Genomic DNA, 144179 nt, shown 5'->3' on the forward strand with positions numbered 1-144179 from the left:
TGTGAAAAGCGGTCACTATTCAGCAATTTAAGTCATTCTACTTCAAAAGAACAACTATAAAACAACATACAGAATAGCTAGCCTGATAAGTTGGCTGGTAAAAGTCAATGAAGAAGACACTTTGGCATCTTTTGTGAAGAAAAAACCTACTTGACATTTATCTAAGCATGAGAATAGTAACAAAGTACAAGATGATAGTAAATTGTTCTTATTATCACTTTCCTGGCTTTAAAACAAATCCCTGCTGATAAAAATGATGGCAAGAATTGATTTGATGCACGTTTTGCAAAAATATAATATGCCACTGCTAAGGCAACTGAACATAATATAGTCTTCATTTCAACAGTACATGTACTTAACCCTGGCTATAATAATTATAAAAATTATCAACCTCACAAGGGTATATTTCAGTACTACAGCAACAACCACAGCAATTTAGAGTTTATTCACCAGGAAGTAACAAACTGACAGTTTATCAACTTTTAGTGAAACTTCAATTTAAATTACTTGCAAAATTTATATATATATATATATATATATATATATATATATATATTGTTCCACTAAGAAACTTTCAGGATACTATTGGTGAAAATAATGGAAAAAGTTCATATAAAACATAAGTCTGGAAAATCTTTGTTTTTGAGTTATGGCTAGCAAATTATTTTGCTTTGATTTCAGTTCTTCTAATAACAAAAAGCCCTACTGTAATGTTTGAGACCCAAATTAAAGAGTAAAGTTGATCGTTTTCATATTTTAGCTGGGAAAACAGATCCCAGAACTGTAACTCCAGTAGTTTTTAAGATATCCGACATAAAACACAAAATTTGGTGTCAAAAAACAAGGTTTTTTTAAGTTTGTAGTACAGTAACTTTGTTAAAAGACTAATAAATGACAAAAATTTACTTAAAAAAACTTGTAGAGAATTTAATTCTGAGAAAATTAATCTAAATACAGCCAAAAAAACTTTTGTTGAAAATAGACAGAAAATCTTATTCTTTCTGTACCTAATAAACTTTATTCTAATAATTTTAGTTAAATCACATTTTTATTCATTACAAAGTAGCTGGTAAAAATTATTAAAAGCAGATTATAATTAGAAATAGAATAATTAAAAACACATAATTATCCATGGTTATGACTAATTATTAACTTGTTTTATTCAATTTGAACAGCTATTTAAAAATACATCTTCTGTTTATTATAATTTTTACCAGCTATTTTGTAATAAAAAAAAAAGTGTTTTATCTGAAATTGTTTTTATTTGGAAGCCATTTTGTTTCTATAAATCCTAGAAATTTGAAATTTTCACAGATCATTTTTAGAACCTTTGATAAAAGGTCTGTAAAGTTTCAATCGAATCGGTGGCGGAATGGGCGAGTGATAGTAATCAAAAGCATATACCTCTTCGTGGGACTATATACAATTTTTTAATTATTGTATTTTATTTTACAGGTTTCTTCATAATTGTAACAGATTGTAATTCAGTGACACTGTATTTTTGTTTAATTTTAAATAAATAAATGATACATATCATATAGTATATTTTGTGTAGTGTAATGTCATTTCTTTTTCTCTTCTCCTTCTTTACAATGTCAGTTTCAATTATTTGTACAAGTTTATCAAATGTTTTTTAACATTCTATAATATTTGAAAGATTTTTCCAGATATCTTGTGTAATAAATGTATCATTTGAAACTCTCCAGTTGGCCTTTTGTAAAGTAACAGATCTACCCAATATCTTCTGTTCTATTTCTTTCTTACAATAAAATAGCACTGATATCTCACTACCACTTAGTTGAATACTGGATATTCTACTTGTGAATGTTTGCTATATCACAACAGCTGTGTTTTAACCACTATTTGTAATAGTAGTCCATAGCGGTTTTCAATGGGCAGTGATTCAACAACAGCGATCCAACCGCTGATATAAACTAACCCTAAGGAAAATTAGTTACCATTTGATAATTGGTAGATCTATGAACAGTAGATTCTGTCAGTTTGGACTAAGTAAAGCAAATTGAGCTCTATAACAAAATTATTAAGTACAAAAGAGAACTGTCTACGAGTAACTGTGTAAGCACTGTTTCCTGGCATACTGGAGGTGTTTTTGTATTTTTCTAATTTTTTTTTATAAATGGTTTTCTAAGAGAAAAATGATAAAAAATAAGTTAATTAAAACACCAGTATAAGATTTAACTGTTTAATGGTGTACTAGAGTGAAGTATCTAACACAGGTGTGACCAGTAGTTTTTGCCTCCAGGCTGAATTGGAAAGAAAACATTTTTCATGGGCCGAACAAAATATTAAAATTAAAAAAATGTTAAATACAAAAACTATTTATTTAAGCAAACAAAATTTTATTATGGAATTTGTTATACTTTAATTTAGATTCATTAAAGAAAAAGTTTGTTCACAAATATAAGTTGTGCTGAAGATTACTAAATATTTCTTGGCAAGTTTTTTTTAAATTTCTGTATTTTCCATTATTTTATTGCTTATAAAAATCTAATATTGAAAACTTTTTCACAGGCCATATGTTGGCCATGCCTGATCTAACATATAGCTACTGAAAGTAGACTAGATATCACTGAATGATGTCAGAAGTAGGTCATTTATGAGCAGAATGGACACCAAAAGTTGATGGTTTTATACCTAACATTTCCTGCCTAAGAAGATTAGTAGTTCCCATTTTCAAACTGCAAATTTTATAAAAAAAATCAGATAATTTATTTGGCAGCTCCTGACTGCATCACACAAGAACAAATGAAATGGCATTGCCAAATTTAAAGACAGCCTTATTTCATTCAAGTCACTTTATGATACTTAAGGAGACTGTGTATTGGTTTTACATTCTCTAAATAACATTAGACAAAATTAGTTTTGAAAAAATCTTACTGAAAGCAACCTCATTTTTTATATACGTTTATTGACTTCCACTTCTTGCTATCTGCCTTCCTGGTCAAATCTTGCAATCAGTTTTTCACACATCTCTGATATTAGCCACTTCAAACATCAATAAATTGACATTTATTATAGTTATAATAAAATCAGCTTTAATATAGTGTAAACAGTAGAACAAAATGCATATTTATTACATTGATGTCATAGGATCACATATTTCTTGTAATTTAAATCAAGAGGCAATATACATTTTGTTTCCATTTACCAGTTGATGATGAAAGTACATCAAATCTGTTCAGTACATTCAAGGATTCAGTTAAACAAACTTAATTGATACAAGATATGCATCTAGAATGTGAAAAAAGGAAAGAAAAAGTCAACTTGAATTAGAAAAATTTCTGAATTGTAATATATGTACTGAATACAGCAGCACATACTTAAAAAAGAGGAAAAAAATTATTTAAAACTATAACTTTTTAAACAACCGAATCAAATTTTAATGAATATTGAGTTTTTAGAAAGAAAAAAATAATTCTACACTGACCTCACCATCACGAAAAGGAATGATACAAATCACACTTTCAGAATATATAGAAAACCAACAATGATAAATATTCTTATTCACTTCTCAAACTAACATTAAATAATAAACTTGACTGATGCAAAGCTTGACATCCATGTCACCAGAAGATCAGTTAGAACTCAATGTTATAAAACACTTAATTCTTATTAATGGACGTAACAACACTCCTATACAAAATAAATGAAAATAAAATCCAAGATAAATGTAACAAAAAATACATCACATTAACAAAGATTCAATGAAAATAACTCATAAATTACAAAGCTGGATACATCATAGTTTACAGAACAATAAATAAAACAGTAAAAAGCAGTATACACAATATCCAAACATAAATGAACTGTAACATGTAAACCAGACTGCTATGACTTCACTATATTCTAAATTGGATCAAACAGGATGTAGCTTCAACAATTCAATGAATCTTAGAAGTTCGCCACTACAACTTGTAGATGTAAATCACAAATCTATTAATATTGACAAATGAGCTTGATATTTTACACATTCACCAAAAAGGATTCGCGTCTTAACTTTAATATTATTAATAACACAAAGAATAATATTCAAATAAACAAATACCATTTATATCAAACATTCTTATTTGACACTGTAAATGTGTGTGTAAAAAAAATAATTTTCCTATATTAACAGCTGATACCAGGATGAGAAAAGAAGCACCAATTCATGAGGATGGTCAGTAGCAGCAACAAAGATGATTAGTTGTTTTAAATAATTTTCATCACTTTTCATACAGAGGAAAAAGCGCAGAAAAATAAAAATATATACAAAATTATTGTTTATAAAGAATGCTTTTATTTAAAATCCAATAAATAAATAAGTGTTTTTCAGTCATTAAGATAATGTTGTGGTAATAAATAAAAGCTTGGAGTTTATAATTACAAATTTTCTTAAAGATTACAAAAAAAATGAATACATGTGAACTTATATTAATATTGTTAATGTTAGCTTATTTAACTTTTGCTGATTTCAACTGCCAGACATAAGTCATTGTATGTATAGATTGATATAAGTAAATTTTCTGTATTGGACCATTTACTTTTAATAGTTGTTCCAGAGTTGTGGTTTATTAAGAAAGTAGTCTGCGTCTTTTGATTCCATATAATCACATAAGTACCCATATCTACTGCTAGGTATGCTTTGGTCGGATGCCATTGTATATCTGTAAAATAATTTGAAAAAAGAAAATGTTTTTAGTTACACAGTTAATATTTATCAGGCAGAAGTTTAAATATAACACAACCACCTACATAATTTTATTTTTTAGGCACATTTTTTTCATGGTCTGTTTAATCTGATCTGTGAATTATTTATAAAACTTTTGAAGGTGTTTTAACATTTTATGATTACTGGAATAACTCAAGAACTATAAACAAAATTTAAAAAAATCCATAGATAGATTTATACTCTTCTCAGAAGATATAAACTGATTAATTAAAATATGTAAATATGAGAAATCTGAATTTAAGAAAAAAGTTACTATAAACAGACTAACATATAAAATAAAAGTTGAGCCTAAAATATGATCTATATCACTTTTTTATCTTACCAGATTGGCATTATTAGTTTGCTACCCAAGAACGAGCAAGTTTTAAGAAGCATTTCAATAAATTTAGATGAGACCGGTAACACATGCTTCAGTCTTCATACAACAATTTTTACAGTAGGTTTATAATGGATGTAAAAAATCAGAATGAATGGGTGATGTTTATCTCAACAAACAGGTCAATAAGTTTTTGATAATTTTTTTTTTATAAAAAATTTATGTACTTTTTGTGCATGTTAAAGTATAAATCTTCCTAAGAAATTTTTGTTTAGAAGTTTTATTTACAGGTATAAAAATATTTCAGTAAATTTAAAGTAATTAAAATTAATTGTTGATGAAAATTTACATATGAATTAAGTTAAGGTACATAGCTTTACTAATTAATAGTAGTATTAGGAGCTGGTTAGTTGATATAGAGTATTATGTCAATTTATTACATAAAAACTGTAGATATATAGTTATTTTATTTTTAATATTATTATTATTTTTAAAGGATAAAGTGTAAAACCCATATGTGCGTAAAGAAACCTTTAAAGTATAATGCTGGAGTCAGAAAATATGGTGGATGCTCTTTGAATGTGTTCATAATTTAGGGAGCTAAAGATAACTTTTTATTACAGCTCTGGTTAATGATAAAATATAATTTGTTTATAATTACTTTACATTCTACAAAGAAATGATAATCAATGTTTTCAACCATCAGATCAGGTAACCCTTATGTCTTAAAATTGTTTCAAGTTATTATCTTTGGTTTTACATTTTAGACATAATCCCCATGCTCCATCGTGGAACCTAAGATATCACCGTCCAGAAGGTTCCAAGTTCAAATATTGGCAAGTCTTGAAATTTTTCATATACTTCAACATTTTCAAACAATATTCCATTGCCTCAAGCTTATATTACAAATTAATCATCTAAAAAAAATTAATTTGTTCTTCCTCCTAAAATGAATAAAAAAAATTGCTCAAAATCACTAGCCAGCATACCCTGTGCTATATCTGTATACAACTTCAAAAATTGGAAATATTTATTTAGTAATTACATGTGGGCTGTCAAGTTATATTTATAGGTATGTTCAATTTAAAAAATGAAATAAGACATTTAGATATTTTTCTAAAATCAATTTTTTATGAAATCAGTAGGATGTTTAAGTTAAAAATCTATTTTGCCACTGGCTCAGCAAAGTCTAGAAGTTGCATCAATCTATTTTTGTAATGGTTCTGATGGTTAGTATTATTTTAATCATATTACCTACATATTTCTCAAAGGTCGAACTTGATTTTAAGCTGAACCCTATATGTTGCTCTTTGTTTTTAAGAATGCTTTTGTGTAGATTCATGCCTATAGTCATAAACTCTAGTAGCCCTAGAAGATCTTTCTATCTGTGAACTCACTGACCTAGGTGTTATGAAACATTAATACAGAGTTAAAAGTCGAATTTAAGCTGATTATACTTATTGCTTATTATAATGGAAGTTCTCGTTTAAGGATATAAAGATTTACAGAGGGCACTTTAATTCCATGTGGATGAGTTCTTGCAGGTTATCGTCAATTGGATGATGACATTATATTTAGTAAATCACATAATAACTATCTGAAGAAGTCTACATAATCACAGACAATACCTATCAATGTAGAAAATGACATTAAATTTAGTAAAGAAGTTCCATATCATTTTTTTAATGTATTTTTTACTTATGGTTTATATAACAATGAGATTGGTGAAGTTTGAAATGGGTTAAACATTCTGGGAATCATAAAGACAGTTAAAATTTTATGATAGTTGGTTCAATAGTTTTCACGTTATCAGGAACAAATGATAAAAATGTCTCTATATAGCAATGAGATATCATAAGTAGTGAAGTTAATAAAAACCAGTATTTACTTTTACTTGCAATTATACAAGTGTTTACTTGCAGTTCTATGAATAAACAACGGTAAACCAAATACTTGACAAGTATTCTCTTTACTTGTAAAACAGGGAAGTGAATAACCTTTACTTATCAAGCGTTGACTTGTAACTACACACAATTACTGATTCCGGTCAGACTTTACTTAAAACGAGTGAATAAAATCCTAAGTTCGGAAGAGTATTCAAGTACTTACTGGTAGAATTTCAAGGTAGCTATTTAGTAACCTTATCAAACTTTCATTTAATTTTTTATACTTGGTATGGCTGCCTTTGTCAACATTCGTCAACCAAAAACTTACAAAGAAAGGCGAGCATTGAGTCGAAGAAGATATGAAGAATTCCTTTTACAAAAGAATCAGTAGAATTTTTGACAAACGCTTTTTTGGAAGAAAGTAATGAAAAGCGAGGAGGTGATCTGTCATCACAACAGAAGATGGAAGTATTTTTGCGGCACTTATCAGACCCTGAATTTCAAAACGGTGTCAGTGAAGACTTCGGGATTTACTGTTCTACAGTATGCAAAACTTTCGATTACGTTCTGAACAAAATAAATGAAAAGGCATCTGGGTGGATTCACTTTCCACAGAATGCTCATGAGTTAAATGAAGCCAAGAGAAAATGGAGTTCTCGCTTTAAAATGCTGAGCGTAATACGTGCTGTGGAATGCACGCACTTAGAAATAAATAAATAAACCAGCACGCTAAGGAGACTGTTACATAAACCGTAAGAAGTATCCCAGCATCAACGTTCAGGTAACATGTGATTCCACTGAAAAAAATCACTAGCGTTGATGCTTCTTGGCTGGGTAGCTCCCATGACAGTCGCATTTAGAGATGGAGTAGTGTTTGCCAAACCATGACTAAATTTAATGGTACAGTATGCCTTTTGGGAGACAGTGGGTACGGAATTGCCCCATGGTTAATAACACCTTTTAAACCAGCGGGAAACAGGCAGGAAGAAGTGTTCAATAAACAACATTCTAAAGAAAGAGTTGTTATTTAACGCATTTTTGGTCAACTTAAGAAACGGTTTCCGATATTGGCGAATCTTGTTCGTGTAAAATTGGGAAAAATTCTGAAAGTATTTGTGGCATGTTCTGTTTTACACAATGTTGCGAAACATTTAAATGACGAATATTGTGAGTTAGAAGAAAATATCAATTATGAAAGAGAAGAGGATGAAAATGAAGAATCAGAAGAAGTTGAAAAGGATGGAATTCGTCTCAGAGGGCAGACAAGAAGAAATGAAATCATGGCTTTGTTGTTGGAAAAATGATTTGGAATAAACTCCTTATCATTTTACTATTTTTTATATTTATCATTTATTAAAAACTTTAATAAAATTTATTATTATTATAAATTTGTTACCCTTTTTCTTACCTCATTTTGTACATAAAAAAATGTAATAAGTATAAATAACAGGAGAAAAATAAATAAAGAGAAAAAACAAAATTAACCATTTATACTGGATATTTCTATTTTATACTGGTGTGTGTGCCTGCGAATGAATGAGCATGTAACACACAGACGCACACGGCCCCCACAAGTATAAATGGATTTTTAATTTTTTTTTTTTGGAAGTGATAGGTTTTTATTTTATTTTATTAAGGTTTACAAATACAAAATTAAATATATAATTTTTTTACAGAAATACAAAATAAGGATTACTTCAACAATATGTATTGGCTGAGATCAAAATCTCTGTTCTCTTCAATAACTTCGCACCGTTCTGTTGAAGATGATTGCAGCTGACGTAATTTTATTTTCTCTTGTTCCAGTTCTGTCTCCTCTGCCTTAATTTTATTCCCTCTCTCTTCATCTGCATACTTGCAAGTTTCAGCTGCTCATTGAGAACGAGTCGTTGAAGATCAGTGTTTGATAGATCTGCTGTTTCATCAGTGTCCCAATGTTGTCTCTTTTTTACGCTTTTCAAGCTGTCCTAATTTTGAATGATTTTCGTCTGCTGACTTGTTAGCAATTTTGTTAGTAGACTGAATTGGGGTATCTTCTTGAATCCTACTTTCAATTCCTACATTGGTTGTTCCCGGTATCTGATGCAATACAGGATTTTCTTGAATTTCAAGTAACTCAAGGAGATTTGATTCCCATTTTAGTAATTTCACTGCTCTTATTTTTGTCAGTTTTTTATTTTTGTCAACTTTTATCAACTCAACTTTTATTTTTGTCAGTTTTCTTTTTAAGGTCTGTTTTCATGTTATTTAAAATTTTTTTTTTTCTACTGTAATTGACTTCCCGCACTTTTCTGATATTCCTTCTGAATAATGTTCTATGCTTTTTCTTTGGCAACAATTCTTTTAGAACTCATAGACCGGTCTAAAACAACGGTGTTGTCTTTAAGAATATTTACCAAATACATTCTGATGCAGATGGCTCTACTGGTTCTTGTACTTCGAAATTAATCTCTTCACTAGACATGATGATGTTTGCTAAAAGACTGGCATGCAAACAGTGCTGGATTGATTAAAACATGAGAAACATTTGATGTATAGACAAAAGTGTCTGAACATGATGTACAGGATATGAATCATATAAGTGTTTACTTGATAAGTAAAGAGAATACTGGATAAGTAAAAGCAAAATGGGAAAACTACTCGCAAATACTCGGACAACTACAAATATTACAAGTGTTTACTTATAAGTATTAGTAAAAGGTTATTCACTTAGTCTCAAGGGTTTACTTTACTTGACCAGTATTTTAAAGTAAAAAGCATAGTTTATTCACTTCACTGAAATTCTTCTATCTACTTTCCCAAAAAAGAGGTTGCTTTGGATGAAAGATTGTTGTAGAAGGAACAGCCCAAAATATTACTTATTATAAAGAGGGCTCTTTTCAGAGTGAAATCTTATGAAATCAAAACTTTTATAATCAAAGATTGATAATATATATAGATCAAGAGAAAGGAATTATTCAAAACCCTAACATTGGACAACCTTCAGATGACCTACTTACAGAACTGGATGACCTGTTGAACATGTAAAATGTATTGTTTTGACAGAATTTTATTTTTATACCTTGGACATGCTCTTACTCATATTTTAGCAAGGAAGATGAGATGGTTGGAATTATAAAAAATGCGAGAACTCTGTTGAGAAATAAACTTGATCTATTAGGCAGAGTGTTAATTACACTGATCAACAAAATTTAATTTTTTGTTCGTTAAATGAGAGTGAATGGCTGTTTCTTATAGTATTTTTAATGCTGATTTCATACATGTTAATGGATTTTTTGTATTGGGCTCAGTTTTTTTGTAATTGAAATTTCTTTTGAAACTAAAATGTATGGTGAACGTAATATGACAATACATTACACACATTTTGGTACTCGCTTAAAATTTATTTCTTTTGGATTTTCTGCTGCATGTAGACCCCTTATTACATTCCAACAGTAGTCAGCTAACATTTTTAGGCTCCATTTCCCTGGTATTGTGTTTCCATTGTAGATATCTTCTGGTGAAAGCGTTCTCCATGTTCATCACTGATAGCACCAAGGTTGTTAGGGAAAAAATGCAGATGTGAATGTGAGAGATGGATTTTGAGTGACATGTTACACCCAAGTTCTTTGTAGTTTTGAAGGAGTTCACTCACAAGTTCTCTGTAGTTATCAGCCTAATGGCTTCCAAGGAAGTTGTTTATCACATTTTAAATTGATTTCCATGCAGCAACCTCCAAGTCATTCAAACATTTTTCAAATGCTGGATCACTCATTAGTTTTCTTATTTGAGGTCCAACAATATACTTCTTTTATTTTAGTATCACTTATATTAGGGAATTTGTTTTTTAGAAACTGAAATCCTGCACCATTACGATCCATTGCTTTAACAAACTTTTTGAATAAACCTAGCTTAATATATAGCGGCGGAAGATAAACTTTTTCTAGTTTTATTAATACCTGACTGACAACATTCTTCTTTCCTACAGTCAGACCTCTCTCTTTGGCAACTGCTCTTTTATGTAATGGTTTTTCCTGTCGTTGTCCCACTTGCACAAAAAGCAACAGAACTTAGTATATCCAAGTTGCAGTCCAAGTAAAAATGCTATTACTTTCAGATTTCCACAAATATTTCTCATACTGAATCCTGCTCAATACAAGTTTCATAAGACTCCTTCATGTGAATAGCGTGTATGCTAATGGTATTGATGGGTATATATTTCCAATGTGAAGTAGAATAGATTTCAAAAACTAGACTTTGACGACTCAATAAAAAGTATACTAAGTTACTTACTTAGTTTATAGTACACTAAGTTTTTGTACTGAGAGAAGAATTTCCAAATTCTGACTATCTGCAATGAAAAGCAGTTATTTTAGTTTTTGGTTATGAAAGATCCCATCCTTTCAGTCTTGATGCCAATATTTCTGCTTGATTCTTTGATAAATTTAGATCATGAACCAAATCGTTTAATTCTGATTGATTAATTAAATGGGGTTCAGTATATCTACTTTCTAAAAAGTTATGATCTCTTTCTTCATTGTCTGATAAGTCGGCACAAGATTCAACATTTTCATCTACATCTAAGTTCCATGTTTCTGGTGGTACTGGAATTGGAAGCTCTTGGCTATCTGGCACTGGCCACAAGGCAGGGGGAATAGCAAGGTATTTAACAGTAAGTCTAGATTTAGCTGTTATCCCAGATATTTTTATTACACAAAAATAACAGTCTGTGGTGTGACCCTTCGGTTCCTTCCAAACCACTGGAATTGCAAATAGCAATAGCATGTGACGAGATCCATTTAGCAAGAAGACAACAACATTACATAAGAAGCACAGCAAATATCAGGAGTCCAAGATTTGTCCTGGTCACCTAATTTACATCCAAAATACAATTCAAACAACTTTTTTGTCAGTAGAGTTATATTTCTTTTCTGAGATTTCAACGTTACCTCACCATAGATGCAGCAGAAGTTGTTTGGATTAATGCAACTGCGAGGCATTGTTAATACATTAAAATAATCTTAATCTTTACCAAATTGACAGATTTTTATTTTTTTTATTTTGTAGAGGAAGTTTATCGAGAGGGGTGATCTTGTTGAAAGATATTTTACAAATAACACTGATAATAATAAAACGAAACAGCGAAATCATTCTGATACAGGTATGGCCATGCAAAATTATAAATTATATGGATTTTTATCTATTTTCCCTTAATTTTTTTGAAGCATAATTTATTTAAAACTAAGGGCGATAGAAAAATTGTATTTACAGATATGTAATGTACGCAAAAAAGCAATTCAAGAAATGGTATCACATTTAGAGAAACATTAAACTTTTTTGTTTTGTTTATCAGTGTAATTTAAGAGGAAGCTTAAAAAAATATATATTTTATAAATAAATGAATTGGAAACATTTTCTTTATTTTTGCCATCGTTGCTTAATATTGGATTATTGATATGTCATAATGATGTGACATCATTATGACATAATGACATAAATTATGTGACATAATTCATGTGACATTTGTGACATTCTCACAATCAAATAGCCTTAGCTCACATTCAGGTGTAGTTTCTTTTTTAGATTCTATTTCTTCATTTCTTTTATTAGTTAAAAGTGGTATTTTGTTTTTTGGGTAATGAATTTTTCTAAATCTTTCTGAATTCAAATAAAACAATAATATAAAATTATAAAATAAACAAAAAAAAAATTATAAAACCAATCTGTGTTAAAAATGCAAACTGTCAAACCATTTTGAAGTCTGTACTAAATTGAGAATCATTAAACTGCAAGTAATGTTTTTAATTTGTTGTAGACTTCTAACATTTAAAAAAAAATATTTGAAGAAATATTATTTTTAGTGAATTTGTAATTTGGTTTTATTTCTTTAATTTTTTTCTGTTTTAAGACACTAATAAATAGTAAAACTGAAATACTGAAGAAATTGTAGTAGGTGTTTTAAATTTAAAAATCCTATTATTAGTTGCTCATCTTTTGGAAATAACTTTTCTTAATATTCTCTTATGCATATGTTTGGAATTATATGATAGGATGAATTTACTGACATATTCAAGGTCGTAAGTAAATTTATACCTTTCTATATCAATAATAGAGCTGGGAAATATCTGCATCAACCAGAGCTAGTGATTTCTTTTAAGATTTTCAACAGGTTAACATATTTAATCCCATTTACAACTTCTCTTGATTTATCTTTAATTCTATGGTTCTTTGCTTGCTGTTGCAGCCAAAGAGAGGATTGCATTTGAGTTGCGTATCAATCCCAGTACATTTAAACCAGAACTCGTCCACCATTGCAACTGCAATGCTATCTAGATTTAATTGTTTGTGACTAAATGCCATAAAACCAATCTACCCTTGTTTCAAAGCAACTGTGATTCTGCAGTTTCTTTTTATTTTTTTGGGGGATTTTTACATATTGACTGATTGCGTACAGATATTATAAAATAATTTAAAAAAATAATTATAAACCTTAAAAAATATGGTTTTAAAACTTTTACACAAGGTCAAAGTTCTTCCACCAGCCTGATGCAAAATTCCCTAGATATTCAGTGGAAAGGTTAAAATTTCCCATCTAAAAGTATTTTTAGTCCTTTGGCTGCCACAAATGCTGTTTCGTTAATAATTTTACTTATAAAGGATGGATCCAATATTTCATTTTTTTAACTTCTGTCTATATAAATGTATAATTACATCAACATGTTTGTCACTTGACATGCAATGCAAAAATAAAATAATTGAGTTAAAAGGTAGTTGTGTAAGTGAGAACAGAACCTTGCAGTCTGTATACAACAATTATCTGAAAGTTGGATAAAAACGTATTGCATTGCTTTGTGACAGTAGATGGGCCTACTATTATAAGTTTTTCATTTTATTGTGTCCCACTTATTGCCTACATATTATGAGTCTAGTTAATTTTTGTATCTTGGTAGCTAATCCAGTTGTTGGTAATGTATATTTGATATATATATACCAATTTGATGTAACAAATATATTTGTACAATAACTATCCTTCTGGTCATAAATTTCGAAGGAATAACAAATTTTCAGAAGAGTTGCATTAATTAAGTAAACTAAATGCAGTCTGTGCTTCTGTTATTGCTATTTCAATCGAGAAACTAAATAACTAAAAATATAAACAATTTTAATTACCAGGAAATAAATTTTTTCCTAAGTCATCTGAAATTAATTTAATTATTGCACACAAGACTTCTTGTGCGTAAAGAGTCCATATCCAAATACAGTGAGGAAAGTATGGGTCGTACGTTGCCAGGTACTGTCCACAAGAGCTGAATCCCATATAATGCTGCTTACTGAAAACCTTTTCAATTTTATTTTTAGATATCTGTGAGCATTTACCAGTATTCAAATTACCAAATTCATTTTTATCTGAAAAAGTGAAATATTTATAAAAATAAACATACTTGTTAAAGGTGTTTTGCCTTAAAAGTTAAAACAAAAAATAAAAATGATAAAACAAATAACAGACTATTTGTAGATATTGAAAAATCATATTGGTTCTTATTAGACCATAAACATTCTACTGTTCAGATAATTAATAATATTTCAGTTAAAAATATTTTAGAACTCTTAACATTTAACAACATACGGGTTAGAAATCAATCAGTAATGGAAACTGTTGGCCAATTAGCATAATTATTTTGTAAACATTTCCATTGCAGCATGATACTGTTGCCTTCTAATTCAAGTAGTGTCTGTTGTAAATTAGCATACATAGTTCATATATTACTTCAGTTTTAATTTGACAGTGGCCTTGTTATTAAAAATAAACAATTTGTTCCAAGGAATGTGAACTGCAACACAATGCCAGCATTAAAAGATTTTATTCTAATAGTGAAGTAGTTAAGTGACTTTTAATAGATTTAAGTGATATACACAATATACAATATAGTGAGTATAAAATATCATAATTTTACATTAACTGTGTCGACATTTAAACATAAGACGTAAACTGTGCGTTTTGTGACTGGTGTAGCAAACACGATAAACTTGGAAATCATTTTGTAAATAAACACCCAAATGAAAAACCAGGAACTAAAGATCAAGTTAGTATTTCTGTATTTTTAAAAACAAAAACTCGTGATGATGAAATAAGTAGCAATGAACCTTTAAACAAACAAATAAAACTTGATGACTCATAATCACTTTGTACAGAATCGGACTTATCTTGCGGGTAAAACAATGCCGATGTTGGCGATAACGTGTCTATCTCTAACAGACCAACTATTTATCATGTTTTTGAACAGTTATCAACTATAAATCAGGCGATATCGGCCTTAATAAAAAAGTTGATGAACTATTAAAACCGAATCAGATTAAAACTATTGAAATAGACCCATCTAGTTCACTGGTCCAGGCCAACACTCCATTTGAGATAAATAAAGAATTTGAAGCAAAACTAAAATTAATTAGGATAAGCAAATCGCTTCCAGATATTGTCATACTTAGCAGAACATATGGGCACAGTACATTGCTCTCCTTGTGTAGAGCATTATAAAACCATTTCTAAGGAAGTAGTGGTTCTTAAATCTGGCACTTTGGTATTTTCTCTCTACTAAATGAACACCAAATTCAACTGGTTCAGTTTTGAAATTTCTAAACCCATTTAATTGACCACTTGCTTTAATTAATCACCTGCTCATAAATGGTGTACTGACTTTTTGAAGCAACTGAGAAAAGAAATATAATTTTGCAAAAAGAACACAAAAAGATTAAAGAAGGTAAGAGTGGGAAATATCTTTCAAGACTATTAAGTCTAATCACCAGAGGATTATTAAATTTCTGAAAGGATCGATTTTAGAAAAATAATTATTAAATCTAAATGTATTAAATGATGCTGATATTGGTGAGCTTAATCACTCCAAGGAATTCCACAGAGAATTCAGAAAAAAATATTTTTTACCATGAAAAAATTTTGGATTTTTTGGGTACTAAAAATCCTATAGCAAACCGTTTGTCTTTATTATCTGTTACTACCGATAAAATAACCAAACTTCACCGTACATTTCAGATTACATGTCTGACCACATTAGTAGATGGTGTTCAGGTTTGTATTATTATTGCTATATTACCATGTGGCATTTTACACAAGGGTAATGTTCTTATTCAGAAACTTGAATGTGCTATTGAGAATTTTAATATTAAAATAAAAGAACAGTTAAATGGCATGAAATTTGATAGACAATATTTTGATCTAGCTTTAGATAAAAAAACTGGCCCTGCTTTGTGAAGGGGTCGACCATGACTTCTGTCTCCCTATGTGGAACTTAGCACATAGATTAGAATGTGTTTTAAATGACGTTCACAAACGCAACACTTCTTTTTGATTTAACTGGCAAGCTCAAACAGTAGAAAATGTAATGAAATATTACAACTGGTAACTGGCTATGAGGAATTAATTACATTAGTAGATGAACTACAAGTGAGTTTTTTAAACCCTAAATCATTCCAACAAACCCGTTTTGTTCAGACTGAACTGAGAGTTTGCAGAACATTTCTAAGAGATTTCATATTATTTTTCATTGCTTTGCAAAAAAAAGCAAACTAAGTGCATCCAAAAAGGCAAAAACACCAACTAAAAAGTACTCAGTAGAGCTAATAAAATTTTCTAAACCTGAATTCATTTACCAGCTACTTGGGACAATTGTTATTTTAGAATTAGTGATGAAATTTAGTTGCACCACACAAAATGTAAACATATGTATCTGGACAGTTTTTGATTAGAATTCACTGAAAAACATACTGAAGAAAATGGAAATTGAAATGAAAAATTAAGTGAGGAGAATTTTCCATCTCTTTTTAAATAGGTTGAAAACTTAAATAACAATGTTTATAACCTTACTTACTACCTGCTTGCTTACTACCTGATAATCTAAGAAACGATTTCAAGATGGAGAAGAAATTTATTCAAATGAAAAAACCTTCAAATACTAGAAAAAACTATAAAACCTTTGTGTAGCATTGCCAAATCGACTTAAAATGAAAATTCATAAGCCTCCTATTATAAAAAACATGAGACAATGTTTTAGTAGTAAGTTTCTAACAATAGCAGAAGAAACAGAGGCAAATACATTTGAATCTTTACCAATTTTAACAAATGGATCAATAAAAATTGAGGGTACAACTTTGATGTTCTTTTTTTACAGCTAAAAATGATGAAGAGCAATCTTGCAAACTCACAATTTTTCAAAAAAATACTTGATTCTTCAAATGAAAAATCTTTAATTGAGCAAGACAACAGTGATCAAAGAACTATTTACCAACACTGAAGTTAATGCTGAAATCTGAGAAATAATTCTCCTCCTTGAAAAGTGCTTAAAAATCTATAGTGAGACTGTATGTGAATCTGTTGGATCAGTCATTGGTAACCATCTGCACAACCGAAATGTAAAATTTAACACTTTATTTCAAGAAGTATTCATTTCATGGAATGATCCTCCCATTCATCACACCTTTTAAAGAGATCTTTGGATCGACACTAATGGTGTAAAATACCATTTTACAAGATTTTCCTCAACTAATTAAATAAAAATATTCAAAACATCAAAAGTCATTGACAGTCTCCACAAAGATAAAGGAAGGCTGCCTTTTCTTAATGACTTGAACTGATAATCATCACTGTACTCATTACAGGTAATTGTTTTTATTTAGTGTTATTAATTTTATCATAATATTAAAACAATTTTTCATTACCTGTAATACAACAAAATAGTTAAATAACAAAATAGTTAAATAATCCTACAGACATCAAATCAGCACATTTTTTATTAGCCCTACAATATTTATGTATGTTCTAAAAATAAAAAAGGATAAATTTCAGCACCTGAGAGGTGAATGATGGTAACTCCATCGGATTTACATTGGATTTATGACTATTTACCTCTCAGGTGCTGATTTGTATTCTAATAATTAGCTTAATAAGTAAGTAATCTATTTTTAACATGTCTCTTGGATTAAGCCTAGCCCATATATTTTATTTCAGTTCCCTCTTCAGTGGTCATCTTCCCATGAAGCCATCACAATACAGCCAATATTAGACTACTGTGTTTGTTGAGTTGTGGATTATTAATGTATTTCTTGTTTACAAGAATTTTTTGAATAAATTGTCTGCAACCTATGTATTTTTGTTACTTCTCTTTTTATAACTCATCACATACAATAAATTGGTCGGTAAGATGTAATAAACTCTCGCCTTAGTTTTGGGGAAATTTCTGATTGAAAAAATTGTGTTTGGGGGAAATTTTAGGGGTCCAAACATTTTCTGCTCCCCTGTGTTGCACAGGATGTGCTAGAGTGCACAATTAGTGATCCTAACCATCATAACTACGAATATTGGATATGATCCAGAAACAAGCTTGTCATTCCAGTACAAATCACTATTATTCCCAAAGCTGAAGAAAACAAACTAAATAAGAAGCAAAGTGAAAGAGCTGATAATTATTTTTACTACTACAAAAGTGTGTATCATGAATACACACCAAAAGTCCAAACTCTCAACAAACAATACTATCTGAAGATTCTTCATCTTTATGTTGCAGTTTTGTACAAGAGACCAGACCTGTGGGAATCACGAATAACAGTTGTATCACGATAATGTATGCACCCATTTGACAAATCTAGTTAAGGATTTCTTAGCTAAACACAGAATTCCTCAGGTTCCTTGAAGAACCTGGTCGTTCCCCAAGCTTAAGTAGCTAATGTTTCGATTCAACAGTCCCAAAGACATAAATGTGAATATGACATGGCTGGTAGCTACTCCAAAAGAACCAACAAAAAAATGTTTCCAGTAATGGAAAATATTGCTAGGTTAAGTTTGTAAAGTTGCAAAGGGATGATACTGAAGGAAATTAGGACTGGAAACCACTAGGTAAGCTATGTTTTTCATAGCCTACGGCTGGATACATTTTTACTAAACCTCATATGTATATAAAAATGAGTGGGCTAGAAATGGATTAAACTTAGCTAGTTGTATGCAATGCTGTTAATAACAGTATGTAATATATTTAATTTTATTATAAAACTTAACTTACATGAATACCAGTTATATGAGTGGGACGTGTGCTTTGAATATACTCCATGTAATTTATCTAAAATTATAATTTTACCTTTTCTTTTAAAATTACTTTTAGAATGCTGTAAGGCAGCTGATTTTTTCCAAGTTAGCGTGTCATATAACAGTACTTCAGTCTGAAACAGCAACATTTTAATAAATACAATAATACAAAAAAGAGATAAAGTTATTGAAATCAGCTCAAAATTAAAAAAATTCTTAAAAATCATGAACAAAAAACATTGTTTACAACTAGATGGCCCTTTCAAAAAATGAATGTAATCAAAAGGAACTAAAGAATAAAAATGAAAGAAAAACCAATTATGATAAAATAACAATTAACTAAATACACAATACTTACAAAAAAGTACTTCTTGTTTTTATAAAAAAAAAGAACTGATGACATAACATCTATGAAATATAATTTTATAGAACTCTTATTGAAATTGGAAAATAGATTAAAAAACTGTTTGGTGGAATAATAAAACAATATTATTCCATCTCTGACTGCCTAATTAAAAGTAAGATTGAAAATAGAATCAAAAAGAATTTGGTTTATTATAGACCAGAAACAAGAGAAATAGCCTAATGAGTGATTAAAGTGCAAGTGTAAACCTGCAGCTGTGTCTGGAAACTGATTACAAATTTAGTTTACTACATCAAAGTTTAAAAAAATGTGGACAATAAAGATTAATTAGACAGTTGCAAAGCTTATTTTAATAACATGATGTAGAAACTTAATTGAAAGTGGAAAATTAGCTTTAAAGCAGTCTAAGTAATTCAGTCTTCCAGCTCAGAATACTGACGACCTATGCCCTTATATAGATTTGCATAAGATAAAAAAAGTTAACTCAAGAAAGACCAAGATAACATGAACCCCAAATGAAAGAAATATCACCCCTTTTATAAAATTTAATGGCTATAATTATTATTGTTCTTTTGATAGAAAATTTTAATAAAAAAGCTTTACACAAAATTTAAAATCCAAACTCTCATAAATTAACAATGAAATTTCTGCATCATGTTAATGTAAAAGTTTCCCAATTACCTGTTTATTCTGGACATTTTTAAAAATTATGTTACTGATAAACTAATTTTGTGATTTTCCAGGCAAAGTTGACTGATCAGGACTTTCATAACCTAATCTACTTGTGAAAATAATAGAAAATTTTCGTAAAAATATGTCCTAAACTGCTTGATTTGTGAATTACAGCTAGTGAAAGATTTTGCTTGGATTTCAGCTACCCTGGTGAAATGAGGCGTACTGAAATTTTTAGGAAATTAATTAAGGGACAGAATTAGTGATTTATTTTTGACCTGAAAAATCAAATATAATAGATCCCAGAACCGTAGCTGCAGTAGTTTTTGAGAAACCTGGAGTGAAAACCAATAAATTGTGATAAAAACATTGTTTTTTATGTTTGATGTACAGTACTTTGTTTTAAATTAATTCTGAACAAAATGGTGTAAGATAAGTTGAATAAACCAAAGAAAAGTACTTATTTAATTAAACAAAAACCAAATTCCTTTTTGGTGATCTGAAAAATTTGTAAAACAAAATTTGTAAATGACATATTTTTTTTTATTGATGACAGAAATGCAATAAATTATTTGAAAAATTATTATTTCAAAGTTAGCAATAACATAACAACAGCTGTTCAACAATACACAATTACTATATTTATGTTTAAGTCCTTCAGTAAGGCAGATTAAGTATACTGGGTATTGTGAACTGTGTTGTCGTTAGTGAAGGATTCTGTGAATTTTAGTTAGAACGTGATCGGTTTGCCATTGAAGTAATGCCATACTTATTTACAACAGAGAAATACACTGATATGGTATTCATTTTTGGTGTGTGTAATGGTATGCTACAGCTGCTACAGTATACTATGAAGTACGTTCCTTGGATCGCAGGATTCCAAATCCCCAAAAAAATTAGTGCAATTTTTCACAGTTTTACTACATAGTATTCATACCAGCAACAAATGATCTATCCAGCACAACACTTATTGATGAAATTATTATTGATGCATTTCAGCACGGTCCAGGCATCAACACTCATGTTTATAAGCGGATCAGAGTTTCACATTTGACAGTTTAGAGGACACTTAAACTAAACCAGTTTTATCCTTATAAACAGCTAGTTCAACATCTACACCCAGGAGACGGTCCGCTTTGCTTGGAGTTATGCAACTGGTGGAATACAAATCGACAGCTCTACAAGTACATTTTGTTTAACAACGGACAAATTTCATTTGAGATTGCATCAACAACTTTCACCATGAGCATTCATGAGCAGAAATAAATCTTCATAAAATAATGGAAGTCAACTTTCAACACCGATTGAGCATCAATATATAGTGCAGCATTCTTCACAATCAGCTGTTTTGACCGTTTATATTATCTGGCAGCTTAAATGCTGAGGTCTATTTGCATTTTCTTCAAGAATTGCCATAGCTGCCTGAATGTTCCTCTAGCACTGAGACGCAAAGTATACTTGCAGCACGATGGTGTGCCTCCCCACTTCTCTTGTACCATTTCCACTTACTTAAATCATCATTTCCCCGAGAAATGGATCAGTCATGGAGGTCCATATTTCTGGCCACCAAGATTGCCTGATCCAACACCTTTAGATTTTTGCTTCTGGGATGATTGGTAATGCCACACAAGACTCCATGATGGGACTGGGTGAGAATGCGGGGTTTGTCCCCGGCTCATGTGTGGACCAGAATGAGGTTACATTGCCCTTGTTAGGTGACCTAATTTGGCCAAGTTATTTGGGTACAAGTCTGAATTTCTATGTTGTGTAAAACATAATTTTGATTGGTATGAGTGTATCACTGATTTAACTTAAAACTCATTTGTTTTCTGAGGCATTCACAGTTACGAACAGTGTTGTAAATTTGGACTAGGCACGGGGCCCGCGCTTCTGCAGTCTCGGTTAGTTAGTTTTAGGGAATCATGCTAGATTGGATATGAAGATGTCTGTTTGAGGCCTACATGAAGGCAAAATTTGATTTGTATTTTACTGATGCAAATGTCTGCCGAGGCATTTACATCAGTGGCATCCCGACTGAGGCTTGGCTGATGACTATGAGATGTAATCAGTTAGAGGGTCTAAAGACAACCTCCGGTAAAGTCCCTTAGGGCTTGGAATGGAGGTGGTGGTGTGGTGACCGGTAACGTCATAAGTGGGTGTCTTCCGCCTACGGAGTTGGGATGGGCTCATTTTTGAACATTTATTATAAACTGTTATATATAATGCTCTCTAGTCTAGTGTACTGTTCACTAGTGTAAAATTCTAATTTTTCAAACATTTCTTTGTTTTATGTAACTTATCTTACACCATTTTGTTTAGAATTAAATTGTCTACAAGTTTTGTTTAAAAATTTTATATATCTATTATCCATTTAACAAAGTACTGTACATCAAACATAGAAAAAAGGGTTTTCTATCTCAGTTTATTGATCTTCACACCAGATTGCTCAAAAAGTACTGCAGATACGATCTGAGATCTATTTTATTTTATTTTTCAAGTCAAAAACCATAAGAAATCACTAATTCTGTCCCTTAATTAATTTCCTACAAATTTCAATATGACCTCAGTTCACCAGGGTAGCTGAAATCTGAGCGAAATATTTCACTAGCTGCAACTCGCAAACAAAGTAATTTAGGACATATGTCTACATGAACGTTTCCCATAATTTTCATGAGTGGAATAGGTTATGAAAGTTTCGGGGGAACTTTGTGATAACACTGTGTATGTATGTGTATATATATATATATATATATATATATATATATATATGAGCTAAATTCGCTTTAATTCTAATGAATTTTTTTTAGTTGAACAATTTTGAGTTGTAAATTCATGTAAACTATTTTTAAGCTAACTTTCTGTTTTTAATTAGGATTATGTTAAACAATATTTTCATTCAATAATTATTTTTATTTCAAATATTAAGTAGAAACATGCTTTTTGCAGTGTTTCATAAGTATTATTTATATTTATTTAGTTAATAATAACAATAATAAAAATTTTATCAATACGATTTTTTCTTTAATTTTTATTATTTGTTTGATTGGTTAATCAAATTATATATTATTATAAATAATATATATATATATTGGTTAATGGAGTAGGTTTTTTTTAAATGAAACCTATTGAATTTCACTCATAGTTATCAAATTTGTAGGAAACAAAAGAATACCGAAGAATAGAGATAAACAGGAACAGTTAGAACAACATTGGTATAAAAGAACTGCCTGCCAGTCAGCAGAAGAACATCATCAGTACTCACACCATTGTTAATGTAATAGAATCATTTCAATTCTCTTAAATAATTAAATCAAGCAGTTAATGATCTGCTAACACTAATAACATACTAAGATGGAAACACAAAGTAATCTCCAAGATATAAATTTCAATAAATGCAGTATGGATCCTTGGTAAGAGAGTTCAATGCAATCCTAACAATGTGATAGCAGGGTGGAAAGGTGTGAAGAAAAGGTAAAGTATAGAAATGAAAATAATTTTTTTTTTATGTTTAATTACATAAACAAATATGAAATTTCAATAACTAATACTGTTATTTTTCAAATACTTATTTGCTCTTCCATTCTCACATTCGTGATCATGATTTTGACAAAAAATAATGCTTCTTTTGCACACATGCTCAGCTTTTCTGTCAATGCACAGATCTGTTAAAATTAAAAACTAATTTATGGTTTGGATGAATGGTGTATTTTAATTAAGGAAAATAAAATAATTATTGAATATACTTCATAAAAATGAGATTAAGAAACGGTATGATTTAAAAAAAATTGTAATAATAAAATACAGGGTTATCATAAAAGAATGGTGCAGTTTCAGTAATTCATAGGAAGATTGTAGGGAAATTTCTAGATGTTATATTAGTATCCCTGAAAGCCTCCAACCCAAAAGTTTGTTTATCAGCAGTTGTAACCACAACGTCAGTTCTTGTATTGTTGTTGCGGTGAGTTTAGTGAGTTACTATGTTCTCGGATAAAGACAAAGCAAAGTGTGTTTTATTGATGGCTGAATTAAAATCCGTAATTTTAGTTCAACGTGGGTTTCGACGTGAATTCGGAAGAGATCCACCACACAAAAATAACCAAACACGGTTCAAACAATTAGAAGAAACTGGATCAGTTAAGAAACAGAAATCAACCGGCAGACCAAGTGTACCAGACGAAACGGTTGAACTAATTACACAATCAGCAATTAGAAGGCCTGGGAAATCCATACCCCGTCAAAGCGTCGAATTAGATATTCCAAAATCAACAGTTCACAAAGTTTTACATAAAAAACTGAAATTACATGCTCATAAAATCCAAATACTGCAGGAATTGAAACCCGATGATGGTGTAAAACGTTACAATTTCGCTGTTGAAATGTTGGACAGAATAAGTGAAAATGAATCATTTTTAGATGATATAATTTTTACAGACGAAGCTACATTCCATGTGAATGGATGTGTTAACAGACACAATTCACGAATATGGAGCTCTGAAAACCCACACGCAATTATTGAGAAACAACACGATTCGCCTAAAGTTAATGTTTGGTGTGGTGTGATGAAAAATCGTGTAATAGGGCCTTTCTTCTTTGCTGAAAAAACAATTAACGGAGTTGTGTATCTTGACATGTAAACCGATTATTGCTTTCCTCAGCAGGATGAACTCGAAAACATTCATAGACTTTATTTACAACAAGATGGTGCTCTCCCCCGCACTTCAATGCATTGGTCATGGACGCTTTGAACGAAATATTTGGAGATCGATGGATAGGCCGACTAGGACCCGTACTTTGGCCTCCAAGGAGTCCATACCTGACACCTTTTGATTTTTTCTTGTGGGGGTACATCAAAAGTGTTGTTTATACACAAAAAATTTGCGACCTAAACCACTTAAAAAACAGGAGTAATGAAGCAATGACAACCATTAAAGAAGAAATGTTAACTAATGTTTGGCAAGAAGTTAAGTATCGTTTGAACATTTGTTCAAATTATTGAAATTTATTAATTATGTAAAAAAATGTTTGAGATGACAAATTTGAAAAATAAAAACATAAACTGTAAGTAATTCTGTTTTAATTTAAACCATGTTCAAAACCGCACCATTCTTTTATGATAACCCTGTATTAAGTAAACAATAATCAAAAGTATGTAAATAAAACTACCTTTCTCATTTGCATAATTGCTACTAAGCGACTACAAGGTGATAGAGCTGTTTGTCTTATTCCATATTCCAACAGATTTGAGTCGAGTTTATGTTGTAATCTACCATCTAATGACCAAACTTGGAAATCAAGTTTTACTGCTGATTCTACTACATAAAAACTTGCTGAATCAAAGAACCAACCAATATAATTAATATCTTGCATATTTTCACAGGAGTATGTCTGAAATAGAATAAAATATATTTCTTCACATCATACTTTAAAATGAGTTGCAAAATAAACAAATATGATTTTTGTTTAGATTAAGCAATACATTTCAAAACTCTTAATAGAATTTAGGTTTTTTCTGAGTATGAGAAAATCCTTAAAACCTATTAAATTAGTAATCATTTTCTTTTGCAGTAGTCAATTCTTACAAATTCACAAAATGTATGATACAACTGTTATTCTTCCCCAAAAATTATAAGAGATTGATTGGAACCAAAGTAGTTTTTTTTATTGTATGACCTTGGAAATGTTTATTTGCAGTTTTTTTTTAACAAGGAAGATGAGATAGTGAATTAATTAAACAACAGATGAAAAATGCCAGACCCTTGTTAGGTACTGAACCTGAGGCTAAATGATCTACAAGCTAACATGCTTCTTTGGTCATTTGGTCTCTACTACACCATTTGGTCAGCCACATTTGTTGGAAGTTGATTAGTAAAGTAATGGCTAAGGCAATTTAAGAATTGGGTTGCATTAATATCATCTAATTATGGGCCACAGACCTTCAATCAATGAAAAAATCTACGAAAGCTTTCCAGAGAATAAAATTTTTTTTTTGAATCGGATGATCAATATGTTTTATGTTTAATGAAATACAAGGAATTAAAGGAAAGTGAAAATATTTAGGATGTCAAACTAAAGGGTAAAGAAAATAAGCGTAACATTGATAAAGTAATATTTAAAGATGGTAGGGAAAAAACAAAAAATTGAATAATAAGTAAAACTAGACTGGACCTGAACCATATAATGGAACAATTATTTATTAAGTTGATTCAGTAAAAGAAACGGATTAAGAGGAGGAAGTACAGTCCTAAAACACATCAAGAGATCCCAGTTCTGCAGTAGGTGGAAAGTAGAAAACAAAAAGGAAAATGAATTTACTTAAATTTTCAGAAGATGGAGCTGATGTCACTATCATATCAGGAAAACTCGGACCACTCCATTTAATATCTTGAACTTTTCATGTTAGAATGGAGCAAGAAGCATGATTCTACTTAAGATTGTTGTACTATCACAGTAAAAATTTCTCAGTTATTTCTACTATATTAAAATAACAAATACTTATAAAATTAAAAATTAATTTACAAATTATAATTGTGTGTTCAGTTTAGTTGTAAATCAATACCAGTTAGGTATTTCTGAGTAAAAATTATATGAAACCATCAAAAAGCTTTCAATAATTCACCTGAAATGGCAGTAACAATAATTTTATATGGTGATAACTTTAAATCAAAATAAAGAAACCACACACATAGTATTTGGACCTTTTCATAATGATAAGGCTAGGGAATTGGTTACATGTAATGTGCAATATCAAACCCTGTAAGCCATTAAAATGTTCCTTTAAGTATTTTATTTACCCAAAAGTCTTTTGCGTAACATTTACTGCTATTACCATTGTAAGTACCATTATTCTGAGAGCTGAATTTACTATTAATTTTTCAACTGTCATTGTTATGTAGAAATTTCAAATATTTTCACATCGAGTAGGCTCTGATAAAAAAAACCACAAAAGAATTATTTTTTATTAAATACCAAAGTAAATATTCTAGATTTTCTTCACATAGGCCTTTTGGTGTGCTTGAGAAGGTAGAAAGGTCCAAATGAAAAACAAAAACAACCCTACTACCTTCATTTTAGACAAGGTACATGAGTTCCATTGAAAAGACAGTTGTTCTTACAAGCAGTATTAAAATGCACTGTGGTATATATTACCATAGTTCGCCTCACTATAGAACACAATGATCACACAACAAAGCATGTTTCACAGTCAAGAAATTAATATAAGAATGAGGGTGTGAATTTGTTATACCTTTAAACAGATGAAGTTTTCTGTTGAGTAAATCCTAATACTAGAGGGCAAAGTTCTTTGTGCAGCTATGTAGTATTCTTCATCAGGACTAAACGAACACAATGGTTGTTTTAGTACATCTACTTTTATTCCATTAAATAAGTACTGATTTTTATTCATAATTTCAAAAATACCACTGTAAAACTGGAAAAATTACATTAAAAGTTAATTTGTATTGTTTATAATGTACATACTTCTAGTATTAGTAAACTAACAAACTATCAACAATTATAAGTTCAGCACATAAAGAACACTGTTCTTCACAGCATAGTATGTATTTGCTATGCTTCACAGAGAACTTAAACATCATCTTTTACATAATTACTGAGTTTAAGAATATATTGTACGCTAAAAAAAATTATTGATGTGTTTACTAGTAGTTCTATTACTTCAGTATTTTGTAACAATATTATACAAAGTAAAATTTATTGCACTTAATTTATTACAATTACAGTATAAATTTTACCTTGCCAACCAGTTAAAAAAAAAAAAATATATATATATATATATATATATACATATAAATTTTATAAAACACACACACCACCAAACACAGTATAAAACCCTAAAAAAACTAATATCAATAATTGACTTTGGTGGAATCCTGCACCAGTTGGTACATAATTCTATAATTACATCAAAAGAGAATTAAAAACTTAAAAATTTAGAAAACATAACATTCTAACAACCATAACATTTGTAACAACACAACTACACTGCCATTTCTGGAATGATGTAAATTTAAAATGTTACACATCTATAGCCAAGTAGTTATGGTATGGTGCTTGCAGAGGGGAGTAGATGTACAACTGTAAGTAGAGGAAAAAGCACCATTGTTATCACAAATTTCCAAAATTTCTAAATTAATTTACAATCAATAATACTACATTTACATTGCAACAAATGGTCTGCCACATTACACACCTCTCGTTCTGTTTCTGTAAGCATTATAATGTTTCACAAACGTTTGTTTAAAAGATCTGTTAGTTTTACCTATATAAATCTTATTACATTTAATTTTATATATTCCCCTTAAATCCTCTCCATCATTTTTATTCCTTAATATTTTATGATATGGTTATTTGGTTTATATGCTTTTTTACATTTATTTTCATCATAAACATTAGTAATTTTTTTCCATTATTTTATTTGTATAACTGTATTTTAAGAAAAAAAAGAAGGTATGGTATAATCTAACCAAACTTAACCTATGCTCGCTAACCTTGACTAGTGAGCATAGGTTAAGTTTGGTCAGATTATATTTATAATTTTATTTATTTATTTTCTTATTTCAATATAGCGTTTCAATGGTGCTATCTAAGAACTAAAGTTTGATTAAAACATTGATTTAAACAATGATTGTATGGGCAGGAAAATAACCGATAAGTACCAAGGAAACTATTACTAATCTCTGTGTTGTTGCAACTTTGTAAAATTATAATGGTACTTTATACTGTGTTTTTTTATATACTTTTACACAATTTTATTATCAAAACCATTAAATATTGCTATTTTTTTTTTTACCTCATCTATTTCTTTTTTGAGTTAATTTTCATTGTTTTTTATATAATGTAATAGCTCTAAAATCAGGTTTTTTACATTTACATTTTGCATGTAAATTTTAAATTTTCATTACAATTATTATGTTTATTTAAAATGATCAAATGTTCATTATTTATAACTGGATTATATATGAACAAAATATCATCTACATATCATATCCATATTGGTATTTGGTGTGTACTCAATATATCATGAACTATAATACTTTTAAAAAATTGTAAAAAAATCACAGACGTAACTGCAGATATAGGTGAACTCATAGGTAAACCTGTTCGTGAATAACATTCGTTCTCATATTCAAAATAATTTTGAAGATAATATTCCTTACATCAATGCATTAGTATACTTTGGAGTTTCCTTTAAATTATTTTTTACTATTTCTATTGTTTTATCAACTGGAATATTAGAGCACAAATTCATGATATCATAACTTACCACTTTAGTGTTAGAATTAGCTTTAATAGAATTTAATTTATTTATGAATTTTAGCTATAAAATATGTAGGTGCTGTTTTAAATTTTTATTAACGGTCTTACAGGATTATTTATTTTATGTAACTCTGGTAATCCAATAAGTTTTGAGAGTGATAGAACAAATAGATACAATCTTAAGTGATAACCTAATTTAACATCATAATTAAATATTGCTTTATATTTTGATATTAAATCCTTTATCATTTTTAAATATTTGTTTGTTGGGTTTTTATCACTTTTAAAATATTTTTCTTCAATATAATTATCCATAAGTTCTTTGTACTTATTTTTATGTATAACAATGGGTGTATTAATCTTGTCTGATTTGAACAATATTAGATCATTATCATTAAGCTTATTTTTTAGTTTGATAATCTCAAACTTTCATTATTATTTGTTTATTAAGTATATTATGTTTTTTTTTTTTTTTTAATATTATGGCTAATTATATTTCTTATTGGATTCTTATTTAAAATATCCAATCTTTCAATAAATCTTTATTTTTTTGATTGTGTTTGGTGGTTTTTTTTTTTTTTAATTTAATTAGCACAGTGGTCAATATGGTGATGAATTATTTGAATTTTCAAAAAGTTATATATATATATAATAATTATATGATTGTATACACCGACCATCCATGCTGAATATTCTGAAAAACCTGGGCCTTCACCCTAAACTCGTAAACATGATAAAATTAACTTTAACCAATACCCAGTCCAGAGTGAAATTCAGAGGTGAACTCTCTCAACCCTTCTACATAAAAACTGGATTGAGGCAAGGAGACGGCCTCTCACCACTCCTTTTTAACTGCGCCCTCGAATTTGTCATGAGAAAATGGTATGAAATAAATCCCAAAAATATAAAAATGGGTACTAAGAAAAACTCCATCACACTAAATTGCCTAGGATTTGCAGATGACCTCGCTCTTTTAGCAAATAATATTCAAGAAGCCAAAACGCAAATCATGACCCTTCAAAACCTAGCACAAAAGATAGGGCTTCATATCTCTTTCGAAAAAACTGAACTAATGGCCATAGATCCTCTGGTAATAGAGCACATTACGGTAAACAATCAGAAAATTAAAATAGTAAAACAATTTAAATATCTAGGGGAAATAATAACTTATAATTTAAATGAAAAAGTGACATGGCAAAACAGGACAAATAAAATGATTAAATCCCAAAAATTAACTTGGTCCACATATAACAAAAAATGCCTTTCTGCTAAAACAAAACTTAAACATTATAAAACTGTAGTACAGCCAGAAGTCACCTACGGAAGCGAGACCCTTTTCAAAATCACTCAGAAAAACCGAATTGAAAAAAATCTGAAAATAGAGAGGAGAATTGTCAGAACGTGTATCAATAAAAAAGACCAAAAGGAAGGCCAATGGTGGATTGTGCCAAATGAGGTGGTGTATCGAGAAATAGAGCCTGTTACTGATATTATGCAGAAAAAAAGAATCTCTTTCTTTGGTCATCTTATAAGGACACCGGAAACAAGACTGTCAAGAAATATCATTGAAAAGCTCTGGTTCCAAAAGCTAGAAGTAGGATGGATCAAAGAAATTAGAGAAGATATGAAAGAATTGGGAATTTCCCTGACTGACCTACAGAATAAAACTAGAAAAATTACAAAGCTAAAAGACAAAAGCATTAGATTTAAACAAAAGACAGACAAACGACAAAGTACAACGAAGAGGGTGTTTACGGATGAAGAAAAGAAAGCAAGATCTGAACGGATGAAGAAATACTGGGCAGCTCGGAAGAGTAAAATAACATGCTTTTCTCAGAAAAGATCCAACTAAAATTGACTTAAGTGGTCCCATGTTGGCCGTAAAACCATAATAAATAAATATATAAATAATAATTATAATAACAATATATAAGAATTATGCAGTAAAAATAATTATAGAAGGTGGGAATACTAACTTGCAAAAATATTACACATATATATTTAATATTTGCACTATATGTAAGTAAATTTTATGCAGTTCAAGTGTATTGGTCTTTGTCTACAAAAAGTTCAATAAAGATTCACTTTTCCATTCACCGCATTTCATTGATAGCTAAATGCTAGAAACATAGCTAGTTGTAGCAATATTGTAAGCTAATAATGAATGAATGGGAAAAACCTTTAATATGAATCATCAAAGTCAGTAAAAACCATTATCAAAATAATTGAAGAGTGAAGATAATTAAAATTAATTCTATTTTTGTAATTTACTTAATCTGCTGACAAAAAATAGCAAGACTATTCTTCAGTATTTTACTGTAATACTTACACTAGCATTCCAAGTGAACCATAAGAATGTTGATTTTGGACTCCAAAATAATGATGAATATTCAATAGAGGTGAAGTCACTGTCTCCATCAACAGTCATCCAAAGTTTAAATTGAATTATGTCAAAAACAAGTACTCTTATTATGTTATTTTCATACAATGTACATGCCAATAACTCGCCATTAGGTGAAAAAACAATTTTCTAAAAAAATTTAATATTTTTAAATTTACATAGACAAGACATTACAGATAGAAAGACATTAGAGAATAGTAATGAAGATAAATTTAAGAATTTTTGTGTAGACTAAGGCTTTTAATGGAGAAATATAAAAGTAAATAAAGTGGCACATGAAATAATCCAACATTTGCTTTGGTAATAATTGTTTAGGTTAATTATTATTAATGGATTTTATGTTGCCAGAAGACAGCAGAGTTCATGAATATTAGTTTTTTCTCTTTCTGAGTGCGCTGTTTGTGTATCATTCCAAGATGGCTGACAAAGGAAGACTGACTGTTGAACAGTGCATAACGACTGTTGTTTTTTAATGAAATGAAAAATGTGGTTGGTACTACTTACACAAAGATGGTTTCAAACTAGTGGTCACGCACATTTAAAACAATATGTAGACTTTGAAATTCGTGTGATTACTTTCTTTGGGAATTTCTAAGGGAAAAACTTTTCCCTAACAACCTCATACAGTGATGGAACTGTAAGTGCTGATCATCAAGGCATGTGATGAGATAACCAAGGATATGTGTAGTTGAGTTATTAACAATATAAGAATTCATGTTGAAGTTGCTAGATGTGATTAGTGGTCATATTGAACATGTAATAAGCAGAACATAATCTCCAGGTATATAGTAAACCCATTGTATTCTACCTTTCTGTAATGCAATTCAAATAAATATTTTTTAACTAAACCAAATGGTTCATTTCATGTGCCACCCTGTATTTTGGTAATTTAGATTTTTCTAAAGATGAATTCATAGATCTGGAAGAGTAAAAATATGAATATATCTGGAAAAGTAAAGAAATTACTTTTTTATAAATAAATTAAAAAGTACACTGTAGACTATTAAATTTAATTTTATAGTTATAATAGTTATAATGTAGGATGTAGGGGGTATACCAAAATGAAACAACTAACACTAGACAGGGAATCTTGGAGAGCTGCATCAAACCAGTCAAATGACTGAAGAAAAAAAAAAAGTTATAATATGTAAATCTAAATATTTTATATTTGTAAAATAAATTTTACTTCAGAAATTAAAATATTTAACTAAATAATCATATTTTTAGAATTTAACTCTGGCAATTATTTATAAGAACTTGGGAAATTTAAGTAGTATGGTTTCTAGACTATGCTCTCATGTATACATTAAAGTAAATGCATTATAAAAGTTCCCAAACTTCCTCTAAAAAATGATATACTTGCTTTATATCTTCTTGAGTTAATGTCCTTGAAAATTTATAAGACAATTCCAGGGTTTCTGCATGCTTCCAAATCTGTGTAGAAATCTAAAAAGAAGGATCTGTAATCTCTCTGACTTTTTCCTACATCAAAATGTCATACCTTCAACTTACAATTATAACTGAAACAAGACAGTTTATAGACAATTTCATTATTTTTTGGGAGTTTGAAACATGGTGCAATGTCAGTGTGAAAACAAATTGTTAATATAACGCAGCTTAGATGAACTGTTCTGCACGTCCTCTCCCAAACACCTCTAAATTTTGTATGATTTGGATTTCGTTGTTTGATGAGGAGGAAATTCAGTATGCACTCCCTCCTTAACATAAAAAAAAACAATTAACTCTCTACCGCAGTCCTAATTTGGAATGTTTATTCAATATGCTGGGTGTTACAACCATAAATCCTTTTTTTTTTTTTTTATTACTGGTCACAATCCTGAAGATGAAACATGCCACCATTAGTGGTTTCTTGAAAGTCCTGTAGCACGTAAAATTGGTGATCAGGTGATACTGGAAAAAAGTTTTCAGCAGTGTAATGCAAGTTCAGAATCATCTGTGAATCGCTCGTATCATTTCATCACAAGCTCCATTGTTAACTCCATGAATTCAATGTTTTTTCTCTGTTTTTTTTTTAACCAATTTGACAACTTCTGTTTTTCTATTTTTGTTACTAACATACAAAGATTCTAGATAACTTTTGCCCTGATAATTTATTTTAACTTTGGGCAAGAAAAGAATTCGCAAAAAAAATTAAGGTATAGAAAAAGAAGCATTCATTTAATTTTTCATTCAACTGCTTCAGTTTTTTTAGTGCAAACTGTTTTCAGTGAATGTTTTCTCTTAAATTTAATTAAAATTAAAGTAATATAAAAGATTAATTAAGTAATATAAAATGATAATTAAAAAATAAAAAGAAATAATAAAAAAAAGATAATTATGTAATATAAAAAATTAATCTGCTCTCCAAATACTTTAGCTAGATCTCACCAGTATGACTCAGTTGGTTTTTTATAAGGTATTGACAGAATATTGAAGCATTAAAGTAACCTACAGGCTGACAACAATTTTTTTTTTTACTGTTCAGGTATTACTTCAGAGGATGAGTAAAGATAATATGTATGAGTGTAAATGAAGTGTAGTCTTGTACAGTCTCAGTTCGACCATTACCGAGATTTGTAGTTAACTGAAACCCAACCACCAAAGAACACTGGTATCCATGATCTAGTAATCAAATACGTATAAAAGTAACTGCCTTTAATAGGATTTGAACGACTTCCAAATCGGCTGATTTGGGAAGACACATTCACCACTAGACCAACCCATGGGTCAGGCTGACAACCTGCATAAATATTATACACATTTAAATGACTAAGAACTGTTAAAATTTTCCATCATTTAATTACCTTAATACTTAATCCACAGCAAAAACTATGCACTTTATCTAATGCTATGTTATAAATTCCTATTGATTTATTACACCCAATACCAAGCAGTTTCCCATCACTGGTAATATCTACTACATAATTATGAACTGGAAGGCATGGTGATAATAACAAACTGCACCTTTAAACAAAATAAAAATACTACATAAATAAGTGGTATAATTTATTTGAACCGACAATTACACATTAACATTATAGATACTTAGTTACATATGCTATCACCAAGTATATATGCCTTTGTGAACTCAAGATGAATATGATTGTGAGACACTCTCTCCTTAAATGCTTTTGAGATCCCATTTTACATGTGGGAATCCCGTTTAGCTGCCAAGCAGTCAGTTGAACTAACTTTGCATAACTTTATGTTTAATTGGTGTTGGCTGATACTGACTCAAAAATAGTTATTTATTGTATATACTTTTACTTTAGTTAAATAAAAATATAATTATTTGTAACTTTATAGTACTATTACTTGTTGAAGTCAGTTTTTATTACTTGTATGAAATAAGTAAAACAAATTGTTAGGGATGTAGGATGTAGGGGGTATACCGAAATGAAACAACTAGCACTAGATAGGGAATTTTGGAGAGCTGCATCAAACCAGTCAAATGACTGAAGACAAAAAAAGTTTGAAATAAAGAAAGTATTGTGATCACAAAAAATTTCCGTTTCCAGATTTCAATAAAAATATACATTTTGATCAACCCTGAATCCATTTTAACTAGTTTCAGAGTGACATCTGTAGGTACGTATGTATCTCACTTAACTCAAAAACAATTAGCCATAGGATATTGAAATTTTGAATTTAGGACTGCTGTAACATCTAGTTGTGCACCTCCCCTTTTGATTGCAATCGACTGGACAAAACTGTCCAAAAAAAGGCCCAATATCAAAAAACATCTGGATTTTGAACTTTATCTTAACTGCAGTAATAAGCCCTCATTGAGAGTTTTTCAATTATATATCATTAAGTGGTACTTATTTTCATGCCATTAACTTCATGTTAATTAACTGGTTAGTCAAAATTAAAATGCAAGCTAGTAGACAATCATCTATTATTGGTAAGGGTTTTTACATCTATCATTATAACTGTATTATCTTGCTTATTAAAATATGTACAATCATGTATCAGAGATTAAAATAATAAAAAAATCTGATGTGGTCACTACATGACTTCCTTCCATGCCTATTAAATTACACATACATATTTTTTTTAAATGACAACTGCATAAAATTTTATTTCATTAATAACTTCTGATATTTTTTCATATTATTATTCTTTTTATTGAATTATTATTTATTGTAATTTTTTTACAATCAGAGGTTAATAAATCAATATATTTAAATAAAAAAAAAAAAAAAAAAAAAAAAAAAAAAAAAAAAAAGATGAAGTCAGATTCAAATCGATGTGCCTTCCCCTTGTAAGATCCAAATATTTCATTAATTATTATTTAACTATAACTCTGGAACCAGTGGAAATAAGTACCACTTATGATTTATTGTTGAAAGTTCTCAATGAGGGCTTATTACTGCAACTAAGAAAAAGTCCAAAATCTTATTTTTTTATTTTAGGCTCTTTTGGACATGTTTGGTCCATTCAAATGCAATCAAAAGGGGAGGTGCGCAACTAGACGTTAAAGGTGCAAAATTTCAACATCCTATGGCTAATTATTTTTGAATTATGAGAGATAAATATGTAAGTATGTATAGATGTTATGCTGAAACTTGTCAAAATGGATTCAGGGATGGTCAAAATGGATATTTCTGTTGAAATTGAAAACCGAAATTTTTCATGATCACAATACTTCCTTTACTTCACACAAGTAAAAATTTAATTATAGTGGAATAAGAACTTTAAATTAAACTGTTTCAGGTCATATAAAAAGCAATTAATTAAAATGCAATTTACATATTTTTTTTAAATACATGCCTTGAAAATAAATGTAACATTCTCCAAAGTGGACTGCTGTTATTTGACTGTTAGGACATATTAATGATGAAATGCCTTTACTTACGGGGCTCTAACTGAAACAGTTGCAAAATTTATTTTTTGGCTGATTGAAATATATCCAGCCTGTGCTTTCATTACAATAAAAAATTTGCTTAGTTGCACATTTGCAAATTAAAACTTAAACTTAATTTGCAAATTTACTTAGTTGTTTCTATTTTAAGTTGAAGATTTAAGTCAATTTTTTTTCTGCTTAACCTACTCTTTTTTTTTTCCTGTTTAGCCTCTGGTAACTACCGTTTAGATAATTCTTCAGAGGATGAATGAGGGTGATATGTATGAGTGTAAATGAAGTGTAGTCTTGTACATTCTCAGTTCAACCGTTCCTGAGATGTGTGGTTAATTGAAACCCAACCACCAAAGAACACCGGTATCCACGATCTAGTATTCAAATCCGTGTAAAAATAACTGGCTTTACTAGGGCTTGAACGCTGTAACTGTCAACTTCCAAATCAGCTGATTTGGGAAGACGCGTTAACCACTAGACCAACCCAGTGGGTTCTGCTTAACCTAGTATATCATTAAAACTTAACTCAGTAACTTTATTTTAAAGTTTTATCCTGCTAGGAAGTCATCGACCATGTATATAAATAAAAAGTTAAAAAAGTAACAAATTATGGATTTAAATATTTTAAATGAATTAAAAATATTTCCAAAAGATTTAAATAACATTTTCTGTATGGATGAAATTGATTACAAATTATTGTTAAGACCTCTGTTAATGAATGATTAAAAAAAAATAACAAGTTACACATTTAAATTTATGATATGAATTTAGAAATATTTCAAAAGGCAGCTTAAAAAACATATGGATGAAATACATTTTAAATTGTAATTAAAATAAGGTAAGACATAATTAACACTTCACGAAAAACAAACATTAAAATGATGCAATTAGTGCAAAGGATAGTGTTAAATATTTTTTTGCTAGCATCAGAAAAATCATATGAGGATTTGAAGTTTACGTGTGCAGTATCACTTTAATAATTACAAATAATAACTCAAAAGATATGTAAAGCAATATATGAAATGCTAGAAAGTGATTACTTAAAGGTTACACTGAAATAAAAGTAAATACCAAACTTATTTACTAAAGTTAAAAAATTTAAAAACTCAACGTATAAAAATTACAATAAATCTTTTAATAAAAACAGTGTATCCGCCATTTAATAAATACAACTGTAATATACAAATTTAATGAAACTATAAAGCCTTAATTAGTGAAAATATAAAAACTACAATTAGTAATAAACATTAATGCAAAGCTATTAATAACAGAGATGTTTAGATAAAAAAAAAAGAATCAATCTTATAAATTTAAAGAATCGTAACCTCAACACCACTATATGAGGACAGATTTAGACAAGTTGAATGAAGGCAGTTATATAAGTTGATAGGTTTGTGTCAAGGATAGTAAGATTCTTTAATGGTGTTTTCCATCAAATTTCTAAATTCCGATGGAGAAGACAGTTTATTTATAACAATCTTTAAAAAATGTAACAAGAATAACACAGTACCTACCAAAGTATATTATAGTAAACACCTTTGGGATATTTTATGATTTGCTTTATCAATATTTCAGGTAAAAAATTACAACCATCTTCAGGAGTATTCATATAGATTAAACTTATGTCCTTGTTTAATTCATTTTGTAGATTTTTATGGGCTGTTCAGATTAATAAAAATCTGATAATTACAGTAAAAAAAATTGCAGTTTCAGTTTCCAAATCTCAAGAAGAATGGTTGCAAGTGGAAAAGATTTGAAGATTCCTGTAATTTCCCCTTGTTGCTGTGAAGATTTAAATAAAAAATTTGTAATTACAACATAATGCCTTTAAAAAATGTTTTAAGAAATACATTTGTTGAAACAAATTATAAAAACATGTTACACATAGGTCAAGATTACATATATCTCAATAAATATCAAAAAGTGTTTTGTTCATACCTTTCTAATATCACTAGGGATGGTCTTTTTCTTGTATGTACAAATATGCATGTCTAGGGACTCCTTCACACTTTCTTTGAAAATCGAATGAGATAAAAAAAGGTAAATGTGTTACTACCACAAATATATAAAATGTGTTACAGTTACAATATATAAAATTTAAATTAATGTTATTATGATAAGAAGTAAGCCTAAAATAATAAATACAATGAAAAATACATGATGGTAACATGATAACAATTTTGGCTCATATTATCATTAAATTCTTTGGAAAGGTTCAGAACATGAATACAGAATCATATGTAATGTTTAATTTGAATACATATGAATTGCTTATTAATTTTAAGTAACTACTTCAGGGAACAACATCTTGGGAACTGAAGCGTGTGACGTAGGGTAAAATGTGATTGGCATAGGCCACGTTTACATTCAATAAACTGGTCCTACAGATCACTCATAAAAACATGTTGGATGCAATTTAAATGTTAGCTGTTGGTTCATGATTTACCAGTGAGCAGAGTCAATGCCAACAAAAATTTATTTGAAAAAATATATACATATCTGTAATTACTGCCTAACCTATCAGTGATATGAAAGATGTATTTTACGGTATATGAAGTAACAGTAAACATCTCTGAAATTGAACTCTAAAAATACAGGTTAAAAGAAAGAACCAGTATGCTGAGAAGAACAGAGAACAGATGAGAAGATTAAACTATTTTTATCATTAATTAGTTTTATATTAATTACTTAATTTTTATAGTAGAATTATGATGTCGAAGAAAGACAAACTTTAAAATTATGCTTAATATATAAAAACAGTTTTAATGAGCATCTATCAATTCAAGTTGGTAGTTGAATATTAATATTCGTGTTAGTGGCAATAATGTTTATAAGATACAATCTCTGATATAAATTTCTTTAGTAGTTAATTTATTTAAAACATTTACTCATGTTAATAACATAATCATGCACAGTAACAGTTGAGCAACTTACCTGATATTTCCATCATAGGAATTATCTGTATTATTCATTTTTGTTTCATATTAGGGAATATCATGTGTTTTTCATATAATTGAAATAAATAAAATCTGTAAAAATACAAAGTAATTTTTAATCTTGAAAAAACAAAACGCATAAAGCAAAATATTGTACAGCAGACAGAAAATCTGCATATTCTTTGATAGCAGACTGAACTGACATTACACGCTGGCTATAAATTTCACGTATGGCAATCAAATTTTTTAGAACTACATTCAGGTACAAATTTTTGGCCCAATAAAGTAATAATTCTGATATTCAGATTTTCTGTTAATGTCACACATAATCGTAATACTTATTATTTTATCCTAATTATAAACCAATTATTTATAAATGATTATCCTCTCATTGCCGACACCTTCAACTATATCACGGATTTAACTAAAACATTTCTCTCTAGGTTAACAAATTTTAATATTGTCCACGGAAAAAATACAGTTCACAAATCTGCCAATATTAAATAACTTGAAGATTATTGTAAAAATACTTACATAAGTTTACTAATAATCAAGTATCTGTATAACCAAATTTCAGTAGATTTTTACCGCCACAATATTTTGACAGTCAATGTTGCCAGTCTAACTTCTGAATTCTTTTATCGAACAAATTAAAACATTCTAAACGTTTCTTTTAGTTAGTTATGACTTTAGAAGTGTTATCTACCTTAATTTTTATTAAAATTTTAAAGAACTCTAATTTAAAAATTTGTAACTTACGGTGTAACACTAAATAACACTCGGAAAATATTTGGCGGCTTTAAAGTTGTTAATTTAATTGTATTATTAACATTTCGGCTACTTAGAACAGAGTACTCATCTTAAATATTTTTCCAAGCATTGTTCATTACTTCATACATATAAGTCTAGTAGGTGTATAACCTGTTGATGAGGTCATTTGAAGGAGGTAATGTCCTTTAAATCATTTTCGTATGAGAGTTTGTTTGAGTTGTTCGTTCAGTTTAGGATCACAATTAGTCAAAATGAGTCGAAAATTTTTTGTTGGGGGAAACTGGAAAATGAATGGTGACAAAAAATCCATTGAAGAAATTGTTAAATTCCTTACATGCGGACCTTTAGATCCAAACGTTGGTGAGTACAGACTAATTGTAAATGTGTACCGGTTAACTTGAATTGTATTCTTTAAAAGTAGACTATAATAAAAAAAAACTATTCATCCCTGTTATTCGAAACGCGTAGTGGTGTTAGAAAAATGAAATATTTCCATAAAACGATTTATATAAAATTGCTTATAACAATGGCTTAATTTCATAACTTGTAAATTCCTGGTGAAGACGTTTTGGTTCTAGTTTTTATTTATTGAAATAACTGCCACATCGTGAAAACGTCGGTATTTTTTCAGTTCTTCCAAATCGGTGGGTGTTCGGAGGAGGTATTTGTAGAGAAATTATAATTAGCCAAACTTAACATACGCCCGTAGATCATAGAGTTCATTCAAACATGGGTCTTCCAAATGTACCTGATAAGAGGTCCAATGTAAGCATTATGCTTATCATTCCTCATCAAATACCCAGTGAAAAAAGTGGCGAAAAAGTACCGACGTTTTCACTGATAAGGAAGTTGAATAAATTTTAATGTAGTAAAAACTTCTGTATCAGTTAAAAATTTTTTTTACTCTGCTGTGGCAAAATTTACTCTTAAGAACGCTTTTTATTATTATTTTTTCTCCCCAAGTATATTTAAACATGATAAAAGATTTTTTAAATTACTATTACTGCTACGAGGTAGCAAGGGTTATACCTAAATTCTTTCTAAATAATTCCTGTGAAGAGTAAATATTTTTTATATAATGCATTGTTTTTCAGGGAAAGTACCAGAATATTATTATTTCTTAATGGTATGATGTAATTCATTTCAGTACAAGAAAAACTTAAGCCGACCTAATAATTAAGTCATAATTATATACTGTAGAACAGTGTAAATATAATGTACTATTGCTTCTATCCTTAGCATATAACAAGGTAAAGATTAGTTCCCAGCAAGGTGTAGTTGAAAGTTAACATAATCGAACAGTAATTAATAGATATTGATGTAATTTGAAGTATACTTTAATTATGCTTGAACTTATTCATTAATAATGGAGATCTTTTGTCAGAAACTTCCACCAGAGTTACAACCCTTGTAAGTTATACAGTACTTTCTCAAAAAATTTAATAATTCAACAATGTATAAGTATAATATTATTTATTGTATATAATTATGGATTCAGCTAATAGTTGGACAATTTAATAGTTAAGGTTAATTAATTATGTTGGTGAAAATTAGGTTATGTTAACATACAAAGTTCAGTATATGAGTTACTTAACCCTAACCTTGACCTAAACCTAACTAAGCTCAATTAAATATCGCTTAAACAAAGTTATTTACTCTGTAAATAATGTATATATTGCACTTAACATAACCTAATTTAGTTCTATCTCATTTTATTTTAATTAACAAACTTAACCAAATTATTAGTCAGAATTTAATGTACTTTGCATTCTTCAGTGTTGATGTAACAAAATTTCTGGTGAGGGGACTGTTTAACTTAAAAGGACATAAAAATTTTCAATTGTAACAAATAACTTAGGTCCTGAATAAGGTATATTCCAAATCCTCCTCAAAATCAAAGGCGAGTTCCTAATTGTAAATAATTAATATATTATTTTGTGAACCCCTTTGCTTTACAGAACCTATATTTTTGACTTTTAATCTTTTTTTCTTTGTAGAGGTTGTTGTAGGTGTACCTGCAATTTATTTGGAATATACAAAGAGCAAATTGCCTGGTAATGTTGCTGCATCTGCGCAAAATGCATACAAGGAACCCAAAGGAGCATTCACAGGTAATTATGTATGGTAATATTGAAATTTGAATATTAATAGTATTAATTTTATTACTTTGGTATGTAGATGAAATTGCAGCCAATTTATACCTGAAATTTGTTTTAAAAATAAAATGTATTACTTTCTTTGAAATATTACTTACTCTGCATTGTATATATAAGTTGTATTGGTTGGTCATGCTCTGGCTGTATTAAACATAAAAATTAAAAAAAAAATCCATATAAACAAATACAAGACACGTGCTCCAGCCAGGCAGCTGGAAATCTCATGAGAGAAAATCCCCTTTGGGAAAACAGTTAAGTACCTGGGAGTAGTCCTGGATAAACCTTAGCAGAACATGTTAAATTTGTGACCCAAAGGGCAAAGGCCGTCAGGGCCTCGCTGTACCCAGTACTGAACAGTGCCAGCCCATATCCACTGGCGACCAAACTGCTCATTTTTCGGCTATACATCCTGCTGATTCTAATGCTTACCTGGCATGGGAAGCTTTGTTGAACTTCACACTTCAAAAGAAATTAGAAGCTGTCCAAAACATAGCATTGCAGGCAATATTTGGGGCTCCATGGTTACAGAAATGTCACTCTTTGCTATGATGTGGGACTGCACACTTTATCAGAGGTGGGGGTAGCACAGGCGTGCAGACTGTTCAGGAGAGCGGCCATGTCCAAACATGGCCATTTCCAGGACATCTGCGAGAAGACCCTACTCCACAGGGTATAAGAAAACTGCCTCATTCCATATTAAATGAACCACCGTGAAGAGGCGGTATGAGAGTCAGAATATGACAAATCAGCATTAGGAGCCTGTGTATCATATAACCTATAATTGGAAACAGTGTGAAAATTCCGGCCGTGAAAGTGACAGTGTTCACAATTAAATTTTGTTAAAACTATAAAAACCTAGACAACACCCCACACCATCCCACGAAGAGACCACAATTTAATTCAGTCAGCATATGCGACTCCCTCCGGAGAAGGGGGCACATTGCTCCCTCCAAATAACTAGGGCCCTGGTAGGTGTATTTCTGCTAGCCCATAAGGTGCTGGTACCGAAAGGACGTCAGCAGATGGACAGAAGGGGAATCACACCGGGAGTACTAGGCTCAAAATCTTTCTCCCACAGTCAGAACCAGTAAATAAATTTCACGCTGGCCCATATGGATAGGAATGCAAATTACCAAATCCGTCCATAAATAAAACTTAACTGATGAAACCCGCCCAATAATAGAAAGATACAGCAGCAAGGGACATGTCTAGGCTCTGCGATCTGTAGGGAGAAATATTGAAACTCCCGCCATTCTTGCGTTCCATTCCATATAAACAAGGAAATTGATTGCAAAAACATTGTAAAAATTTAGAACAAATTTTATAGTTTTGTGTGATTCTTGAAAAAATGAACAAAACTGTCCTAAAATTGTTTCTCTAGCACTTGGAGTAATTATTGTAAAACACAAAATATAGATTTTTAGGTTTTATGAACAGTAAATGGCCAGTAATCAACAAAATTCTTTTTGCTCGGAGTATAATTCTGAGTTATTCTAACACCATCTGTACGTGAAGAAAAGTTAAGAAATTTGACAGAAGTTTTTTTATTAAAAACAAAACATTATAGAAAACACTGCATTTAGTTTTAAACTGAAATAAGAGTCAGTTCAATATTTGAAAATGCCTAGAAAGAAAATTTTTATACTTTAGGCTTCGAAAGTGTTCACCTTTGCTTCAAATATACCACTTACAGTGATTCTTCTATTATTTGAAACATTTCTGAAACTGAAGACACTGGACAGTTTTGCTAGGGAATTTTCTTTTGTCAAGTTAATAAACTGAAAATTTTAAGCTGCCTACATCAGTTTTAATTTTGGGAAAAAAGTTCACTGGCGCTAAATCATCTACTGGTTTGATTTACAAGCTTCAGGTGTTTTCTTTTGACATTTCATTCAAGATAATACTCATTTGTTATCTTTGCCTTTTGAAAGAAATTCATTGTGAGAAACGCCCTCACAGTTGAAAAAAAGTGTTAGTTTAACTTAACATTCGACCGCACTTATGCTTTTTTTGGTTGTAGAGATCCTCCTTAGCTCTTGATTCTGATGTCAAAGAATCTTAGCTCTTGACTCTGATGCCGTGATGCAAGTCAAAAGCTTCAGAAGCTCTAGACTCTTATAAATTTGATTTTTTTTTTGCTCATGAATCAAGTCTGGAGATACAAATGTGGCTGCAATGCAACTCGTACCTAAAGTTCTCATAATTTTGTAGCAAACTGTGTTGAAATTTTTACTTCCTCAGCTACCTCACAGACAGACGAACGACATTTAGAACAAATAAATTCCATATCTTATGTTGCATATATTTTATTTTTCAAGTTTGTCCATAAAATTAATGTAAGTATGGATCATTGTCAAAGTCTATAAATGCTCATAAATTATGATATTCTTGATACTGTAATTATGATTATGATTAATTTATAAATTGTGTAAAAACTTTATTACCCCATTCTCCCATGTTGGTAAGTTTTTCTTTTTACTTAGTTTTCTAAGCTTGATTTGAAGGGGATTAGGTTTAAAGGAAATGAAATGTGGAAAACTTTTTGTGTGAAATATTTTTCAAAATTTTGACTAAAGTTTCCTTTGGGAATAGAATGTAATTTATCTGGAAGAATTATATTTTAAGTTATAATTAGTAGATTATATTTAATTTACAGTTTGCATCACAAAAGAAAGAGCTTGTCTTTAAAAAGTTGTAAATTTGTATAAAGTTATATAACTGCAACATCAAGGTTTACAAAATCAAGTTTCTACCAATTAACAGTATTTCTTTCTGTCTTGTTTCAAGCTGCATAAACCTCAAGAATCCAGTAAACCAAATATGAAATTTCAAGAATCTAGGAATTTTGGAAAATTATATAAAATGTATTAACTTGTTTTCTTGGTAGTACAGTTTAAGTGATCTGTAATTTCATACCATCAGAAAACATTTTTTAAGTGCATATTGACAGATAAAAATAAATATTCACTAAACAAACACCATTTTTTTTTTTATTCCCTTAATGAAATTTTGGATATTGAAATTGCCCAATAAGAAAATAGGCAAATAGTATTTTTCATATATCATTGTCCAAAATTTTTACAGATCTCTTTCAAACATTATAATAACATTGAAAAGAAGAGAAATATATGAAACTAATTTTTTTTTCCAACAATTTGTTTATTAGATATGACTTCATAGAAAAGCTTTTTTCTAATAAGAAAAAATAGTTTCTAATTAGAATTAATGTTCATGTTATTAAGATGTTCATAATCTTTTTATGTTGCATGTCATCTAATACTCTTCTCGTAGTGTTTTTCTTCTTACTTTTACTTTTTCTAATATATATTTTCACTATTTTATTTTCTGTAAGGCATGTGGGTCTGTCACTTATTTTTTTTTTAATATCAGTATACTATCACTGAACCAGTCTTTCATTCAGTTTGACATTTCATCTTTATTCCAGCAACATTTTTAAATAATTTAAATATATCACTTTTCTTAATAATAGCAAAATATAGTGTTGATTTTCTTTTGTCAAAAAATAAATGAGATATTTTTGTTGTATATTTCTGCCACTGAAGGAACTGTATGTGAGGTCATGTGTTCATATTGATATGTCAGTTTTATTGTAGTTTCTGTAATATTGTGATGAAATTAAAAAGTTTCAAAAAATAATTTTATTTTTATTCATTTTGGTGTGATAGTAAAAGTACTAAAACCATTATTGGAAAAGTTATAAGATAAGATTATTTTATATATAATCATATATATTTGTTTAATGTCAAATGATTGTGAAAATAAGTAAATAACTAGTGAATTTCTTTGTCTTTTATAAAACTATAATTTCAAATATTTACTAATATTATATAATAAAAAATTATCTAAATTTTTTTTTTTTATTCAGCATTTAATTATTTTAATTGTGTATAAATGAAAAATATAACACGTAACAGTCAGTTTATCTATGATTATATGATTAATTTTTATTACGATTATACATCTTTGTATTTTTTTTAAATACTTTTTTCTTCCTTGATAGAAAACTACCATAGATTAAATTATTAATTTTTATTATTATAAAAATTTTCTGTTCTAGTGTTTGTATTAGTTACTTGAAAAAATTATTTTTCAATTAATAATTGTTTGCAAATTAATTGATGACAATCGTGAACAAAAACATAACAAATTTTTTACGATGGTACCCAATTTGCTGTAATTTCCCAGAAGTCAATATCCTGAATTTGGTTCTCAAATTTTTTCCCCATATCTTTATTTTTTAAATATAGATTTGTAATATCATAAGTGTTTTAAAATCATAGATCTAAGGAATTATTCTTGACTAAATTTGTAAATGAAATTTTTTCAATCTAACCATTTATTTTACATTTACTTAAGCATTAGTATTGTAACCTTTTTGTAGATGCCTAGCCAATTTGAATGGATATTTTCTCTTAAAACTGTTTTTCTTATTTTTGGTACGCTCCTCCTAAAAAAATATTTTGCATCACATAAATTATTTCATAACTTGCTGCTGGTGAATATTGTAACCTTTTTTATAAAATATAAAAAAACATTATAATGTGGACAGGTACTAAGATGAAATTATTCCAGCAACATTTTTCAATAACTCATATTAATAAAAAAATTACAAAACCAAAACTTTGTAAATTTTATTTTATTTTTATAATTGTATCTTAATACTGGGACTGAAAAGTAAACATATAACTTTTAATTTTTAAAACAACTTTATACATTTTTATTATTATAACTTGCTTTAATAAATTGGTAAAGATGAGAATTCAGAAATAGAGTATAGTACTGGTGGAGCCATATTTTCAGATGATCAGCATTTTTCACATATATTAGAATTCACATTTATGATGATAGAGCATATACAGTGAAAAAACATGATCATGAATTACATAGGACTCTCGCTAGGTTTTCATTATTTTGGTAATGTATTTTAATTTTAAAAGATTTAACTTTTTTTAGGTGAAATAAGTCCTTGCCAAATTAAGGATGTCGGTGTTAATTGGGTTATTCTTGGACATTCAGAAAGAAGAAATGTATTTGGCGAATCAGATGAGGTAAATAAAGTAACAAAATTTCATAACTTATAAAGTAATTATTTTTTTTTACCTTCTTGTGTAATACATGTTCATTGTAGATGTGTTAACTTAATTCTGAATATATAGAATAGTGAATGATTTGCATGATTTTATATTATATAACAATGATTTTTGTATTTTATATGTTTAGATGTCATCCACATGTGTTTACTTAAAATTACTAGCTTTTTAATGTTACGGCAATTGTAATATGATCTCCAAAGTGGTTGACAAAAATGAGTTTGTTACTTTGCAGTTTTTTTACATGTCCTGTATAGTTGTTACATAAAGTCCCTATGCCCCTATGCTTTTGGTGTTACACTCTGTCATTTAACTGTTAGCTCTAACTTAGTATATTGATACAGTTGTGTTGATGATACTGACATACTTTACCTAGATAATTCAAATAAAATACTTTAGGTATTGTAGCAACTCTTTAAACTGAATACAACTAAGCTTCTCAGTTTTTATAAACACTTATTTTTCTTTCACTCGCAATCATAAACTGCCATTTGTTACAACCAAAAATAGTTAACAAAATATGTAGAGGGCTGTGGCAAAACCTTTCCACAGGTGTGGTAAGTTTATTTCCAAATAAAGAAAGTTTTCTAAACCTCCAGACATTTACTTGAAGATTTTAGAACCCTCATTCAGACACTGTTTTTTTTTTCTATTCCTGATGTATACGTTGTAATCTGTGAACAATAGGCAACCCCAACCCTACGCCGGCCCAGTGAGATGGGGATTATAAGTGTGGCATATAAATGAGATGTAGGCTTATAAAGGCTCATACCAATTTGAGGTGTGTGATTAATTGAACTTTCTGTTATCATTCTGTTATTCAGATTCATGTAAAACTAATTTACTTTTACTAGGATTCATATATTAAGTACCTCACTTATTTTAACAGTTCTCTCATGAAGAACTGAACAGTATGTAATAAATACCTTTCTTTTTTGATTTGATGTACCTGTCCATCCCTTTCTATTTTCTTCTGACTTGCAATGGAATCTTGCACTTTAATCCCTTGTTATCTCTACTGCTTTTATACTACATTTCTTTTTAGAACAAAATTCACTAATTGTTAGTGTTTTAATAGATGACCACTAGTATTTGTCATCTTTTAGTAAGATTTGCTATTCTTTAGACATCCCTTGTAATGTCACCTCTTGAAAGTCTTTATTCTTTGATAAATTTCCTGGCTTCCATGTTATTTATGTTTTATTTCCACATAAATTACATCGTAGAAGTACTTTTTAAGAATTTCTTTCCTTGTCTGAATCTAGAATTGAATTCAGAAAAAAAATGTTCTTATTTGCACTATTTTGCTTTTGATATCATTTTTATTTTTTCTATACTCTAAATTTAATTTAAATGAGAAAATCCTGAGACAGCTAGAATATTGCATTTTGCTTTGTCTATTTACTCATTATCTTACTTTTTATTGAATTTAATTATTTGCTTTGAAATCTATCCCAGTAATGAATTTATATCATACACATCCTTGAACCACTCTCAATTATGTTTGTTTTCAACCAAAATAAATCATCAGTGTGTAATGTATTTACACCTTTTTATTTTTGGTAATTCTTTGCCACAGACTGTTGTTACTTTGCTCTCAAGTTTTTCTTTTATTTACTTTTTTTACTTCTGTTTACAAATTAAAAGCAATGGAAACCAGCTGCAACCCTGTTTCATTCTATTCTGCACTGCAGCTGGACATACAGTGGCTTATACACACATTTACCTGATCCTTATACAGATTCTTTTAACTTTTTTCTAAAATGTTCTCCTAAAAAATTTTCTATTCTACAGTATTAAAAGTACCTATTTAACTTATATAAGTTTTTTGAAAAGATGAAATCTTGTTCTAGCTGATTAGAATCTGTAACTTGTAGATAATGCTTTAGAAGTGGATGGATAAATTTATTTATTATTATTAATGTATTATAATTTTTTATGTATTATATATTTATATCTATTTGTTTGTATGTTTATTATTTATATATATTTATGGACAAATGATAATTTCTTACTTATCATGTCACACACTCTTCTATAACAGTTGGCTGTAGTCTCTTAAAACCGACTGTTTCTTTACAGACACTACAGTAAATAAGTATTTTAATAAAAAGTTCATCTATGCTAGAAGAGTCTGTTTCAATTTTTCACATATAAAATGACAACATTTGTAAATTTTTCAAATTATTTATAAATGTTCGTTTGTTTCAAGTGTTATTTATTCTTGATCTTCATTGTCAGTACTAGAACAATATATATTAAGTATTTTTGTTTTGTTTCTAGTTAGTAGCTGACAAAGTGGGACATGCTTTAGAAGTTGGGTTGTTTGTTATTGCGTGCATTGGAGAAAAGTTAGAGGAGAGAGAGGCTGGTAAAACTGAAGAAGTTGTTTTTAGACAGATTGAGGCAATCTCAAAGAAAGTATGCGACTGGTCTAAAGTTGTAGTCGCTTATGAACCAGTTTGGGCTATTGGGACTGGTAAAACAGCTACTCCTCAGCAAGTAAGTTCTAGCATTTACAAATTATATTATAACTTAACTGCAATACGAGGTCTGTTAATAAAGTAATGAGACTGGTTCAGAAAAACTTTATTTTCAATCCAATTATACATGGACTCTTTATCACCTTCAAAATAGTTCCCTTGGGAAGCCATGCAACGCTTCAAGCAGTTTTCCCACTCTTCATAGTAGTGTTGTAACTCAGAAACTGGAATATCCTTCAGATGGTTGGTTACATTTTTTTTTTTTATGTTTTCTACTGTTCCAAAATGGTGTCCTTTGAGGTGTTATTTTAGTCGGGAACAGGAAAAAGTCACAGGGACTCAAGTTAAGTGAATAAGGTGGTTGAGGAACTACAGGAATGTTTTTTTTTTTTTTTTGCCAAAAACTAAGAGTGAAGTGTGATAAGGTGCATTGTCATGATCCAACATCCAGTTGTCTTTAATGGCTGGTCTCACGCAGTTACCTCTTTTCTACAATCTTTTATGAATTTCTTGGTAAACATATTGATTTACAATCTGTCCTGTAGACAATGCCATTACTATTGAAGAAATAAATTAGCATGATTTTGATTTGCTCATTTTTGGTTTTTTGGGATGTGGTGAGTTTGAAGTGTGCCACTCTTTGCTCTGGCATTTTGTTTCTGGGTTGTACTCAAATATCCAAGATTCATCACCAGTATTAACATCTATTTAGAAAATCAGGATCGCTTTCAATTTGCTCTAGATCACTGTATACTTCCATCCTGTTGTTTTTCTGTTAAACAGGTTTCTTGGAACCAATTTTGCACAAACCTTTTTCATGTCTAATTCATCAAAATTTGATGGATTGTGGTATGGTTCAAATTCAGATGTTCTGCAATTCTGACAGTTAATTGCCGGTCGTACCGTATCAAGCCTTTGATTCACTGAACATTGTTGTCTCCTTTTGATGTTAACGGTCTTCCAAAGCATGGATCATCTATAACTGATTTCTGGCAATCTGATAATGCTATAAACACCTAAAAACTTGGGCTCGTGACAGAGCATCATATCCATACGCACTTTTCAATTTTGAAAAACTCATTTCATGAAAGGTTTCTCATGTGGCAACAATAGACTAAAAATATTACCTTAAATAAATCAGCTGTTCATATAACCATATATTTACTAGTAACTTTACAGTGTTGCCACTTTGGCTACCAAAAGTCTCATTACTTTTCAGAACTTATACAATATTTTTTATTTTAATGAACAATAATAATATTTTATCTCTTACTTTTATCTACATTTTACTAATCAGTATATCAAATGAGGATTCCTCAGTATAAAATTTATATTTATCAATTTATATTAAATTTAAATCATTAAATTTAATTTACTAGTTCGTTAAGTTTTATAATCTACCTCATTGACATTGTAGTGTTTATGCAGTGGTTAAGATAAACAAGGACAAATCTGCAAATATGAGAAAATCTTAATATAAATATTTTATAAATTAGCATAAAAGCTTAGTATAAATTTAATCATATTATTGATTAAACAATTCTTTGATGAAGAGGAAAAAACAGATAGATTACGTCACCTACTTCAGTCATGAGCTGTTCAAATTGTTTCTACATGTGAAGCCAAGTTGGTTATGCTCTAGATTGTGTGTTGATCACAGCACTGCCGATCAAGTCTGGGTGCAATCTTAATTTTGGTCATGCAGTAGTAGTGTATACATACTTATTTAAATTATGAATTTCTATGTGAAGGATAGAAACCATACTGGTGGCCAGTAGCTTGATTGGAAAAATCAATGCATGATTCACTGAGTTCATGTTTTAATATTAAATATATTTCTGTAATATTAAAAAATTCTTCGCTTTACTGTTTAAAATACTTACTTAGGAAAAAGTGTATGATTAGATATAGATAAAATTACATTTAGAATGTATGATTGCAGATTGCCTAATATGTAAATCATAAATATAGTCGCTGGCATAATTTGGCCAATTTTAAAGACTAAAGTATTAAACACAGTTTCAAATAATTTTGTATTAAATTAAAAATTTATTTCATGAAGGATAACAATTAAATCTTATTTAAATAATTATCAAATAAATATTAAAATATATTACATAGGTAGACTATAAATACTGATAAAACTTGTAGCAGTTCATGATTTTCAAAGCAATAATTGGTTCAGAGCATCACAAAAAATGTGTATGTAGATCGTACAAATTTTATTCAAATTTCTTAATGATAAAACCATAGTCACAGACAGTTGGAATAATTTTGCTAGCTGTTACTATCATCTTACAGCGTGTCTTTGGTACATGGCTCTGTTTAATTTATGAATCAACTTCTACATTCTTTCCTATTGATGGCTGCACAATAAGCTTAATGGTCAGAGCGCCTAATCAGGGGTAAAGCTGCTTTTCCTAATCCTCTCTAAAAAGTACTCTTATAGCTTCTACTACTACTACTACTACTATGTACTGCTTTGATAAAAATATTTTGTGATCTGAAATGAAATGTTTGGATGTTAAGAACTCTCTTTATTTGTTAATTCATATGATATTGTAGAAGTCTCCACATATCTAGTACATCTTTTTTGATTGAGTACCCTATAGGCAGTTACATAGCTACATCCTTTGTTGCTGTAGTGAGTGTGCCTATGGCTTGGATTACATATACAGGGTGTTAAGGTTAAAGGTATCTAAAAGTAATGGCCTATATTTAAAAAGCCAGTTGTAATCTCTTAAACATACTGGCTCAATCTACTTGAAATCATCTTCAAGATTGTTCTGTGCATTCTAAAGGTCATATTGGAATATGCATGCACTGGCAAGCCAACTCGCAATACAATAGTCAGTTGAGATGTGGACCATACAACAAAAGGGTCAGTATGTGCTTTGGTTAGCAGAGTGGAATTTGATCCTCCTACATCAAAGTCTATTCATCAATGGGATACAAATTTTAGAGACTAGAAGCTTGGTTTCCCAAACTGGAAATCATCAAAGAGTTTCAGTTAGTGATGAGAATGTGAATCATGTATGTAATAACATTCACTTCCAGTCCTGGACAGGCAGTTATTCATAACTCAACATTCTTGAAAACTTTGCTGTTCTCAGATTCCTGCAGGCTTCAGTTTCCAACAAGCTGGTGTTCCACCACACTTTCATGGAGATATTTGTCATGTTTTTGAACATTTTCCCCATGTTGGATCAGACATGGAGGTCCAACTGCTTGGGCGTCTAGATCTATAGATATCACTCCTTTGGTTTTTTTTTTTGCTTGGGATTTATTAAAAGTTGTATATACCAGGAATAGTTCCAAGATTTTTGGATGAAAAAAAGTTGTTGAAGCTGTTTATCTAATAACACTGCAGATGTTCCTAAACAATTGACAAGAGTTGGATTATGGTCTAAGATGTCTGCTAAGCTATAAAAGGTGCACACATTGAACTTGATTAACCTACATTAAAACTTGTATTGCTGCATCTATTAAGAAAAAAGAAAAATTAAATTATATATACTGATTCTGCTTAATATAAGCTGTTACTTTTGGCTACCTTTAGTTTATATTTTAGTTGGACTACTATTGTTGTGAACAAGCTATATACTCGCATCACTTATTCAAATAAATATATTTTTGGAAGACTTCAGTTATTGATCATTCCCGCACTATTTGTGTTGAAAGACAAGTCTTACTACCACTGTACTTAAAGAATATGGTGTACTCATCATAAAATTTTGTGCATCTTGTAGCATTTTTAATCCTCTCTTCTCCTATCCTCTTTTAAAATCACAAATCATTATCATTTCTCAAATCAAGTTCACAGCCCTTCAATACTCCCCCATATGTAATACATGTTCACCAGTGGTATAGTAGCTTTTGAATTCCTGACAATCTTTGTCAAGGTGTCAAAATCCTGGGTCATGACAGGTAATAAGTGATAAGTGTCAGCTGATAAGTTCTTTGCTTTGGAAAGTCCAGTGAACTCAGGGCTGTTGGTGGGTGGCAAGCATTTCCTAAGCATAATCAATAAAAATATCAATGACAACTTGCTATATGCGAGTGCATATTATCATGCATTATTTGACATACCATTGTATATATTTTTTTTTTACAATGTACTATTTGAAATTTTGGTTGTAAACTCTTTTGAATTAAGATTTTGCAGTAAATAGCAGTCACACTAACACCATTAGGTACTCTGTCCTTAACAAGATCCTGTTTATCATAAGCAAAAATAATTTGCCTTCACTTCGATTGATTTCTTTGGTCTCTGAGAGTATAGAAACCAAATACACACAGCTTTGTAACTTCAGGTTTAAAATTAATCAGTAGCAATTACTTGATTCTTGAACTGCTCACTTTCCCTGTGATTATGAGTAAGCAGTTCTTGTACAGTTTGGAGATGCATTTTTTTGCTGTTTATTCAGTAGTTAGTGCCCATCGTGCCACAACCCTTTTTTTCTGCAATATTCTATTAAATTTATAACAGTCAGAGCACCTACCTTTTTATCAGGATTCTAGGTGCAGGATTCTTTTACATTTTTATTGTTGCTGTAAGAAAACTGAATAGTGGTCCTTGAAAAACAGAAGCCAATCCAGTACTTAGGAATTTTATTAAAATTTTGTCAGATGTAAGCCATTCATTGGATTAAATACATAAAAAATTTGCGTAGTTTTGTACAAAAGGCAGAATTTTCATTAATTTGGTTTTAATATTTTTAAGAATTTTGTTTGGTATTGGTAATAGTAAAGAAATGTAACATTCCAACTTGCAGCATTGTAGCAAACGAAGCTTTTTCATTGTAATTCAAGATTGACTCAACCAATCGTCATCAAATTTTTACATGCACAACTTTAGATTCAAAAATACAGCATATCTAAATTTCAATGAAATTGGTTTAGTAGTAGAGATTTTTGAGCCTCAAAATTTTATACATAGGCATGTGTGTGTGTGTGTGTGTACGCATACGTGTGTTTAAGGAAACCTCAATCTACATAAATGGTATTATTTTCATACTCCTCATACCTTAAAACGGAAAGAGAATTAATTTTCACCTTCCCAACCCCACCATGTGATAGATAGGATTACCTTACTTTTTTCGAAAAGTCAGTAAAAAGTATTAATAGAAAAATTACTATAAAAAATTCTCATGTCCTACATTGTAGATGTGTTTTAAAATTTTTATTATATTTTAACACTTTTGTTGTCTTATATTTCTGTTTTTCTTTTAGGCTCAAGAAGTTCATTGCAAGTTAAGAAACTGGTTTAAAACTAAGCTTGGAGATTGTGCTGCACAAAAAATCCGTATTATTTATGGAGGGTCAGTCACTGGTGAAAACAGTAAAGATTTGGCAAAAGAGAAAGATATTGATGGTTTCCTTGTTGGTGGTGCCTCGCTGAAACCTGAGTTTGTTGACATTGTTAATTCCAATAAACAAACTTGTTAATTACAGCAACCAGTAACAAAAATGTCAATACTGGTTGTAAATTTAATAGAGAAAAATTATATTACCACATTCATTTAATGTTTTATTTTTTCACATATATACATAAATTTTTTTAATTTATTTTATCAAAAATATTATTTCTTAATTTTTTCAATAAGACTGAGATAAATTAATTGTTAACTAAAGTCATAGTGAAATATATAATAATAAATTGATAAATTTATATTTAAATTTATTTAAATCTATTGATAAATGTTATCCATTTTTTTTTTTTAATAAAGAAAATAATTTTTTAGATTTGTGTTTATTATAGATATCTAAAATTCACCTTTATTACAAATATTAATATTTTAAATTTATGAATTTTGATAGAATGCTAATTATTGGCCTGTTTTCTATTTTAATATGCCCATATTGTAAAAACAAATTAAAATATTTTAATAAATTTTACTTTTTTTTATAACTATAATACTGTTTCATATTATTACTGGTACAAATAAACTTAATTTTATATTATTAAACTTGTTAATATTTTGAAAATATATACTTGTATTAATAGTATGTTGAAAACTTTTGTGGATGAAGGTAATGATTATTAAATATATTTTATTACCTCTACAGTAACATTTAGTTCACATTTTGTTTTTTTTGTACGCCTTACATTAAATTTGATAATTTTTAACTTGTTTAAAAAATAATTTTTTTCAGTCGTATTGCATTGAGTCACTAACTACAATGGATTTTTGCACTCTTTTAACATATCATAAATTGTTCTTTATATGATGTTTTCGAGGTAACCTAAAATAAGTTTTTGATTTCAAACAAATCTAAATTTGTTGCTTTACCATCTGTTGCAGTCTTTTGAATCGATTTAGTTATAAGTGACATTAATCAAGAGTTGCTTTCTTTGCTAGTAATGAAGTACACTATGCACAGAGCATATTTCTTGTAAGGCTGAACACAATCTGCCTGAAATTTCATTGGATGTGGTCTGCTGATGTGCAGAAAAAACTTAGTGAAGAAGGAGAAGGGAAATTATTATTATCAGTAGAAAGCCTGGGATGGGTTGGTTTTGAGGGTATGCCATTTTTGAAAGTGACTAGCGCTACCTCACAACAGGTTGTGTACAACAAGTACACCTCAGAACTTCAAAAAGAAAAAATGTGAGAAGTTCCCTATAAGCCAATTAAGGCTACAAAATAATGAGAGGCTATATTTTTAATTACATAACTGCCAACAGAATGTATTTAGGGTGTATGTATGTATGTTCCATAGTAGCAACTGAACAGATTTAGATGTATGAGCCCATGTTGGAATCCTTATGTTTACTGGAGTGTCATGAGATTTGCCGGTTGAAGCACAAACTTCAATGAATTGAATTAATGAACTCTGAGTCTATTACTATGTTAACTGGATTGAAACTGAATGATTCAAATGAATAATATTACAAAAATAAAAGAATTAAATTTACATTTAAAAAATTGGTTTAATAATAATAATGAGTTTCCCTTGAGGACTACGTGTAAGGTTAAGTGGTGAAGTGATGCAAGCATGTTATGCGAGGCTAGACCATTACTTTCATCACAATCAACTGGTAACAAACTGAGTGGCCCTGGGGTACTATTTTGGGAGTTGCAATGGGGTTCACTTATATGCAAACAATCATCCAATTTTCAAAAAATGAGGTATTCCTGACTTTTACATACATTATGGTACACTCTTGATCTAACAGATCAGTTATTCAAAAATGTTATCTTTGCAACCAATTTTCTGACTTTGAAAATTCAAAAGGGGTATTTTGCAGTATAATAAAAATCAAGATGGAACCAAAGCAGAACAGAAATTAACAGATAAAATCACCTTGTACTACACTGAGATCATTTTGAGGCCGCCAAGCTCCTACAAACTGTATTTTGGAGAGTACGATGACAGTATGATTAGGTAATGCTATCTGCATTGTATAGAGTTCACTGTTGTCAAATTTGACAACAAATTTACAAGGACAAGAACTTTACAGGGGTAGGGCAAAGTGGAATGGCATATGCTGCCACAAATATTGTGCTGGGCTGGACTTGATGAACTACAAGGGACTACCACAGGTAGAGCTGTCATAGATCTAAGCACTCATCTTTGCAAAGGGCCAGGCCTACATTGCATTGAGTCATGTGAGACAGTTCGAGAGTTTAGCCATTAGTTGTTTGGATCCCAGAAAATTGCTGTTTGTGTCTCAAACTTATAATTGCTTGACAAATCTGTAAGTTTAGATAAATGTTAACAGTTTCCTCATTTAGCTCTGTATGTTAATACGTTATATCCATAAGTTTCTGAATTGTGAATTTTTCTCTAAAAAGTATTGAATAATAAAAATTAAAAACTTAAAAAAAAAAGAAAACAAGGTATGGAAATAATGGACTAAATGTCGTTATACAGTATTAAATAAAACAATGGGTAACCAATCTGTCAGTTTTAATTATAAATATATTTTTTATGTTTTAGAAGTAGCAGGCTTTTAAGGTTGTCATTAAAGTTCTCATCAGGTTTTAACAGCGATAAGAAATTGCAGTTTGGGGGGGGGGTGGCTCTCTTGAATAGTAATTGTCCTGTATTTAAGAACTCAGAATAATTATTTTAAAGAGCCTCCAACAGCATTTAAATATTTTTGCTGGACAAAATTATGTTGATGTAAGGCCTGGTGAAAACTTGATTTATGGTGTAATTGAGTTTTACTAAATTTTATGTGGGAAGGCCACTCCTACACCACAAATAATATTAAAAAATATTGAATAAGTTTGGTTTCTGATGGTGTTTCAAATAATAAAAGTAAAAATGTCAGTGACAAAAATACAACAGATGAAAGATTGTTGACATTATGAAAAGTACAGAACAACTTCATAAGGCATTCTACATCATGGAAGTATTCATTTTGTGGTTTAAAGAGCAGTCTAAACTGAGTCTTATAGAAACACACCACATTAGAAGGAAGAAATCAGATTAGTGATTTCATCATAAAACTTTTTAAAATGTCTTTTGTTTTATCAGCCGTATGCTCCCAATAACTATCCATTACTAGCATACCAGTATTTTTTTTTATTTAGTAAATCTGATCGCTTTTGCCATACACACTTGATCCGATCTAAAATTAAGGTTTCGTCCATTCAACCTGATTCCTGTGGTCTGATAACTCCATTTACCTGTACGGTAGGAAGAGTTTTGCTTTTAAAAACAATGTACAGAGGTAATTTTGATCCATCAGAAGTAATGCAAAGCATAACACTACACCTTTGTTTTTTATTACCACCGGTGCGAATCGTAACACTTTTTCCATCTTTTTTGTTTACAGTTTTGTCAAATGTCATTTCAAAATATACGGGGGGGTTTGATCAGCTTTTCCTATTTGAGAAGGCAAATAGCCTTTATCTTTTCTAAGATTTATTATGTATTTGTGAAAATGTAATATTTTTTGTTAATAAGCATCTGGAAGTAATTGAGAAATAGTCATCTTTCATCTTATTGACAAATCATTTCGTGCAAAATCCATCCACAGCTTGCCTTAAAATCAACTTTATTCAATGATTTAGCGATTTCACGAGCATATGATTGACACATTTCTGTCGTGACAGCATAACTGCATTTCCTTTTTTCTGTAAGTCATACAATTTTTTTTCTATGTCTGTGTATTTTGGTTTTAAGCCACGAAAAGCCCTTTTAGTACCAGTGCCTTTCACCAGAAGTTGTTTCTTCTTGTGCCAGTCTCGAATGCAGCTTTCTTCCTGCCGCTCAATTTCCAATTTTTTCAGCCCCTTCTATAACGCAGTTTTTCATTTACTGTAAAAGATTGTAGACGCTGTCCTTTTATACTCAAATGACGTAATTAAAATAAATCATCGTATTAAACTTTACAATATAAACAAACAGATAAAGTGCACATAACCGTCCACAGATACAAACAGCACAATGACTATGGCGAATAGAAAAGACAACAATGGGTAACTGATACTGTAACTGTAGTGTCATTAGAACCAGATGCAGCCTACACAGAATAAATCAGCTTTATAAAACTAGTGTAACTTCGTTCCTATCAGTAATATGAACAGGATGTTAATAATTAAGGATGTATTCTGTATAAGCGGCATCCGCTATTGATAAACAAAAGCCTAATGTTACTATATTTATGTGATTGAATTTAGGTACACTCCAACCTGTATCTATTGCGAGGAAGAGGATACAGTGGAGCGTGTATTCTTTCAATATAGAAGGTGGAAGGGGGTCAAATGACCAAAGGGACTTAGCTGGTTGACCCCCAGACATCTTTGTGGGGTACATGGAAGGCAGTGGGTTGAAGTTGCATCACTGGTTTCATAGTTACTGCAGACTAAAGATAGGGAAAAAGCATTCTGGGGTGAAGAGCAATATGTTGGAAAGAACAAAGGAGTTATGAATTGGGATATCCGATCTATCAGGGTTGGAGCTGTATCCGGCCTTAAGTGTAATAAGCTTAGTTATTAGATTAAGGTGTTGGTAATTAGTACATTCTGAATTGTAATTGTTCAAGTTATGTTGTTTTTGTCTTGTTTTATATTTTATGTATTTGTAACTTCAAAAAATGAAGTCGGATGAAATGTGGCGATGTCTAGGGACAGGTAGGCGGCCCACCTTGGATTGCCCACACACAAGAGCGGGGAAGTCAGGGTGCTTCTGATGATAGCACAGAGGACCCTGATGGTATGAAGGGCATATGAAATGCATGCCTGGAACCTAGTAGGTTAGGGCCGGGAAGGGCAGCTCTCCTGCGGAGGGGCATCTTGGCTATCCAGAAGTAGAAGGCGGGTTCGTATGATCCAGGGGTATAATATAAATATTACAACCCTTCCTTCCCAGAGGGAAATAAATATTTCTTTTCACCTAACTAATATATATTCTGAATATAAGCCAACTCGGACCTTAAATACAATTTTTCGAAATATCTCGACCCCAGCGCCACCTATATTGTCCGAACTAATTCAGAAACCTTTGGGCGTGCGCACAAAACCAAAGTTTCATTGCAATGAGATGAATGGTAGGACGCATGCAGGACAAACAAACATTCATTTATATATATATATATATATATATATAATGGCAGAATAACAAAGAAATTGTCCGTTCAGGAATTATCTTTTAAATCCCAAAACAATTGAGAAATTATTTTCAAAAAAATGAAAACAATGTACTTCTTCCATTTCGCAAAGTAACCGAATAACCAAACTGGTTTCACATACTCAAAAATCCATCTCGAATTTTCAAAGAACCGCTTGAAGCCACTTCCGGGAAAAATAAAAACAGAAAGATACCTGTCTCAGAACACAATGACTGTTAAAACAGCGTTCAGGAATGTTATTTATGAGATTTATAGAAGTAAACAATTTCCTACGTTGAAAAGAATATCGCATATTTCAAAGGAGAGGGAGTTATTTACAAGCAAAACCGGTTTCTTGTGGAAAATAATTCAGAAACACGGGTGTAAGCGAAAAAAAACAGGCAGTAGGAAGTTTCTGATGGAAACAACAAATATTGTGTCGATGCGCTTTAATTTTAGATAGATTTCATAAGAAAGCTACTTATAATGGGTACCATGATTTGATTTCCGGAAAATTTCACCTCATCTTCGCGTTTCACATCCCCCAGACACCCCAAAACCACCATAAGTTGAAAAGTTTATATGTATATACAGTGTTTCTAAACTGGTGTGCTGGCTATACTTTTTCAAATTCTACTTGTTAAACTAAACAAAAAATATCCTTAGGAGAAATTGCGATTTCTCCTTCATTCTCACACTATGCACCATTTTACTACTTATATATAAAAATTTATATCTCAAGTTGGAATGGAGGAATCACATTAATATTTAGTAAGCGTCTTGATAATAAAGTTGTAAAATTAGCAAAAAATCAGGATTTAATTGCCTTTGCAAATTACAAAATGGCGGGCATTTTTAGTTTTCAATCAGTTATATCTTCGTAAATATTAGTTTTATCAAAATTTATGTTATTACTAAAATATTAAGCCTTTAATTTTGAACAAGATGGCATTTTATTTTTGTCTGTTAAAAATTAATCTGTTTTGTTAATAAAAGTCGACATGTTTAAAATTTTATTTGGCCTCTGTTGACATTATTTACATTAATTTTCTTATAATTAAATTCTCTACAATTTATGTTTAAAAAATGTATGATTTATTGCCAATTTAACAATGTTAATATGCTCAAATGTAAAAAAAAATGTGTTTTTTGGCTTTTTACATGGGATATCTTAGAAACTAAGAGAGATACAGTTCTGGGACCTATTTTTTTAGATTTCCCAGCTCAAAAACCATAAGTAACAATTGAATTTGCTCCTTAATTGACCTTTCCAGAATTTCAGAAAGCCTTAATTTACCCGGAGGAACTGAAACTTGGGCGAAATATTTCACTCTGTATAACTCGCTAATGAAGCGTTTTTGGACCTATGTTTATATGAACTTTTTTCTTATTTTTAGCCTCTAGAACGAGTTGTCAAAGTATTGCCCTATCCTCGTGAATCACTCTATATATGTATGAGTATATATAGTAAACAACATATTTATAGTAAACCTTTTCTATACAGCCATTATAAACCATAAATAACTGCATCCTTCACCATCTTGGTGTTTATCTCTTCAATTTCTTGTATTTGGCCTTGTTTCATTTTTATTAAAACATCCTCTATCTCCATTGTTATGTAATACCCTGCTTCTTTTCCCTCTTTCCTCACATGTCCTGTTCTTTTCCTCCTTTCTTTCTTCCGATCAATTTGGGTTAAGGAGTTCTCTAAATATTCTTCCATCTACAAACTATTTCTTCCTCTTTTAGTATCACATGTCCTAGAGTGCTCTTAATAAACTTTGTATCCTATCTCTCTTTCCTTTTACTTTTAATGACACCAAAATGCATTTTCTTTTTCTGCTGCTTACAACTTTCTTGCATTCTGTTTTTTGGTTTCCTATGCTTATCGTTCATTCCTCATTCTTATGGCTTTGTCTCCGTGTCTTCCATGCTATCTTCTTTTCAACTGCCATTTTTACATCATCATTTCACCCATTTGTTTCCTTTCCTTTTCTTTTCCCACTGGCTCTACCACACATGCGCTCTGCTATACCCATCATGGCCTTCTTGAAGCATCCCCACTCTTCCTCCACCTCTTTATTTCTCCTTTAGCTAAGCATTCCTTTATCTCTTTCAAACTCTTCCCTTATCTTGTTTTTTTTCAACTTCAAAATTTAATTTTTCTTTACTTTATAACCTTTACACTGGGAATTTTTCTAAATCGTAAGCTTAGCCATTACCACTCTATGGTCTCCTCAACCACTATTTCTTCATCACCACCCTCTCATAAATCTCATTCTATGAGGAAAAATTTTACTACTTCCAGCTATAAAAAATGTGGTTAAAGGCTATTTTTGAAACAAGTTGTTGAATTGATTTATTTTCAGATCAGTCAAGTCAATTGCAGAATTAACAACGCAGATGATGTATAACTTCATGTAAGTGAAATAGTTTAAGAGTTGGTTTTTTATGGATTACAAGTAGATGAGACTGTTGATGTTACAAATGATGTGCAGTTAATATGCATATGGTAATATTCCTGACGACACACTGCAATTCATGTTTTTCTTGTCAACCAATAACAGTATTGGGGTCATGACTATATGTTTTAGGTGTAATGAGTTAACCCAGCAGGTTGGTCTAGTGGTGAACTTGTCACAAATCAGCTGATTTCAAAGTCAAGTGTTCTAAGGTTCAAATCCTAGTAAAGGCAGTTGCTTTGATAAAGTAAGTAAGTGATTTGAATACTAGATTGTTAATATTGGTGTTTTTTGGTAGTTGGGTTTCACTTAACCGCACATCTCAAGAATGGTTGACCTCAGATTGTACAAGACTACTCTTCATTTACATTCATACATATCATCCTCTTAAGTAATACCTTATGGTGGTTTCAGAGGCTAAACAGAAAAAAAGAGGTGTAATGAGTTAAGTCCTTGTTAAAGAGTCTACATCTTTACAGTTTAGTATGTTTTTTTTTTTTTAATTTATAACATTTGCTGGTTAAGTTCATTTTATGTATGTTAGGGCTGTTTTGTGGAACTTTGCTATCCCAAACAATTGAATGAGAGACAAAAGTTTGTAGTGAGAAAAATTGTATGTTTTTGATTCAGATGGAGCTTGTGCTCTTACAGAAAGGCATGGTGGGATTGCTTCAAAAATCAGGAAATAGCATTGGATATGAATAATTGTTTCATATAAAGGTAAGCATTTGCTTCCAAAGGAACATCACCAGAATGTAAAATTGTGTTAAACAACCCTAAAAAGCTAATTAAGTTTATAAAGGCTTCACTGATAACTGGTTGTTTTCTGTACTCTGAGATGAATGAGGTAGAGAATAAATATAACATTTGCTTCATTCTGAAATTCACTGGATTTCTATGGAAAAAAGCATTTACAAGATTATTTCAGTTAATGCATAAAATTTTATTATTTGTAAATAAATTCTTATCTTGCATGATTAATGATAACATTAAGCTTGTTCAACAAAACTATCATATTTTTAAAAATTAAATTTTTCCATCAAGCAAATTCTTGATATCAGACAAAATAAAAACATTTGATAAAACTGGTGTTATGAATTTGTTTTGTAAATAAAAGCAATTAAAAAACTCGATTGCCAAAAAATAAGTAAATTGAATTAATAAATCGAACTAAAAAAAAACAAAGTATGAAAATAAGATGAAGACCCGAATTAAGCCTCGGCTTAACTACAATAAAAATTAGACGAGCGGCTTGTGGCTGACAAAACGGAAAGTGAGAGTGAATCAGAACAAATCGAGTCATGTGATATTTACGATGAGAAGAGATGATTGTCCAAGGGTCCAGCTGAATGGCGTCTACATCTCTCACACGGATAGGGTGCGGTACTTTGGCCTACACTTCGATCGTCGACTGAAGTGAAGGGCCATGTGGTAGAAAAGAGGAAACAGCCTACCATCAAGTATAGGGAACTAGACTTATTACTGGATAGAAACTCACAGTTATCGTTGTCAAATAAACTGTTGATCTAAAGAGTTATCCTTAAACCTTTTTGGATATATGGGATCCAGCTATGGGTACGACGAGCAACAGCAGTGTTGAGGTAATTCAAAGATTCCAAAATAAATTGATGACTATAAGAGAGACGCCGTGGTTTCTTAGGCGTATAGAGAGTTGACTATTAAGGATTACGTTTCGTTTATGAAGAGATCCAAAAAAATTGGCTCGCGGTACTAACATGCTAATTATCTAACAGGAAATATATTGGACAACAGCGGTGACTGAAAAGTTTCCATGTGCTCGACTTGGGAGATGTGATCTGGAGAAAAACCTAGAAATGGGAAACAGGATGCCTGTCACTGTGTAGTTTTATTTTTTCTTCTTGTGATTTATTTTTTGTCCTAAGTTAAGTATTAGACTTTACTTTCTGCTAGGAATCATCGCGAGAAAGTGAAGTAGTATCGATATTCCAGTTACTCGTCCTCTACTCATATAAAAACAAATCTTTATACTATCGATAGAACGTTTTTAGTTTTTTCTTCTACTATTTTATCCTCCAGTACCGCCATTAGGTTTTGCTTCAATGGATGAGATGAAATGACAATTTTTTAGTGTGAAAATGCTATACTTGACCGGGACTCGAACCCGGGACCCCTTATGAAAGGCCGAGACGCTATCACACGCGCCACAGAGGCCGGCAGTATCGATAGATACTTAATTTTAGAGGATTTGTAGCAGTTAAAGCTAAAAGTGTGGTTATGTGTCCCTAATAATTGCTGTCATATGAGCTTTTCGGCTTAATGTAAAAATATGTTGTTTTTTGGTAGAGTTGGAAGATGAGGTGTTTAATGTATTCATCATGGAACACAGAATATGGTAGGTTTTTTATAACTGTGTTGTCAAATATTTTGTTTGTAATTTTACTTTTTTCTTTTGTTTACGTTTTATTAACTATTATTAACAGAAAGTTGGCTATTGATACTTTCTTATTTACTTATCGTATGTGTTTTTCACAGAAATAAATTTTATTTTTGGTTTTTTAGCGTCCGTTTATTCAGTTTTAAAAATTTGTTATTTTCTGGGTGTTTTATATATACAGTTTCTCTAATATGCTGTACTGTAACGTTTTTGAAGCAAGAGGTTTTTGCTGGAATAAGCAATTTTTTTGAACGCCTGCTTTAAGTATATAATAGATTATATTTATGTTAATAAGTGATAGAAATAAGTATTCAGTGATATGTTTTTTATTATTCACATTCGATTTTTTGTTCATTTTAAAAATTATTAAAAAATCAAGCATTACAGAAACTTAAATGAAACTTTATAATTATTGGCATCTCTCCCTCTCATATGTATTTTAGCAAAAATACATATGTAGTATAAGTTAACAAAGTGGTTAACTTTTTACTTTTAAAAGTATATTTAAATATAAATTCCATCTTTAAATAAAATAAATAATTATAAATTTTGTGTGCTTTTCTTGAAGATATTAGGCAATTTTGTAATTAAAAATATAAAACTGCAGTGGTGAACTGAGCCCAATTGCATAGTAAAATATGTTTAAAAACTTAGTTCAAGATTGTCTTGAACTAAGTTAAAAAATTCAGCATCTTTGTGACTGTTCCAAATTACTGATGCCATTTTCTCATTGGCATCAGCAGTTGTTATTGCTGGTGATTTTTTTTTTTTTTTAATTATGTGTAGTATTAAGAATGATAACAAAAAGGGAGTGTGGTTTAAATTTTGTCTGTTCATTTACTGTTGCTATTTTTTTATATTGCTTCTTTATAATTGTATGTTTCATAATTTTTTAAATATGTTACTTAGATGTTAATTTTTATGTATGTGAAGAATACTATGGTTGTCACTGGTGGTGAATTTTTGAAGTTGTTAACAAATGTTGAATCTGTGTTGCTGTAAAGGTCTATTAAATTTTCAGTGTATCTTTGTTTAAAATTGTATCCCATTTTTGCAGAAAATTGTGTAATAGGAACAGTTTACTTTATATACCACAGTGGGATTGTGATTTGTGTTTAATGGTTTGTTTGTTACTTTTAAGGTGACATTTTATCAAGATGTTTTAAATTTGTGAGCTATTTTTTTTATGAGTATACTTGTCTAAGTAGGGTAATTCAATATAGTTTTTAATACAGAATTTACTTACGTTACTGGGTAAGAGTTAGAGGATTCAGAAAAATAAAATGGATATTAATTAATTTTTTTTTAATGTATTACTATTTTATTTACGTTTTGTGTTTTATGTTATGCATTATAATGTATTACAGCCTATTAGACAAATCTTTAAGAGTAATTAATGCTATTTATAAAATTTGGAAAATAAATAAACTTGTAATGAAATAAGACACAGTTGAGTTTTTGAACATTCTTCTTTCTTTAATATACTCACATTACTTATTTCTTATTCTTGTATTATTATCTTTATTATTATTATGGTGACCTCCATTGTGAAGTGCTAGCAATTCTACCTTTCATCCTGAAGGTTCTGCATTTGAATCTGATGGATTGACATTTTTTACACAATACAAGATTCATCTCTCATTGAAAAAATGAATTACAGAAACTTTACTCTGCAACATGCTGTAGTTACATCATGTTTAAATTACGTTTCCCTTTTCCATTTAAATGAAAGTAATATCATGAGAATTGTCTTACAATAAGTTAAAAATATGTAGATAATACGTACCATTTGTACAATAATGTTTATAATGGCAACCATGTGATTACAAAAATAAAAATTGTAACTTTGATAGATCACAAAAATTTTATCACCTGTAAATATTCAGTAAGATTGGTGAAGTCTTTATTTCTGGAAATAGTGTTTATTGTTAACAGTAGATTTAATTATTAATAAATTGTTTCTTGTAGAAACCTGTGTATACTCATTTTCGTTAGGGACATTTATTAAAAATTGATGTAGCTTTGTTGTAATACATTGGTTGTTAATTTTACATTATGCTTATCATCATTAATCATTAATTTCATACGTTTTAACTACTTGCTTATTTAGTTATTTTGTTTTTATAACTTTTAGATCTTCAACTTGCAGCATTCCTTGCATGTTTTTTAATAACTTCCTTTTGAAATTAGATCTATATTCAATACTTTTCTGTTTTAGCATAGTTCTTTTCTCATCAGTAAAGACCGGATTATATGCAACATAAAACACTTGAAATATGCAAGAAAAATGCTTTATGTATGCATGAAAAGTGTCAAAATATGCAACTAAATAATAAAAAAAAATAGCAATTTTTAGTTTTTTTATTTCAAAATCAGCATACAGTTAGTAATTAGTTGAATAACTTATTAATAAATTTGATAATTAACAATTATTTAATGTTTTGTTACTTTTGTAAACATGGACAATCAATTAATGTTCTAAATGTTTGGTAGTAAGATTGTCTTTGATCACTCAAAATATTTTTATAAATGGAAAAGGATCGCTTCACATCCACTGAGGTAACTGGGCAGTATTTGAATTTTGGTGCTATGTTAGCACTTATTGTTTCTGACAAAAGTTCACCTGTCCCATTATAAAACTATCAATTTGACATAAAGGTTCAAAGGCTGGGTTATTGTTTAAAATGTTTTCAAATTTTTCTTTAAGATTACAAGGGAATACCTCTGGCAGTGTGGAGTTCATTTGGCAGATTTTATTCATTAACTGAATTGATTCAGTCAATGCCAAACCTTGTGTTTCAAGCTTTTTAATACTTGCAGTTATGTGGGAAAAATGAGTGCTAATCACAGCTACATTTTTTTTAATTTTAGAATCGTTAACTGCTGCCTTGGACTGACAAACTGCCATAGCTTCTGCACTACTGAAGTTATTTACTACACCTTTGATGGCCTCAAAATGTTCATTGTAAAATAGCACAGCTTCAATCCATATTCCCCATTGAGTTTCCACTGGTTTGGGAGGTAAAGGCACATTTGGGAGTTTCTCTTTATAGGACTTATTGCAAGCAGCTGCCTTAAGAAACACTTTCTTTGTTGATGAAATCAGTTTATTTACATTCCCAAATCTGGATCGTACTTCTCCAGCGAGTCTATGTTCGTGAGCAAAGCACGTCACATGAATTAATTGGGATAAAATACTTGGAGAGCTTTGGCTGCCTGGATCAAATAGGAAATAGTATGTGAGATAAATATAAACACTCTTTCATCTGCAGAAGATTCAAGAAATATTTTTTTAATGCCCTCATTCACAAAGCTGCGATTAGAATGATTTGTCTTTTCACAGTGTTTGTAAGCCATCAAAGAGGAAGAAGAGGGCTCTAGTTTTAATGCACCGACAATTAAATTCACAATGTAATGACCACAACTGTTGGTTGTGGTCCTATTAATTGAAATCCTATTAATGCTATCCTTGAGTTCATTGCGTATTTCTTCCAGAACATACAGGTAAATTGATGGTATGTAATTTTTATACATTGTTGATTCCTTTGGTATATTTTGATTCAAGCAATATTTTTGCAGAAAATCTTTGAAGGTAGGATTTGTAAGTTTGTGAAGAGGAATATTACTTGTAAGCAATGCTTCACATAAATCCATGCTAAAGTGGTTTTTTCGTTTACCTTTGGAAGTGAAATCACTGCTTCTTCCTACTGTTACAGGTTGTGGTCGTAGGCCTTTCTTTTGCAATCCTGCAGTATGAAGACTTGTCTTGACATGCTGATCTATTTGAAACTTTTTTGTGCATGAAATATTTTTCTCGCAAACTCGACAATATAAAACATTTCTGTCATATGTAAATGTTCCAGAATAGTCAGCTATATATGAAGAGAAAAATTTTTTGTTCGGGTGGCATGGTACACATTAAACTTTGCATAAACAAGTAAAAAACTAAACTGATACAATAAACGCATCAACAATAAAATTCATAATTTAATTGGCTGGTGGGAGGAGTGCTGCAGTAGGCATGCGCAATGCAGAACGGTATCGTTCGTCCTTGCCTCGTGTGAGTCTGTGTTATACTTGGTCTCATAATAATATTATCCTACCAAAAACAATAGATGTGCGGCTGCTAAGTGCTCTCTAAGAGCCATGCGGCTAATAGGTTTGGCCAGCTACAACGTAAGCTTTCATTTATTAACTAGGTACCCTACCGAAAAATATTGTAAATGTAGTGATAGTATGTATCATCACTAGATTTTAAGGAAAATATACAATAACCGGTGAGAATGGGCTTAATATGCAAATGCATATAATCTGGTCTGTACTCATCAAGTCAAAAAAATTTACAAAATTTCTTTGTGTAATTATAATTTTCTTTTCTAGCATGGTATCAGATTTCTTTTATCCAAATATGGGTGGTGTGGAAGAACACATTTTCAACTTATCTCAGTGCCTGCTTTTACGAGGTCATAAAGTCATTGTCCTCACTCATTCATATCAAGATCGTGTTGGGGTGCGTTACATGACAAATGGGTTGAAGGTAAGGTTTTTATCTTTGTAAAACAGTCTATGATTGTTGGGAATTATAAATAATGATTATATTGAAAAAGTATTCTGTCGCCCTATGTTTAGTACAATGTACAGTGAATTGTTTTTTTTTTCATTATAAACCAATAAATAATTTTTTATTTGCGATGTCTTCCAATACTATCAGTCATTTTTAATGTAATTACTTCTCCAATATTTATTGTTATTTTCAGACATACTGTATATTTTAAAGATTATGATTATTTCAATAAAATTATGAACATTAGTCTGTGTTAAATGTTACTTTGAATAAGTTCAGTGTTTCTTTCTTAAATAAATTTAATTTGTCTTGTTTTAATTACAGGTTTATTATTTACCTATTATAACATTTTATAATCAATGTATATTGCCATCTATTATATGCTCATTACCACTGATTCGTTATATATTTATTCGTGAAAGAATTACAATAGTACATGGACACTCTGCATTCTCTGCTCTTGCTCATGAAGCAATGATGATTGGTCGTTTGTTAGGACTTAAGGTATGTAAAAAAAATTCATTTCACTTATTTTGTACAGTATTGTCATGATTATCTTATTCTATTTTATTCAGCATTTTGATGAGCAGTCAGTATCCTCTATTTTGAAGAGATATTTTTCAAAGAAATTTTCAAAATGATGTTTATGCAAAATATTTTCGTTTTAATGTGCTTTATTTGGATTTACCAATAAGAAACATAATATGACTGACCAGTTAGTATCATGCCAATAAATTGATGTGGTTAATGTAAATATAAAGATATTGAAGTAAGAACATATAAATTGAAAAAAAAATTAGTCTTTATAAAAATATAGCAGTTTGAAAATTGTGCTGATTTAATCTAGAAACTAATGTTCAAGCATATTTGCTGAAAAAATAAAAAAAATATTTTGTGGTCAGGATTACAAACTTTGATGTTCAATTCTGTAAAAACTATATTTTTAACTTTTGCACATTTGTTATACTCAGTATTATCTTCATCATTTTTAAAAAAATTTCAGTAAATTAGTACATAAAATATTTTTTCTGTCAAATTATTATATAAACAAAAATATTTTCAAAAGAATATTTTATGGTAAAATTTTAAAGTGAAAACAAAACTGAAAAGTTTTTCTTAATTCTTCAGGATTGAATTGCAGCACAAGATTTTTATACTTTCTTTCATTGTACTTCTTTAAAATTTGGTTATCTGTTAAAAGTTGACATATTTTTGTTTTATTTGTACTAGTAGTACTTCAATCACTTATACCTGATTTGTACATGTGCAAGACAATCATTAACATTCCTTATTTATTTGATGAAAAACATGATATGCTTGCTCTTGTTTCTTTATGTAGAGTCAGTATCTGACTCAATATTATCAAGAATTCTAAATAATATCTTAAGTAACATAGATGTGACATGGAATTATACTTGTTTACCATATTGTACAGAACTGATAACATAATGAGTAATATTTGAATTAAAAGCAATGAAAGATGAAAGTCAGGTACTATTTTTTAAGAATTTTTACGTTAGTCAGTTTTTATTAACCTTTGTAAATCACTTTGTAAAAGTTATCATGTGTATAAAGGCTCTAACCATAACTTGCAAATTTTAAATAAAACATAAAAAATTAATGAACTCAAATTTGACAAACTTAACATTCTGAATGAGTGGAGAGATCAGTCAAATATTCTATTGATCACATGTTAAAGTGGTTTCCAAAATATCTAAAAATTGTAAAGTTGTGTATAAAAGTTGTAAAGTTGTCGCTTACTGCAAACAAAAAAAACACTCATCTGTGAAAATGTTTGCTGTTGTAAAATGTCTGCAGTGTTAAAAAATTCTCCAGTTCTTAATCTACAGGCACAACATAAATGTACTCAGAATATTTGACCAGTTTAAATTGTATTGAGTATATTTACTTTGCTTTAGCCTAGATGTTACTTGGTTCCTGTTGTGATGGCAATTGGCAGCCGTGTCAAAATTTAAGCTATATAAATTTAAGCTGCATTACTTCAGTTATTTTTGTTACATTCTTAACTACACAGGTGTGTTCTTATCTATTACTTATTTTTTATCAAATTCCTATAATGTTACTGTTTATATTTAATAAGTAAGTTAAATTTACATATTTAATATTAAAAAGTTAATTTCAAAAAAATTATTTGGAAAACTTTACCATGCTCACATAGCCATTTACATGTCCTCGGTCTGTCCGCTTTTTTTCAAGTTAAGTTCTCAGTAACACTTAAAAAAATATGGTAAGCCTATTTATATGTCAATACTCAATATTCAATCTCTATTCTCACATAATGCTTATTACATGAATAGAAATATGTCACAGTAAAATCATAACTTATAAACATTGTGAATATAGGTGGAAGACTTTTGTTGTGGAATATTAGAGGGTGTTCAGCTTAAAAGAGGTCTCATCACTCAGTAGTTTACACTAAATGCATATTTTTGTTAAAATGCATATATTGGTTTGAAATAGGTGAAATAATGTGGAAGATGTTGGTCTGACTATAGCTGGAGTGGGGAGGACTGTTTATTGCCTCTATACTTGAGTATTGCCAGTCTGTGTCAACCATTGGCCTATGAACAAGGTTGCGTTATTGTGTGTTGTTCGTTAAAATACGGTTAACTATCGAAGAAAGTGTACTTGTGATGGAAACTTATTAGATGAAATCTCTTGGTGTGTGTGCAAAAGTTCAGGGAGAGATTTGAAAAAGAAACACCCGTGAAAAGTGTTGTTCAGAAGTTTGTTAAAAAAGTTTGTAAAATAGGTTTGGTGTTAGACCAGAAACATGCCCAACTCAGGTCAGTTTTAATGACGCAGGTTGTACAGGATATTAAAGTGGCAGTTACAAGGTCTTCTCATAAATCTATGCGAATACTAAGATTGGAAAAGAATATTTCACTAGGTTCAAGCCACACTGCAGTGAGGAGAATGCTGAAATGTTAACTGTAATGAATGCAGGTTTTTCATGAGCTAACTAATGCTGATTATGTTAAAAGGGTTCACTACTGTTAATGGTTAAACAACTTCATTAGAGGCATTTTAGATCAACATTGTTTTTCACAGATGAAGTATGGTTTCACTTTGTTGAGAAACCATGCTTTAAAACTTTGAAACTTTGCTTTAAAACTGCTTTTGAAACTGTTGTAATAGTCAGAACTACCACACCTGGGGTACTAAAAACTGGCACATTTTCTTTGAATTCCCTACACCCACAAAAAAGTAGGTGTATAGTGTGCTGCTTCAAGGCGTCAAATAATATGACCTTTGTTTTTTGGAAAAAACTGGATGCTGCCATCTACTAAGAAATTATTGTCCTGCAAGAGTATGAGTGTGACTACTGGTTGCAACAGGACATTATCCCTTGCCATACAGTTCACTCTACTTTGGAGATGTGGGATTTTTTCAGTGGAAGAATTATTTTTAAAGGATTGTGGTTCCCATTACCTCGTGATCTGACTAGTCCAGATTTCTTTCTGTGGGGTTACTTAAAATAAATTGTTTATAGGAACAATCCACACAGCCTGCAGGGATTGAGGACATACATTACTAATGCCATCCTGGAAACAGTCAGGGTACATCTAACAAGAGTAATCAGGATCATGGGCAAATTTGTCAAGTGCATAGACATTATTTTTAACATCTGTGAATTATTATGTGTTTGCCAATAAACCATTATTTATAGACTAAACTAAGTGATGGGAGCCTCTTTTAAGTTGAACACCCTTTACTTGGAATTGCCTTAGTTGTATGTGAATGAATGATACCATTATAATTGTTGGTTGTTTTATTTAAAGTTTTTTTTTGTGTTCTAATATAATATACCATTTTCCCTTTAAGATGTTAAGTGTTTTAAGTTTTGTACATTTTATGTGTTGTAGGTCACTTGATTGGCTTGATGCCATTCCTTTTTGTTCTGTGTAATTTTTTTAACTAAACATAAATTACTACATTCTACAACTTCAGTTATTTTATTTATAAATTTCTGTGTAGGCAATAATTAGAAGTTTTTACCCTCTTCTCTTTCCTACATCACCAAATTAATTAAACGTGTATATCTTAATATATGATCCACCAACCGGGTTGGTGGCCATAAATTTCTTTACTTTCCTGTTTGTTTTAGGATTTCTTCATCTCATTTTCATCAAGCTTTCTAATTTTCAATAGCTTCCTGTATTGCATTTAAATATTTTTAAGTAAGTCTTTCTAATCTTAAATATGTATTAAATATTAACAGTGTTCTGTTCTATATAAAAGCTGTTTTTTGTGCCAGTCAGCTTTTGATATACCTTAATTCATTTATCCTTTGCGACTTTATTCCCGAAATACTGGAGTTCTGTAACTTCTGGTTTATTACGTTCCTTTATCTTAAATTTTAATGTATATATATATATATATATATATATATATATATATATATATATATATATATACATACATACATACATACATACAGTAAAACCCAAGGAAATAGAATTTTATGGAACTGAAAATATTTTTTGTTGTGGTCAGGATTCTATTGAATACAGGGATTAACTAGTGGACTGTACAATTAAAAAGAAAAAAATATGGTAGTGTACTTACCAGAACCCCCACTTCATTTTCAGCTGTGGATTGTAGAGTAGTTTGTTAGCAAATTTGTAAGCACAAAATTTCTATCTTATTTTAGCACATACAGAACAGTATACTGGATTGTAGAACAATTTTCATATTTTAATTTTAAAAAATCTTAAATTAAGGAACTGATAATTTTGAAGATTAAAGAATTTCAGTACCGTAAACTAATACACTTTAATAGTAAACATAATTTTAATTAACCTAAATGAACTTTATAACTGTTCATTATGTAATTTAGTCTGTATTATAAGAAAAAAATTGGTTATTTCTTTTTGTATTGAACTTTTACTTTCAGCTACTCTGTTTTCTGTCAATGTTCTGGCTTTACAAATCATGTTAAACAACTCTGAAAAGAGAAGAGCATCCCTGTTTTGCTGCCTCATTCTTGTGTTAAACCCTTGCAACCATTCCTCCATAATATGTGATTTCATCCATGGTCTTTTGTTGGATCTTCCTACTGTGGGAAGATTGTCTTTTTTAATGTTTTTAAAGCACCTTGTCTTATCAGCCTTTCCAATAATGAGCGGTTTTTCCAGTTCTCCTGTCATAAAACCACAAACAAAAACTGTCAACCTTTCCTGGGAATGCTTCCCTCCTGTACAATGTTCTCCTTTTAAGCAAAGAGTCTTACTCGGTAGTGCACGATAAAAAAGTCTGGTTTCATCTCTGCAATATTTCTCTTTTCGTAATCTTCAGTCAAAGTAGCAAGTTTTGTTTTCCAGTCAGTTACTGTCTTGTCACATACATCTCCAACCTCACCGCATACTTCTTTTAACACAATTTGATGCCGCTTTTTAAAACTTTTCCAGCCAACCATTTGAAGTGCTGGAGTTGGTGCTACATAATTTCTCTGCAATTTCCTTTGCGTGGTGCTGTACAATTACTCCTGAAATTGGTAACTTTCTTGCCCTTGAACTCGTAAACCACTTCCAAACAATTTTGTTAATTTTTCCGTTGCCAGTTTTTCGCATATGCTTTTTTATTTGAACTGCTCCCTTTTAACCATTCAGTTTTTAACTTGTTTCTATTATTAAAAATTTTCTAAGATCTGAATCTTACCTATGCCAAATTTTTCAACTAAGTTTTTAATGGACAGAATGTCTTTTTTTGCTGGCTTTGATTACTTTAATTTTTGTGTTTAAGTCCCACAAAACTCTTTTTTTTAATGCCATACTTGTTACACTAATACACAGTATTCAGAAGAACACTGAACTAACAATTACACAGCAGTTCTGTCCTTTAAATATTGAACTGTAATATGGATCCGTAAAAATAAAGAAATAAAAAATAAAATGAATGAAAAACAAAAATGCGCGCGGGAACACAGTAAAGAATAGTTTGTTTAATGAACAAAAATAATGAACAAAATGACACATGGATGTATTGTGTGATGGCATTACATAATTAATTTAAATAAAAATTGTGATTCAAGATAAGGAATGATTAGAGTGTGTTAAGTTACGATTCACAGGGTAGTAGGCATAAAGGCTAGTTTACTGTAAGTAATCAAAACAAGAGTGACTGTGTGCGTCGCCTGTACAAGGTTTTAACACTCTCTGTCTATCTGTCATCGCCTATTATGATTGGTGATGAGTTACTGAAAACATAAACATTTATGTAGTGTTAAATGCAAATTTATCAGTTACAACTCTGACATGACTAATTTTTATTTTTGTTTATACAGGGTAGTTTGTAACATAGTGGTGTACAGTATAATGTATTCAGTACGTATAGTACTGTGCAGTATATGTATACTATTTTATATTGTGGAAAAATTTAGTACTGTACTTTATGCATAGCATTAAATGGGTATGCGCATTTTTTTGTGTAAATTACAGTACTCTACACGATTCTCAAAAAAACATTTCCGTTAACTGGTGAGATTTTTTCCGTTTCTACGTCAGTCAGGTTTCTGTTATTTCAGGGAAAATTAACATCATATTTGTGGTAAAATTCACAGGACCAGAGAAATTTTCCATTGTAGACAGGATTCCGTTAAATCCAGGTTCTGTTAACTCAGGTTTTACTGTAAAATATATAAATGAATCAATTTACAAAAATGGTTTTAAAAATATTTTACCTTTGTACACATAAACAGAATACATGTAGAACAATGAAAAAAGGAAATTTGAATCATTGTTAATAACACAAATACATTAATGTGAATTTTATGATAAGGATACTAATACATTTTTAACTAAAAAGTATAAAGTATTGTGTAGTAGATGAGAAGATGATGTTCTTTGAAGTTTAGGAGGTGTAATTTATTAAGTATGATATACTTATATTTGATTGTATGAAAATTTTAAGTATCATTTTTCAGACTGTTTTTACTGATCATTCATTGTTTGGATTCGCTGATACATCGGCAATTATTACAAATAAATTTCTTGAGTTGTCATTGTCAGATTGCAATCACTGCATTTGCGTCTCTCATACAGGGTAACTTAATTTCTTACTAATTTAAATAAAACAAATTATTTTATTTTTCCTTTTGCACTTTGTTATGTTTACTGCTACAGAGTAAGCTCAGTTGTAGTTTGTTTATGTGATTAATCATTCAGTTTTGTTTACCTGACAACAATTATACATCACATAATAAAAACCTAGATGTTTTCATATTACGTAGCCATTTTTAGTGTTCTTTATCTGAAGAAGAATTATTTGTAAATCTAAAAAAAATGTGTTAATGAATTAGGAGGAAGGATAAAATTAATGTACTCGAAGTGTATTGAAGCAATCCTTGGCTTATCAGTCTGCACTGTCAGTGATTGATGTAATTTAATGGGCTAAATTTTTGTTCTATTCTGTATAAAAAAGAAGGTGGCAACAAAGTTGTAATACTTTTCTGACATTGGTTATTTATTCTTGTAATGGAAAAATAATTATACATGATTAAGGTTACCTAAGATTTCTTTTGGGGGGGGGGGGGTTGTAATTTATGATGGAAGTTTTATTGTAAAATTATCATCTGTTTAAATAAACAAAAATTTTTAAAAATCATCATTGTTTCTGCTTTGCCACTCCAAAATCACTTACCAAGAAAGGCTTTTGATTTTTCTATGGTTACTGTATTACTTGGAAGAAACTAAAAAAATTCCACAAAAAGATGTACGACCAATAAAGTTACCTAAGATTTCTTTTTTGGGGGTGAGCGGTGAATTATGATGAAAATTTTATTGTAATATTATTATTAAAAGTTTATTAAAATTTTATTAGTATTAAGTTTAAATAAACCAAAAAAAAAGTTTTGAAAAATTAAAAAAAAATTGAAATTTTTACTTTTATTGATTCTCCTTCGCCAATATAGTTTCCAAAATATTTTTTTTTGCAGTTAATTGCACTACTACTATGCATAGAGAGATATTAAAAAAAAAAAAAAAAATGTAATATACAGGGTGTCCCATATAAAACGCAACCCATCAATCACTCATCCATGAAATTTCAAAAGTCAAGCTTACTCCCTTACTCGTTACTGAAATGGACTCGTCCAACATCTGAACATCACGGCGATGCAGTAGAACACTACCGATAGTAACAACAATGCAATCATAACGTTCAGTGTATTGCTAGAGACAAGATGGTGTTTTTGCTAGATGAACGTGTTTTCATTGTTGACTCGTACTTCAGTACGAAATCAGTGGTTGCAGTGCAAGATTTGTTTCGCCATAAATACCCAGATAAACCAGCTCCTAACAAAACATCAGTATTAAGGTTAGTTGCAAAATTTAGAGAGACTGGTTCTGTTAATAACAAGGAACACAAAAGATCTGCGTCAGTGTTGAATACAGATACAGTCACTGAAATCAAAGACAGATTACTCGCCTCGCCAAATAAATCGATCAGACGTTTGTCTGCTGAAATTAATTTGTCTAAATCAACTGTTCATCGGGCGACCAAACAATTACAATTACGACCTTATCGCATTCAAATGGTTTATCAACTTCTTGAGCCCTTCAAAGAAAAACGGCTACAATATTGTCAATGGTTGTGTCGATTTCTTCATGGGGAATTAATGTTATGGATTCGTTATTTTTCACAGATGAAGCACGGTTTCATTTGGATGGCTACGTAAGCAGCCAAACAGTAGTATTTGGAGTGCTGAAAATCCCCACGTTTATCACAAAAAACAATTACACCCGCAGAAGTTGGGCGTGTGGTGCGCGATATCGCAGAAGAAAATAATCGGTCCTATTTTTTTTCGAGTACACCATTAATGCAGAACGATATCAGAATATTTTATTTCAGTTCATTGCACTCTTAGAAGAGGAAGACAGACACTGCTGGCTACAACATGACGGTGCGACATCGCACTATCAGGTTCCTTCTGATTTCGTTGAGGAATTCTTTGGTAATCGTGTTATCAGTCAAGGCTTTTGGCCACCAAGATATCCAGATTTGAAAAGCCTACAGCAACAAACCACGAACACTTGAACGATTGAAAGTCAATATTGAACAAGCTGCATTAAATATCCAGCCACAAACTTTGAAAAAAGATGCAAGAAATGCTGTAAAAAGAATTGAAGCTTGTATTCAAGAAGATGGCGGCCACTTCCAACATTTACTCTAAATGTAAGGTAATAGATGGTAATAATAAAAATTACATTTACACATGCCTTTTTATTATTTCAATACCTTAAGGTTGGGTTGCGTTTTATATGGGACACTGTATAAAAATATAACTTTTTTGATTTTTGGGGAAGGGGGAATTTTTGGGGCATATTTAAAAATAGAAAAAAGATAAGCATACACACATTTACTGAGCTTAATGTAAGTGGGGTTATGTTTGCAAAATTTTGAGAAAATTAATGTTATGTTAATGATTATTAGGTAGAGAGTTTCTTTGTTGAAGTTAAATTTGTGACAATGCCTGTATTATTTATTGCTTTTCATTATATCCATAAAGTATTTTTCTGTTACATGTCAAAGTGGCACAGGCAGCTAGTGTTAGTCTTACCATGTAGGAAGTTGATAGTCTGAATCAGTTGAACCAGTTATATTTTAACAGTAATGGCTCCTTGGTGCTGTCCCTAGCCATATTCTCTTCAGTTCTAATTATCAGTATAGCCATTGGTCTACAAGCTACTTTAGATAAATTCATTACATGAACAAGGTATATAATTGCTTAGAATCTTGAATCAAGAAATCTGCTTTAGATAATGGAGATTTCCAGTATATTATATTTAATCAATCAGTGTAATATGTTTTGGCTTGGGTAAAAAAAATTAATAAAAAATTTATAAATGTGAATAGATAATAATTTATCTTATATAATTTATATTTGTTTTATTTTCAGAAAAGAAAATACTGTATTAAGAGCTCGTGTTAAGCACGAAAGAGTTTCTGTAATTCCTAATGCAGTAGATACTACAATGTTTATACCTGAACCTGAGAACAGGAAAAAAGATAAAGGTATGGCTTAAAAAAAATCCTTATTCAAAGATGTATTTTCCTAGACTAATTAACGTATCTGTCTGTTTGGATGCTACTGTTTGTAGGTAACCTGATAAAGAAATAAGTCGCTTCTGAAAATGAATAGCAATTTTCAGGTGTTACAAAACCTTCATGCTAGGTTTTCTTAGAAAAGAAAGGAGCGATGTGGTTTCTTGTTTTCTTCACAGAGTTGCATATTAGTATCATTGCAAGCCCACCAAAATGCAGATGACATTCAGACCTGTCTATTACAACATCATGATGTTCACTGGAGAGATTGGCTGTTGACTACTGGATTTTGTACTTTGGATGCGCTTTCCATATATTGCAGATTGGTTAAGACTGGTACAATTATTGTAAAGCATTCGTATTAATTTTCTTTTTGCTATGATGAAAGTATGCACTATAGACATTAATTAAGTATGAGAAAAGATATTAATTATTGTTAACTGTACATGTATGCATTGCATTCATGTGCTTAAATTGAAATATTAACTATAACAATTTTGTAAAGTGATTGTAAATTGGCTGTTGTATTATCATAATTTGATGCTATAGTTTTTGTGATTCTTTTTTTTCAGTCACTATAGTCTTGGTAAGCCGTCTTGTTTATAGGAAGGGGATTGATTTATTGGCACAAATTATTGTTGATATTTGTCACAAATACCAAGATGTGAGTATAGTTTTTTACTCTTTTATATGTGAGTAAAGAGAATATTTAAATGTTATAAAATATTGAGACTTTTTGTGTGATTAACCAAAACCTATTTTGGTTTTGAGTGCTTCTGTGTGTCAACACGTCCATTTTAGCTTTTTGTGTGTAATGTATTTAAAAGTGATGAACTCAATAGAAAAATTTCTGTAGTTAACTTACATCCACCAGAGGTAAAGGTGATCAGAATTTTGATCACTATTTCTTCATAAAAATATTTGAATAATAAAGTTATTACAACTATATATCTTAATCGTAAAATAATAAATTATTTATTAAACATCATATTTTCTATAGAGTGAGTAATTAGATCTTTTTTTACCCACTTCATGTACAACATGAAGGAATAATATTAATAAAATTTTAAACTGACTGTTGGGTATTTATTTTATAAATTCAGATTGAAAAATTACTTAACTGATAAGCTAAAAATTTTCACACATGCTACCTATTACTAGAGAGAATAATTGGCCTTGGTTTAATTTGAGCATGGGCCCTTACAGGATATATGAGGTACTACCCAAAAGTTTGGGGAATTTGAATTTTGCGCTTGAACCATTGCTGGTACGACCTGCTGTCGCTAGATGTGGCTAACAGTACTCTTTGTGAATCTGTATTCCAACAGATGTGGTGGTGAGAGGCTGCATTGTTGACTTTTGTGCGGTTGTGCAACGTTGTGTTTTACTGCTTCGGTGAAGTTCTAAATGGCAGATTTTAAAGAGCAAAGAACCTGCATCAAATTTTGCTTCATGGTTAAAAAAACCCATCGCATGCTTGTGGAAGCATTTGGTGACAAGGCTATGAGTAAAAGTGAAACTTTTTTGTGGTACAAGTGATTCAAAGATGGATGAACGACAGTCGATGACGATGAGCGTTCAGGAAGACCATCAACAAGCACAACACCGGAAAACTTCACGAAAGTGGAGGAGGCTATTGTTGCAGATCGTAGACAAACAATCCATGATGTTTGTGCAATTGTATAAATGTCATATGGGTCCGTGCAACGCATCTTGTTGGACAATTTGAACATGAGATGCATTGCTGCAAAATTCGTACTTAGACTGTTAAGCAGCGACCAGAAACAAAATTGTGTAGCTGTCTGTGCGAATTGAAAAATTCAGCAAGAGATGACCCTAACTTCATCTCCATAACCAGTGATGAGACATGGGTGTACGGGTATGACCCTGAAACTAAGCAGCAGTTGTCGCAGTGGAAGTCGCCAAGTTCACCGCGGCCAAAAAAAGCACACCAAGTTTGCAGCAACGTGAAGTCCATGATGATTGTTTTTTTGACATCAAAGGCATCCATAAGGAATTTGTTCCTCTTGGTCAAACTGTCAATGGGATGTTTTAATGTGAAGTTTTGAAGCGGTTACGAGAAAGCATTAGGCACAAACATTCAGGTCTGTGGGGTAACAACAGCTGGGTTCTGCACCATGACAACATGCCCGCGCACACATCACTAGCCGTTCGGAATTTCTTGGCTTCCAAAAAGATGGTAGTGATTCCCCACCCACCCTATTCACCTGACCTTGCCCCGTGCAACTTTTTTCTCTTTAGGAAAATAAAATTTCAATTGAAAGGCCGTTGTTTTAACACAATTGAGGAGATTCAGGAAGAAACGCAGAACGTGCTTCCAACACTTACACCTGCAGACTTCCAGGGATGCATGGAATCATGGAAAAAAAGCTGGGATCACTGTATCAATGCCCAAGGGGTTACTTGAAGGAGACAGTGGAAATTATAAGTTACGATAAGCTATTTTATTTTTATGGTAAAATTCCTGAACTTTTGGGTAGCACCTCGTACACTATACTTTTTATGAATTCCCTGTCTGAATGTATGATTATTTGGTGATAGGTGTTTGTGCATTTTCTGTGCACGTTTTTTATTTGTGTTTTTTATTACAAGCTCAGATTTGCTTTTACTTACGTTTTAATAATGCTAATAAATGTTATGGATGAAATGATAAGTGGAAAAATGTTGGATATTTAGGAGGAATTGAACTTGAAATCAGCTGATATGGAAGCCAGTATGCTCTAAGTATTAGGTTCAGTTAATTCAACAGCCTTGAATTTTATCTTGTTTTCAGCATCCTTCAGCCTTGGAGAAGTGGGATTTTGTAGAGCATTGATTGATGTTTTATTTGAAGATCATTCTGAGCGAGCTTAACTTCATCGTAAAATTTGACTTTGTTTCAGTTTTCTCTAAAATGTATAAATAAATGTATATGTAAATTGTTTTTTTTTTGAAAAAATGATCAATGATCTTAACATGACAAACATATTTGAGGATGGTTCCAAGATTTCTCGTCATGTTAAGATCATTATTCAAAATTTGTCAAAAATTTCTTATTAAATTCAGTATTTCAAACACCATCCAATTACTGGGTCTGGATTCATTTTAAATAATATTCCATCAGTTATATTATATGCAGGTTTTCTGGTTATCTTTTCTCATTAATATTTTTTCAGAATTCCCAAAAGATTTTTATATGATGCTCACGTTTTACTTAATTTCATATTTTGTTTTGACTTTCATTAAAAATCAATATTAGAATAATGAAACTTGTAACAGGAGTTTGGTAGAATCCAAAGTCAACATTTACATAATTTTTGTCAACTTCTGTATTCTGTTGTTTACTAAAAAGTGCTCTCTTGATTGCTAGATTTCACACACATATTCTATGTTTGGTTTGGTTTGTGTTATATTTTAAGTAATATGCGTTTTAAAATTTTTTTAAATAAATATTTGAAAATAAGATTTAAATTACATATAATTAAAACATTTTTACTTATTACATGAAAAAAATAAATGAGAAATAGAATAATTTTCAACAAATTTAAAAATCTTAACATAAATATATTTTTTTTCTTAATTCTTTAAAAAATCAGTAAAAGTAATTATAAAAAAAAAATAGACTTTAAATGAATAAAAACGATATGAACATTTACAGTAAACTAGCAGTAAATGAAACATTTGGAAATAAATAAAACAAAAAAAAGTCATGAAACATTATTAAAAAAGTATTTTCTAGGCATTCATTAAAAAAAAAAAAAAAAAAAAAAAAAAAAAAAAAAAAAAAAATAATAACTTAACTTATTTGATTTGGAAAATCCAAGTTGAAAGTGAAAGGTTAACTTAAAGTAATTTAATTCCTTAAACTTCTCTCCCAGACTGTTCCTTATATAGTACAGGATGAGATAAAATATTTGTCTAGAGAGATACAGACAGCGTAAATATTTAAATGTTGTAATGAAGACATTTGCATTAAAGAGAATTAAATGTGTTTGTTATTAAATAGTAATTAGTAGATGTTATACCACTGTGCTGAACTTTTTTTTGTTTCTATTTCAGATAATCCTATAATATCTGTATAAATTCATTTTTTTGAAAATAATTTTTTATGATTGAGAAAATATCCTTATCTTATATGTTTGATGCATACTATGTAGAATCCTGTTCAAGTATTTTGTGGTAACCATGTTTAGGCTTATATGATTGCATTGTTTTTCTTCAAAAGTGAAAAGCATACAATTCATATTCTTCCAAATTCATTTGAAATTACTTTTGTTTTGTAAAAGTAATATAATTTAGGCTGGATTAGTCATTGCAGTGGATGAAGGAAAAGCAATACTTTATGATCCTAAATAACAAAACATTGGTAAATATTCTAGGTTAAGTGGACAAAAATCTGGTGTAATACACAAAAACAAAAATATTTCTTTAACCTAAAAATCAGAAAAGATTTTTTTTTGAAAAATTCCTAATAATAAAAAGTAACAGGAAAGATAAGAAGATTTTGTCAGAAAAAAACAACTATGCTTTTCATAATAAAGAATTGCAGGTATAAATTTTGTTATGAAAGCCATGTACTTTTATTTTTACTAATACCAGATTTATTTTAAAGCCTTTATTTAAAATCTGTGAAAAACTTGTTAAAGTTGGAAACAGAAAATATAAGTACTAACAATGCTTTAGTTAAATAAATAAAAAAATGCATTACTTTTTCTACCCTTTTTCCTCACGGAATGAAAATTAGCTAAGACTGCAGATTGTGGTCATAGCATGCAGAGTTGAATCCATCTCGTCTGCAGATCTACAGGCTTAGCAGTGAATTTATTAAAGAAGATAAATTTTAACATTCTTATAATAAAATTACTTTCACAGAGTATTTTGTTATTTTAAAATATTAACTAGCTATTATTCAGCATTAACTGTTGTTTATTACTGAAAATAAAGCAGCATTTCAGGTTAACAAAGGCTATTTTTAAAATAAAATGAGTTTAGGTGGTTTAGACTGCATTTAAGGTAAATGTTTACTTTTGACTTGGATTTTCTAAACTGATTTCTATCATTTTTTAGTTAAAATTTGTTTTTTTTTTTTTATGAAAGTATCTTTATTAAATTTAGATGTAATAATTTTATTGACATAATATTTTACAGGTAGAGTTCTTAATCGGTGGTGATGGTCCAAAACGTACACTTCTGGAAGAAGTGAGAGAAAAACATCATCTTCAAGATAGAGTAACACTGTTGGGAATAATAGAACACTCACAAGTGCATAATGTATTAACACGTGGACATATTTTTCTTAATACATCTTTGACTGAAGCTTACTGTATGGCAATTGTAGAAGCTGCTTCTTGTGGGTATGTATAACATGAGGATAGAAATAAAACAAAAAAACTTTTTTTTAAAGTTAAAAATGCATTAAGAATCAGATTTTTAAAAAGTTATAGTTTTGTTTTTTCTTATTAATATTATCACCTTTATTCAACCTGTATCAGTTTGAGATTTTTCGATTTTTCATCAGATAATGTTAAATTATACCATTTTTTTATGTTCTGGTATAGATTAGTGTTGTTTGAAAATACTATATTTAACTGTCTTTGAAAATTTATTGTAATAATTTGAATTTTCAAGAAGTATAACACATGTGTGTTTTATTCTTTAATTTCAGCTGAAATTAACCGCATCATCTATTCGACTTTGAACCATATCTCTTCTGATTTTTAACTATCTGCATGACTATTGGTCTCGTAGTATATATATATATTTAGTTAGTTTTTAAAACAACAATATTATTCCCTTCAAAGAAGTTCCCTTGGGCAGCTATACACTGGCAGAGTTGTTGTTCCCACTCCTGGTAGCAGCGCTGGAAGGCTTCAACTGGTAGGGCTTTTAACTGGTCGGTCATAGTCTTTTGAATGTTTTCCAGAGTTACAAAATGATGTCCTTTTAAGACGTTTCAATTTCAGGAAAAGGAAAAAGTGACAAGGACTCAAATCATGTGAATAGGGGGGTTGAGGAACCATAGGAATGCGTTTTGAGGTAAAAAATTCCCTGATGGAAATGGCTGTGTGACACAGGAAATTGTCATGTTGAAGCATCCACTTGTCTGCAATGTCTGGTCTCACGCTATTCAATCTTTTCCTGAGCCTTTCATGGACACCTTTGTAAAACACTTGGTTGACAGTTTGTCCTGGAGGAACAAATTCTTTACGCACGATACCCCTACTGTCAAAAAAGCAAATCAGCATGGTTTTGATCTTTGATTTGCTCATTCAACATTTTTTCGGTCGAGGAGATGACAGAGTGTGCCACTCTTCACTTTGCCGCTATGTTTCAGGATCGTACTCAAATATCCAGGATTCATCACCTCGAATCATGATCACATGATTGAAGAATTCTTGGTCATTGTCAATCCTCTCACGAAGATCAACGCACATGTTTCTTCGATTGTTCTTCTGTTCTGTTATGAGGTTTTTCGGCACCAATTTCGCACAAACCTTTCACATGTCCAAATCGTCTGTCAAAATTTGATGTATGATAAAAGTGTTTAAATTTAACTGTTCACTCATCATGCTTATTGCTAAACCACGGTCTGATCTCACACGTTCAACGTTTTCGTCAGATTTTGAAGTCGAAGTTCTGAGCGAGGTTGATCTTCAACGTGTTCTTGGCCTTCCAAAAAATGATTTGTGCCAGCAGAAAACTTGTGCTCTTGATAAGCAATGTTCCCCATAGCCCTGTTTCAACTTTTCAAAGGTCACACTTGCCGATTCCCCAAGTTTAACACAAAACTTGATTGCACAACATTGCTCTAATTTCTGATGCTCCATTCTCGTAACACAACAAAAACACAACTTCACTGATGGCGCTGTCAAAAATAATGTATTGGCTGAACGGAGTTGAAACTTGTACTGAGCATGTGGAAGGGATGAACAAACCGGTCTAGCAGAGACCGGTAGACACAGCTTAGCCAGATTGCTTGCAGTGTTACCAATCTCATTACTTTTCTCACACACCTTGTATATATATCTTTTAGTTTTTGTTACAAAAAACTGAAAAATTACATTTTTGTTTCATTGATGCTTAGCTTATTCAGTTTCTCTTTAGATAATCAAACAAAACTGCAGGCTCTTTTCAGCTGTAACTTGTAGTAAATATATTTGTGGAAGTATTGTTTTGTATTTAAAGAAAAATTTTAAATACACAACCTTTTTTGAGCATTTAAGTTTGTCTTGAAACATGGCAAAGTAAAAAATAAACATAATATAACATTTTTTAACATGTTTCTTAAAATTAGTCAATGGATTTCTTCAAATAAATGCAAAAATGTTCTCTACTTCACTTGAAAGATCTACAGGGTTGATTAATTTTTTCCAAATGAACATCTCCCTAAAAAGTGGAAAATTTTTTCCATATAAACTTTTTAAATATATGAATGTCCTTTTAAAATTATATAGATGAAAAGAAAACTAAAATGTATGTAGTCTTAATTGTACATTATTTATAACAATACATATTTTATGAGGAAAAAACAACTTTTAAAGCATGGTAAGAATAATTTTCATACAACTGTATAAATTTTATGATTATTACATTAAAGACATTTATTTTAGTGGCTATTTATAAATTATGTTTATTAACAATATTGATTGATACATATATGAAATTTTGTATTAAATAATATTACTAATTAGCATACTTACAATAAATCTGTATTCAAGAGTTGATTATTTAGTGTTCTTTTTTATTTAGTCTTGACTATGACTATAGCATATTAAATAGTCAAGTTTTTATTATTAATTAATATAAAATAAGTTTTTAAAAATTGTTTTGAAAAATGATTTTTTAATTATTTCAGTTTACAGGTAGTTAGTACACGTGTTGGAGGAATTCCTGAAGTCTTACCTCCAGATCTTATCTACTTAACTGAACCTAATATCTCGTGTAAGTTTAATTTTCATCTATTGATATCTATATGGTTTGATGGCTTGTTTTTAAATTCAGATAACTTTTTAGAATTTTTATATTTAATATCAGTAGGTTAATAAATTTCAGTTTTACTTTTTGTGTTATTATTCTCTGGGCATTTTCATTTTATAATATGCGAATAATCATTTGGACAAATAATATTTTTAGTGGAATACATTCTAATCAAAACTTGGATGCTGTGAATCTATCTTATTGTGCCCATAAGATTTACAGTGTAGGTAAATTCCTTATCCCTCACTACTGTTTGCTTCAGTAGTTTCCACAGATATATTATATATAGTTGAAGATCAAGCCTTTAATATAGTGCCAGGATCTGTTACTGCAAGGGAAGCCAAATATGTTGCGTTTATTAAACATTAGTAATAATACAGTGAAACAATCGATTGTGCATTGTTCATATTTTGGAAATACGATTCAATTCTTAATCAGCCATATTAATATAAATTATGCCTGAGGCATTCCAGATTACTGAAAAATAAGGAAGGTTTTACTCTTGTTTAGTAGAGGCACTGTATGTATATAATGGTGTATTTATGCATAATAATTTTAAGGAATAGACAGTGTCTGGGCTTCATCCAAGAAGTTTGCCCTATATTTAAAAACCCGGTTATCATAATTCTCTAAGCACTGGCTCAGTTTACAGTAAATTTCTCCAAGATTTGTTCTGTATACTTTCTAACATCAGCAGAATATGCATGCGCAGGCAAGCCAGCTCCCAGTTCAATTGTAGCCAGTAGTAGTCAGTCAAGCTATGAGTCCCACAACAGAAGGTTCAGTGCATGCTTTGGTTAATGGAGTTTCATCAGTCACATGTGTTCAATGGTGTGTATGGTCTGAATGAAATATCGGAATGGAATGGAATGCAAAGTTGGCAGGAGTCTATTACTCCCTACTTTATCGCAGAACCTGGACAGAGTCCCTTGCTGCTGGATCATTCTAATCGGGCTTGTTTTTAAAAGGGTTATTTTTTTAATCTCGGATCTAATTTTTCAAGATTTGTCTATTATTATTTTAGTGAATTTAAGACGGATTTAATTGCATTCCAATCCGTTGTTAAACCAGCGTTATCGAACCCATTTCATGGGCCGACCGCGGAAGGCTAGGCTTATAAAGCCTGTCCTCCCGACGTAATTCCCCTTCAGACCGTCCACTGAAGTCCTTTCGGTGCTAACTCTTTAATAGGCTAGCAGGAATACGCCACAACGGGGCACTAGCTATAAGGAGGGAGCAATGCGTCCCCTTTTCCGGAGGAGTCGCAATTGCTGGGATAATTTGTCTTACTGTAAGTTTTTTTTTAAATTTAGACCGCGTTTTTGTTTTATGCGCGACTTACCGTGTTTGACGTCTTCAAACTATATAACTCGCGAAAACTTTTCACTCGCGACCCCGGAAACGCGTCTGACGCACTATTCCGTTTATGGCTCATGCGATATGGAGGCCCCTAAGCCTGGTTTGTCGATTTTCGGCTACCGCACCGCACCATCACGGTGGTTCGTCCAGTACGGCGTGAGGCCGCTTCCTTACAACTGTCGGAGTTGGGTCCTCTCGGCAGATGTCCCGAAGATGACTGTGTTCGGACACAGCCGCTCTCCCGAACAGTCTGCGCGCCTGCGCCACCCCCACCTCGGACACGGATTGAAATCTCGCATCAGATCGGAGAGTGGCGTTCCTGACGAACCACGGAGCTCCAAAGATCGTCCGCAACGCGATGTTTTGGACGGCCTCGATCTTCTTTTGAAGCGAGGAGCTCAACACTGCCCCCCATGCCGGGTAAGCATATGTTAGAATCGGCAGTACGTATAGCCGAAAAATGAGGAGCTTAGTTGCCAGTGGGTACGGGCTGGCACTGTTCAGCACTGGGTATAGCGAGGCTCTGGCGGCCTTAGCCCTCCGGGTCGCATAATTTACATGTTCGCCGAAGGTAAGCCGCCTGTCCAACACCACCCCCAGGTACTTAACTGTTTTCTCAAAAGGGATTTTCTCCCCTGAGATTTCCAGCTCTCTGGTCGGTTTTCGTGTCTTGCATGTGAACATCACGGCCACCGATTTTTCACCGTTGACCCTGATTCTCCACATGTCGAGCCACGGTTCCACTAAGTCCAGCTGCCTTTGGAGCCTCCGGACCGCGTAATCCACATTTGCGGATTCGTAGAAATATGCCGTGTCGTCTGCGTAAAGGGCCGTTTTGACCCCTTCCGACAGCGGCATATCGTTCACGTACAAGGTGTACAAGAACGGGGAAAGTACTGCTCCTTGGGGAACCCCAGCGGCTATTTCTCTGGTAGAGGAAATCGTTTCCCCTACGCGCACGACAAAATGTCGGTCTAGCAGATATGACCGCATCAGTCTGACATAGCGGTACGGGATCGCCGATCGCGCTAGCTTATAAAGCAGCCCGCTATGCCAAACTTTGTCAAAGGCCTTGGCCACATCCAGAAAAACGGCTGCAGTCACCCGTTTCCTGTTCAGGCCTCCGACAAGGTCGTCTATTATTTTTACCAGTTGGAGGGTGGTTGAGTGACCCTCCCTGAACCCAAATTGCTCGGGCCGCACTTCTCCCTCCATGTATCGCCTCAGTTTTTCGAGAAAAATCCTCTCGAACAACTTAGACAATACCGGTAACAGGGAGATTGGCCTATAATTCCGTGGGAAAAGTAAACTTTTCCCCGGTTTGGGTAAACATACGACTTTGGCCGTTTTCCAACAATTCGGGAAATATCCAACGTACAAAATGGACGTGAATATCACCGAAATTGCTGTAATCACGGAGGCCGGTATGTTCCGGAATGCACGGGCGCTGATCCCGTCGACACCCGGGGCCTTGTCGGGGCTTGTGGCCTTAATGGCTGCGGAAACTTCCGCTTCAGTGACTTGGTCAATCTCTAGAGGGGCGTCCTCCACCTGTGAGAAATAATCTACAAGAAAGGATTCCACCTCGGTTGTGTGCTCGTCGTTCGGGGAGGGAGGGGGGTTTGGAGTGAACTGCTCCTCCAAGGTATCGGCGAATACCTCGGCCCTCTCCGCCTCCGAGTATGCAAGAAAACCTCGCTGCCCCACAACCGGATGGCGAGGCTTCTTCCCTTCTCGCAGTCTCCTGTTCAACCTGAACACCGAGGAGATGTCGTCAGAGACCGAGGCGAGGTATTCGTTCCACGAATCCTCTCCATGGCTTGTCAGCAGTTGTTTTACCCTGTCCGTTTGATTATAAAAGGCCCGCTTATCAGCGGGGGACAGGGTGATTCGATATCTCCTCCTCAGTCGTCGTTTCTCCGTTATGGCTTCGGAGATGTGAAGAGGGAGGTCGTTTCGAACAACTGCTCGAGTTTTGGCCGATGAGCTGCCTGCCAGGGCCTCGGTCATTGACGACGTGACGCGCCCGACAGTGTCGTCGATTTCCTCCGGGGTGTTCAGGAGCTCAGGATTTACCGGCCTGTACTCCCGCTGGAGGGTCTCGTAGAACCTTTTCCAGTTGACTGACCTTCGGGGTATAGGCGGGGGATCTCGGCCACCCCCTGCCTGACCTAGTTCCAACAGGACAGGGGAATGGTCCGAGCTGAGGTCTTCTATCGTTTCAATCATGAATGGGAGGGTACCCCCCTTCATGACTGCGATATCCAGCACGTCAGGCCTAGATCTGCCTGAGCGATGCACGAACGTGGGCACCTCAGGGCCTACGACGACCAAGCGGCGGGCTCTCGCCCTTTCGTACAGCAATCTGCCATTCGGATTTGTCAGAATGCTGTTCCATGACACGTGTTTGGCATTGAGGTCGCCCATGAGTATCACGGGCCCATCCCAATTTTCCAGCACGGCATCCAGATCTGCGCCGGTTACCGCGTCGTTCGGCTTGCTATAAGCCGAAACCAGCCGATACACCGTGCCCAGATGCTCCACATGCACACACGTTTGCTCCATCACGTTTGTATGAAGAACAACGCGCGTATGCATGTGGCGTCTGTGGACTAAAACCGCAGTTCCACCAGAGGTGCGAGATCCGGGTCGAACTGGCCTATCCGTCCTATATGTAAAATAGTTCCGAAGGGTCAGTTGCTTGTTTGGGTTCAAGCACGTCTCAGACAACAGTATCACGTCTATCAGTAGATCCTCGGCCAGACGGCATAGTTCCTCCGTCCGGCCTACTACTGAGTTGGCGTTCCACTGCAAGAGTCTGAGGGTGGGCCTAACCATACCTGGACAGTACAGCCATGAGGCACTCTATTAAGGACTGAATACAGTCCTTGAGAGATTTTGCCTGGAGCAGGCGTGGCAAAACCATCATGATATCTGGCAGGATATCCTTCACTGTCATCTGCGACAGGAAGTCCATGCCAGTGGTCTCCAACGGGGTAGCCGGTTTCGGATTGCCGCTGGGGGTGCCTTTTGGCGCGGCCGCCCTTTTGGTGGGGCGCGGGGCCACAGTGTTTTTAACAGCCTGCTTGGCCTTCCCAGCCGGAGCAGGCTTTGCCTTTCCCGTCGAGGAAGGCTTAGCCTTCTTCGCCGGGGCCGGCTTTGCCTTTCCCGTCGAGGAAGGCTTGGCCTTCTTCGCCGGGGCCGGCTTTGTCGCCGCCTTTTGTTTCACCACCTTCTTGGTGGTTGCCGCCGGTTTTGGCTTGGCGGGTGTTGGGGAGGGTACCTCCCCTTTTTTCACGACCGCTTTGGCCACAGGTGCCGGCACCTCCGGTTTGGGGACTGTTTTTCCCCCACCGGCAACACGGGCCCAGCTGCGGCCGTCCAAAGTCGCGGGCTTTTTAAGTCCCTTGACTTTGTTTGTCTGCTCCTTATAATAGGGGCAGCCCCTGTAATTGGCCGGATGTGGCCCCTTACAGTTGACGCATGAGGCTGGTTCCTCACGCGGCTTGACGCAGGCAGAAGTGTCGTGGTTTCCACCACACTTTACGCATTGCTGGGCCCTCTGGCAGTAATTGGACGAGTGTCCAAATTTCTGGCATCTGTGGCACTGGGGTGGCCCCCCTCGTGACACAAATGCAGTCACTGCGACCTTGCAGTAAAAAATACTGCCAAGGTCATAAATGGCCCGGGCCAAAGGGGTCCTCTTAAGGGCCACTAGGCAGGTCGGGGTTTCCCGACCGTCCCTTGTGAGGAGCTTCTTAACCGAAACCACCTCATAGCCAAGGGAGGTCAGTTCCTCCCTTACTTCCTCCGGGGCAGCCCCATAGGGGATCCCCCGTATAACCACCTTCAGCTCCCTGTCCTTCGGGAGCTGAAAGGAGTGAAAGGCGATTCCCTTCGAGTGCAGAAAACTCTGCACCGCCCGGTAATCCGCCTCGCTGCCCAGCTGCAGCCTTATCGAGAGCCCGGTGCTTTTAGCCACCAGGCGCCCCCCAATCCTCGACTTTATGTCCCTCGCCAATGCTGGCCACTCTTTCGGGCAGTCCAGCATTATCGGCGGGATTTTCTCCCGCCTGACGGTAGCAGGCTGTGATGGGGCCCCATCATCAGCCTGCGAGTTGGCAGCTGCTGCAGCCTTGCTGCAGCCCGCTACGGGCTCCGCCTCCATAGGAGGCGCGGAGTCCCGGCGTTTCTGGCGCTTCCTAGCGCCAGACCCGCTTTCCTCTCCACCGTCGGACAGTTCCGTGGTGGGAGAACGGGGTGGAGGAGGCCTTATTTTTCCTTCCATTGAGGAAAATAAGGAAGAAAAATTTAAAAATTAAAATTAAAATTAAACTTAATTTACACTTCTTAATCTACACTTGCTGTAAAATAAAATCACTGACAAGAAAATCAATTAAAAAATAAAATTATTTTAAAAGTAGCACAATAGTCCTATAATAATAGGCTATTTACTTAATGTATTCACAATGACTACAAGAGTTCACTTTACATTATTAGAAATATTGAATAGGATAAAAGTAAAATTAAGAAAAGGATTATCCTTTTCTTAATGTGACTGGCCTGTAGTCCAGGTAGCTGGCCGCCCGGCTGATGTCCTAGCAGACCCTTCTCACATTGTCTGGCGACGCAGGTAGAAGAACTGTTGAACACCTGGCTGGACTGGTTACAACTGACAATTCACAGAGCACAATAAAACACAACCTTTCACTACAAGAGCCAAGGATGGAATCATGAAATATCAATCTTCGTACATCCAAGTCCATTCGTTAATGGGATATGACTTAAGAGAGACTGGAAGCTTGGTTTCGGAAACTGGAAATCATCCAAAAGTTCCAGTTAGTGATGAGACTGTGAATCATGTACAATGCAATTACTGTCAGTCCTCGAAAGTCAATTAGGTAGGCTAGTTACCAACTACAAACTCCTTGTTCCACAGTTCTTGATATCATTCAAATGCGGATCTGTTTGCAAGCATACAAGTTGCAACACCTTTATTATAGTAAACCAAAACATTGCCACCTATATCAGTTTGCTCCAAAGCTAATGCAACATGTTGAAAACGATACTAATTATCTTGATACGTTATTATTTAGTGATGAGGCAACCTTTCATGTGTGGGAAAGTTAACAGACACAGTTGTCATATTTGAGGTACTGAAACCCCCAAACAGTAATCGAAAATGAAAGGGACACACCGAAAGTCAACATTTGGTTAGGACTACACAAAAATGGCATCATTGGTATTTCTTTTTTTCTCTGAGCCCCTGTGACAAGAAACACGTACGTCAATATGCTTCAGAACTTTGCTCTTCCTCAGATTTCTGCAACTTCAGTTTCCAACGAGATGATCTCCACCAACTTGTATAATCCACATTAAAACTTGGTGTTTATTAAAGAAAAAAAAAATTAAATTGGATGGTTCTCTTAATTTAAGCTTGGATGGTTCTCTTAATTTAAGCTTGGATGGTTCTCTTAATTTAAGCTGTTACTTTTGGATACCTTTAGCCCGGCACCCTGTATGACAGGATGATAGGAAGGGTTATGTTAATGTTTTGTTTTAATCTATCTGTCTTAATATTTCACATGGCTGCGATGTATAAAAAGTAATAGAGATCCAAGAGACATTGTTAATATACTTTCTCTGAAAGGAGCTAATACAGGGCAGCATTTTATTTGATTTGGCTGGTAATGCAGCAAAACATAAAACATACTGTAAAAGTCCCCTAGAAAACCTAGTGTGGGATATTAGGTATTTCTTAGAATTATTATGCTTTTTTTGCTATCGACCAGTTTTTCTTAAAGACATCTAACAGTGACCTGTGTTTAGCTCAATAATGAGCTCTCCTTCATTTAAGTGTTAAATGAAGACCACTTCATTCTTAATTTTTTAGTATTGTGCTCGACATTGGATCTTGTTGTTCTTGAAAATGGGTATGCCATTTTTAGAATTGATTTGTGTTTTATGTCCAGCTGACTATAACTGTTATGGTTATGGCATCTAACTCACTATAAATAAATAGTGCTGAAAAAATAATTTAGCAATATATTATGTAAAAAATTATTTTAAAGGTTAGTAATAGTAAACTTTTTTTTAATTCTTGTAATAATAATAATTTTTCTTTTGTTATTGTATTTTATATATATATATATATATATATATATATATATATAAAAGGATAAGGAATAAAATCATTATATGGTGTTCAACAGTTCAGGCCATTTTTATGTTATGCTAGGAAACAGTAAAAATTAAATATAATTAGAACATGAATATTTGTTTATATTTATGTTATTTATAAAAAAATTATTTAATTTCTACTTTTCGTTTTGTTAAATGATGTCTAGTAATAATTATTAGACATAGTTATTCCAAGTAACAGTACCCACAGTAATAATTTTCCACGCGTGCTATGTCTTTAAATTGGCACTATTAAGCAGAAGTGGAGTAATGTACATCATCAAAAGACACCACTGAGAATTGTGGCATCATATACATGTATGAAGCTCACAGATGGATGTTTTAGGTATGATACTAACTTCTTGGTTAACTTTTATTTTATTAATGGGTTGATTGATGCAACCATTAGTTCTTGGTTGTCAGTGGATTTAAGTTAAGGTATCCCAACCCACTTAATTTCAGTAGATCGTAACAAGCGTTTATTTTATTCATTTGGTTTAGTTTCCAAATAAACTGAATTCTAGTCATAGGTTATGGGTGTAAAATGGGTTCTGCAACTCATCCTAGAGATAATGATAATCAAAAAATTAATCATTCCATTAATTTTAAAGTGAAAAGAACCTGAATATCTATTCTGTTAGATAAAAACATAAAAGTGGTTCGTTTATTTAAGTCATATTTTTTTCATTAATTTCTTATGTATTATTGCATTATAATTATTTTTCAGTCGGTTAACACAAAATAATATCTGGTTAACACAACTATAAAACAAGGAAACTTTACTAACCAGAAATTTTGTTATATCTCTTTTCTTTAGGAATTGTAATCTGATGTCACATTACCCAATTATGTCTATGTATTTATTTAATATATGTTATTTCTATGTATTGTTTAATATTACTTATCAGAAATTTTGAGAAAATGTTTAAAATATCTATGTGGAATGTGTAGTATAGTGTTACAGGTTTAGAGTTTAGGTTAGTCAGAAACGAGTCGAGTTGTGGACTTCACGGAGTACGGACGTGTTTTCTTACCGCTCTGCGATCTGTTAGTTATTTGATTGGTTTTTTCAGTTTAATTCTGGTTATGTGATTTGGGAACTAAAGTGAATTGGTTAAAGATTGTGGATTGTCATTTTTTAAAGTTTTCGGATACGGACATACCTATTTTTTAGAGTTTTTTGCTTTATAAGTGAAATAGTGTTTTTTAAGTGTTTTTGCTTAATATATTTTGAAATTACAGTGGCTGAAAGGGTAATTTGACTTTAATACTAGTGTAGTCTACTGCTGTTCACTAAGAGTGAGTATAATTAATGTTTCATTGTAATTAAAGACGTTTTTTGAGGCTATATAAGTGCTAAAATAGGCAAATTATTCTAAGTTAAAAGACAGGATCATACAAGCGTACTAATTGAAGTAAACAACAACTTGGAAAATTTTCGCGAAATATTCTTAGTAATAGGAGTGAAATTTTCTAAGTCCTGAGAGACGTTTAATAATCCTATAACAATAATTCCAAGATATAAATCCGTTTCATAACCCTTCCTACCCCCTGACCCCCCCTTAATTTTTTAAGCCCATATTTTATCGTGTGGGTACTCGTTGTATACAGAATTGTCCTCTGAGTGCAGCTGTGGAGAATGCGTCGCAGAGGGTCGCTTCCAACGGAAGAAATGTCCACCCAAAGTGTGGTTAACCAAAACTGTGGTTACGAAGAAAGTGACGGAATCTAATGGAAAGAAGAGAGTCAGACAAGGTTCCTCAGAGGAGGAGGAGTCAAATTCGAACAGTCTGGGAAGCATTACCTACCAGCTAGGATTAGTAATGATGGTGTTAAAACAACATATGGGACCCGGTGTTGCGAGATATATTGGAGAGCATGAGCAGCAACTGAAAAAGATATATATGGGACTAAAGACATTAACAGAGATGTCACCCCCATTAAATGTTGCCAGGCCACGCAGACTGACTTGGAAGTATCTGAGGTAGACAAGGAGACTACTAGAGAGTACTATCAGGAAAAGTTACAGATGATGAATTAATAGAATTGCAAAGTTGGCAGGAGTCTATTACTCCCTACTTTATCGCAGAACCTGGACAGAGTCCCTTGCTGCTGGATCATTCTAATCGGGCTTGTTTTTAAAAGGGTTATTTTTTTAATCTCGGATCTAATTTTTCAAGATTTGTCTATTATTATTTTAGTGAATTTAAGACGGATTTAATTGCATTCCAATCCGTTGTTAAACCAGCGTTATCGAACCCATTTCATGGGCCGACCGCGGAAGGCTAGGCTTATAAAGCCTGTCCTCCCGACGTAATTCCCCTTCAGACCGTCCACTGAAGTCCTTTCGGTGCTAACTCTTTAATAGGCTAGCAGGAATACGCCACAACGGGGCACTAGCTATAAGGAGGGAGCAATGCGTCCCCTTTTCCGGAGGAGTCGCAATTGCTGGGATAATTTGTCTTACTGTAAGTTTTTTTTTAAATTTAGACCGCGTTTTTGTTTTATGCGCGACTTACCGTGTTTGACGTCTTCAAACTATATAACTCGCGAAAACTTTTCACTCGCGACCCCGGAAACGCGTCTGACGCACTATTCCGTTTATGGCTCATGCGATATGGAGGCCCCTAAGCCTGGTTTGTCGATTTTCGGCTACCGCACCGCACCATCACGGTGGTTCGTCCAGTACGGCGTGAGGCCGCTTCCTTACAACTGTCGGAGTTGGGTCCTCTCGGCAGATGTCCCGAAGATGACTGTGTTCGGACACAGCCGCTCTCCCGAACAGTCTGCGCGCCTGCGCCACCCCCACCTCGGACACGGATTGAAATCTCGCATCAGATCGGAGAGTGGCGTTCCTGACGAACCACGGAGCTCCAAAGATCGTCCGCAACGCGATGTTTTGGACGGCCTCGATCTTCTTTTGAAGCGAGGAGCTCAACACTGCCCCCCATGCCGGGTAAGCATATGTTAGAATCGGCAGTACGTATAGCCGAAAAATGAGGAGCTTAGTTGCCAGTGGGTACGGGCTGGCACTGTTCAGCACTGGGTATAGCGAGGCTCTGGCGGCCTTAGCCCTCCGGGTCGCATAATTTACATGTTCGCCGAAGGTAAGCCGCCTGTCCAACACCACCCCCAGGTACTTAACTGTTTTCTCAAAAGGGATTTTCTCCCCTGAGATTTCCAGCTCTCTGGTCGGTTTTCGTGTCTTGCATGTGAACATCACGGCCACCGATTTTTCACCGTTGACCCTGATTCTCCACATGTCGAGCCACGGTTCCACTAAGTCCAGCTGCCTTTGGAGCCTCCGGACCGCGTAATCCACATTTGCGGATTCGTAGAAATATGCCGTGTCGTCTGCGTAAAGGGCCGTTTTGACCCCTTCCGACAGCGGCATATCGTTCACGTACAAGGTGTACAAGAACGGGGAAAGTACTGCTCCTTGGGGAACCCCAGCGGCTATTTCTCTGGTAGAGGAAATCGTTTCCCCTACGCGCACGACAAAATGTCGGTCTAGCAGATATGACCGCATCAGTCTGACATAGCGGTACGGGATCGCCGATCGCGCTAGCTTATAAAGCAGCCCGCTATGCCAAACTTTGTCAAAGGCCTTGGCCACATCCAGAAAAACGGCTGCAGTCACCCGTTTCCTGTTCAGGCCTCCGACAAGGTCGTCTATTATTTTTACCAGTTGGAGGGTGGTTGAGTGACCCTCCCTGAACCCAAATTGCTCGGGCCGCACTTCTCCCTCCATGTATCGCCTCAGTTTTTCGAGAAAAATCCTCTCGAACAACTTAGACAATACCGGTAACAGGGAGATTGGCCTATAATTCCGTGGGAAAAGTAAACTTTTCCCCGGTTTGGGTAAACATACGACTTTGGCCGTTTTCCAACAATTCGGGAAATATCCAACGTACAAAATGGACGTGAATATCACCGAAATTGCTGTAATCACGGAGGCCGGTATGTTCCGGAATGCACGGGCGCTGATCCCGTCGACACCCGGGGCCTTGTCGGGGCTTGTGGCCTTAATGGCTGCGGAAACTTCCGCTTCAGTGACTTGGTCAATCTCTAGAGGGGCGTCCTCCACCTGTGAGAAATAATCTACAAGAAAGGATTCCACCTCGGTTGTGTGCTCGTCGTTCGGGGAGGGAGGGGGGTTTGGAGTGAACTGCTCCTCCAAGGTATCGGCGAATACCTCGGCCCTCTCCGCCTCCGAGTATGCAAGAAAACCTCGCTGCCCCACAACCGGATGGCGAGGCTTCTTCCCTTCTCGCAGTCTCCTGTTCAACCTGAACACCGAGGAGATGTCGTCAGAGACCGAGGCGAGGTATTCGTTCCACGAATCCTCTCCATGGCTTGTCAGCAGTTGTTTTACCCTGTCCGTTTGATTATAAAAGGCCCGCTTATCAGCGGGGGACAGGGTGATTCGATATCTCCTCCTCAGTCGTCGTTTCTCCGTTATGGCTTCGGAGATGTGAAGAGGGAGGTCGTTTCGAACAACTGCTCGAGTTTTGGCCGATGAGCTGCCTGCCAGGGCCTCGGTCATTGACGACGTGACGCGCCCGACAGTGTCGTCGATTTCCTCCGGGGTGTTCAGGAGCTCAGGATTTACCGGCCTGTACTCCCGCTGGAGGGTCTCGTAGAACCTTTTCCAGTTGACTGACCTTCGGGGTATAGGCGGGGGATCTCGGCCACCCCCTGCCTGACCTAGTTCCAACAGGACAGGGGAATGGTCCGAGCTGAGGTCTTCTATCGTTTCAATCATGAATGGGAGGGTACCCCCCTTCATGACTGCGATATCCAGCACGTCAGGCCTAGATCTGCCTGAGCGATGCACGAACGTGGGCACCTCAGGGCCTACGACGACCAAGCGGCGGGCTCTCGCCCTTTCGTACAGCAATCTGCCATTCGGATTTGTCAGAATGCTGTTCCATGACACGTGTTTGGCATTGAGGTCGCCCATGAGTATCACGGGCCCATCCCAATTTTCCAGCACGGCATCCAGATCTGCGCCGGTTACCGCGTCGTTCGGCTTGCTATAAGCCGAAACCAGCCGATACACCGTGCCCAGATGCTCCACATGCACACACGTTTGCTCCATCACGTTTGTATGAAGAACAACGCGCGTATGCATGTGGCGTCTGTGGACTAAAACCGCAGTTCCACCAGAGGTGCGAGATCCGGGTCGAACTGGCCTATCCGTCCTATATGTAAAATAGTTCCGAAGGGTCAGTTGCTTGTTTGGGTTCAAGCACGTCTCAGACAACAGTATCACGTCTATCAGTAGATCCTCGGCCAGACGGCATAGTTCCTCCGTCCGGCCTACTACTGAGTTGGCGTTCCACTGCAAGAGTCTGAGGGTGGGCCTAACCATACCTGGACAGTACAGCCATGAGGCACTCTATTAAGGACTGAATACAGTCCTTGAGAGATTTTGCCTGGAGCAGGCGTGGCAAAACCATCATGATATCTGGCAGGATATCCTTCACTGTCATCTGCGACAGGAAGTCCATGCCAGTGGTCTCCAACGGGGTAGCCGGTTTCGGATTGCCGCTGGGGGTGCCTTTTGGCGCGGCCGCCCTTTTGGTGGGGCGCGGGGCCACAGTGTTTTTAACAGCCTGCTTGGCCTTCCCAGCCGGAGCAGGCTTTGCCTTTCCCGTCGAGGAAGGCTTAGCCTTCTTCGCCGGGGCCGGCTTTGCCTTTCCCGTCGAGGAAGGCTTGGCCTTCTTCGCCGGGGCCGGCTTTGTCGCCGCCTTTTGTTTCACCACCTTCTTGGTGGTTGCCGCCGGTTTTGGCTTGGCGGGTGTTGGGGAGGGTACCTCCCCTTTTTTCACGACCGCTTTGGCCACAGGTGCCGGCACCTCCGGTTTGGGGACTGTTTTTCCCCCACCGGCAACACGGGCCCAGCTGCGGCCGTCCAAAGTCGCGGGCTTTTTAAGTCCCTTGACTTTGTTTGTCTGCTCCTTATAATAGGGGCAGCCCCTGTAATTGGCCGGATGTGGCCCCTTACAGTTGACGCATGAGGCTGGTTCCTCACGCGGCTTGACGCAGGCAGAAGTGTCGTGGTTTCCACCACACTTTACGCATTGCTGGGCCCTCTGGCAGTAATTGGACGAGTGTCCAAATTTCTGGCATCTGTGGCACTGGGGTGGCCCCCCTCGTGACACAAATGCAGTCACTGCGACCTTGCAGTAAAAAATACTGCCAAGGTCATAAATGGCCCGGGCCAAAGGGGTCCTCTTAAGGGCCACTAGGCAGGTCGGGGTTTCCCGACCGTCCCTTGTGAGGAGCTTCTTAACCGAAACCACCTCATAGCCAAGGGAGGTCAGTTCCTCCCTTACTTCCTCCGGGGCAGCCCCATAGGGGATCCCCCGTATAACCACCTTCAGCTCCCTGTCCTTCGGGAGCTGAAAGGAGTGAAAGGCGATTCCCTTCGAGTGCAGAAAACTCTGCACCGCCCGGTAATCCGCCTCGCTGCCCAGCTGCAGCCTTATCGAGAGCCCGGTGCTTTTAGCCACCAGGCGCCCCCCAATCCTCGACTTTATGTCCCTCGCCAATGCTGGCCACTCTTTCGGGCAGTCCAGCATTATCGGCGGGATTTTCTCCCGCCTGACGGTAGCAGGCTGTGATGGGGCCCCATCATCAGCCTGCGAGTTGGCAGCTGCTGCAGCCTTGCTGCAGCCCGCTACGGGCTCCGCCTCCATAGGAGGCGCGGAGTCCCGGCGTTTCTGGCGCTTCCTAGCGCCAGACCCGCTTTCCTCTCCACCGTCGGACAGTTCCGTGGTGGGAGAACGGGGTGGAGGAGGCCTTATTTTTCCTTCCATTGAGGAAAATAAGGAAGAAAAATTTAAAAATTAAAATTAAAATTAAACTTAATTTACACTTCTTAATCTACACTTGCTGTAAAATAAAATCACTGACAAGAAAATCAATTAAAAAATAAAATTATTTTAAAAGTAGCACAATAGTCCTATAATAATAGGCTATTTACTTAATGTATTCACAATGACTACAAGAGTTCACTTTACATTATTAGAAATATTGAATAGGATAAAAGTAAAATTAAGAAAAGGATTATCCTTTTCTTAATGTGACTGGCCTGTAGTCCAGGTAGCTGGCCGCCCGGCTGATGTCCTAGCAGACCCTTCTCACATTGTCTGGCGACGCAGGTAGAAGAACTGTTGAACACCTGGCTGGACTGGTTACAACTGACAATTCACAGAGCACAATAAAACACAACCTTTCACTACAAGAGCCAAGGATGGAATCATGAAATATCAATCTTCGTACATCCAAGTCCATTCGTTAATGGGATATGACTTAAGAGAGACTGGAAGCTTGGTTTCGGAAACTGGAAATCATCCAAAAGTTCCAGTTAGTGATGAGACTGTGAATCATGTACAATGCAATTACTGTCAGTCCTCGAAAGTCAATTAGGTAGGCTAGTTACCAACTACAAACTCCTTGTTCCACAGTTCTTGATATCATTCAAATGCGGATCTGTTTGCAAGCATACAAGTTGCAACACCTTTATTATAGTAAACCAAAACATTGCCACCTATATCAGTTTGCTCCAAAGCTAATGCAACATGTTGAAAACGATACTAATTATCTTGATACGTTATTATTTAGTGATGAGGCAACCTTTCATGTGTGGGAAAGTTAACAGACACAGTTGTCATATTTGAGGTACTGAAACCCCCAAACAGTAATCGAAAATGAAAGGGACACACCGAAAGTCAACATTTGGTTAGGACTACACAAAAATGGCATCATTGGTATTTCTTTTTTTCTCTGAGCCCCTGTGACAAGAAACACGTACGTCAATATGCTTCAGAACTTTGCTCTTCCTCAGATTTCTGCAACTTCAGTTTCCAACGAGATGATCTCCACCAACTTGTATAATCCACATTAAAACTTGGTGTTTATTAAAGAAAAAAAAAATTAAATTGGATGGTTCTCTTAATTTAAGCTTGGATGGTTCTCTTAATTTAAGCTTGGATGGTTCTCTTAATTTAAGCTGTTACTTTTGGATACCTTTAGCCCGGCACCCTGTATGACAGGATGATAGGAAGGGTTATGTTAATGTTTTGTTTTAATCTATCTGTCTTAATATTTCACATGGCTGCGATGTATAAAAAGTAATAGAGATCCAAGAGACATTGTTAATATACTTTCTCTGAAAGGAGCTAATACAGGGCAGCATTTTATTTGATTTGGCTGGTAATGCAGCAAAACATAAAACATACTGTAAAAGTCCCCTAGAAAACCTAGTGTGGGATATTAGGTATTTCTTAGAATTATTATGCTTTTTTTGCTATCGACCAGTTTTTCTTAAAGACATCTAACAGTGACCTGTGTTTAGCTCAATAATGAGCTCTCCTTCATTTAAGTGTTAAATGAAGACCACTTCATTCTTAATTTTTTAGTATTGTGCTCGACATTGGATCTTGTTGTTCTTGAAAATGGGTATGCCATTTTTAGAATTGATTTGTGTTTTATGTCCAGCTGACTATAACTGTTATGGTTATGGCATCTAACTCACTATAAATAAATAGTGCTGAAAAAATAATTTAGCAATATATTATGTAAAAAATTATTTTAAAGGTTAGTAATAGTAAACTTTTTTTTAATTCTTGTAATAATAATAATTTTTCTTTTGTTATTGTATTTTATATATATATATATATATATATATATATATATAAAAGGATAAGGAATAAAATCATTATATGGTGTTCAACAGTTCAGGCCATTTTTATGTTATGCTAGGAAACAGTAAAAATTAAATATAATTAGAACATGAATATTTGTTTATATTTATGTTATTTATAAAAAAATTATTTAATTTCTACTTTTCGTTTTGTTAAATGATGTCTAGTAATAATTATTAGACATAGTTATTCCAAGTAACAGTACCCACAGTAATAATTTTCCACGCGTGCTATGTCTTTAAATTGGCACTATTAAGCAGAAGTGGAGTAATGTACATCATCAAAAGACACCACTGAGAATTGTGGCATCATATACATGTATGAAGCTCACAGATGGATGTTTTAGGTATGATACTAACTTCTTGGTTAACTTTTATTTTATTAATGGGTTGATTGATGCAACCATTAGTTCTTGGTTGTCAGTGGATTTAAGTTAAGGTATCCCAACCCACTTAATTTCAGTAGATCGTAACAAGCGTTTATTTTATTCATTTGGTTTAGTTTCCAAATAAACTGAATTCTAGTCATAGGTTATGGGTGTAAAATGGGTTCTGCAACTCATCCTAGAGATAATGATAATCAAAAAATTAATCATTCCATTAATTTTAAAGTGAAAAGAACCTGAATATCTATTCTGTTAGATAAAAACATAAAAGTGGTTCGTTTATTTAAGTCATATTTTTTTCATTAATTTCTTATGTATTATTGCATTATAATTATTTTTCAGTCGGTTAACACAAAATAATATCTGGTTAACACAACTATAAAACAAGGAAACTTTACTAACCAGAAATTTTGTTATATCTCTTTTCTTTAGGAATTGTAATCTGATGTCACATTACCCAATTATGTCTATGTATTTATTTAATATATGTTATTTCTATGTATTGTTTAATATTACTTATCAGAAATTTTGAGAAAATGTTTAAAATATCTATGTGGAATGTGTAGTATAGTGTTACAGGTTTAGAGTTTAGGTTAGTCAGAAACGAGTCGAGTTGTGGACTTCACGGAGTACGGACGTGTTTTCTTACCGCTCTGCGATCTGTTAGTTATTTGATTGGTTTTTTCAGTTTAATTCTGGTTATGTGATTTGGGAACTAAAGTGAATTGGTTAAAGATTGTGGATTGTCATTTTTTAAAGTTTTCGGATACGGACATACCTATTTTTTAGAGTTTTTTGCTTTATAAGTGAAATAGTGTTTTTTAAGTGTTTTTGCTTAATATATTTTGAAATTACAGTGGCTGAAAGGGTAATTTGACTTTAATACTAGTGTAGTCTACTGCTGTTCACTAAGAGTGAGTATAATTAATGTTTCATTGTAATTAAAGACGTTTTTTGAGGCTATATAAGTGCTAAAATAGGCAAATTATTCTAAGTTAAAAGACAGGATCATACAAGCGTACTAATTGAAGTAAACAACAACTTGGAAAATTTTCGCGAAATATTCTTAGTAATAGGAGTGAAATTTTCTAAGTCCTGAGAGACGTTTAATAATCCTATAACAATAATTCCAAGATATAAATCCGTTTCATAACCCTTCCTACCCCCTGACCCCCCCTTAATTTTTTAAGCCCATATTTTATCGTGTGGGTACTCGTTGTATACAGAATTGTCCTCTGAGTGCAGCTGTGGAGAATGCGTCGCAGAGGGTCGCTTCCAACGGAAGAAATGTCCACCCAAAGTGTGGTTAACCAAAACTGTGGTTACGAAGAAAGTGACGGAATCTAATGGAAAGAAGAGAGTCAGACAAGGTTCCTCAGAGGAGGAGGAGTCAAATTCGAACAGTCTGGGAAGCATTACCTACCAGCTAGGATTAGTAATGATGGTGTTAAAACAACATATGGGACCCGGTGTTGCGAGATATATTGGAGAGCATGAGCAGCAACTGAAAAAGATATATATGGGACTAAAGACATTAACAGAGATGTCACCCCCATTAAATGTTGCCAGGCCACGCAGACTGACTTGGAAGTATCTGAGGTAGACAAGGAGACTACTAGAGAGTACTATCAGGAAAAGTTACAGATGATGAATTAATAGAATTGCTACCTAAGCGTTGGCCAGCCTCGTTACGCGATAAAATAATTTCTGTCACAGAATTACCTATTGAGGTGGGGGATATATGCAACATCAAAGATTTACGGAAACATAGCACAAATGAGGTTGCAGAAGTACAGAAACCGAGATACTCTGCAGGAGACATACTACGGGATGAAATTTCAGTCATTGGTGCTCAAAGAGTTGAGGTACAGAAATGCAAATACAAAGTTTATTATGACACTGAGAAGAAGTCGATGAGGCATATATTGCAGGCTATTAGGAAGATAAATGCACAATCACCAAAAGTAGCGTTTATACTGCTGAATAATAACATAGGAAATTATACAAAGAAAATCTTATCTTACTTAAATAAGGATAGTGCGGAACCAGTAAAAGTCTTGACTTTGCATACTGGCCCTAAGGGTGAACAGACCAGACCAGGACAAGTACCAATTAAGAAGGCAACGCTGCCAGCGGAAAGATAGTCGGACGGTGGTGGTAAAAGTGGCGGGTAAATCCTACGCGGATTTGCTTAGATCAATGAAATCTGCAGTAAACAACGAGGAAGCAAAGGATGTAATATCGTTGCGGAAAGGCAAAAAAACCAAATTGCATGTTTGTATCCAGGGTGTTCAGAAAGCTATAGATTTCACAAACACTCTTAGAGATAAAGCGGCAGATTCTACAGGTAGACCTGAGGACGCGAGCGAGTAGACGAACAATTGTTCACATTAAAGACGTAGATTTTGATACTTCGGAGCAGGAAATAATGACTGGGGTAGTGAATAGAATTGGCAGTGGTGAAGAAGTGAAGATATCATCTATTAGGAAAGGGTATGCTGAGACCCAAAATGTAATTACTTCCTATAGGGCTGCCTGTAGGTTGGTGGAACAAAGACTGAAGATCGGCTGGGTTAACTGCCAGGCATATATAAGAGAAACAGAAGAGAAGTGGTACAGGTGCTGGTGTTCGGGTCATTGTAGGCACGAGTGCAAAGGGCCTGACAGGATGGACCTTTGCTTCAACTGTGGAGGCAAAGGCCATAAGATTGCTGACTGCAGGGAACACAGTAGCTGCTTAGATTGTGGAAGTCAAGAACACCGCACCGGAGGCTGGGGGTGCCCAAAGTACTCAAATGCTTAGAGTGATATTGGTTAATGCGAATAGAAACACCTTATCCCATCATTTGGTCAGCGAGCTGGTCATTGAACAGAGGGCTTATTGATTGTCACTGAGCCGAATAAGTATGTTGCTGCTCGAACAGGCTGGGTAGCGGACACAGAGGGAGACGTAGCCATTAAGGATGTAAGCGGGAGGTTAGCCTGGAGAACGATGTCCAGATTCAGAGGTATGCTGGCATTAGAATCTGACTCAACACTCGTGATTGGTGCTTATGTATCACCTAATTGTGATATACATGAATTCACAAGATGGTTAGATACAATACATGGAACGGTAATGAACTCCAGGAAGAAAGTCATCATTTTAGGAGATTTTAACAGCAAAGCGATAGCAGCAGGGAGTGCATACACCAATCGAAGAGGCGAGATTCTGACTGACATGATGGAAGCTGTTGGCTGCCATTGTGTAAACGATGGTACCCCAACTTATGAGGCGAGAGGACACTCGTCGTCAGTCTTAGATTTAACAATCATAGATGATAGGTGGAGAAGGGAACACTGGGATTGGCGAGTGTTACCACATGATGTGGCTAGTGATCATCATGCCACCATAATTAGCATTAAAGATCCAGATTATTTTACTAGAGAAAAAATGCCCCACTGCAGACTTACAATGGAGCAGATTGAGAGTATAGTCAGTAGAACGGCGTAAAGGCTCACCAATATAGAGAATTTGTCACCAACGGCGCTGACTAATGTCATAAAACAGGAAATGGGCAGAGAAGCTCATAGAAGTGCCAAGAGAGACCCAGTGTATTGGTGGAATCGAGAGATAGAAACACTAAGAGGGCACCTGCAAATGCATAGGAGAAGGAAGCAAAGACTTCCTAAGTACGAGGCGGACAGGAGTATGAAGAAGCATCCTAACTTACATAGAGACTAGACAAGCCTTAAATAAAGCGATTCGAACGTCCAAAAAGAAACACTGGCATAGACTCTGCGAGGAGTTAGATGGGGACCCCTGGGGGCAAGCATATAAGAGTATTACCAAGCGATTCGGAAGGCGTTTGCCTAAACTAAACAAGGAGCAGGCAGAACTTCAGATAAATGAACTGTTTCCCTGTAGAGAGGAAGTTGAAGGAAACATAATAGATTGTGAAGCTAGACGCTTTACGTTTTCAGAATTACATACGGCAGTTGGGCAGCTTGGTAATAGGAAGAGCCCGGGTCCCGACGGAATTCCTGCTGCACTACTTAAAGGTAAAGAGAGTCCCTTACGAGATGCTTGAAGTGGCCAGCCACGGATTAGAGAATAAGACCTTCCCAGGTATTTGGAAGGAATCAAGAGTGGTGTTCCTCTCCAAAGGAACAAATGATAATGGAGACCCACTATATAGACCATTAAGCCTCCTAAATACTATGGCGAAAGTAGTAGAAAAGATGCTTTCCGCCGGAATTCTTAAGGAACTGGAAGAAGGGATAGGAATTAGTGACAACCAGTACGGACTCTGGAAGGGTTGTTCGACGGTACAGGCGGCGACAAAAGTCATACACTGGGCAAATGATACTAGGAAAGGTACATGGAGAACGAGGGGTATTCCCCTATTCATAACATTAGATGTGAAAAACACCTTTGGATCTATTAAGTGGGAGTCAATAAACAGTGCATTAGCAGAGAAAGGCATCAGTCCCTATTTAAGAAGGCAAATAGGGGAATATCTCTCGAATAGAGAGTGTTTGGCAGACACGCAGAGTGAGAGCCTACGGTTCAACATTTATGGAGGTGTGCCACAGGGCTCTGTATTAGGACCCTTACTTTGAGTACTGGCCTTTGATGGGGTACTAAGACTTGAATATCACGATGGGGTACAAGTAGTCGCCTATGCCGATGATCTGGCGGTACTCATTAAGGGTAAAACTATTGCTGAGATACAGGACAGAGCTAACATCACTCTACGGATGATAGATGACTGGATGAAAGAGAGGGGACTGCAGTTGGCAATTGATAAATGTAAGTACCTTATGTTTACTGGGAAGAGGATACTAGACCATCGAGCCATTAAATATGTGGAATCAGCAAATAACAGAGGTTGAAAAGGTCAAATATCTAGGTGTGACGTTTGAAAGAAATTGCCGGTTTACTCAGCATATAATAGGAGTATGTAAAAAAGGAGAACAGATGACTAAGAGTCTGAACGTGATAATGTCAACTCAGCGAGCTCCAAGATCCTCTAAGAGAAGAGCGATATCGTCTACTGTGATCTCGATGATGTTGTATGCGGTACCATTGTGGTGGCCCTCAGTCAGGATTAAAAGGAATCTTAACACACTAGTGAGCACTCATAGGAGGCTATTGCTGGGGGTTGTATCAGCTTACAGGACGGTCTCCTATGATGCGTTGTGCGTATTGTCTGGGGTCCCACCGATAGATTTGATGGCCCTAAATAGAGTTGAGAGGGCGCAAGGCCTTGAAGCAAACGAAGCCAAAGCAAGATTAAGACTGAGATGGCAAAACAGATGGCGAGAAGATGGACCGGCCAAGCGCACTAAAGAATTAATTCCTGATCTGGCAGTATGGTTGGACAGGAAGCACGGGGAGACTAATTATTATATCACGCAATTTTTCACAGGTCACAGCAACTTTAATGAGTACCTCCATTGTGTTGGAAGAAGGCCAGGACCAGAATGTATGTATTGTGGAAGAGCAGATAATGCAGAACATACTTTTTTCTGTTGCGAAAAGTGGGCAACAAAAAGGAGGAACTCTGGCATAGTAGGCATGAGCCCAGCAAAAGTTCTAGTTTATATGCTCAGGAATGAAACAAGCTGGAAAAAAGTAGCAGAATTCATAAATGGTGTGTTATCAGAGAAAGACATGGATGAAAATCGATTGGGATACTAGTGTTAGAATAGGGAAGAGCGGACAGCCCTCAGTGCTGAGAGACGCCATGCTGAGGTGTGTAGTCCTCAATGATCCACTGAGGACTCCAAGGGTTTGATAGGTTTCGATGAAGAACAAAGTGAAGTAAAAGACCCGGTGCCACGTCGGCTACCCGAGGTATGGCATGGCTACCAAATTGGGCAAAGTAGCAAACACTCAAAAGAGCTGACACTGGCAAGCCGACCTGCCATGTCAGACGTTCAGCCGGTAGGCGGGGAGGCTCGTTAGAGTTTACCAGACACTCCCCTGGGTGGTGCAAACCAACCAGTCGGACCGGCCCAGGGGAGTAGAGAAAAAAAAAAAAAGGTTAGTCAGAAATGGGAATAATAATTCATATTTCTTGAAATGTATTGATATAAAAGAATGTTTAAAATTGATGAATGCTTTAAAATAAAGTTCAACCTGTGACAAATTTTTAGTATAAAAGTAACTATTAAGCCGTATATTATGGCTGTCGGGCTGATCTTATAATGAAAGAAAATGTAAAAGATAAAACCCTGAAAGGAAATTATGGTTTGATTAATTGTAGTGATTAATTAATGATACAAGACTGAACAAATTTGCTGAAATTAAAAATATAAAATAGAAGATGTAGTGGATTGTATTAAACCAATCAAATTAACAATGACAAAAAACTGCTGCATAGAACCAGCAAGTCAGACACAATGAAGTGTCGTTTTCCACACCTGAACACAATATTTATGTAGTAAATAAATAAATATTAAAAATTAAATAAAAACTAAAACCCAGTAATATGAAAACACAGTATAGATGGAAAATGCTTATGACATATAAAAAGTGAAATTAAACCATAATGAAATAATACATTAATAATCTAAATCAAAACAATTTGTTGTATGCCAGATGGCATAAATAGCTGAAACGTGCTGAAGTAAAAATCAAATATTTGAATATAAATGGATGGCCTTAAGAAATCGTAAAACATTTGATAGTGTCATCTCATTAATTCCTAAGATATTTCAGAAGTTAGCCCTTAATTTAAACCTCTGATGCAATACTATATAACGAACACAATCCATTAGGTGGCGATGTACAGTTAGTTGGCAATTACAGTAAACACAAAAGGGTGCACCTGTCTGAGTCATGAGATATCCATGATTAAGCCTAGTTTTCCCTATTCACAAATGACAATTATAAACTTCTCGATGGTTATTCCCGCATCAGGATATCCACAGTGATACAGTGTTCTTAACAAATTAAAGTTTATAATTGATGGTAGCATTCCATTCACTTCGCCACTCATTACAGAACACCCCCTTTACAAAACTGACAAGGTCATCAGAAACAACACGATTAGTGAAAGTAGGCTGGAAACGAGCCTCTTTTGCCATACTATCAGTGCACTGATTGCCAGCAGAAGCTCACAGTTGTGTTACATTTAAGCATTTGAGAAATAACACAAGGTGTTGACACAACACAACACAAGGTGTCTGCAGTACACTCCACTAGTTGCCTGTAAGGCACTCATGGAACCTGAACACCCAAGTGTGCTGAAATGCTCGACTAATAATATTTAAGGCCTTATTAATAACATACAGCTCTGCAACAAAAACACTGATGATGATGGGTAGTCCAAACATGTATGTTCTATTGCCAATCACAAAAACTTAACCAACAGAATTAACATTTTTGGAGCCGTCCATATAAAGTATGGAATCAAGATTCACACTTTATAATATTATAAAATTTTCCTTTTAATATAGCTAGATTTGTGTTGTTTTTATGATACCAACGAATACTAAAGCAATAATTTATGAGAGAAAGCCACCAAGGGGGATAATAACATGGAGCAACAGTAAGAAATAGAGGTAATTGTATATTTAGAGCTAAGAAGTGCTGAGCTCTGATGCCTAGCAGAACAGTCTTGGCTGTTCCTGTTATTGATTAAGATATGGCTTAGAGAACACCACATCAAAGGTTGGATGATTGATGATTTGGTACCTGAATCCAATCATTTTACACCATGATTATACATCCTAAACGGGTTATATTATTTTGGAGCAGCCTCTTGCCAGTAGCTAAAGTTCTAGATGCAACATAAATTGAAAAAATCATCTTTAAGTAAGAGCACATTATGGGTTTTTGCATGCAGTTTGTTATAGTATTTATGTCTATGGCGAATAAGGTGACACTTAGGAAACTTTTCTGTTGTATTTTGTTTTCTAGTGTAAAATTTTTGAATGCCGTCATTCCAATTTGAACTCAAAAGGACTGACTACAGAGGAAACCCCTGATAAATGCAAGGAGAATCCTTTGTACACCCCATTCATACAGTCTATTTATTCCATCTTTATATTACCCCATCTTCTTACAATTCCAGCAACATTTTGGTCATATCTTGCTGGAAGGGATGGTTGTATCAAAAATTGTTTCAGACAAAAGTTCTAGGTAATATTTAGATAACTAACCACCACTTTAAACCGATTCGATACTGTGCCTATTGAGGGAGGTATGATTTTTTTTTTTCTTTGAAACCCTATTTTTTCCACACCCTGAGCCAGTGGTTGGTGATATCAAAAAACTTTATTTAGATAAGTTTTAGGCCTTTAACCAAAGAATAGAAAAGAATAAGAAGAATTTGGTATTCAAGAATAAAGAATTTGATATTTTACTTAATAAGAAAGTTATAGCGATATTTTGTTTTTTCAAAAAAGCCCTCCCCCATTTTCATCCCAATGGTTCGATTTTGTCCATTAAGAAACTTGAGCAAGATTTTGGGTTGTTATATTTTATGTATCAATTTGATTGTGATTGGCACAAAATGACGGCAGTTATAGTGTCCTCAAGAAAGCCAAATATGCATATAAACTTTTGAATTGACAGTGGTTTTTGGGTCTGGGGGATGTGAAATGCAAAGATGTGTCAAAATTTTCCTGAAGTCAAATCATGGTATGGTTCCCATTAAAATAGGTAGCTTTCATATGAAATCTACCTAAAATTGATGTCCAATAGATTATTGCTGAGTTTTTGGGGAAAACTTTTTCAGAAGTAAAAAAATTGTTGAATAAAAAATAAGTTTTTCCCAGTTGTTAAAAAACTATTATTATTTTTGTGCTAATTGAATTTATTATTTTACTGAAATTAATCTTTTTAAGGTTTTGTATTATTCCTCTGTACTGTTAAATTATATATAAATTCCATTAAATAAACCACCTAGTACAGAATGCTGAGATAAGATATATCTTGTTTTAATTTTCATCAAAGTACTTTCGCGGGATCCCGCATCCTCACTCGTAATTAAAATAATTTCATTATTGCAAAATAAAAATTTTAAAATAATGAAAATTGCATATTAATTTATACGAGTACTGCTATCTGTTGCAGTTTTTATAACAACATCCCCTTCAAACACTGTCTGATGATTTATCAAATTGAAATTTTGTCTGTATTTATATATTTAATATTTTTCTTATGTATTTAATTTTATGTTATCTTTATTAATTTCTAATATTTCTAAATTTGTGTTAATATGAGAAGTAGAATATTTATTGTTTATTAGATGGTCTGCGATATTAGATGAACCTAATTTATTTTTGTTATTTCTCTAACATTCTAGTTTTAAAGGATTTATTTGTTTTTCGTATATAAATAGCACCACAATCATATTTAATATTATAAATCCCACATAATTTTTTATTTTATAGTTACTATTACTGGTTTTTTAAATATTTTATTATGTGGTTATTAGCTTTATATGCTGGTTTAAAAAGTTCTTTATTGTAAGTTTTAGTAATGTTTCAATGATATTATTAGTGTATAAATAATTTATGTAATTTTTTACTCTTTGTGTCTTATTATGGGATTTGTTGTAAGGCAAATATTTTGTTTTGATAGTTGTTTTTTATAAATAACATTAATTGTAGTATCAATCCATTTTCAACTGCTGTATGTATTATGATGTTTATTTCATTATTTAACTTTTCTTTGTTATTATGCATATGTATAAGAATGCTCTATTAATAATATTTATATGTATTAATTTTATAAACTAAGGGTGATTTGATTTTTTATGAATTGTTATATTATTATATTTAGGTGTTGTATATAATGATGTTTCAGTTTGATTGTTCATGTTTAATTCGATATTGATATCTAAATAATTTAATATTCTATTATTGTCTATTTCAAATATGAATTTAAAATTTTCATTGTTAGAATTTAATTTAATATTATAAGATGTACAGTGTTTATTACCAGGTTATATATAATGAGATTATCATCAGCATACAGTGTCTTTATTAAAAACAATACACATTTAATAATATACACATCTGTAGTAGAGCCTCTCTTAACTGAGGTAATTGGGGGTGTTGCCAGCTTGGATAACAGAATCCGCAGTTAACAGAGATCTTAAGTTTCATTATTGAATTCGGAAAACAAATCATATGAATATTGAATAGTTAGCAGAATAAGCTACAAATTAAAAATGATTATAACAATGTTATTTATTATTTAATTCTATGTATTTATTATAATAAAATTAATAGTTACTAATAACTTGCATTGACTCACATAAACTTAGTTTGATTTTTTAACAAAAATGTCTGTTCCTTTCTTTTGTCTTAACTGAGTAACACGGTCCATAGCAGCATGATCATGTCAGTTTTGTACTACTGTTAAGTCAAGGAAAGGAACATCATTTCATTGTTCTAAATGTTGGACCACTTTTGTGAGAAATAGAGTCCCTTCGTTGTGTCTAATTTTCTGATTTTCATAGATTGGTTCTTCTTCGTCACTGGAAATCTCATTAACCTCTTCTGTCGTCATACAAATAAACAACACAACCTACACTGTATTACAATACAGCAGATACACACTCACAAAATATAGACAGATCTTTATGCATATAGTAAAACAGAAACTAAAGAGAATTATTTTTCTATTGTTCTGCTTTACTGCCACTTGCTGTAGATACACAATAATAGTTACTATACAATAGTAATTGCGTACAATGAATAATCTTCCATAATAGGCTATAATGAAATGCATACATAAGTAAACAGCATCTCTGTTTATCTTTTCAGTTAGTGAAAAGATGCCATGCCCGAGTGGGATTTAAACCTGCAACCACTAGATGAAAGGCCAAGATGCTACTCCACCGTGGCAACCGATCATCTCAGTTAAGATAGACTTCCTTTAAGAGAGGCACAGTTAAGGGAGGCCTATTGCATTTATACAATACACATTTAAAATTACAAAAAAAAAATTAGGACCAATCATTTTTGATTATATAAGAAATTTGTGTCCTGCACTGGACAGTAGAATTTATTTATTCATCCATAATAACTTTAAAATTTATAAAACAATAACATTTTTGACAAATCCAAAATTCACAAATTACAGAAACAATTTATTTTACGGTAATTAATTATAGAATTGAAGATGCAGGCTCCTTTAAAAATTGATTCTTGGAATTAATATAGTAAGTTTAACTTACTGTATCTAAAATAACTTACTTTTTAAAATAAAATAAAAAAAATACAAAATAAAATATTTATTTATTAAATAAAAAAAATATATATATATATTTATTTCAGTTCATGGTTTTTATCGTTAATTGTTACTTATCCAGATTTATCTAGCATAGTTTATTGTAAAACCCAAAATTTTTTTCTTTTTTTAGCCTTGTTATGTGGATTAGAAAAAGCTATGGATGATTTACATCAGGGTTATGTTGTATCTCCTTATGAATGTCACCGTAGAGTTCGTGCATTGTATAACTGGACAAATGTTTCTGAACGTACTGAAAAAGTTTATCATGCTGTAACACAAGAGCCAGCAAAAGATTTAGGACATCAGTTACAAAGGTAATATATTTATTTTATTAAAAAATAAATCTAATTATTGTATTTATCCATTGTAACAAAACAGTCACCCTGTTATCTCACCCAACTTTTATCTTGAAGGATACCGTTTGTATAAAAACCTTGCCAAAGGTGGTAATGTTGTGGCAGTACATAGCGTAATTATTTATTTGATGAAATATAACAAATTTTTTATTTATTAAATATTTCACGAGATTTTATTTTCATATATTATTTCTTTTTAATTGATTAACACAAATTGTGAATTATATAGTGAGGATTTTTCTTCTGAATTTTTTTTTTATTTGAAGATTTTGATTCAGATTATCAAACACCCTTTACTTTAATAATTTGGTTTCTGCATTCTTAGTTTTGTTTCCTTTTCTTGGTTGTCTGCTGCAAAATAAGTGATGTTAATTTAATCATTATTAAAATATTTAACATGACAGGTGAAATTTTAAAATGTAATTCTAATTTCTTTTGTAAATTAAAAATTTCTTTGCAATTAATAATTTGGATACTGTAACAAAGAATCATATCGTCAAAAAAGTTAATTTCCAATCTGAGGCGTCATTCTGCTTCACAACAATGCTCGGCCCCGTACTGTGGCTCAAACAGGAAAACATTTATGTAGAAATGTGAAGCATTTATGTAGAAAAATAATATTGTATGTATTTTTATTATCCTTCAATAAATTATAAAACAAAAATTCTGGTTTATATTTGATTCACCCTCATACATTATTTTCTTATAAATTTAATTTTACCAATTTATACATTTAAAAATAGTTTTTAGCTATTTGATAGTCTTATCTTTTATTTTGTTTTCTTTAGTTTTGTTCCAACTGGAGTGCTTCCATTCCTACTTTTAATATCACTTGTATACCTGATTCTTCAACTATTGGACTGGCTAGTACCAAGATCAGTAAGTTTTTTATCAGTTATATATAAAATGTTGTGTGTGTGTGCATACACGCATGTGTGATAAATTTCTTTTGTTTTAATTATGCAAAGTTTTTATAGTGTGTTTGCTTAATATTTTATTAATTATTCATCTAATGTTTTGCACATTTATTGATATTCTCTTAGCATACTTTTTAGAGTTCTTTGTTGTAAAAGAATCGTAGATCCACAGATATTTAATAATGAGGATGTCCTGCAGTGGTTATTTTGAATTACGCACCAATGGAGATATTTAGTGGCATGCAGTTGGCAGCATTATGTTTTGCATAACCTCCTCTTTAACCACATGTACTTGGATAGTTGATATCTTGTTTAGTTTTTGTGTTATTCTTGAGCGCAACTTGTTTAAGTGTTAGTAGTGATTTTTGTAATGTGTGATTTTTTGATGATGGAATTTTTATCTCAATGTTGTATCTGTAAACCGAGCTTTCGTCTCAAGTTTGAACCTTTGCATGAATGTTTCATCGTCATTGGCTTGCTCAAGAAGTTGCCAACAAATTTTTACTTGATGTTCTTTCTGTTGTTCGGTTATCAAATGAAGAACAAGGTTTGCTACAACTCGATGCCTGTTCAATTTTTTAGTTAAAATATGACGTCATGATCCAATCGAGATGCAAACCTCTTCTTTCTCTGACAGTCAATCAGCAGTTTATATGCACCTGATCATTGATTTTCTGAACGCAGGTGTCATCAGTTGAAATTGAAGGCCTTCTCGGCTGATGGTCATCTTCATTCGACTGACGACTACTTTTAAATTGTGAAAACCATTCGTAACATTGCATACGACCCAGAGCATCATCTCCATAAGCTTGTTTCAAAAGTTAAAATGTTTCTTGAAACTTTTCCCCAGTTTCATGTAAAATGTTATGTTGCATTGTTGCTCCTGAAAATCACGCATTACAAAAATCACTACTAACACTTAAACATTTTGTTCTCAAATAACAATAACATGACAACTAAATAAGATATCAACAATTCAGGAACATGAGGTTACAGAGGAGTTTATGTGTGACACAATGCTGCCAACTGCTTGTCACTAAATATCTCTGTTGGTGCGTAATTTAAAATGTTCAGTTATTTTCTGAACAGATCTCGTATATGATTCTGAGATTTGGACAATGACTTTGATGGAAAATCAGAGAATCCAAACTGCACAAGGGAGGGTTTTGAATTCCATTTTAGATGTGAACAAAAGAGATAGCGTTACAATAACGAAAGCAATAGATCAGTTAAAATCTTAATGACAAAATTAATGATACCGACAACAATGATCATCATTTAGAAAGATTGATAATAGGTTGTTAAAGATTGTCTTGGATTATTACACTCAGGATGGTTACAGGAATATTGAATATCCTAGGAGGAAATGGTGAATAAATTTGTTGAATCTGCAACAAGTTATAAAGCCTGGGGTGTAAGAAAGAAAAAAATCTATAAAAAGAAAGAAAAAATCTATAAAATCTGCAATTCCCATCTTGAAAATTTTGTAAAATTTGCAGTGAATTTATAATATTTAATATATTGTGTATTGAGAATCATTCATATTTTCAGCTGAAGCAAGTAAACTGAAATATCAAAACAGATTTTATTATCTAAGATTCTTGTGATTTATTTTATAATATAAACTTTTCTCTACAAATTATTTTTAAAAGTTATGTTTATTTAAACATTTCAATTTATCTTTACCAGTACAGCTGTCAGATATGATTATTTTTTTATTTATTTTTAAATACGAGTATTGATAATGAAATCTTCTTTTTTCTAATTACAGCTGTCATTGGATATTGTAAAAAGATTTTTAATGTCATTCTTTACACACTACTAGAAGAAATACTTTTTTTGTATAAGCATTGTTTTAACTTCAAGAAACAAATATGAGGGGTTGCTGAAATCTAATGCAAAGTTGGTCACAACTTGCAAATGAAAAGAGATAGTCAAATGAAACAAATACGACATAAAAGTACATTTTATTTGCTACTAAAACATACATTTACTTTTCCATGAAGTCACCAATACACGGTTGTGTTACTGTAATAATTAGTTACAGCTACATATTTTTCCAAACATTCAACAAGTTTTCTCACTTCATCAGTGGCTGGCAATCGTTACTTGAATTTCTCCACAACCTCACTACATCCTTTAGTTCATTCATCCATTGTAAAATGAGTGCCCTTTGAATTCCTCTTCAGTTATGGAAAGAAGTGAAAATAAGAGGGCGCTAAATCTGGTAAGTGTAGAGGGTGTGGAGTAGGTTCAAATTTGAACTTCACAAGAGCCTTGGGAATTGTATATGATGTGTATGACTGAGGTTTATTGTTTTAGAGAATTATCAGCTTCATGAATTATTGGACACGACACACATGTCAGCTCAGGTGTCTTAATGGCTCTGTGTATCATTCAGAATTTACAATCAACCCAGCTTCAGTGCAGTCAGTCTTGTACACATGTTTGGAATCTCAGAACACTTCTAAGAGATGTTTTGGCTTGGGTCTACGAGTTGTGGAATGACAGTAGTAGGGGAATGAAATAACTGAGTGGCAGCATCTGTCACATTATGTGAAATTTTGTTTCAATATGGATTTCATTTCAGCTGTTCCTCTTGCATTTAAATACTGTAAAGTATGTTTATAGATCAAATTGCATATTCAAAAATAATTACAAGACTGCACTTAGAGACATTTCCTGTGCCTGAATATGACTAATGCTTGTTGGTTAAGTAACAATGTTGGGTGCATCAATAATGTTCCATGATTTAATTCTTAGTAATATCTAATGGCTTAAGTAAATTTGATGTAGCAGTCGTTACTACTTCAAAAAGTAAAATTACATCTGCCCTATATTACACAAGTGGGTTGTAAATTACTTTTGTCATATGCTTTGTTAAGAAATCATTATTCAGACCGTGATAGCTGTCTTGAAGTTCCATAATTGAAATTGTTTGGTTAATAAATACATGAACTATGCAATTGTGTGTGCTTTGTAAGAGAAAAGAAATTAATCCATTATCTAGACTTATTTATCTATCCAGTAATTCCTAGACTTTGTTTTACAATTACTGGTAATATTGGTGTACATCAGAGCTGCTTTTGGACTAACTTTTGTATCGATACCTTACCTGTATGCAAGGTATATGTTTTTTTCTGATTGATTACTGTTTGTGATTATAAATTCTGTACTTAAATCTTGATTTATCTCTTTTTTATTTTTAGGAGATTGATATTGCAAGAGACTTCAATAAACAGGTAACAGATGAGCCAAACATTAAGCGTAAAAGACTAAAGTATTAATCATTGTAGTTTACTATTAAAAAATACAGACATAAATTTTTTATTACGTTTGTTAAATGAAAGTAACTTTTATGGAATGAAGCCTTTCTTTTTGAATCTGAATTTAAGTAATTTGGTTATAAACTAATTCAGAAGCTTAATTTGTTAAAAATACTTTTGTACATTAGATAAATGAAAATTAATTATTTCTGTTTGTGTGTACTTATGAAGCACACACATACATACACACCCACATATTTTTTTACAGTTGTCTTCAGGGTTGTTTTTTTATGTTATGTAAAACTAAAATTGTTTTCATCACATAGTATATTAATTTTTAAACATTATTTAAATCTATTGTTTGTTACAGGTATGTTTTAAAAAAGTAAATATTGATGTAATACCCTTAATAATTTATTTTTAGATGCTGAAAACCATGTTATTGTGTTTAATTTTTTTATTGTGTACATTAAATTCTTTTCTCATGTTACCTGTTGTTTGAGGAATGAAATAACTAAACTTCATTTTGTTAAAGAGATTTTTTTTATAAAATATATTACATTAATAGATGTCTTTGTTAATAGATTAGGCAACTAATACATGTTATTGTTAATTTGTCTAAGCCATGGTGCACAGTAGCAAAAATGATATAAATTATTATTATTTGAAAACAACAAAAAATGTCACTAATGAAAAACCAACTATTTAATAAGTTGTTAAATAACATTAAGGGTGAAATTTTATACTTTTCATTGTACTTTAGATTAAAATTTCTATAGATCAGTTTTTTATTACAGATTACTTATTAATTCTTTTAATATCTACTGATTTTCTGGATGACAAAAATTTCTGCATGAAGTCCTAACATCCAGTTCTACTGACCATTTAGTATCGTATATAAAATGCTGATATCCAGTTGTATGGGTATGTAGAAAATACAGAAAATAGAATTATAAACATTTATATATAGCCCATTTATTCTTTGTCAGCTATTATTAGAAACAAATACTCTTCAAAAAGAATATGTTGTATAGTACATGTGGGTGTATCAAGATCAATACAGCAAAATTTAAAAATGAAAACATTACCTTTAAAAATTCCTCAGAAATTTTTAAATTTCTGAAATTAACTCTCATGTATGTGTAATTTTTTATTATACCATTTTTAGTTATGAATTAAAAATGTAAAAAAATATATCTATGTTTATTTAAAAACATTAACAAAATTTATAAGAAAAAATTATATTTTTTATTTCATGGTAAATTAAGTAATTTGTTTTGTTGAATAATATAATTGTGAAAAATACAAAATGGTAATTAAGCCAAGCTTACTTCCTCCATCTCTCTTTCTTTGATCAGTATGTGACTGTTTCCCTTTCAGTCTTCCTCTTTTTTTTGCTTCTTCATCTGGTTTTCTAGTAAATACTTTTCTAACTGCTCTATCTTGCAGCATTCTTTGTTCATGTCCAAACAAATATTTTCTAAATATTAAGTAAAGGTGCTTACTTAAGGCAGACATCTTTAGGAAATATAATACTGTCAGTATTAGTATTTGAAAAAAAATCTGCTACTAAAATGGTTAAGAGTGTATTTTCTATATTTACTGAACAAGGAATTGTAAAGTTACCTTAATATCTTTTTTTATGTTTTTAAATTATCAACCATATTAATAATGAATATTGTAAAGTATTCTTAAATAAAACTTTTCCATTCCAGTCTCATAATTTTTCCACCATTATTTATTTTTTTATTAATCTTTATTACAAACAGTTTTATTTATTTATAGTGTAGTCTTTTCATTTTTTTTTCACTATAATTGACCCTTAATTTCTGCACAAGGTTATGCTTTGGACTTTACTGTTCAATTAAATGCAATATCAAAGTTGTGAATAAGTATTGCACAAATAGACTGACAGATTTTTATTTATATATTAAAAATTAGTCTGTTCAGTTATATGATTGTCATTAGCTTTAAATACTTTTTATTTAAGAGGTTTTTATTAGGTAAAGCTGAAAAAGACGTGTTTTTAAGCCCTAATTTCAAAGACCTTAATTTGGCTGATTGTAACTTACAAAATCCGTAATAATAAAATCATTTTAGATCTTCACTGTACACAATTTTAATCTTATCTCTTATTCTTTACATTTTTTTGCTTTCATGATTTTCCATTTTTCTGATATAACCTTCTAATAAATTATTTTATTAAAACAGTTCTAAACAATTATTTAGGTAAAAATAAATATAATTACTGGTCAGCGCTACAGTCCATGGAAGCCAATGGCCTCTCACATTACATTCCTCCAAGCATCTTAAATTTCAGCAACCTTCCTCCATCTCCCTTCGCCTGTGATCAGTATGCTTAGTTAAACACTAAACTGTTATTTACATCATGAATTTTATTTTATATTGAAAATTCAGAATTTTCTTAATGAATTAAAATATGATATATAAATGGTGAACCATACTTAACAGTCAGTCATTGTGGCAACATGAATTTGGTAATTCCTTTCGAATACACTCAAAACAGAATTCCCTAATTTTTTGACATTCTCATACCAAAAAAGTTGTAAAGAAGCTATCAGTTATCAAGCATTTTTTGACTAGTTCCAAATTGCGTCTTATTCCTTAATTTTATGTGTTTTCCACTTACATTGTATTTTATTTATGCAAGCCACTGGCTGGGTTCTCAAAATAGTATCTGTGATTCTCTATCAAATTGTTCCTGTCTTGATCTAAGTAACCTATCTAACAATATGATTTGTAGTTTTATTGTTAATTTGTCAACAAATTAACAAAAAAAAAAAAAAAACATGCTTAGTTTTATAATAAATGTTAACCAAAAACCAACTGCTACAGTAACACATGGTCAGCATAGTTTTTCTTTCTTGTAAACTTTCATCAATTATTGTATTTAAAATTTCATACTAGTTTTCTCAGAACTGTATATTTTCTGAATGCACACTTCCTTAAGTATCCATTCTAGCAAGTGACAATATTATCGTGCCAGTTTCCAGTTCCTGTTCACAAAATGTGGTAAGACATTAATTTCCAGTTTCACCAGTAAATAAACCTTATTGTTGTTAAACATGGCAGATGGGAATTATTTGTTAATTATTTATTGTTATTCTTCTGCTTGCTTTGTAAATCAATATACATGCATGGAATATAACATTTTATTGTAGAAACTTCACTCATATAACTAGTAATATATTAACAGCATTTCTACAGCAATAACAATGTAGAGTATTACCTACTGAGCTTAAATTAATAACAAAAATAATCAGGAATTAGATTCATTTGATATACACAGATGTTGGGTTAATCTTAGAATTTATCCATTAATTATTAAGATCTGTATTCAAGTTATTAGATAATAACCAAAAACTTTGGTCTGATATTGTTAACAGAAATTAACAGTTGTGATAATGCTGAAATATAAAACAACTTAAAAAGTGCCCTTCACACAGTTAGGATAAGATCCCAATTTTTTTGCACGTAACATTTTGTATTTGACTGATATATAATAATAATTGTGTAAAACTTTATGCTAATAAACAGATTGACTATAAGTTTATAACAGGTTTGACTATAAGTTTATTAATCTTATTGGTGTTACTGTTATAACATAACATCTTATGTTATAACGTAAGGTATTAAATGTACGAATTTGTTTATTATCACAAAGTACTTGTATTACAATGTGTCACATAATTTTGTTATCTTCCTTTAATTTTAAACCGATTAAGTCTTTTGGATTAGACTTAAGGTTCATTGTTTTTTGAACTGTTAAAGTATGATTTGTGAAAAAATCAGTCTGCTCTGTATGTAAGAGAACTATTGCACAATGAAAGGTTTTAATCTGCAAAATGAGAGTTAATAATTGTATAAACAGAAAGACTAATGTAGATAAATGAGATGTAAAAAATAAATAAATAACTGAAGTGAAATAAGTATGATAAAATTGTAAAAAAAGAGTCTGTTTTAAATATTTAGGCATCAGTCATAATGCAGCAGGTTTATTTTATCATTTTTAGTTATTGGTATTGTGTTTGTTATTTATTATATTCACTTCCGTAGACTAAAATTGCAATGTAAACATAAATCTTCCGTATTTCTTCTTTTATGTTTGTTTATCTTGTGATTCCTTTTAATATATGTTTGAGTTCTGTATTATGTTATCAAATCATTATAGGGTACAGCTAAATTAGTTATACAAAAGTATCCTTTAGTAATGAAAAAAGTAAATAACCTACAAAAATGTTTGATACAACACTGAATACCGTATATCTTTAAGTTTTATGTACTGATGTTCAATACTGCTCAAGTTTTATTTACTGATGTTCAATACGGCTACCTTTGGTAACACAGCAGATGTCCCATCTGTAATCAATTTCCTGCCAAATCCTATGAAGCATGTCTTATCTATGGTGGCAACTGTTTGTGTTATCCTGAGCCGCAGCGTGTCAACATTTCCTAGAAGCAGAGGAACAAACTCTCTGTCTTTATGTAACCCAATACGAAGAACACTGGAGTTAAATCAGGTGATCGTGTGGCCAGGAAATTGTTCCATCATATTCAATCCAAGCCGGCACTTTGCTATTTAGATATGCAACAACTGCATGAAGATAATGGTATGGTGGCGCACCATTTCGCTAGAAAATTAATTCTGTGCCCACATCCTGTTGTAATTGGGACATTAGATAATGTTCAAGCATGTCCAAGTATGATATGCCAGTTACAGTTGACTCTGCAAAAAGAAAAAGGATGTAAATTTTGTGACAGCTTACAGCACAAAAAAAATTTACCTTAGACGAGTCCCATACATATTCGATTATGTGATGTGGATTCCACTCAACTTATATCCAAACATTATGTCAATTGACTTCATCACTGGTACAGAAGGTTGCTTTGTCACTGAACACAATTTTTTTAAGGTTCCCAATTTTGTTTAACATGTTTATACAAAATCCAATTCGTTTTTCTTTATCACCTGCACTTACACCTTGTGTCAGTTGTAATTTGTTGGGTTTATATGACAATCAGTTATGCATTACCCCATATTGTAACCCTAAGAATATTCACTTCCAAGCTGGCACATCCTGTTGACATACCTGGACTACAAATGAATGTCTGTCTCACTTGTTCAGTTGCCGCTTCAGAAACTGAAGGTCAACCCTGACCTGGCGTCATTACATGGCACGTGCCATGTAATGAGAACATTTAGAGCTAATGGTGTTAGATGGGAATGATACTTGAAGATATACTGTATTCATTGATGTTTCAAACAATTATGTAAGTTATTTATTTTTTTCATTATTAAAGGTTTGTTTTGTATAAGTACTTTAGAAATACTCTGTTTATGTATAGTGCATATTTACTTTATTTATTATGTTCCTATTTATTATCTACTTATTTATTTGTATTTTGTGTTTGATTACATTTTTACCTGACATTTTATGTTTAAAGTATTGTGTAAAAGGCTGACTATTCCATGTTAAACATTCCAAAAATAAAATTTTTAAACTCAAACCATGGTTAAAGTGTAATAATTTTTTATGAATTTATCTTTTTTTTTAATTTGATATTTTGTTTACATCTTTCTGTAATTTATGTTTGTACTACTAGTTGTCGTATGTTGTTATCTACTAGTTTTTTATAATATTATTATAATAAATTATTTCATATTATATCGTAATTATTTCTAACAGTTATAAGTAACACCTTATTTTATTCAATTAATATGAATACAATCCTGTAATTGTTATGATTACATTCATATTTTTAAATTATGTATTATATTCATGTATTATTTATTTATTTTCTTATTTATTTATATATTGTTCATTTATTACTTTTATTGTTATTATTATTATTCATTTATTATTTGTTTTTAACTAGATTTTTATTTGTTAATACTTGTTCTCTTTTTGTAAACTGACTTGTATCTGAACGAGTCAACTTTGAAGTGTCATTTGCATAATTTAAAAAAAAAATTGAATATTACAGTGGTTGCCCTTAACGATTATATTTGTGGTTGAATTACACATACTTAAAATACTGTACATCTTTTGTAACTGTAAATGAAAGAAAGTATTTACAGTGCTTATATCTTACTAAATATATTTAAGTTGCACATTAACATACTCTTATGCAATAGCATATATATATATATATATGTATATACTTTTTTGTATTCTTTTTTATTCATCTTTCACTCCGTACTTACATACTTCCATTACATTTGTGCACATAATATAACTTTTATAGTTTTTTCCCCATACAGCATTATTTTCATGCCTTCAAATTCAATTAAGCTGTCATGTACTGAACTATTTAATGGTATTCTTTAAGTTTTTAAATTTTGTATCTTCAGTTGCACTGTTTCCACCATTTTTTGTGTATAAAAAAAATTGCATACCTTTTATTACTGATTTTCAGCAGGTATCATTCATACTACTGTATACAACCAGTGACACCTGATGAAAGTAAGTACTTGTATTACCTACTTATTATATATATATATATATATACATATTTTATAAATATACATATGAAATACATGCTTGGTGAGTATATATATATATAAATGTTTGTATTTTATACTCACCAAGCATGTATTTCATATGTATATTTATAAAATATATTTTTCTTTTCTGTATTTCATTTCTGTAACTATCTAAAGGAATGAGGACTTTCTTGCAATTTTGGCATCATGAAAAATGAAACATTCTTGTTGATGAAGTGTAGCTAACTCAGATAACATGACAGATATATTTACAGCATTAGTAAACAACTAATGAGAAAAATTTACACATATTTTTCTCTGTATTGCAAATTCACGTTCTATTTATATAGCGTGTAATTACACCTTGAAATTTATAACAGTTTTATAGGTAATATTTTAAATATTTTTTTATTTAAATTGTTTTTATGTAAATAATTCACATTTACCGATGAAACAAGTAATCTAACTCTGTACCCTTACAGTCACCCTCAGTGGTAAAATAGTTTTTGGTTTTTTTTTACAGTTATTTGAGTCATGGTTGTCTAAGCAAAGTTTAGCAATTCAGCTCGTAAAAAGTGAAAGATGACATGCACTTTTTCTTCTTTCGCTAATTCTTAGTACCATTTTTGGTTATTGGAAGGTGTGTGGCTGTGGTTATTTTGGAAGCCATTTATCTTTCATCGATTGGCTTTAACATATGAGAAAGTATATAAAAAATTAGTGAGTTATACACTACACTGAATTTCTGTTCAATTTTTTTTCTGTCCTATTATTGTTTTATTTACAGACTGTACACTTTATTAGCTTTTTTTTTACTTTTTTAAAGATTTTCTTTTCTATATGTTTATCCATTCCTGTGTATTATTGTCCTCATGTCATAGCAGTTCACTTGCTCAGCATTTATTGTTAATAAACCCACACTTTATTGTTATTCTTTATCTTCATTTTCATTTATGCTAACTGTCAGTACTGTTTTCTTCATCAGATAATTATTTCTTTTCTCTAAAGTTCTTTTAGTATTTTGTTGTTCTTTGCTGAATTCCTAGAGTCCAGCAACTAAAATATATAGTTCACATAAATAAATAAACGGGATGAATTTGCTGCTTTATATTGTCATTTTCAGTCACATTCTTTTAGAAATCTTCATGATCTAATCTATCATTGCTAGACTCAGACTCAGACTGTTACCTTGCTTCAGTCCTTTCTGTATCTCAAATGTTATGTTCTGTATTGTTTAATCTTACAATCCCTCATGTAATGATCTGATTGCATTTATCAGTTTATTAAGCATAACCTTTTTTGTTAATTACATCTGTATCATTGATTATTTCACTGTCAGTGTTGTAGTCCTGAAGTTTAATCATAGTTCTCTCTACCTGTCCGCTAACTTTTTTATTGCTGACGGTAAATACTTGGTCCTATGTTTATCTGCAAAGCCTAAAGGTGACTCTTATATGAATCGTTTATTTCAGCCTGCTATATTAAAAAAACACCTGTAGTAGTATGGTCTGTATTATGAATATATTAGAATAAAATTTTGATTTACAGATTATAGTCGAGAAGACTGACTGTAAATTGCTTGTAAAACTAGGGGTTTTAGTGTTTTTTTGTTTTTCTCACCTTATTACTTAATGAGGAAGGCTATTTCAATATTTGTCATAATTATAAGTTCATAGCATATTACCTGAGGCCAGTTTTAAGAAAGTTGTGATGCTTTAGTAATTAAAAAAGTTCATAAAAATTATTATACATAAACAAGATATCAAAAAATATCAGAGGATAATGATTTTAAATAATCTGATAATGATTTAATATGGTAATTGTTTATATTAAAGTGTATATAAAAATTATATTGTTTTATTAAAATATCTTGTATGCAAAGATTGGTTTACTTAAGCTGAAAGTATGTCTGTTGTTGTCTTGTAATGAATAATAAATAATTTCCTTCAAATTTAAAACATGGTGATTCATGTTCTGCTAGACCAATTACAATGTCCGGAATTTCTTATGCAGTAGTAAGTTTTTATTTTTGTGGTGGAGTACTCTTTCTCATCCAGAACTTCCCTTAGTATTCTGCAAGATTTTCATATCATGATCTTCATCATCTACTTCTAACCGTTCAGAATTTTTGTGTTCTTTTACTTTGGTTTCCCCCATCTGTAAGCAATAGCTATTGTAATTTATAGCGCTCAATACCTAAAAATTAGTTTCTGTTTTATGATTGTGGAATCAATTTTGCCATTTGTAAAATCTAAAAGTCTAGACATTTATATAAACATAGGGATGAAGAATAAACATTTTTATTTAATAATTTTAGGTAAATTATAAAATACTAAGTAATATGTAACTTATTTTTTGAAAAATATTACATACAATAAGGTTTTAAAAATAGAAGTGTGAGTAGACATATATTTCTTTTACATTACTACAGATTAAATATGGTATTATTTTTATATTGAAAAACTGTTATGTATTATAAAATACTAATGAAAACAATTTATTAAAAAAAAAAGGAAATAATAATAATTAGAATATGTTCAGTGAAACAATATAATAAGGATACCAAAATTAATCGCTAAATACATTTACTCCCCTTCTTGGAATAGAAACCATAGTAGATTTTTAAAATATTTTTTGTACAGATTGGAATTTATTTATTTAAAGAATTACACTTTTTAACTAAGAAAGAAGAATGTATTTGCCCTGCAATGTAAAAAGAAGTGCTCAAAGATACCAAACTCAGAATTTTATTTATATGAAATTGAATCCCCGAGTACTACTTAAAAAAAAATAAATGAATAAATAGGCAGAGACTACTTATAATGAATTAGGATTTTTTTCATTCGTGTAGGGAATCCATGCTAATTTATGTTATCAAAGAGTTAATATATATGAAATAAGAAAGATTAGTTTTTTAGTGTTGTCATTGCCAGCTATAAGATTTCTAATTGTGTATAATTCATTTTAAAATGTGTATAAAACATGAAGTGCATTTATTTAACATTTATAAGTGTTTTTGTTTAATTGTTGTAGTATTTATTAGTAATTTTAGTTATCTTAGCCACATAAAAGGCATAATTATAGGATTTAATTAAAAAATTACCAACAGGACAATGTACGAATAAAAGTTACTTGTAAAAAGACTGTAAAATAAGTGTTTTGGTGTTTATTGTATAGCAGAATTTAGATAACTTATTGAAAGATGCTTGTTTATTTAGTTATTAGTTTGGTTCAATCATATGATTTATATATTTGGTAACAACCATGCCACGAAATACAAATCAGTTATGTGGATTAACTGGATTAGTTTGTGTGTTTGATGCGTTAATTGATAATGCATCAACACTTTATAATTCCATCTGTACAATTTTAGTTCTTTCTCAGATTAATCGTTGCTGCAAAGTTCATTTTCTTTTCACTCGCTGACTCAAATGAACTTTAAACAGTTTTCAGAGTCCTCTTATTGAAGTAATGTTTTTATCAAACCGCATTATTCATAACAGTTCTTTAATCAAAACCATTTTTTAAAGAGCTGCTTAAAAAAATTATGTTATTTGATAGAAAATTCTTCTATGAGGAAGAATTATTATCTCAATTTATGCCATTAATGTTTGATTAACTTTTAATAACAGCACACTTTCTGGTGCCGCATAGATCTTTCATACTTGCTAATGTAATCGTTGTTGAGGTTTAACTAATCTTAGATTACTGTGTATTTATAAATAAGCAAGATGATAGTTAGTTGTATTTATAGTTAAAAAGTCAATCTTCCAAAATTATGTTGCTAAATTCAGTGACTTAAATAAGAGATGCAAGATAATAGTAATTTTAAGATAGTACAAATTTTTAATTGTGATTGCGTAATTATAATGTTATAGTTATTGTCTTCATTTATGTCTAATATGGATACCAAAAATTAACCGCATGGTTATAAATAAACTAATTAAGTATTTGTAATACAGTGCATTCTCTTTAATCTGATCAATTATTATTATTATTATTCTGACATATCCGGTCGTTTGGCCTATTACAACATTCTCACACTAGTCCTGCCTGTGTCAGAAAAAGACTAATGATATTGATATTTACATTTATTTCATAATATGGAGATAATTATATTCAAGGATTATAATTAAATAATAAAAACTTTTGTACCAATCAAATCCCATGTGTTACAGAGATCAAAATTAAGATTATTTGAATCAAAATTACAACTGAGATTAAGGCTAAAAACCGAACCTTAACATGGATATTGAAAGTTAGATGCTGATGGGCTAGATTCTGAAATATTATAGAAAGTTTTCCAGGATCAATGAGGTAAAAGTGTGGTCATATTTAATGTAAATTAAATGCGTTTCTAACTCACAGTAGAAGTAATAAGACATAGTATCGGGTGACTTGGAGTTCATTGCTTAACTGGAAAAAGCCAAAACTTATTAATTAAAAAGACTCCTATTGGAGCCTGGTCTGTCATTCTGCAATGTGTGTTATAAATAGGTTGAAGAACAAGGTAATAATTAAATCATTGTGAAAATTAAAAAGACATTAAAAAACATTGAAAAGACATTTAATAATATGCTTGTGCATGTAAAAAGACTTGTGATAACTTAGTAGTACAAATTTTAAACGCATATATATATATATCAGTGTTTCATCAACCTTTTTATGCCCAAGGACCAGTAAAATGTCTCAAAAATTCTACAGATCATTAAGTTATTTGGTCTCATTTTTTACCTACATGGGTATTACCAACAATTATTGACTTACTGTGTCATTTATAATGTAATAAATATAAAGGTATGTTTTTAGTACATATAAAAAATAATTAATTAAGTTAGAAATAACTATTAAAATTAAATCATAACTGAAGACAGATTTTTTTTTATTAAATAAATAAATCACACGGTTATGTTACTTTTAATGAAACAGTTGAGCTTGTCGACCCTTGCAGAATTCCTGAATATCTGGCTCAATATTGGTCAACTTCAATCGAAGATTGGGATTTACATTAAGAAAATGTTAGTATTTTGTTTTTATTTGAAGGAGCCTTGAAAATAAGATAGGTTGTTGAAAACTGCTTGACCATTTTCAGTGCTTCTTCACGTAAAGTAAATTCACCTCTCGCTAAAGGTGAGATCCAAACTCAACTAAACCGATATCACAGAATTACATTTTAAGATCACTGTTGGTTTAAAAATCGATTAACTGTTATTTTTTCGATAAGGAAAGTTTGTTCTTGTCACTATAAGCCTGAACAGTGAACCCATAGAAATTTATCATAAAAGTTATTCAGAAAACACATTTAAAATTATTATATGTTCGGGTTGATGATTTTCAATTTAATTTAAGTCTTGCCTGTGGACCATCTGTCCCATATCATAGATCACAGGTGGTTTGTGGATCTCAGGTTGAGAAACACTGGTTCATACAAAACTTTTAGTAACCTGTGTTTTAATAAACATCATTTGTTAACTACCAGTGGGCCAAAATATTTTCTTGAATTGCTTATTCTCCATTTTCAAAATTCTCAACTAGTAGTCTGGACATTTTAGTACTCCAGTCCCCATCTGTCCATGTAGACCAGATTATTGAGACAGCATTGTAATTAATTATAAATAATGGTAGTTTTTGCCTATTGTAACTTATTTTATTGCCTTAAACCATGTTTTCAGCTAACTGAAACCAGAGTAATTAAGTTGAAATTATGTATTACTACTCATACCCTGATGCATTATAAAATTTACCGTTACAGTATTTTGTATAAGTTGAACCTAACACCATTTTTGTATTATATGCTGCATAAATTAGCTTTTTAAGTTAAGGAAGCAAGCTTGTGTTGTTTAAAACAACATTATATAATAAAAATATAATTTATGGAAAAGGGAAAATATACAGAAACAAAGAGGTTAACAAAGGATAAAACAAGAGCAGCAACCACGACAGGACCTAATGGCAGAACACTGTGAATGAATGAATTATTAGTAAGATCCCCATATTCTTTGGAGTAAAACTGTTGTTAGAACTACAAAAAACTCTTATTCTTAGTGCTGAATTAAAAATAAATAAATATGTTATGAAATAAAAACCTTGCCTATTGGTACAAATCTATACCAATTTGTTATTATTAAAGGTTTTTTTTCTAATGATTTTCTAGTTAGTTGAACATAATTAATCATTTTAAATTCTCACAGTTACTTCACATATGTGGTGTTTTCTTGATCATGATTAGTTTACAGGTGTATGTAGTGCAATCATTTTTATTTATTTTATTTCTCAGACATCAGGAGTCTTTTCAGATAGCTAGAAATCACCTCATTTGTACTATACAAGGAATTTTGTAATTTCTTTTTCTGTTAATGAATGATCTCTCTCTTTTAGTTTTGTTTCATATTTATATAAATTTTTTTCTGAAGATTATTTTTTAGGTTTTAGTAGCATTGTTTTCATTATTAAAAGAAAACTTGCTATCATAGGGAAAATTTCTTGTCTAAATTTTGCTTATTGATACAGCTACTTCAAATGCTGTTGCACTGTTAGAATAGTTCATATAGCCGACTATAATATTGTCTAAAATTAGATTCAGGTGCTAATTAAAAAAATATACTTATTTCTGTCTATAATTGAACTAGTTTGTGTTGTAAATTCATAATTATCATCATTTTTCTTCATTGAAGTTGATTTTACTGGGTTTCTGTGTTCCAGCAATAAGTGTCTTCCAGAAATATTTTCAAAACTATTCATTTTTACAAACCACAGATGTCAAATAGAAAACAAAGGTTAAATGAATATTGTTTGATTTCATTTTTAGATTACCAACGAATCTAATTAATATTTTAGTTTTTATTTATTCAGATATGTATATACAAGGCCATAACAGTTTTGGTTAATTAGTTTGATACACTATTCATTTTAATTTTTTTATATTTACTGTAGTATATATTCAATGAATCTTATGTCACAAATGATAAGAATTTAGAGATAAATAATTTGGGAAACTTGGACAACAGTTTCAATTCGCTAGAGCAGAATGTATATTAAAAATTTATTGTATCCATTTATTGATTTAATTACTATATTTGCTCGAATATAGGTCTACCCCCATTTTTGAATTTGATTTTCAGAGAAAAAAAACTGTTAGAAATTTTTTTGTTCCACCAGATAAAGCATCAATAAGAAATTAATTGCAAAATGTATTGTGTATAAATATTACATTAGTATATTGTATTTATTTTTAGTTTTTTATGACCACATAGGATCCCTTTAGTCAGTCAATTATCCAAGTCTCTTCGAAGGGACTGTTCAAGCCTTGCTGTCTTCCCAGAACTTTTTCATACATTCCGATTTCCATGTCCTTTCTAGTGTTGAAAATGTTTGTGTTGTTCTAGTTTCTTTCTTGTGAGTGTGAAGCAAATATTTTTGTCTTTGATTTTTTTCATTTAATTTTGTCTGTGGTGTCTTCTGGTGTAAGGCTGATTTCCTTCAGATGCTCTGTTATATTTCTTTGGTCTATCTGCATTCTGTCTTGGTGTTTTTTAAGTTGATACTGTACTGTACCAACTGTCAAAAGTCTTGAATCTTGAATCTTCATGATCTGTCCAAAGAATCCTAGTCTCTTATGCATGGTGTAAATGATAGGTTCTAATTCTTTGTACATGACTTAGTTGGACATGATCCGTCACTGAATGTCTTTCAGTACTTTTTGTTGATGCAGGTTTTTCTAATTCTTCTTTAGATTTTCTCGAGTCTGTCTGTTTTTGATTGTTTGTTCAGGTGGAAGAGTGTTTCTGCTGTGTATGTGACTTCTGGTTTTATAACTGTGTTGTAGTGTCTTATTTTTGCGTTTATGGATAGACTTTTTTATCCTTATATGAAGTAAATAAGTATTGTGATCACGAAAAATTTCAGTTTCCAAATTTTAACGGACATATCTATTTTTACCAACCCTGAATCCGTTGACTAGTTTCGGCATGATGTCTGTATGTGCATATGTATATACACGTATCCATAACTCAAAAACAATTAGCTGTAGGATGTTGAAATTTTGGATTTAGGACTGTTGTAACATCTAGTTTTGCACCTCCTCTTTTGATTGCAATCGACTGAACCAAAAGTATCCAAAAAAGCCCAAAATCCAAAAAAATTAGCTGCAGTAATAAGTCTCATTGAGAGCTTTTCAATGATATTCATAGGCGGTACTTATTTTCATTGGTTCCAGAGTTATAGCCAAATAACATTTTATTAATGAAATATTTGGATTTAAGGTCAAGGCATATCAATTCAAATCAGACTTCATCTCCTTTTTTTTAAGTTTTTAATTTAAATATATTGATTTATTTATAATTATTAATTTCTCTTTGTAAAAAAAAAATTATGATGAATAATAATTCAATAATAATAAAAAATGAAAAAATATCAGAAGTTATTAATGAAATAAAATTTTATGTACTTTTCATTTTAAAAAAATGTATAAATGTAATTTAATAGGCATATAAGGAAGTCATGTATTGTCCACATCAGGATTTTTACTGTAGGTGTACCAGGTTAACTTTTGTGCTTTAGATAGTTTGTTGTTTGCATTATTTAAGATATTTGTTATTATTTGAGGTATTTAAACCAGATTACTATTGACTTTATTTCTGTCTGTTTGTATTCTGTCTTCAGTCATTTGACTGGTTTGATGCAGCTCTCCAAGATTCCCTGTCCAGTGTCAGTCGTTTCGTGTTGGTATACCCATACATCCTACATCCCTAACAGTTTGTTTTACATATTCCAAACATTGCCTGCTTGCACAATTTTTCCCTTCTATCTGTCCCTCCAATATCAAAGTGACTATTCCAGGATGCCTTAAGATGTGGCCTGTAAGTCTGTCTTCTTTTAACTATATTTTTCAAATGTTTCTTTCTTCATCAATTTGCCGCCACAACACCTCTTCATTTGTCACTTTATCTATCCATCTGATTTTTAACGGTCTCCTATTGCAACACATTTCAAAAGCTTCTAATTTTTCTTCTCAGGTACTCTAATTGTCCTAGTTTCACTTCCATATAAAGATACCCTCCAAACATATACTTTCAAAAATGTTTTCCTGACGTCTAAATTAATTTTTGATGTAAGCAAATTATATTTCTGACTGAGAGGTTTTTTTGCCTGTGCTATTCAGCATTTGATACTGCTCCTTCTTTATCCATCTTTAGTAATTCTACTTCGCAAATAACAAAATTCTTCTACCTCCATAATCTTTTTTCTTCCTATTTTTATATTTGTTGGTCCATCTACATTATTTCTACTACATATCATTACTTTCATTTTGTTCTTGTTTATTTTCATGTGGTAGTTCTTGCAAAGGATTTCATCCATGCCATTTATAGTATTTGTAGATATTTCCTTTTACCTTCTTCATCACTACCATTATTATACTTTGTATGTTCATCCATTAGTTTCAATATATCCTCTGATATCCAAGGTTTTCTACCAGTTTTCTTTGTTCTGCTGATTTAATAATTTTCTCTTTAACATTCTTCCATTTTTTCTCTGTATTTTCTACCTTTTCTTTTTTGCTCAGACTTTTTGCAATTTCATCCTCAAAAATCGTTACCTCCTCTTCCTCAAGCTTCTCTAAATTCCACCGATTCATCTAACACCTTTTCTTCTGGTTTTTAAACCTCAATCTACATTTCATTATCACTAAATTATGGTCACTATCAATGTCTGCTCCTGGATATGGTTTGCATTGCAGTTGACGAGTTAATTTCTAAATCTTTGTTTAATCACGATATAACCTATCTGATACCTTGCAGTATCATCTGGCTTTTTCCTTACCTAAGTTTCTGGACCAGACTGTTTTAAGCTAGTCTTTGACTAAATGCTCATTTATCCAACCTTTTGCATTAATTAGGTACTTTTATTAATAATAATAATAATAAGTTATTACTATAAATATAAACCGTAATAAGTCCTCGATCACGAATATAGAAATGAAAATAAACTATGAAACAACTTAGAAACCCAATTGAATCCAAAGTCAACCCTGGATGTAGGTTGACCCCCTCCCCCCATTTTACGAGAGAAAATGTAGGAAAAAACCCCGAACTTTATTCAGGCAAATATATTTCAATTTTATTTATAATAGATATTTATTATTTTTAGTAAATTATTTGTTTATTCATTTATATCAGTAATATTAATTGTTTGTAGTGCAGTTTAGTTTTTATTAATTTATTATTAGTTACCATGATTGTATAATTTTTGTTGCGTTTGGTAGTCTTTATGTTAATTTTGATGTATTATAATCTTGAATGTATTTTTTAGCATATTTGCAAATTGTTTTATGTTACTTTAAATTTAAAAATTTATCATGTTATTCTTTTTATAATTATGGTCTTTTTCTTGTGGTGTAATAATGAATTTACTGATTTAGTTTTAATTTATTGCAAAATTTGTCTTAGAAACCCATGTAATTTTTTCATTATATCCATTTTTGATTGTTTTTTTGAAACCCATTCAGTACGTATTATCTATGTAATACTGGATAAAGTATTTTTCATTATTCACTATAAGATTTCATTAAATTTTAATTGTTATTATATTTAAGTCTGTTATTGTTTTTATTTTGTTTAATTTTATGTATTATAAGTTTATTTCTAACAGATTATTTGTTTTGTTAAAGTGGTTTTTTCCTAGTATTGATATAAATGTTGAAAATTTAAAAAAAACATTTTCTTTTTTTGTTAATAAATCATACTTGCTTCTTGTTACTGAAAATCATTATTTTTTTTTTAGTTTTGTTGATTTTGACTGTTTTACACCTAGAAATATAAACATATCTAGAGTTAACATTAATCACAAACATTTTTCTGTCAAACTATGAGAAAATAAAAGTGAAAAATGAAAGAAAAAATTAATTATAATTAAATTAAAATTATGATCGCTGTTAACAGTTTTTAGTTTGTTTCTTATAAGTTCTCAAAACTGTTATTAACAGAAGATCTTAAAACATAAGATGTGTTTAAAGAGATTATATGTCATCTCATGAATCTGCTTGTTTGCTTCTTAGACAGACAAATCTATGAAATTTTTGTTTGAGGTGGTCGACTATGCTGAGAATTTTCTTCCTCAAGGCTACTGATTATTTAGCTTTAGGCAATGCTTCCAAGTTTGAATACATTTATATATTTTCTCTACAAGCAACAGGTACAAGCCACACTTAATTAAAGTTTTATAATAGTAGATGAATTTTTTAGCGTATGAAAGATACCAAGCCTGACCAGGATTCAAACCCAGAACCCTCAGAGCAAATTGCTATCGCTCAACACAAAGTTTGGTTAGCATTGTTTTCAAATTTGTGTATATTTAAACAGTTTTTGTTGTATTTTTTAGCCTTGATTCTTATGTCTTTTGCTATTTTCTTGGCAAAATTTCTTCTTGTCAATGCATTTTAATCACGAGTGTTTTTTTTTTTTTTTTTTTTTTTTTTAATATAAAATTAGCTAGAATGTGAAATTTATTATGCCAGAAAAAGTAATTGAAAAACTTATTTTCAAAGTAATTATTTTCAAAGTAATTGAAAAACTAAATGTGCTCCTATAGCAAGGAAATGATACTTAACCTCTTATCAAAGGTATTGGTGTTGTGTTTTGGTGCCATACGCTAAATAAATAAATCAAAGGTATCAACAACAATCTGTATTGGTTTTGTTAAGTGATAAGCCTAAATTTTCCTAGTCTACTAATAGAAATAAATAAAAAACCAAAAAATGTTCACAAGCGTACTTTTTCTCTGTAATTATTAACTAGTCATTATTTTTATAATCAAAATACTCTGTTTTAAGAAGAAAAAAGTGTTAAATGAAGAAAGTTAAAAAGTCTTTGAAATTTGCACTCAGTTTAACATATTTAATGTTATTCATTTGCATCACCAAAACTAGTTGGAAAGTTGCATTGTTTAGTTTTTCAAACTAAAGATGTTAGTACATCTGCTGCAGTTGCCTTGGTTTTTTTATTTTCTAAGTAAGAAAGATTGACTTAGTAAAAACAATTAATGTAAAGGAAATTAGTAATGAAGAAGTGTTAAGTAAATGGAGATTATTTATAAAGAGGTCTTGAATTTTTAATGACTTGTATTTTAAAAATGAAAGCGCAAAATTCTTAAGATTTTGCGTTGATTATGTTTTGCTCATAACTGTTTTTGAAATGATATTTCATATATATTTAATAGATGCCTCCGAGAGTCCACCAAAATATGGCAGATTTGGTAGTATGAAATGCCATATCTTCCTTGTGCCGTAGATGTGTAAACATCTTTATTAAATTTTCTTGATAAAAAGGATTTTCTTAATGATTACTTTTTAGAAGTCCCAAATAATTTCTGCTATTGTTGCTGTAGAAGTTTATGAAATGTCTTCATTCTGTTGTAAACTTTCTTAATACTTTTAATGAACTCTTGTGATGATAAATCACTAAATAATTCAAATGAGTAACTTGAGTTGAAAAACATAAAATCTGTAACATAATATTTTATTGTAACACTACTTTAGATAAGAAAGGTTATTTACAAATAGTCCAGCAAAATCTACTCATGTGTTTTCTAGAAAAACATGGTTAATTTCTACTCTGTGTTTGGAGAGCTGCCCTATTAAGTGGTTTAGAGACATTACTTTCAACGCATTACACAATCATGAATGACACTTTTCATTATTTTGCCTTAGAGTACAATAATTAGGTTTTAGTAAGACTAATTATGAGTATGAGCTATTTTCAAATTCTTCCTTGATTATGAAAAATCTTAATTGATATTTTGGTGCCAAATATAATCTCTGCATGATTTAATCTTCTAATTCCTGTACGTTATTGTTATTGTCAAAGAATAAATGAGTGTGTAATTGGGTCTTTTTTTGGAAATTGGGAATTTAATTAAAGGCTCTTTGTTTCTTAGCTATAAGTTCATTTTTATATTTTTCTGATACAGACTTGTAAATGATCATGAATTTTTTGTTGTATTAAGTATCTGTTGTTTTTGTTCAGTTGTGGACAAATTGTTTATAGCGAGCATTTACTCTTAGAAGTATGTAGTGTTTAATGAAAGATAGCCAGCCTGAACAAATTTTGAACATAGAATCGTCTATTTAAAAGATTCACATACTATGACAGCCAAAGAAGTTGGCTCTTGACTTGTGAATTCACTTTGTTAACTTATATTTCTTCACATTGGAGATAAGTTTTTTTAATAATAGCTTGAAGTAGTTTTGAATAAAGACAATTTACATGCTGATTGTCTTGTTTTTTGTTTTATTTTATTGCTGTTTCATATTTTCCATTTCAAACTAGTACTGTAGTGATTTGAGATCTAGCTTGTTGGAATTGATGGAAATATGAAAACCGTAATAAAAATGGAGATTATAATATATATATTTTTTTCTTTATTGTTTTTTTTAAATAAAAAAATAATAGTTTTAAAAGTAAAATAACAAGAAGCATTAATAGTAAAATGAAGACTTAAAAGAATGTGCACCTGATCATTTCAATCAAGACACAATAGGTATCCATGAAATTGGAATTACGTGGCTTCAAACAGTTTATAGAAATTCTATGCAGCGTCAAATAGTTTTTCTACCTTAACAATAGCTAATGGTTTTAACATGACCATACTGAGGGACAGTCTATATAAAGTTTATTATTGATATATTGACTAGATGTAAATGAAATTTTTCTAGTCAAGGTTATTTGAATATATTCTCAGATATACTATCATTTTATTATTGAGCGATTGCAGAATGGTATTTTCAGGTTGTCTTTATTCTTAGTTAATTAGGTAACAGCTAAAAACAGAATTAATGGAACATTAGTGAGGAAGTTATTGTTAACTTCAATGATAGTGGAATTTAAAATTTAATTTTGTCGTTTGTCATCTTCTCATAAATTTATTTTATAAATTGTATAATTTGATATTGTTTCTTTGTTACATATTTGATGTTGCCTAACAATAAAAATTGCCTTTTCCTGAGAGCACTTGTTTGCTTGTTCTTGTACTCTTGAGTTTATTTTTGTTTAAGATATGAACAAGCAAATTTTTTCCGTTATTATTGTTTTATTTTTTGAAAGCCATACTGTACTTGATATACATTCACAACTAAAAGATGTGGTTTTATTTTTTATACACACCTTTGTACTCGTGCATATTGTATGCATGTGCATTTGTAATTTTTCATTAAAGTGTATTTTTCATTGAGTAAGTAGAAGACAGAAGTAGAAAATATATAAAAGTTTTTATTATTCCTCTTTGATGATTTTGAATATTAACTACATGATGTAGTGTCATGGATCTCTGTCTCATCTCTGCCAGTCTAGCTCCAGCCTTGATCTTAGCTTGTAGTTATGACATCATGGATCATGATTAAATATTTTTTCAATGCCATTTATCTTGTGTCTTATATACATTTTTAATGATTAATAGGCTACAGTTTAGTAAACAAAATATAAATTATTTGTATACTGTACACAGTAGACGTAGTTTCTTGCGTTTTCAGAAGTATGGAGTTTTTCAAAAATTGCTCGGTTTAGTTACTACATTTATTCACTGTCTACATCTTATTCTGAACCATGATAGTGACAATGGAGTCCAAATATTTAAAGATTTGTATTCTCTTGAATTTCAAATTTGAATTATGTATTAATTCCATTACAGTAATAAGCGTGTTTTATTCTCCCACTGTTTGTGGCATTTAGAAGTGTCATCCTTAAAAACGTAGAACTTATCTCATTTCATTTGTATTTTTTAATTCATCTTCAGGACTTTCCTTTGTTGATTAATAGGTTATACGTTAGCAATAAATGACAGTTTTGATTCAGAACTTTCAGTCTTTAGGATACTTTTTGCTCTGAGATTTTCTAGGTATTGAGGAATCAGGCTAAAAGGATCCGATTTACTGTTTTAACCTAGGACCTATTTTTCTTGTCTGATCAGATTTTCATCAGATCAGATGAACAGATTGTATGTATAAATCTTGGTAAAATCTGTAGTAAGCAGTTAACTTTGCCTACTAGTTTTCTTCTTTTTCCTGTTTAGCATCTGGTAATTACCGTTCAGATATTACTTCAGAAGATGAATGAAGGTGATATGATTGTAAATGAAGTGTAGTCTTGTACAGTCTCAGTTCGACTATTCCTGAAATGTGTGGTTAATTGAAACCCAACCACCAAAGAACACCAGTATCCACAATCTAGTATTCAAATCCATATAAAAATAACTGACTTTACTAGGACTTGAATGCTGGAACTCTCGACTTCCAAATTGGCTTATTTGGGAAGACATGTTCACCACTAGACCAACCTGGTGGTTTGCCTACTACTTTTCTAAGGTGAAAATTTGACACTTGGTTCACTTCCCTGTTCTGAAGCCAGAATGGTGTGATAATGCTATATTATTTATTTCAAAAGTAGTTTCAGTTTTTTTAAACAAAAACTTAGAAAGTAATCTTTATTCTTTGTTCAGGGATGAAATGCTTTTGTGCAAGGTTATGGCAATTCCAAGAATACATCTGTAAAAATAACCTTAAGAACTGTACATTAGTGGCTACAGATATACATTAGATCTAATCTGATAATCTTTTTTTTTGGACTGAAAACTATCTCATGATGAGGTTGCTCTACCTCTTTGGTTACAATTCAAGTATTTCTAACAATTGAATCAACTTATCTTTTCACCTCCATTAATCTATTAATTGGACCTTAATCATATTTATACTCATATATCAGACTTACCAAATCATACATTCTGTTTTACTTTTCCTTCAGTCGCTTTATTTTTGGGAGCCCATTTCTAGGATCATAGTTCATAACTTGTTTATATTTTAATTTCTTTTACCAATCATTGATTACCAACACTTGATTTTAATTAGAGGATCCATACCACTTATTATTTTCTGCAGCTTCAATGTTTTAATAACATTTTTGTTGATTTTTATGCAACATTCTATGTTAGCACTTCTAAAATTTGAATCACTTGTTTTTATACCATAATAATTTACAGGCAAATTTTAGTCTTTTCCCCTCCAACCAACCAACAGATGAATCTCTCCTATTGATGCTTTAATTAATATTCAAACACACATATATTCAAAATACATAATATTCAAATATTCAAAAACACATTCAAACCTTATTTCCCATGTAATTTCAACCAAACCACTGCACGGACTACAGCTGTTCCAGGAATTAAATTGTCACATCTCATTAGTGTAGTCCCAATCTATTTTGATTTTATGAATGTGAATATCTCACTTTTGGTACAACTTCCACCACACATACATATTTTGTTTACTTCTTTACATCAGGATGAACTGAAGCTTTTTCTATAGACGTTTTCTAAAACTAAGTTTTTGTACCATCCAAATCCACTTTTCACTTTCTTTTATTACTTTATTCACTGTTTAGTGGAACTATGTATGTTAACTAAAGTACAGAATTCTTCTTCCTTTTTATTGACTCGTCCCTCAGTTTGTTGATAAGTTATGTGAAATTATTTTTTTTATACTGTTAAAACTCTTAGTTCAGAGAAAGTACAAATTTTTAACAGATTTTTTTACAGAATTGAACAGATTTTATGAAAAAGTATCTATGATACTACAGTACTACAGCAGAACATTGTTATAAAATAATTTTGTTCAGTAACTTGGTTACTCTGGTTGTAGTCTTAATGTAAATAATATATTGCAAACAACGCCCCAGGAAAAAGGGCAGAATCAACATTAAGAAAGCAGTCTACTGTCTTATTGTTCATTTTTCGTGAAGCAAGAGTTCATTTAACAATTAAATGTTCCCGTTTTTTCTGTCCAAGGAAGAGTACCTCCAGTAGACATCTGGTTTTAATTTAAAGTTTAACTAAATAATTCCAACATTGTTACACTCTCCTTGGCTGGGTTAGCTAATTCATTTAGGAGTGTACGCTTTTCAAAAGTGATACTTTACTTTCTAGAGGAGCTGAGTTCTAATGGGTACATGTAGTTGATGTTCATCCTTTAAAATATAATCCAATTAGGAAACATCATAAATATACTTTTCAAATTTTAACAGTTCTTTTATTAAAAAGAATGATACAGTTTTACACATCTGAAGGATTCAAGAATGAACAATTTACACTTTACAATATTTTTTCATCTGCAGATAACCAGATTTAAATATTCCTGAAAAT

At 31.9% G+C, this 144179-nt stretch overlaps 3 protein-coding genes across 3 annotated transcripts; 2 read left to right on the plus strand and 1 right to left on the minus strand.

Annotated features, from left to right (window-relative positions):
- Positions 1 to 4358: 4358 nt before the first annotated feature.
- Positions 4359 to 40233, minus strand: LOC142318945 (uncharacterized). Its single transcript, XM_075355626.1, has 9 exons — positions 40043 to 40233; positions 39507 to 39601; positions 34519 to 34678; positions 31643 to 31843; positions 27284 to 27466; positions 25204 to 25425; positions 18982 to 19138; positions 14084 to 14320; positions 4359 to 4667 (listed from the first exon to the last, which is right to left on the minus strand). The coding sequence occupies exons 2-9, from the start codon at positions 39542 to 39544 to the stop codon at positions 4459 to 4461; spliced, it is 1407 nt and encodes a 468-aa protein (XP_075211741.1). The 5' UTR covers positions 39545 to 39601; positions 40043 to 40233; the 3' UTR covers positions 4359 to 4458.
- Positions 40234 to 40433: 200 nt separating this feature from the next.
- Positions 40434 to 55664, plus strand: Tpi (triose phosphate isomerase). The gene is made up of 5 exons (XM_075355628.1): positions 40434 to 40639; positions 42277 to 42390; positions 47410 to 47504; positions 49830 to 50048; positions 55262 to 55664. Exons 1-5 carry the CDS (start codon positions 40480 to 40482, stop codon positions 55475 to 55477), a joined length of 804 nt encoding a protein of 267 aa, XP_075211743.1. The 5' UTR covers positions 40434 to 40479; the 3' UTR covers positions 55478 to 55664.
- An 8741-nt stretch (positions 55665 to 64405) lies between these two features.
- On the plus strand, positions 64406 to 120758 carry PIG-A (phosphatidylinositol glycan anchor biosynthesis class A). Its single transcript, XM_075357896.1, has 11 exons — positions 64406 to 65429; positions 69852 to 70008; positions 70360 to 70539; positions 76982 to 77100; positions 79955 to 80070; positions 80673 to 80764; positions 85249 to 85454; positions 87956 to 88041; positions 116082 to 116265; positions 117096 to 117186; positions 120434 to 120758. The coding sequence occupies exons 1-11, from the start codon at positions 65413 to 65415 to the stop codon at positions 120509 to 120511; spliced, it is 1326 nt and encodes a 441-aa protein (XP_075214011.1). The 5' UTR covers positions 64406 to 65412; the 3' UTR covers positions 120512 to 120758.
- The last annotated feature ends 23421 nt before the right edge of the window (positions 120759 to 144179 follow it).

Source organism: Lycorma delicatula, chromosome 2, assembly GCF_047948215.1.
Source record: "Lycorma delicatula isolate Av1 chromosome 2, ASM4794821v1, whole genome shotgun sequence".
Lineage (NCBI taxonomy): Eukaryota > Metazoa > Arthropoda > Insecta > Hemiptera > Fulgoridae > Lycorma > Lycorma delicatula.

Excerpts from the sequence above, each read along its gene's own strand:
- Tpi (XM_075355628.1), top strand. The coding sequence starts at position 40,480 with ATGAGAGTTTGTTTGAGTTGTTCGTTCAGTTTAGGATCACAATTAGTC. Across the intron at positions 42,391-47,409 it reads ACCCAAAGGAGCATTCACAG|GTGAAATAAGTCCTTGCCAA; the intron begins GTAATTATGTAT and ends AACTTTTTTTAG. Across the intron at positions 50,049-55,261 it reads AAACAGCTACTCCTCAGCAA|GCTCAAGAAGTTCATTGCAA; the intron begins GTAAGTTCTAGC and ends TTTTTCTTTTAG.
- LOC142318945 (XM_075355626.1), bottom strand. The coding sequence starts at position 39,544 with ATGAATAATACAGATAATTCCTATGATGGAAATATCAG. Across the intron at positions 31,844-34,518 it reads GCTGTGGATTAAGTATTAAG|AAAATTGTTTTTTCACCTAA; the intron begins GTAATTAAATGA and ends AAATTTTTTTAG. Across the intron at positions 4,668-14,083 it reads AGGAAAAAATTTATTTCCTG|ATATACAATGGCATCCGACC; the intron begins GTAATTAAAATT and ends ATTATTTTACAG.
- PIG-A (XM_075357896.1), top strand. Across the intron at positions 80,765-85,248 it reads TTTGTCACAAATACCAAGAT|GTAGAGTTCTTAATCGGTGG; the intron begins GTGAGTATAGTT and ends AATATTTTACAG. Across the intron at positions 88,042-116,081 it reads AACTGAACCTAATATCTCGT|CCTTGTTATGTGGATTAGAA; the intron begins GTAAGTTTAATT and ends TTCTTTTTTTAG.